We start from the raw sequence: 144179 nt of genomic DNA on the forward strand, positions 1-144179 counted from the left end.
AATGCAGCCTCCACTAACCCGGGAACATTGCCTTTTAATCACGATGTAACGCTGAACTTCTGCAATATGGATTGAATAGAGGCATAAATGTTCGTATTTAGTTGCGTGGTCAACCAAATATAATTCAATGTTACTTTTGTAATACCGTATATAGCCTAAATTTAAGGCTATTTTACAAACTAATGTATAAAATGAGTAACACATCCATGGCCGCAGGTTACTGTAACTATGCATTTCTTCTTATGTAGTCATATAAAGCGTGCATGTTCAACATAGCATGATAGGTCGTCGCAGGTCAGTGGTCTTCACAATTGCTGTAATAGTCGAATGGCATTGATCACTTACAACATGTACTTTTAACGTAAACTCAACTGCAATCCAAGTAATTTGGTTCTGCTATTCGATGGAGCACAGCAATAACACAGTCATTTGTATAACTGACATTGTATTCCCATTTTAACTTTCTGTGATTTTAAATGATTGAAAACACAGTGATAGACATTTGGGTGAAAAACTAAAATCAGACATTGTTTTTCCATTGGAATTTGGTCAGGCTTTTAGATGGTTGAAGTTTTGGCTTTCTTTTTGAGAAGGTGAATATAGGTTGTAATTTCATTTATCAACATCTCAACCAAATATTACCCAGTTATCCACATTGACTGATGTGGTGTGCCCAGTGGTTATGGAGTCAAATACGATTCAAAAGTCGAAAGGGCGCGAGATCAAATCAAACTTTATTTGTCACATAAGCCGAATACAACAAGTGTAGACCTTACTGTGAAATGCTTACCTACAAGTCCTTAACCAACAGTGCAGTTCAAGAAAGAGTTAAGAAAATATTTACCAAATAACCTAAAGTAAAAAATAAATAACAATAATGAGGCTACATACAGGGGGTACCGGTACCGAGACAATGTGCGGGGGTACAGGTTAGTCAAAGTAATTTGTACATGTAGGTAGGGGTGAAGTGACTGCATAAATAATAAACAGCGAGTAGCAGCAGTGTACAAAACAAATGGAGGGGTGGGGTGGCCATTTTATTAATTGTTCAGCAGTCCTATGGCTTGGGGGTAGAAGCTGTTAAGGAGCTTTTTGGTCCTAGACTTGTTGTGCGGTAGCAGAGAAAACAGGCTATGACTTGGGTGACTGACAATTTTTAGGGGCTTTCATCTGACACCGCCTAGTATATAAGTCCTTGATGGCAGGAAGCTTGGCCCCAGTGACGTACTGGGCCGTACGCACTACTCTCTGTAGCACCTTACGGTTAGATGCCGAGCAGTTGCCATACCAGGCGGTGATGCAACCGGTCAGGATGCTCTCGATGGTGCAGCTGTAGAACCTTTTGAGGATCTGGGGACCCATGCCAAATCTCCTGAGGGGGTAAAGGTGTTGTCGTGCCCTCTTCACAACTGTCTTGGTGTGTTTGGATCATGATAGTTCGTTGGTGATGTGGACACTAAGGAACTTGAAACTCTCGCCAAGCTCGGCGATGTTAATGGGGGCCTGTTCGGCCCGCCTTTTCCTGTAGTCCATGATCAGATCCTTTGTCTTGCTAACATTGAGGGAGAGGTTGTTGTCCTGGAACCACACTGCCAGGTCTCTGACCTCCTCCCTATAGGCTGGCTCATCGTTGTCGGTGATCAGGCCTACAACTGTTGTGTCGTCAGGAAACTTAATGATGTTGTTGGAGTCGTGTTTGGCCACGCAGTCGTGGGTGAACAGAGAGTACAGGAGGGGACTAAGTACACACCCCTGAGGGGCCCCAGTGTTGAGGATCAGTGTGGTGGACGTGTTGTTGTCTACCCTTACCACCTGGGGGCAGCCCATCAGGAAGTCCAGGATTCAGATGCAGAGGGAGGTGTTTAGTCCCAGGGTCCTTAGATTAGTGATGAGCTACGTGGGAACTATGGTGTTGAACGCTGAGCTGTAGTCAATGAACCGCATTTTCACGTAGGTTCCTTTTGTCCAGGGGGGTAAGGATCAGTGTGGAGTGCAATTGAGATTGCATCATCTGTGGATCTGTTGAGGTGGTATGCAAAATGGAGTGGGTCTAGGGTATCCGGGAGGATGCTGTTGATGTGAGCCATGATCAGCCTTTCAAAGCACTTCATGGCTACCGACGTGAGTGCTTATTGGGGTTGTAATCATTTAGGCAGGTTACCTTTGCTTCATTTAGTTGTTGTCTACCCTTACCACCTGGGGGCAGCCCATCAGGAAGTCCAGGACTCAGATGCAGAGGGAGGTGTTTAGTCCCAGGGTCCTTAGATTAGTACTCTACAACATTCGCAGAGTACGACCCTGCCTCACGCAGGAAGCGGCGCAGTCCTAATCCAGGCACTTGTCATCTCCCGTCTGGATTACTGCAACTCGCTGTTGGCTGGGCTCCCTGCCTGTGCCATTAAACCCCTACAACTCATCCAGAAAAGCCGCAGCCCGTCTGGTGTTCAACTTTCCCAAGTTCTCTCACGTCACCCCGCCTCCTCCGCTCTCTCCACTGGCTTCCAGTTGAAGCTCGCATCCGTTACAAGACCATGGTGCTTGCCTACGGAGCTGTGAGGGGAACGGCACCTCCGTACCTTCAGGCTCTGATCAGGCCCTACACCCAAACAAGGGCACTGCGTTCATCCACCTCTGGCCTGCTCGCCTCCCTACCTCTGAGGAAGTACAGTTCCCGCTCAGCCCAGTCAAAACTGTTCGCTGCTCTGGCACCCCAATGGTGGAACAAACTCCCTCACGACGCCAGGTCAGCGGAGTCAATCACCACCTTCCGGAGACACCTGAAACCCCACCTCTTTAAGGAATACCTAGGATAGGATAAAGTAATCCTTCTAACCCCCCCCCCCCCCTTAAAAGAGTTAGATGCACTATTGTAAAGTGGTTGTTCCACTGGATATCATAAGGTGAATGCAGCAATTTGTAAGTCGCTCTGGATAAGAGCGTCTGCTAAATGACTTAAATGTAAATGTAAATGTAATTTAGCACAGGGACTATGGTGGTCGGCTTGAAACATTTAGGTATTACAGACTTGGTCAGGGAGAGGTTGAAAATGACAGTGAAGACACTTACCAGTTGGACCGTGCATGCTTTGAGTACACGTCCTGGTAATCCATCTGGCCCCACGGCTTTGTGAATGTTGACCTGTTTAAAGGTCTTGCTCACATCGGCTACCGAGAGTGTTATCGCACAGTCGCCCAGAACAGCAGGTGCTCTCGTGTATGCTTCAGTGTTGCTTGCCTCGAAGCAAGCATAAAAGGCATTTAGCTCGTCTGGTAGGCTTGCGTCACTGGGCAGCTCACGTCTGGGTTTCCCTTTGTAGTCCATAATAGTTTTCAAGCCCTGCCACATCCGTCGAACGTCAGAACCGGTGTAGTAGGATTCAATCTTAATCCTGTATTGATGCTTTGCTTGTTTGATGTTTCGTCTGAGGGCATAGCGGGATTTCTAATAAGAGTCCGGATTAGTGTCCCGCTCCTAGCCTTTAGCTCGATGCGGATGTTGCCTGTAATCCATGGCTTCTGGTTGGGATATGTACGTACAGTCACTGTGGGGATGACGTCGTCGATGCACTTATTGATGAAGCCGATGACTGAGGTGATGTACTCCTCAATGCCATTGGATGAATCCCGGAACACATTCCAGTCTGTGCTAGCAAAACAGTCCTGTAGCCTAGCATTCGCATCATCCGACCACTTCCGTATTGAGTAAGTCACTAGTACGTTCTGCTTTAGTTTTTGCTTGTAAGCAGGAATCAGCAGGATATAATTATATTATGGTCAGATTTGCCAAATGGAGGCTGGGGGAGAGCTTTGTATGCATCTCTGTGTGTATAAGGGCACAGGGCGAGACCCAGGTGCAGACACGTGAGGCAGATGGTTCGAGTCTCTGATATTTATTATAATCCAAGGGTCAGGCAAGAGAATGTTCATGGACAGCCAAAAGATCATAACAAGGTCAGAGTCCAGGAGGTACAGAGTGGAAGGCAGGCTCGAGGTCAGGGCAGGTAAAATGTTCAGGCAGGCGGGCTCAGAGTCAAGGCAGGCAAGGGTCAAAACTGGGAGGACGAGCAGAAACAGAGATAAGACAAAGCAGGAGCACGGGAAACCACGCTGGTTGACTTGACAAACAACGAACTGGCAATAGATAAACAGGGAATGCAGGAATTACCCAAGGACTAATGGGGAAAACAGGTGACACCTAGAGGTGGGTGGAGACAATCACAAAGACAGGTGAAACAGATCAAGGAGTGACAGTGTGTGGAGTAAAAGTTGTCAAGAGTTTTTTCCTCTGGTTGCACGTGACATGCTGCTAGAAATGAGGTTAAACGGCTTTAAGTTTGCCTGCATTAAAGCCCCCGGCCACTAGGAGCACCAATTCTGGATGATCATTTTTTTGTTTGCTTATGAGTGCGGTCTTACTGCCAGCATCGGTTTGTGGTGGTAAATAGATGGCTACGAATAATATAGATGAGCTCAACCGCTTATCATACCTCGAGACTTTTTTAATATTAGACATCGCGCACCAGCTATTATTGACAAATAGACACACACCCCCACCCCTCGTCTTACCCGCCAGCTCTATATTATCCATGTTGTCGTTCAGCCACGACTCGGTGAAACATAAGATATTACAGTTTTTAATGACCCATTGGTAGGATAATCTTGATCGTAGGTCATCGATTTTATTTTCCAATGATTGCACGTTGGCCAATAGAACAGAGGGCAGTGGGAGTTTACTCGCTCGCCTACAAATTCTCAGAAGGCAGCCCGACCTCTGCCCCTTTTTTCTCTGTCTTTTCTTCACGCAAATGACAGGGATTTGGGTTTGTTGCTGAGAAAGCAGTATATCCTTCGCGTTGGACTCGTCCGACTCACCCGCCGAAAAAGCTTCTTCCAGTTTGAGGTGAGTAATCGCTGTTCTGATGTCCAGAAGTTATTTTCGGTCAGAAGAGACGGTAGCAGCAACATTATGTACAAAATAAGTTACAAAATAAGTTACAAAAAACGCTAAAAAACTAACAAAATAGTACAGTTGGTTAGGAGTATGTAAAATGTCAGCCATCCTCTCCGGCACCATTTTACACTGGCGTGCTTGCTCACTCACACCTCAGACACTCCCACACATGCACGAGATGGTGTGCATGAGCAAGATGAAATATCATTGCGCGAGCAAACACTGAGTCGAGAGAGAAGAAATATGGTCGAGCGAGCAGAGGACTGGTCCCGCCATTGCACAGGCCAGTCAAAAGCGCAGATTAAACTTGCAAGTGTGACTTTGAGAGAGCAGAACATCATTGTCACAGATCAAAAGAAAAATGTCTGTAAGCAATAAATGTTGGTCAGGGCTCTGTGCAGGCCAGTCAGTTCTCCCACACCGATCTCGACCAACCATTTCTGTATGTACCTCGCTTTGTGCACGGGGCATTGTCATGCTGAAACAAGAAAGGGCCTTCCCCAAACTGTTGCCACAAAGTTGGTAGCACAGAATCATCTAGAATGCCATTAATTGAATGCTGTAGCTCTAAGATTTCCCTTCACTGGAACTAACCTTGAAAAACAGCCCCAGACCATTATTCCTCCTCCACCAAACTTTACAGTTGGCACTATGCATTCGGGCAGGTAGCGTTCTCCTGGTAAGATTCGTCCGTCAGACTGCCAGATGGTGAAGCGTGATTCATCACTCCAGAGAAAGGGTTTCCACTGTTCCAGAGTCCAATGGTGGACTAGGCACTGCGCATGGTGATCTTAGGAACACATTTCATGAAGCCCCCGATGAACAGTTCTTGCGCTGACATTGCTTCCAGAGGCAGTTTGGAACTCGGTAGTGAGTCTTGCAACCCAGGACAGACGATTTTTACATGCTATGTGCTTCAGCACTCGGCGTTCCCGTTCTGTGAGCTTGTGTGGCCTACCACTTCGCGGCTGAGCCATTTTACTCCTAGACGTTTCCACTTCACAATAACAGCACTTACAGTTGAATGGGGCAGCTCTAGCAGAGCAGAAATTTGAGGAACTGACTTGCCCTATGATGGCGCCACGTTGAAAGTCACTGAGCTCTTCAGTAAGGCCATTCTACTGCCAATGTTAGTCTATGAAGATTGTATTGCTGTGTGCTCGATTTTATACACCTGTCAGCAATGGGTGTGGCTGAAATAGCCCAATCCACTCATTTTAAGGGGTGTCCACATACTTTGTATATATAATGTATCTCATTATTAAAGTAGCTAAACCTATTATTAATCAAGGAACAAACATAACTGGTTGGAAAATGATTGTGTGTGTGTGTGTGTGTGGGTGTGTGTGGGTGTGGGGGTGTGGGGGTGGGGGTGTGGGTGTGGGTGGGGGTGTGTGTGTTTGTATGCATGCATGCATGCGTGGGAGTGTCTGAGGCCCTGCAGTGGATTGGGTCAGACTACAAAGCCAGATACAGCCAAGGAAAACACAGCTCTCAGTCTAGCACAACCCCGTCCCCAGACCACAGAGGAGGCCAGAGGCTGGGGCGATGGTGGGAAATGGCCAGGGTGGACGCCCCGATGGGAAACAGGGCTTGATTTGGCTTTTGATCTGGGCTATGTAGTCACTGTATGCCAGCCAATGGGATGGGGGTGGTGGTCTTCCAACAAGTGAAGAGTGAAAGGGAGGAGGGGTGGAGGGAAGGGGAGGGCAAAATAACTGGTATGCAGCCTGGCTGTGCAGTTATTTTAAGAGAGAACCACTGGAAATACACTTAAGGCTGTCTACACAGCCACTTTAGAGGGACAGCCCAGCTGAGGACGAAGATAAGTCAAACTTTGGGATGTTGTTAGAAACGACAAACATCCCAGTAGTCATTTCTGGAACCACCAAATAAAGTTACAACAGTGTTGGTTGAACAGACATTATTCGTCATAGATCTATGTACTTGTGAACAGAGAGATTTACAATGGTATTTCCAATAGCGCCAAATGGATCTTTTCACAACCTAAACTCAATGGCAAAACTTAAGGATTCTTCTTAGTTCTAAATACAAAGTTGAGATATTTCTAAACTTACAGTCTGAAAACACTGCTGGTGGCAATCTAATTGCTCTTTAATATTAGCTTTCAGTTTAGTGTCCTCCTTATCCTGGAATGTTTGTAACCACAGATGGACAGAAAGAACAAAATATTCCTGGAATAGCATACTGGAAGGCGAAACATATTGGCACACCTCCACAGAGTTAGAACAAAGCCAGGCATTTCTCTTCCTTATCATTTCCCCTTTGCTCTGCATTAAAGGGATAGTACAGGCAAATTTGAAATTGACATATTGGTTTCCTTACCCTGTAAGCAGTCTATGGACAAGGCATGACACCAATCCATCCTTTGGTTTAGTTTCCCTGGCACCGTTTCCACATTCCACATGATGCAACTATCGGTCCCATGACTTGAATGGAATGGTAAAAATGCTAAAAGAAAAATGTTAAAACGTTAGAATGCGGAAACAGTGCCAGGGAAATTAAACCAAACCATGGATTGCTGTCATACCTTGTGCATAGACTGCTTACAGGGTAAGCAATTTGTCCTGCGTTCAATGACCAAAAGCACCCTGGGTAGAAAGTTATTAATAACTTCATAATTTTAAATTACATTCAGAGACAGAAATCCAGTGTTTCTATGTCAAACAGTTTTGTTAAATGTCAGTCTTCTGTGATGCATATAAAGTGTAATATTGGGATGAAAACTCAAAATTGAATACATTTCAACTCTATATCTGACATGGTAGGTAGCCTGACTTGGGGCGGCAGGTAGCCTAGTGGTTAGAACGTTGGACTAGTAACCGAAAGGTTGCAAGATTGAATCCCCGAGCTGACCCTGAACAAGGCAGTTAACCCACTGTTCCTAGGCTGTCATTGAAAAAAATAGTTTGTTCTTAAAAACTTCTTGTCAATATGGGGGCGCTGTTTTCACTTTGTAAAAAATCGTGCCCAAATTAAACTGCCTCGTACTCTATTCTAGATCGTACAATATGCATATTATTATTACTATTGGATAGAAAACACTCAAGTTTCTAAAACCGTTTGAATTATATCTGTGAGTAAAACAGAACTCATTTTGCAGCAAACTTCCTGACAGGAAGTGAAAAATCTGAAATCGAGGCTCTGTTCCAGGGCCTTCCTATTCAATTGCTTGAAATCTATGGATATACATGCACTTCATACGCCTTCCACTAGATGTCAACAGGCAGTGGGAGGTGGAATGGGGGTGTCTAGCTTGATCTGAGGTCGAACAAGAGCTCTTGGAATGACGTGACCACAATTTCCTTTGTCTACCAAGGCGCGGGAAGGACATCAGCATTGGCTTCTGAAAAGCGTTCGGTATAGACGGCTAATATCTCCGGCTTTGATTTTATTTGATACATGTGATAATATCATCGTAAAGTATGTTTTTTCAATATAGTTAACAGATTATTCAACGTTTATCGGGAGTTTTGGAGTTTTCCGTTCTCTGCGTTAGGTGAAGATGGACATCTTCGCGCCACTTGGCTAGCTAAGGTTGCTAATTCGACAGGAGAAGAGGACATTCTAAAACCAAACAACGATTTATTCTGGACAAAGGACTCCTTGTACAAGATTCTGATGGAAGCTCAGCAAAAGTAAGAACCATTTATGATGTTATTTCGTATTTCTGTGGAAAATGTTTAGTCCTATTTTCCTTCCTTTTTGAGGGCGCTGTCTCGCTATAACGTAAGCTGTTTGTTATGGTAAAGTTATTTTAAAAAATCTAACATGGCGATTGCATTAAGAACTAGTGTATCTTTCATTTGCTGTCCAACATGTMTTTTTTAGTAAAGTTTATGATGAGTTCTTTGGTCAGATTAGGTGACTGTCCAAAATATCTCCGGATAATTTGGTGAATCGAATTATCCGGTTTGCAGCTCAAAATATGCACATTTTCGAACAAAACATAAGTTTATTGTGTAACATGATGTTATAAGACTGTCATCTGATGAAGTTGGTCAAGGTTAGTGATTAATTTTATATCTTTTGCTGGTTTTTGCGAATGCTATCTATGCGGTGAATAAATGCGGTTGTGTGTTTGACTATTGTGGTAAGCTAATATAATGCTATATTGTGTTTTTGCTGTAAAACACTTAAAAAATCTGAAATATTGGCTGGATTCACAAGATGTTTATCTTTCATTTGCTGTACACCATGTANGACTAATTATATCTCTATTTGGTCGGTTTTGTGATAGCTACCTATGCGGTAAAAAAATTGTGAAAATATGCGGTTGAGTCTTTTGCTATTGTGGTTAGCTAATAGAAATACATATTGTGTTTTCGCTGTAAAACATTTTAAAAATCGGAAATGATGGCTGGATTCACAAGATGTGTATCTTTCATTTGCTGTATTGGACTTGTGATTTCATGATATTTATATGCTAGTATTTACTTGTGGCGCTATGCTAGGCTATGCTAGTCAGCTTTTTACTGATGAGGATGCTCCCGGATCAGGGATGGTGATGAAGTAGAGGTTAACTGACTTGCCTAGTTAAATAAAGGTTATTTATAAATACAAAATACATTTTAAAAAACTAAATAAGAAGTCACATCAACTATGTTTTTTAAAGTTATGATAACAAATGATAACTTCTTAAGTAAGTGCAACTTTATCACAGCAAGTTTAAACAACTTGATTGTAAAATGTTCACATAACAAGCTGTTTATTGAGCATTCACTTTATAAGTAGTTCTAACTCAAAAGCTGTCAGGACAACTAGGTACTAAAATATTTAAGTTTTCTCAGCATTTGATTGGTTTCGGTTATTTAACATCATCTATAAACTGAATTGAGGGGAGTGGGGGTTTATTCAATCGCCTCCGACTCCTCAGAAGGCAGCCCACCCTCCGGCCTCTCTTTCTCCACCTCCTCTTCACGCAGATCACTGGGGTCGGTGCCTGTTCCCAAGGGAGCCGTATATCCTCCGCCTCGGGCTTGTCAGAGTCGTGATAGAAGAAAAAGGATTCTGCTAGTCCGGGGTGAGTAATCGCTGTCCTGATTTTCGGTCATAAGAGACGGTAGCAGCAACATTATGTACAAAAATAGTAAATAAAAAAGTTACAAACAACGCCGATAAACAAACAAAAAACACAATCGGTTGGGGGCATGTAAAAGGTCTGCCTTCTGCTCCGGTATTCATACCCCTTGACTTATTTCACATTTTGTTGTTTGACGGATAAAAAATAAAGAGGTAGTAATATCATTAGACGCCGAAAAGGCATTCGATCGAGTAGAGTGGGATTACCTATTTGCAACGTTAGGAAAATTTGGACTGCAATTACATTTCCTGGGTAAAATTATTGTATGATTTACCATGTGCTTCACTAAGAACCAATGGCACAAATCACAATATTTCTCACTAAAACGTGGAACTAGGCAAGGGGGTCCACTCTCGGGGCTCCTATTTGCCATTGCGATATAACCCCTGGGCCAATTCAAATATTCAAATATAACTCAGCAAACTGGATGCAGTCTATCACAGTGCCATCCGTTTTGTCACCAAAGCCCCATATACCACGCACCACTGCGACCTGTATGCTCTCGTCGGCTGGCCCTCGCTACATATTCGTCGCAAGACCCACTGGCTCCAGGTCATCTATAAGTCTTTCCTAGGTAAAGCTCAACCTTATCTCAGCTCACGCGCTCCAGCAGGTATTTCTCACTGGTCATCCCCAAAGCCAACACCTCCTTTGGCCGCCTTTCATTCCAGTTCTCTGCTGCCAATGACTGGAACGAATTGCAAAAATCGCTGAAGTTGGAGACTTATATCTCCCTCACTAACTTTAAGCATCAGCTATCTGAGCAGCTTACCGATCACTGCAGCTGTACATAGCCCATCTGTAAATAGCCCATCCAACTACCTACCTCATCCCCATATTGTTTTTATTTACTTTTTTGCTCTTTTGAACACCAGTATTTCTACTTGCACATCATCATCTGCACATCTATCGCTACAGTGTTAATTTGCTAAATTGTAATTACTTCGCTACTATGGCCTATTTATTACCTTACCTCCTTACTCCATTTGCATACACTGTATATAGATTTTTCTAATGTGTTATTGACTGTACTTTTGTTTATCCCATGTGTAACTCTGTGTTGTTTATTTGTTGCACTGCTTTGCTTTATCTTGGCCAGATTGCAGTTGTAAATTAGAGCTTGTTCTCAACTGGCCTACCTGGTTAAATAAAGGTGAAATAAATAAAAATAAACAAAAACATTGTGAAGTGAAAAGAGAGGACAGAAGGTGTCTCTACATGCTGACGACTTGCTTTAATACATTTCAGACCCGGTTGCTCCCATTCCTCTGGTGCTTAATAATATTATTGCGTTTTTTTCCCTCCCCAGTTTCGATCTTGTCTCATCGCTGCAACTCCCCAATGGGAGGCAAAGATCGAGTCATGCATCCTCCGAAACATGACCCACCAAAACGTGCTTCTTAACACCACCCGCTTAACCCCGGAAGCCAGCCACACCAATGTGTTGGAGAAAACACCGTTCAGTCTGCAGGTGCAAAGCCCGCCACAAGGAGTCGCTAGAGTGTGATGAGCTAAGTAAAGCCCCACCTGGCCAAACCCTCCCCTAACCCGGACGACCACGGGCCAATTGTGCACCGCCCTATGGGATTCCTGATCACAGCCGGTTGTGATTCAGTCCAGGATCGAACCTGGGTCTGTAGTGACGCAATGCAGTTCCTTAGACCACTGTGCCACTCGGGAGGCCAGTGCTTAATATTTTAACTCAATTTGGGAACATCTCAGGATACAGTAAAAAAAAAAACTAAATTACAGCAAAATGAAGGTCCTACCAAAATTCCTGTGTATCCCAATTGCTATGCCTAAAACTTTTTTTAAGGTGCTGGACATAATGATCTCAGAGATAATATGGCATAATAAAAAGCCACGAATCCGTAAAGACATACTAAGAAGAAATAAATAACTAGGGGGTTTGGGGCTCCCTCATTTTCACAAATATCATTGGGTCACAAACATTCATAATATCATGTTTTGGATTCAGTCTCCTGACTCTATAACTCCACAGTGGGCAATCATAGAATCCAAATAATATATGGCCACATCGTTATTAAGAGCTATGGTAGGGCCTCCCCATCAGCTCCATTTGCTACCTTCAGTAAGAATGACCTGCTCAGACAAACTCTGAAGATATGGAATAACCTAAGGTTCACCAAGATGTCAGAGATATTCTTACCTACTGCCCATTAGTTTGTAACCATCTATTTACACCATCCCTTCCAGACAAAGCTTTTGATATATGGAGACAAAATGGTGTGAAATCACTCTAGGACCTCTATAAAGATGACACCTTTGCATCATTTGAATATATTTAAAATACATTCAACATTCCAAATGCCCATTTCTTCAGATACTTACAATCCGGAGATTGGGTCCAAAAAATGACCAATTATTTCACATAGGTACCATCTCACACCATTTTGGATTGTATCAGCTGTGTATTCACTACAACCAATGAGATCCACTTGGGAAGAGGATTTAGGAATTTAAATTTCAACAAATGTTGGGATCAAATAAAAATAAACTTTCCCTTCTATTTCTATATGAACCAGGCATGTTGTTACAGACTTTAAAGTAATTCATAGAAGTCACGACACAAATGCCAAGCTGGCTAAATTCAAATCAAATCAAATCAAATTGTATTAGTCACATGCGCTGAATACAACAGGTGTAGACCTTACAGTGAAATGCTTACTTACAAGCCCCTAAACAACAGTGCAGTTTCAAAAAATACAAATAACAATAAGAGATAAAAGTAACAAGTAATTAAAGAGCAGAAGACAAAAAATTACAATATTTACAGGGGGGTGCCGCTACAGATTCAATGTGCAGGGGCACAGGTTAGTCGAGGTAGTATGTACATGTAGGTAGAGTTAATTAAAGTGACTATGCATAGATGACAACAGAGAGTGGCAGTGGTGGGGAGGGTGGGGGGCAATGTGAATAGTCTGGGTAGCCATTTGACTAGATGTTCAGGAGTCTTATGGCTTGGGGGTCTCTATCTGTTTAGAAGCCTCTTGGACCAAGACTTGGCACTCCGGTACCGCTTGCCGTGTGGTAGCAGGGAGAACAGTCTATGACTAGGGTGGCTGGAGTCTTTGACAATTTTTAGGGCCTTCCTCTGACACCGCCTGGTATAGAGGTCCTGGATGGCAGGAAGCTTGGCCCCAGTGATGTACTGGGCCGTTCGCTCTACCCTCTGTAGTGCCTTGCGGTGGGAGGCCGAGCAGTTGCCGTACCAGGCAGTGATGCAACTAGTCAGGATGCTCTTGGTGGTGCAGCTGTATAACCTTTTGAGGATCTGAGGACCCATGCCAAATCTTTTCAGTCTCCTGAGGGGGAATAGGATTTGTTTCGTCCTCTTCATGACTGTCATGGTGTGCTTGGACCATGTTTGTTTGTTGGTGATGTGGACATGAAGGAACTCTCAACCTGCTCCACTGCAGCCCCGTCGATGAGAATGGGGGCGTGCTTGGTCCTCTTTTTCCTGTAGTCCACAATCATCTTCTTTGTCTTGATCATGTTGACGGAGAGGTAGTTGTCCTGGCACCACACGGCCAGGTCTCTGACCTCCTCCCTATAGGCTGTCTCGTTGTTGTCGGTGATCAGGCCTACCACTGTTGTGTCGTCATCTGCAAATTGAATGATGGTGTTGGAATCGTGCCTGGCTGTGCAGTCATGAGTGAACAGGGAGTACAGGAGGGGGCTGAGCACGCACCCCTGAGGGGCCCCTGTGTTGAGGATCAGTGTGGCGGATGTGTTGTTACCTACCCTTACAACCTGGGGGTGACCCATCAGGAAGTCTATGATCCAGTTGTAGAGGGAGGTGTTTTGTCCCAGGGTCCTTAACTTATTGATGAGCTTTGAGGGCACTATGGTGTTGAACGCTGAGCTGCAGTCAATGAATAGCATTCTCACATAGGTGTTCCTTTTGTCCAGGTGGGAAAGGCCAGTGTGCAGTGCAATAGAGACTGCATCATCTGTGGATCTGTTAGGGCGGTATGCAAATTGGAGAGGGTCTAGGGTTTCTGGGATGATGGTGTTGATGTGAGCCATGACCAGCTTTTCAAAGCACTTCATGGCTTCACGTAGTCATTTAGGCAGGTTACCTTAGTGTTCATGGGCACAGGCACTATTGTGGTCAGCTTAAAACATGTTGGTATTACAGACTCGGACAGGGAGAGGTTGAAAATGTCAGTTAAGACACTTGTTATTTGGTCAACCCATGCTTTGAGTACACTTCCTGGTAATCTGTCTGGCCCTGCGGCCTTGTGACTGTTGACCTGTCTAAAGGTCTTACTCACATCGGCTGCGGAGAGCGTGATCACACAGTCTTCCGGTACAGCTGGTGCTCTCATGCCTGTTTCAGTGTTATTTGCCTCGAAGCGAGCGTAGAAGTAGTTTAGCTCATCTGGTAGGCTTGTGTCACTGGGCAGCTCTCGGCTGTGCTTCCCTTTGTAGTCTGTAATGGTTTGCAGGCCCTGCCACATCCGACGACTGTCAGAGCCGGTGTAGTACGACTCAATCTTAGTCCTGTATTGACGCTTTGCCTGTTTGATGGTTTGTCAGAGGGCATAGCGGGATTTCTAATAAGCTTCCGGGTTAGAGTCCCGCTCCTTGAAAGTGGCAGCTCTAGCCTTTAGATCAGTACGGATGCTGCCTGTAATCCATGGCTTCTGGTTAGGGTATGTACGTATGGTCACTGTTGGGACGACGTCATTGATGCACTTATTGATGAAGCCAATGACAGATGTGGTGTACTCCTGAATGCCATTGGAGGAATCCCGGAACATATTCCAGTCTGTGCTAGCAAAACTGTCCTGTAGCTTCGCATCTGCTTCATCTGACCACTTTTTTATTGATCTAGTCACTGGTGCTTCCTGCTTTAATATTTGCTTGTAAGCAGGAATCAGGAGGATGGAATTCTGGTCAGATTTTCCAAATGGAGGGAGAGCTTTGTATGCATCTAGGTGGTCCAGAGTTCTTTTCCCTCTGGTTACACATTTAACATGCTGATAGAAATTTGGTAAAACTGATTTAAGTCAGTTAAGTTAAAGTCCCCAGCTACTAGGAGAGTCGCCTCTGGGTGAGCGTTTTTTCTTGTTTGCTTATGGCGGAATACAGCTCATTCAATGCTATCTTAGTGCCAGCCACTGACTGTGGTGTTATGTAAACAGCTACAAAGAATATAGATGAAAACTCTCTCGGTTAGTAATGTGGTCTGCAACTTATCATGAGAAACTACCTCAGGTGAGCAATAGCTCGAGACATCCTTAGATATCATGCACCAGCTGTTATTTACAAAAATACGTAGACCGCCGCCCCTTGTCTTACCAGACGCCGCTGTTCTATCCTGCCGGTACATCGTATAACCAGCCAGCTGTATGTTGATATTATCGTCGTTCAGCCACGACTCCGTGAAGCATAAGATGTTACATTTTTTAATGTCATGTTGCAAGTTTAATCTTCCCAATAACTCGTCCATTTTATTGTCCAAAGATTGTATGTTTGCTCGCAGAATTGAGGGGAGTGGGGGTTTATTCAATCGCCTCCGACTCCTCAGAAGGCAGCCCACCCTCCGGCCTCTCTTTCTCCACCTCCTCTTCACGCAGATCACTGGGGTCGGTGCCTGTTCCCAAGGGAGCCGTATATCCTCCGCCTCGGGCTTGTCAGAGTCGTGATAGAAGAAAAAGGATTCTGCTAGTCCGGGGTGAGTAATCGCTGTCCTGATTTTCGGTCATAAGAGACGGTAGCAGCAACATTATGTACAAAAATAGTAAATAAAAAAGTTACAAACAACGCCGATAAACAAACAAAAAACACAATCGGTTTGGGGCATGTAAAACGTCTGCCTTCCGCTCCGGTATTCATACCCCTTGAATTATTTCACATTTTGTTGTGTTACAACCTTAATTCCCCCCTAAAAATATTCTCACGCATCTAAACACAATACCCCATAATGACAAAGTGAAAACTAAATAATAGTTTTCAATAAACTAATTTATTGAAAAAATAAATACAGAAATATCTAATTTATCTCACAGCCGGTTGTGATACAGCGCAGGATCAAACCCAGGTCTGTAGTGACGCCTATATCGCTGCAATGCAGTGCCTTAGACCGCTGCGCCACTTGGGAGGCCAGTGCTTAATATTTTAACTAAATTTGTGAATATATCAGTATACAGTAAAAACAGTGCATTCGGAAAGTATTCAGAGCCCTTGATCTTTTCCACATTTTGTTACATTACAGCCTTATTCTAATATGGATCTACACACAACACCCCATAATGACGAAGACATTTTTATCTCCAAATGTATTATAAATAACAAACGGAGGAAAAAACATATTTTAATAAGTATTGAGACCCTTTACTAAGTACTTTGTTGAAGCACCTTTGGCAGCGAATACAGCCTTGAGTCTTTCTGGGTTTGACGCTACAAGCTTGGCACACCTGTATTTAGGGAGTTTCTCCCATTCTTCTCTACAGATCCTCAAGCTCTATCAGGTTGGATGGGGAGCATTGGTGCTATTTATTTGTATGACATGTTCAATGGAAGCAAAGTTTTAAAACTCTGACGCATTTCGGCTGCATGGCCTACATCTGTACTGTTTTGAACAGCTTTTTCCAATCAACCCTGATTTGAAGAGGGAGTGGTTACAGAATAACAAAGGGTCTGAATACTTATGTAAATAAAGTTTCTGTTTTCTATTTTTTATGAATTAGCAAAAAAATCTGCTTTGTCATTATGGGCTATTGTGTGTAGATTGCTGAGGATAATAAATAAAAAAAATATCATTTTATAATAAGGCTGTAACATAACAAAACGTGGATAAAGTCAAGGGGTCTGAAAAATGTCTTTAGTTACTGTAATATATATATATAAACAGTTGAAGTCGGAAGTTTACATACACCTTAGGCAAATACATTTCACAATTCCTGACATTTAATCCTAGTAACAAATTAGGATCACCATTCCTCCTGACAGAGCTGGTGTAACTGAGTCAGATTTGTAGGCCTCCTTGCTCGCACATGCTTTTTCAGCTCTGCCCACAAATTTTCTGTAGGATTGAGGTCAGGGCTTTGTGATGGCCACTCCAATACCTTGACTGTGTTGTCCTTTTTAAGTCATTTTGCCTCAACTTTGGAAGTATGCTTGGGGTCATTGTCCATTTGGAAGACCCATTTGCAACCAAGCTTTAACTTCCTGACTGATGTCTTGAGATGTTGCTTCAATATATCCACATAATTGCTGCCGCCACCTTTTCCTCCAAACATAACGATGGTCATTATGGCCAAACAGTTCTATTTTTGTTTCATCAGACCAGAGGACATTTCTCCAGAAAGTACGATCTTTGTCTCCATATTCCATATTCTGGCTTTTTTATGGCGGTTTTGGAGCAGTGGCTTCTTCCTTGCTGAGCGGCCTTTCAGGTTATATCGATTTAGGACTCGTTTTACTGTGGATATAGATACTTTTGTACCTGTTCTGGGATTGATTTGCACTTTTCGCACCAAAGTGCGTTCATCTCTAGGAGACAGAACGCAAATTCTTCCTGAGCAGTACGACAGCTGAGTGGTCCCATGATGTTTATACTTGCATACTATTGTTTGTACAGATGAACGTGGTACCTTCGGGCGTTTGGAAATTGCTCCCAACGATGAACCAGACTTGTGGAGGTCTACAATTTATTTTCTGAGGTCTTGGCTGATTTCTTTTGATTTTTCCATGATGTCAAGCAAAGAGGCCCTGAGTTTGAAGGTAGGCCTTGAAATACATCCACAGGTACACCTCCAATTGACTCAAATTATGTCAATTAGCCTATTAGAAGCTTCTAAAGCTATGACAATTTTCTGGAATTTTCCAAGCTGTTTAAAGGCACAGTCAACTTAGTATATGTAAACTTCTGACCCACTGGAATTGTGATACAGTGAATTAGAAGTGAAATAATCTGTCTGTAAACAATTGTTGGAAAAATTACTTTTGTCATGCACAAAGTAGATGTCCTAACCGACTTGCCAAAACTATAGTTTGTTAACAAGAAATTTGTGGAGTGGTTGAAAAATGAGTTTTGATGACTCCAACCTAAGTGTATGTAAACTTCCGACTTCAACTGTACAGTTGTGGCCAAAAGTTTTGAGAATGAAACAAATATAAATTTTCACAAAGTCTGCTGCCTCAGTTTGTATGATGGCCTTTTGCATATACTCCAGAATGTTATGAAGAGTGATCAGGTGAATTGCAATTAATTGCAAAGTCCCTCTTTGCCATGCAAATGAACTGAATCCCCAAAAAACATTTCCGCTGCATTTCAGCCCTGCCACATAAGGACCAGCTTAACAGGTGTGATTGTTGACGAGGACAAGGCTGGAGATCACTCTGTCATGCTTATTGAGTTCGAATAACAGACTGGAATCTTCAAACGGAGAGTGGTGGAATTGGAATCATTGTTCTTCCTCTGTCTACTATGGTTACATGCAAGGAAACACGTGCCGTCATCATTGCTTTGCACAAAAAGGGCTTCACAGGCAAGGATATTGCTGCCAGTAAGATTGCACCTAAATCAATCATTTAACGGATCAAGAACTTGAAGGTGAGCGGTTCAATTGTTGTGAAGAAGGCTTCAGGGTGCCCAAGAACGTCCAGCAAGCACCAGGACCATCTCCTAAAGTTGATTCAGCTGCGGGATTGGGGCACCACCAGTACAGAGCTTGCTCAGGAATGGCAGCAGGCAGGTGTGAGTGCAGCAGGCAGGTGTGAGTGCATCTGCACGCACAGTGAGGCAAAGACTTTTGGAGGATGGCCTGTTGTCTAGAAGGGCAGCAAAGAAGCCACTTCTATCCAGGAAAAACATCAGGGACAGACTGATATTCTGAAAAAGTTACTGCTGAGGACTGGGGTAAAGTCATTTTCTCTGATGAATCCCCTATCCGATTGTTTGGGGCATCCGGAAAAAAGCTTGTCCGGAGAAGACAAGGTGAGCGCTAGCATCAGTCCTGTGTCATGCCAACAGTAAAGCATCCTGAGCATTCATGTGTGGGGTTGCTTCTCAGCCAAGGGAGTGGGCTCACTCACAATTTTGCCTAAGAACACAGCCTTGAATAAAGAATGGTACCAACACATCCTCCGAGAGCAACTTCTCCCAACCATCAAGGAACAGTTTGGTGACGAACAATGCCATTTGCAGCATGATGGAGCACCTTGCCATAAGGCAAAAGTGATAACTAAGTGGCTCGGGGAACATAACATCGATATTTTGGGTCCATGGCCAGGAAACTCCCCAGACCTTAATCCCATTGAGAACTTGTGGTCCATCCTCAAGAGGCGGGTGGACAAACAAAAACCCATAAATTCTGACAAACTCCAAGCATTGATTTTGCAAGAATGAGCTGCCAACAGTCAGGATGTGGCCCAGAAGTTAATTGACAGCATGCCAGGGCGGATTGCAGAGGTCTTGAAAAAGAAAGGTCAACACTTCAAATATTGACATGCAATTGTCAATAAAAGCCTTTGACACTTATGAAATGCTTGTAATTATACTTCAATATTCCATAGTAACATCTGACAAAAAATATCTAAAGACACTGAAGCAGCAGACTTTGTGAACATTTATATTTGTGTCATTCTCAAAACGTTTGGCCACGACTGTATATACAGTAAACTCCAAAAGTGTAAATTATACAATAACTATGATGTTAAAGTACATACTGTCGGCTTTAATTTGAGTGTATTTAGATTTCTTGGTTGTTGAAATTACAGCACTTTTTGTACATACTGTAGTCCCCCCATTTTAGTTGGATGCATTTGCTGTTTGTTTTGGATGTCTTTCACATTATTTTCTGCCAAATAGAAATGAATGGTAAATAATGTATTGTGTCATTTTGAGGGAGGGTGGGTGGGTGAGAGAGATTTGGACACATGGTGTAAAAAAGAAAAATATCCCTCTCTATTACTTGTCACGTCCTGACCATAGTGCTTATGTGTTTTGCTTGTTTTAGTGTTGGTCAGGACGTGAGCTGGGTGGGCATTCTATGTTGTGTGTCTAGTTTGTCTGTTTCTGTGTTCAGCCTAATATGGTTCTCAATCAGAGGCAGCTGTCAATCGTTGTCCCTGATTGAGAATCATATATAGGTGGCTTGTTTTGTGTTGGGGATTGGTGGGTGGTTGTCTCCTGTGTCAGTGTTTGTGCCACACGGGACTGTGACGGTTAGTACGTTTGTTGTTTTGTATTCTTGTCTAGTTTTCATGTCATTAAATTATGGAAACTTACCACGCTGCACATTGGTCCTCCGATCCTTCTCGCCTCTCCTCGTCTGAGGAGGAGGAAGAGCTAGACTGCCATTACATTACTGGTATTTTAGATATTAATGTTCTGCCATAAGTGACTACCCAGCAAACTGGGAACGTTCCCAGAACATTAGCTAAGATCCCCATTAAGTTGTAGTTAGGATTTTATCTCTAATTAGGATAATAACACTAAAATGTTGTGAGCAACAGCTCTGACAACCACGACAGAACATTCCCCAAAAGTTTGTATGTTTATATAAAATTCACCTGATGTTGCAAGAACATTCCCAGAACACATTTTGTCTGTTCCTTAAATGTTCCCAGAATGTTTCATCAGGTTTGGGAACAGTCTGGTGGGAACATTGTGGGGACATCACAAAAGATATGTTCCCAAACACCAAAACTTTCCAGTTGTGCGGATGATTCTACAATGTTTATTTTAGGATGCAAAAAACATTCATCTTATGTTACAAGAACATTCCCAGAACACATTTTGTATGTTCTTTAATTGTTCCCAGAATGTTTCATTAGGTTCTGAAAACATTGTGGGGACATGACAAGAGATACGTTCCCAAAACACCAAAACTGTCCAGTTGTGCTGACATTCAGATAATGTTTGTATCACGGTGCACAAAACATTCCTTTGATGTTGCAAAAATGTTGGCAAAACAGCCTTTCTGAGTTCTTTAATTGTTCCCAGAACATGTAATTAGGTTGTGGGAACAGTGTAGGTACATTTCAAGAAATACTGTAGGTTCCCAAAAAACAAAATATGCTCACTTGTGATGACATTCATACAATGTTTCAGTCAGGTTGCACAGGACATTCCCGTAATGTTGTAAGAATGATGTAAGTCAGTTTTTATGATAACATAATATTCCATTGATGTTCACACAATACACATTTGACCTTGTCTTGGAGGTCCTCAGAACATGAAGTTTTACCTAATATTACCACAACATTGTCAGCATGCAAATTAAAGCAGATTGGAATACATCCCCATTATGTTTACTCTTTAGATGTAATGGCAATTCGCATTTGAGGACTGTATTGTAGGTGATATAGAGACACGTGGTGTTTTAATTTAATTCATAGGACATTTTAACAGCATTTAATCGTACATGCACAACCACATTTTTGACACTTCACATGTTGACAATCTGCACATTATTTCATTCATTATACATTTGAACAGTATGTTATCATAAAACCCAACCATCTTAATTAAAGAACAAAAAATGACATGAATTTTAGTCATTTAGCAGCCTAAGATCACGATGCGCAATGTCAAGCGTCGGCTGGAGTGGTGTAAAGCTTGCCGCCAATGGACTCTAGCCGTGGAAACGCGTTTTCTGGAGTGATGAATCTTACTTCACCATCTGGCAGTTCATGAATCTTGGTTTGGCGGATACAAGGAGAACGCTACCTGCCCCAATGCATAGTGACAACTGTAAAGTCTGGTGGAAAAGGAATAATGGTCTGGGGCTGTTTTTCATGGTTCAGGCTAGGCCCCTTAGTTGCAGTGAAGGGAAATCTTAACGCTACAGCCTTCAATGACATTCTACTTTGTGGTAACAACAGTGTGGAAGGCCCTTTCCTGTTTCAGGAGACAATGCCTCTGTGCACAAAGCGAGGTCCATACAGAAATGGTTGATTGAGATCGTTGTGGAAGAACTTGATTGGCCTGCACAGAGCCCTGACCTCAACCCCATCAAACACCTTAAGGATGAATTGGAACTCCGACTTGCGAGCCAGGCCTAATCGCACAACATCAGTGCCCAACGTCAATAATGCTCTTGTGACTGAATGGAAGCAAGTCCCCGCATCAATGTTCCAACATCTAGTCGAAAGCCTTTCCAGAAGAGTAGAGGTTGTTATAGCAGCAAAGGGAGGAAAAGCAGGTGTCCATTTACTTTTGGTCATGTAGTGTACATTTCAACTGAGCCATTGGCCTACTGAAAGCTTTCACATACAACAATGCTTTATTAGAAATGCATGTCAAGCATCATGTGTCAATTTATATGTTGACTGTCTGGGGTTTGAACCTGCAATTTTTGGTTCGCAAGCTGGAACTTTTATCCTCTGCGCCACCAGGGAAACACTCTTGAGGGGTCTTTTTATAGTATATAGCCATGGCAATATGGTCAATCAGGAATTACATGCTTTCTTTGATATAACTAAACCAGGGAACAACTGATAACTGGGTTATTCCCCATCACTTCACCAATCCTCTTTTTATGCTGCGTGCTTCTGGGCCCATATTTACAAGGTATCCAAGACTCTGAGTGCTGATCTAGGATCACTTCTGCTTTTCTGATCATGAAAATAAGCCAGGGGGGGGAGGGGCCATATCAAACATCTTCATCACATGTGTTGAAAGTCTTATTAAATGTGATTTTTGTTGGATAGAGCTTCCTTTAAATAACCTGTATTTGTGTGTTTTCATATGCTTCTTAAATACAGACTCAGAACCTTTTCAATTTCAAAATCACTTCAACACCTGATGAAGAAAAAGTATAATAAAATACAGTGTTACAAGTACACAGCATATGAAGAGAATGGAAATATTTTAATAACGGTTCTGTTTTGTGTCGTGATTGACCATATTTGACTGAACAACAAAAAAACTAAAATCCCAGGTGTGCAGCTATCACCTGGTGGAGCAGAGGGATAATGATCTACCTCTGGAGCTAAACAATACAGGTTCAAACCCCCACATGTACCAGTTGTGAACATATGTGAAAAAATAAAATATATGTTTCAATAAAGAAATGCTCTTCAAAGGTTCTGTGAATTTATAAATGTGCAGATGATGTTAAAATGGCTTCTGTCTTAATATCATCTATAATAGAGCCCTCAAATGCCAATAAATCTACAGAGAAAACATAATGGAGATGTATTCCAAATTGAGTGCTGAAAATGTTGTGGTAATATTAGGTAAAAGATGTCCTAAACATTCTTGAAATGTTCTGAGAGCCTCAAAGACAAGGTCAAATGTATATTGTGTTAACATCATATAAACAGACTTATTTAATTCTTACAACATTAAGGGAAAGTCCTGTACATCCTGACATAAACATTGTATGAATTTCATCACAACTGAGCATATTTTGTGTTTTGGGAACCTATCTCTTGTAATGAACCCATACTGTTCCCACAACCTAATTAAATGTTCTGGGAATGTTTAAAGAATTTAGAAAGACTGTTCTGCCAGCATTCTTGAGACATCAAAGGAATGCTTTGTGCATCCTGATGCAAACCTTACCTGAATGTCAGCACAATTGGACAGTTTCAGTGTTTTTGGAACACTAAAATGTGTCATGTCGACACAATGTTCCCACCAGACTGTTCCCACAACCTAATTAAACATTGTGAGAACCTTTAAAGAACTGAGAAAAAAAGATTTCTGGGAACTATATATTTTTTGCTCGTTAAAAGAAAAGTTTTTTTGTGTTTTGGGGAAATTATTTTTGTGATGTCCCCACATTGTTCTCATCAGACTCTACCCACAACATCAGGCGGATGTTTTATACAAACATTCTACAATCATCACTACGACTAGACAGTTTTTGTGTTGTGAGTACATTTTCCGCGACCTAACGAATGTTCTGGGAACCTTCACAGAACCATTTTTGGTGTGCTGGATATCCTTTTTTTTATGTTGACATTGTACATTGTTTATGTATGTACATACACTACCGTTCAAACATTTGGAAATAAAATAACATCAAATTGATCAGAAATACAGTGACGACATTGTTAATGTTGCAAATAACTATTGTAGCTGGAAACGGCTGATTTTTTTATGGAATATCTACATAGGCGTACAGAGGCCCATTATCAGAAACCATCCCTCTTGTGTTCCAATGGCACGTTGTATTAGCTAATCCAAGTTTATCATTTTAAAAGGTTATTGATCATTAGAAAACCCTTTTGCAATTATATTAGCACAGCTGAAAACTGTTGTCCTGATTAAAGAAGCAATATAAATGGCCTTCTGTAGACTAGTTGAGTATCTGGAGCATCAGCATTTGTGGGTTCGATTACAGACTCAAAATGGCCAGAAACAAATAACTTTCTTTTGAAACTTGTCAGTCTATTCTTGTTCTGAGAAATGAAGGCTATTCCATGCGAGAAATTGACAAGAAACTGAAGGTCTCATACAACGCTGTGTACCACTAACCAGAATAGAAAGAGGAGTGGGAGGCCCCGGTGCACAACTGAGCAAGACGACAAGTACATTAGAGTGTCTAGTTTAAGAAACAGACGCCTCACAAGTCCTGAACTGGCAGCTTCATTAAATAGTACCCGCAAAACACCAGTCTCAACGTCAACCGTGAAGAGGTGACTCTGGGATGCTGGCCTTCTAGGCAGCATCCCGTAAGGCCTTTCTTGCCTTATGCTGGGCATCATTCACAAGCTATAATATATAATTCACATGGCTAATATTTTCACCCATCAGACTTTTCTTGATTTCATTTTCTTTACATATACTAAATAATATGTGTAAAATTTGTTTTGATTTTAGAATGGTCCATTATCATGCACCTGTCTCAAAACAGGGGCGGGTGAAAAAATACATGTCATCTATGCACTGAAATAGTGAATGGAGGACGCTTTTCCAGTGGTTCATTTTCATGCCAACCAGGTAGGCTATACTCCTGTTGTAAAGAGAAGCAATGTGCTTAATATTAGGAGAGTTTAGAAATAAATATAGTAGGCCTAGCCTATAGAAAGCTGATGGGAGTGCTGAGTACCATGCAGTTAGCAAGTTCGGTGTGTGTGTGTGTGTGTGTGTGTGTGTGTGTGTGTGTGTGTGTGTGTGTGTGTGTACTTGCGTGCATACATGTCCGTGTATCTGTAATTTTCTAACGTCTAACAATCACAATACAGTAGCTCTCACTCACAGATGGATGTTCTTCTCCAGTATGTATGATGTAAAACTGTAAAAATGATGGCAGCCCTTACCATGTTAGTTTATGGAGAACTTACAGTACATTGACTCTGAGAGACTGAGGATGTGATGAAAGAGAGGGAGGGAGACTTGAGTAATGACAGTGAGATAATGGTTTTCTGTGGCCATTGCTGCACTGTGGCTTTTCCCAAAGCTGGAATGTTGTTTACAGGGGTCAGGCAGCATCCCAGGAATGCGGACTCAGTGTTCTGAGGAAATGGCTGTTGTTTCAAGAAGGAACTCTTGCCTGGCTCCTGACCCACGGATAAGTGTGAGCGGGACGGACTTGAATCCCGTAGCGAAGAGTCGTGAATGAGGACCCATATCTTGCGTGGTTAGTAACTTCTTGTGGCTGCAGGGGCAGTATTGAGTAGCTTGGATGAAAGGTGCACAGAGGTGCCCAGAGTAAACGGCCTGCTCCTCAGTCATAGTTGCTAATATATGCATATTATTATTAGTATTGGATAGAAAACACTCTGACGTTTCTAAAACTGTTTTATGAATTATGAATTATGTCTGTGAGTATAACAGAACTCATATGGCAGGCAAAAACCTGAGAAGAAATCCGAACAGGAAGTGGAAATTCTGAGGCTGGTCGATTTTCAACCAAGATCCCATTGAAATCACAGCGAGATATGAATGAGTTTGCACTTCCTACGGCTTCCACTAGATGTCAACAGTCTGTAGAACATTGTCTGATGCCTCTACTGTGAAGGGTTGCCGAATGAGAGGGGAATTAGTCAGGTCTGCCATGACCCGACCATTCTTTGACCATGCGCGTTCACATGAGAGKGATCTCTGTTCCGTYGCTYATCTGAAGTCRATGTAATTCTCCKGTKGGAACGTTAWTCAAGATTTATGTTAACAACATTCTAAAGATTGATTCAATACATCGTTTGACATGTTTCTACTGACTGTTACTGAACTTTTGGACATTTCGTCAGCTTTTAGGGAACGCGCTTCGTGACTTTGGAATTGTTTACCAAACGCGCTAACAAAAGTAGCTAATTGGACATAAATAACGGACATTATCGAACAAATCAAGCATTTATTGTGGACCTGGGATTCCTGGGAGTGCATTCTGATGAAGATCATCAAAGGTAAGGGAATATTTATCATGTCATTTCTGGTTTCTGTTGACTCCAACATGGCGGCTAATTTGACTATTGTTCTGAGCGCCGTCTCAGATTATTGCATGATTTGCTTTTTCCGTAAAGTTTTTTTGAAATCTGACACAGCGGTTGCATTAAGGAGAGGTATATCTATAATTCCATGTGTATAACTTGTATTATCATCTACATTTATGATGAGTATTTCTGTTGAATCGATGTGGCTATGCAAAATCACTGGATGTTTTTGGAACTAGTGAACGTAACACGCCAATGTAAACTCAGATTTTCATGGGGGATACTCGCCGCAGATGGCCTGGCTGGCCACAACCCCAGCAGACCCTGGGACCAGGGCGTGTGTTCCGTGCCGCCTGTAGCGACACAGCACGAATGAGTTCTGTCATTTCAGCCACACATGCAGGCTTTTCCGGCTCCGGGCTGCTCTGCACCCCAGCTCGCACAGAGGGTCTGTCTCCCTGCACCCCCACCAAAGCCCCAGCTGAAGCCCCAGCCCACACCAGCTCCCTCTCCAAAGCCATCTCCAAGGCTATCTGCAATGACTCAGGATGAGCCAGCTGGGTCTGTATGCGCAGCTCCGTAGGATAGAGTGCTTGTATGAACTGGTCCCGTGCTAGCTCACTCTGCACGGAGGGGGGCATGTGAGCATATGCCCGCCGAGAGAGGCTCTCAATGTCATTAGCTAGCACCCGTAGAGGCTCTCCAGGCTGCCTGCGTCTATTACTCAGTTCGGAGCACAGTAGCCCGGGCTGTACACACTGTCCATAGCGCCTCCTCAGTGCTCCCACTAAAGCACCATAATCACGTCTGTCCTCGGGGCTAATCAATATCAAACAGGCCAGAGCTTCATCMGTGAGGCATAAAGCCAACTGCAGTGCCCTATCTTCATTCGACCACCCCCTAAAATGAGCTAACAGTTCAAACTGAGCATGAAAAGCTTCCCAATCCGCCTTAGGGGAATACTTCTGGGTCTTAACAGATACGGACGCAGCCGGGAACTGGGCGCCGCCATGTTTGTTTACATCCTGAGCCCCAGATTCCTCGTCCCGCCGCGTCGACGTCACCCCTTCGGTCCGACCACCAGAATCCGCGCGAAGCACAGTCGACGAAGGACTCATGCCCGCTTCAGGCGCCATCACTCTAACGTCCTCCCTCAAGCGGCCTCTGGGCTCCGACGCCCTGGCGATCTCCTCAGTCAGATACCAGTGAACACTGGTAAGTACAACACAACCCACTAATAGCCTACGACATAACACACCGCTGTCTGTGCGGGTCGCTACACTAATAATTGTTTCAGCTGATTTTTCTTTTAAAGAATCCCCAAGCTTGTCTCGACAAAATACTGCACTATTTCACTTTTTCCTTGTGATATGAATCACTGCAAGTTTGCAGTGGCAAGATAGCATTGAAATGTACAGTTGAGGATATTCTTGTAAAAGCAGAGAAAAGTTGGCTGCCTATGGTTTTCTAATGGAAAGGGAGGTGCTAACTTTCCTATTCCATCTTTGGTTCTTTCTTGTCTTTCCTTGTTTCCCCACATCATCTCTCCCTTCCTGCTTTCCTGCTTCTCAAAATACGCTGGAGAAGATACAGGGTCCCTCCCCCTTGACCTTGAAGGAAAGAGGATGGACAGAAAGACACATTGGGAAACAGCCTTTCTCTTGAAACAACCAAGAACAACAACTGTGTCAGTACGGATCTGTGTGTAAGTATGTGTGTTTATCTGCAACAGGACAGCAGAGGGTCTCTGCATTTTCTTTAAACAACAACATTTGATTAATGTATTGTCCTGTCCTTACCGGACACCAGTGATGACATCAGCGAGGGATGAGGACGAGGCCCTCGGGAGATGATTAACTTGTCAGGATTTCGTCTTGAGAAACACCATACGAAGCAGACGTAGCCTATAACTGGGACTTTCCATAAGAATGTCGAAGCTCCAAGAGTCAAACCCACTGGAATTTTACTCCGTTGTATCCAGGCAGAGGAAAGGAGCTTGGCGTTGGGCTGGGATTGAGCGATTGGCCTCGACGCCTGCTTATGATGGGCAGAGAAGTGCCACACCTAACTGGGCAAAAGCCCCTCACAACCACCCCCAGCACGTCAATGTGTTCCCCTGGAAGGCCTGGATGCATCTGGAGTAGCAGCCGCCCCTCCCCCCCAAAATGCAAGACATGGGTCAGTTCTAGCCTTTCTGTACTATAGAGAGGGACTGAGTGGCTGCTGGGGGACTAGAGCTATTTCCACAGCTCTAAAAAGCTGCTAACCACAGCAATGCTGAGGAGGCATGCATCACTTTAACACATTGCTGTCCCCATGCAGAGAAAAGGATACAGCAGAGCATCACAGTAGAAGTAGAAGCCTTGGGCAATGATTATTATAGAAAAACAAAAACATCATGGAGTTTAAAGGGCAAGGACAACATTGTGTTTTATCTGTTATGAAAACATTGACAGTAAAAAGTGTACTTGGTACCGCCTATGTGTTCTTTCCAATGTCCAGTTTGAGATGCAAAATAATTGGTAACACTCTGTGAACCACCTGTGTGTAATGTGTTGCAAATGGTTGTTATGAGGAGCCAAGATTAGATATTTGCCCAATCCCAAACCAACCCCTAATCCCTACACCCTATGTACTTGTGGAAATCTGAGGCTTTGATAAATGTAAGCAATATGGTAAAAATTCCATAGGGTTTGATTTAGGATTGGCCATTATGAATGCTTAGTTCGGGTCATGGAAATTCTCCAGAGCCTATAGAAAAGCTTTGAATGTATTAGAGGGTGATAGGTGGCAGGTGGTTCATATAAAGTATTACCAAATAGTTTATACAGTTGAAAAATATTTGTTTTTACTTCAGTTTATTTATTCTACAAATTGGCCATGGCCTTGTGTTTTGCAAAAGCGGTGATAAACAAATCAGTTTTTTTAAGAACAAGTGCTTGAGATTCTTTATGCCTCCATTCCATTTTTCCCTGAAGTTGCTCTATTTGGGTATGTCTATCCATGCAGATACACTCAGTAGCAAAACAAATCCCACACACACTTCTTCCATACCCACGTAATAAGATGAACTTGCATTCCAGCTATGTTTCGAAGACATACAGTACAAATGACTTAAAAGTAACTTAATAAGCTAATATAAAATGTTTCTTCAGGGAATCATATCCAAGGGAGGAGCACAAAATGAAGTGCTTTGGGAAATGCAGAAAATAAATGTGCATCCCAGATTCCCAGTCAGTAACTATTTCCTGGAAACATAAATAATTGTGCATTTATTGGTCCAAAACATGCTAGCATCAGACTCGAGTTCCTGATACACTACCGTTCAAAAGTTTGGGGTCACTTAGAAATGTCCTTGTTTTTGAAAGAAAAGCACGTTTTTTGTCCATTAAAATAACATCAAATTGATCAGAAATACACTGAAGACATTGTTAATGTTGTGAATTACTATTGTAGCTGGAAATGGCTGATTGTTTATGGAATATCTACATAGGCGTACAGAGGCCCATTATCAGCAACCATTACTCATGTGTTCCAATGGCACGGAGTGTTAGCTAATCAAAGTTTATCATTTTAAAAGGCTAATTGATCATTAGAAAACCCTTTTGCAATTATGTTAGCACAGCTGAAAACCGTTGTGCTAATTAAAGAAGCAATAAAACTGCCCTTCTTTAGACTAGTTGAGTATCTGGAGCATCAGCATTTGTGGGTTCGATTACAGACTCAAATTTGCCAGAAACAAAGAAGTTTCTTCTGAAACTTGTCAGTCTATTCTTGTTCTGAAACATGGAGGCTATTCCATGCGAGAAATTGACAAGAAACTGAAGATCTCGTACAACGCTGTGTACTACTCCCTTCACAGAACAGTGCAAACTGGCTCTAACCAGAATAGAAAGAGGAGTCGGAGGTCCCGGTGCACAACTGAGCAAGAGGACATTAGAAAAAAAAGTACATTAGAGTGTCTAGTTTAAGAAACAGATGCCTCACAAGTCCTCAACTGGCAGCTTCATTAAATAGTACCCGTAAAACACCAGTCTCAGCGTCAACAGTGAAGAGGTGACTCCGGGATGCTGGCCTTCTAGGCAGAGTTCATCTGTCCAGTGTCTTAGGAGATTCCTTAAAACTAGAATCCTTAGTTGTCTGTATGCTGTCGTTTGTATGTGTATACCCATTGATTATTGAAGAATATAATTTATAAATGCCTCATGAGCTAAGTTCAACTGTCATACCCCATCAGAACCCCAAATATAAGCTTTTTTTACCCCAATATTTGTAAACAATGCAAATTTAAACAAACACAGTATAGCCTCAAAACATGGTTAAACTTTAATTTGGTATCATGGATGGTCAGTCCTTGTATCCATAGCTCTGTCAAGGTAATAGTCAAACTGCATTTCACAGCGTGCCCTGATTTCTCACTGAGTTTGGGACAAATGAGAATTCTCATTGGGTTCAGTGTCCTCGAAGGTATTCTGTAACAGGGCTAAAATAATGCTGTCTCTTCTCAGACTCCCAGACATGAGCTGCTGGTTTCTCTCTCCTCTTCTCAGCATGCTGTTCTTTTAATGGACATCTGCTGGCACTTTGGCCTGTAACGTGTTTGCCATGTGCCCCTCCAGAAGCACACACGCAGGAGGAGCTGGAGGAAATATGCCCCTCTCCAAACAAGATGACGACAGGTAGGGTATATACAGTATATATATATATATATATATATATATATATATATATATATATATATATATATATATATATATACACCACTAATATATACAGAGGAACTCATAGGCTGCGTCCCAAATGGTACCCTATTCCCTTTACACAAGTAGTGCATTACTTTGGTCTCTGGTAAAAAAAAGTAGTGCACTATATAGGGAATGGGTGCCATTTGGGATGCAGCCTATGAGTTCCTCTGTATAAATTAGTTCAGTGTTCGAGCTTAGGGACCATATTGGACTAGTTTCAAGAACTGTTCCTTGACTGTTGAAAACAGGTAGTTACCTCATTCAACCCTCAGCTATGTCCTATGGAAAAAGCTCAAAGGAGATGAGGTTGACTTGTTTTCATCTCTCCACTTCCTCACTTTCTTGAATCGAGGCACTTTGGGAGAAGTGCACAGTTAGCATTACTTTGGCAAGTGATTCAAGGTGTTGGATCTTTTTCCAAAGTGTTGGCCATGGGTGGATTGGCCATCAGGCAATTCTGGCAAATTAAAATAATTTTGTTTTTTTTAAAAGGACACCATTGGCACTGTACATTTAAAAAAAAAAAAAAAGATTTTTGCACCTTCTCTCTGTTTCATAATAATATATTTGAGCATTGCTCTGATCGGTGGGCAAGGCCCCCCCCCCCCCCCCCTACCAAGATGAGCTGGCCCAGTTTTCGGATTGCCTGAGCTGAGGTCACGCAAAGATTCACATTCAAAGTCAACTGTGCATCAGCAAAGAGACCTGCTCTGACCAAGTGCTGTGACTGTGTCTGTGCTGAGAAATGATGCTTGGCTTACCACCGACAGATCAGCTGCTGCTGCAGAAGACTGTGCAGTCGAGGTAGGGAGAAAACAGAAAAAGACACACACACCGACACAGATTTAGCCTACAGCTGCCAGTTCATATTTTGGCTGTATATCGTATGAAATAGTAGGCTAATTAACACTTAGGTCTAGTTAGGGAATTGGGGATTCAGGGGAACTAACTTGCAATAAGCCTAAAAAGTAATTCGATTGGCTTTTATAACACATAAGCCAATAATACATTAAGACATTAAATACAGTGCTATTGCTAGTTATAAAATACAATTCATAATGGGTACCCATTAATATAAACCGACACCAGAGTCACTCGTTACGACAGGTCATAAACTAAGACCCACTTGCTGGCTGACGAGACTGAGATTCAGAAGCAAATAAACATGGATAAAACTATTAAAAATCACAGAGTCCCTGAACTGACCTTTAACAGAGGATTATTTAGCAATTATTATGCATTAATTCAGTGTTTCATTGTAATACATTATGACAGAAACACTATATTTCAAAGGTCTGTAATAAACTATTTATAAGGCATTCAGAAATTGTGTTAACCATTCATTAATCATTACCTCCACATTAATAAATCATGTACTAATCATTAGTAAAGCATTTTTGCAGTCCCTAATCTAAAGTGAGCGCTATTTATACTTTATAAACACTTTGTAATTTTTTTGAGTGACCAGTGTAACCTATTATTTATGTAATAGTAATTAACCCTTAGGATGGGAGAGACATGTATGAAAGACATATTTGCGATATAAGTAGTTTTACGAAGGTATAAAGAACAAAATTCAGTTTTCTCCATTTTGTTTTTCCAGGTTTCCTTTATGTTATGTTTGGAGGAAAAAGGGAGAGGCTTGCAAGCCGAAGAAAACCATCCCAACAGTGAAGGACGGGGTGGCAGCATCATGTTATGGGGGTGCTTTTCTGCAGGAGGGACTGGTGCACGTCACAAAATAGATGGCATCATGAGGTAGGACAATTATGTGGATATATTGAAGCAACATCTCAAGACATAAGTCAGGAAGTTAAAGCTTGGTCGCAAATGGGTCTTCCAAATTGACAATGACCCCAAGCATACTTCCAAAGTTGTGGAAAAATGGCCTACAAACCTGACTCAGTTACACCAGCTCTGTCAGGAGGAATGGGCCAAAATCCACCCAACTTATTGTGGGACGCTTGTGGAAGGCTACCCGAAACGTTTGACCCTGTAGGGGGTGCGTACTGGCGGCAGAGAAGTCAGGCGCAGGGTTTATGGGAGGGACCCAAACAAGGAGAGGGACCGACTTCGGCGGTGGTCGTGACAGTACCCCCCCATTACGCGCAGCACCAGCAGCACGCCGACACCAGCCTCGGGGACGACCCGGTGGGCGAGGCGTAGGGCGATCTGGACGAAGACGGTGGAACTCCTGCAGCATTGAAGGGTCCAACACGTCCTCGACCGGAACCCAGCACCTTTCCTCCGGGCAGTACCCCTCCCACTCCACGAGATACTGAAGGCCTCTCGCCCGACGCCTCGAATCCAGTATGGAGCGAACGGAGTACGCCGGGGCCCCCTCGATGTCCAGAGGGGGCGGAGGAACCTCCCGCACCTCAGACTCCTGGAGCGGGCCAGCCACCACCGGCCTGAGGAGATACGGTAATCGGGGGGAAGCTGTAACCTATAACAAACCTCATTCACTCTCCGCAGGACTTTAAATGGCCCCACAAACCGCGGACCCAGCTTCCGGCAGGGCAAGCGGAGGGGCAGGTTTCGGGTCGAGAGCCAGACCCGGTCCCCCGGTGCGAACGCCGAGGCCTCACTGCGGTGACGGTCTGCGTTCGTTTTTTTGCGCAACACGGCCCGCTGAAGGTGAACATGGGCAGCTTCCTATGTCTCCTCCGCGCGCCTGAACCAGTCGTCCACCGCAGGAGCCTCGGTCTGACTCTGATGCCAAGGCGCCAAAACCGGCTGGTACCCCAGTACGCACTGGAAGGGAGAGAGGTTAGTGGAGGAGTGGCGAAGCGAGTTCTGTGACATCTCGGCCCAGGGCACGAACGCCGCCCACTCCCCCGGCCGGTCCTGGCAATAGGACCGCAGAAACCTGCCCACATCCTGGTTTACTCTCTCCACCTGCCCGTTACTCTCAGGGTGAAACCCTGAAGTAAGGCTGATYGAGACCCCCAGACGTTCCATKAACGCYTTCCAGACCCTAGACGTGAACTGGGGACCTCGATYAGACACTATATCCTCAGGCWSCCCGTARTGCCGGAAGAYGTGCGTAAACAAGGCCTCCGCAGTCTGTAGGGCCRTAGGGAGACTGGGCAGAGGGAGGAGACGACAGGACTTAGAGAACCGATCCACAACGACCAGGATCGCGGTGTTACCCTGTGAGGGGGGAAGATCGATAAGAAAATCCACCGACAGGTGCGACCAAGGCCATTGTGGAACGGGTAAGGGGTGTTGCTTCCCTCTGGGCAGTTGCCGAGGAGCCTTATACTGAGCACACACCGAGCAGGAGGAAACATAAACCCTCACGTCCTTAGCCAAGGTAGGCCACCAGTACCTCCCACTCAAGCAGCACACTGTCCGACCGATCCCAGGATGACCAGAGGAGGATGACGTGTGGGCCCTATAGATCAACCGGTCACGAACAGCAGACGGGACGTACAGACGCCCAGCAGGACACTGGACGGGAGCGGGCTCTGCACGTACCGCCTGCTCAATGTCCACATCCAGCTGGGAGTGGGCTCCATGGGCCGCTCCTCTGTGTCATACAGCCGGGACAATGCGTCTGCCTTCACGTTCTGGGAGCCTGGTCTATAGGAAAGTGTGAACACAAAACGGGTAAAAAACATGGCCCACCTTGCCTGACGAGGGTTCAGTCTCCTCGCTGCCCGAATGTACTCCAGATTGCGGTGGTCAGTCCAGATGAGAAAAGGGTGTCCAGCCCCCTCAAGCCAATGTCTCCATGCCTTCAAGGCCTTGACAACAGCCAACAGCTTCACCCACGTCACCCACGTCATAGTTTCGCTCCGCCAGGCTGAGCTTCTTCGAGAAGAAGGCACAGGGGCGGAGCTTCGGTGGCGTACCCGAGCACTGAGAGAGCACAGCTCCTATCCCAGCCTCGGACGCGTCCACCTCCACTATGAACGCCAAAGAGGGATCCGGATGGGCCAGCACGGGAGCCGACGTAAACAGAGCCCTCAGGTGACTAAAAGCCCTGTCCGCCTCAGCTGACCACTGCAAACGTACCGGGCCCCCCTTCAGCAGTGAGGTAATGGGAGCCGCTACCTGACCAAAACACTGGATAAACCTCCGGTAGTAGTTGGCAAACGCTAAGAACCGCTGCACCTTCTTTACCGTGGTGGGAGTCGGCTAATTACGCACGGCTGAAATGCGGTCACTCTCCATCTCCACCCGAGGTGGAAATGCGATACCCTAGGAAGGAGACGGACTGCTGGAAGAACAGGCATTTCTCAGCCTTGACGTACATGTCATGCTCCAACAGGCGACTAAGCACCCTGCGCACCAGGGACACATACACCACTACACCCTGCCTGTGCAGGTCCCTGAAAATCTCCTCTACAAAGGCTTGGAAGACTGATGGCGCATTCATCAACCCGTACGGCATGACGAGGTACTTATAGTGCCCTGAGGTGGAACTGAAAGCCGTCTTCCACTCTTCTCCCTCCCGGATACGCACCAGGTTGTAAGCGCTCCTGAGATCTAGTTTGGTAAAGAAGTGCGCCCCGTGCATTGACTCAATCGCTGTGGCTATGAGCGGTAGCGGGTAACTATACCTCACCGTGATCTGATTCAGACCCCGATAGTCAATACATGGGCGCAGAACTCCCTCCTTCTTCTTCACAAAAAAGAAACTCGAGGAGGCGGGTGAAGTGGGATACCGAATGTACCTCTGATGCAGGGATTTGGAGACATGTTTCCATAGCCTCCGTCTCCGCCTGTGAGAGGGGGTACACGTGACTCCTGGGAAGTGCAGCGTCTTCCAGGAAATGTATTGCACAATCGCCCCGTCGATGGGGTGGTAGTTGAGTCGCCTTCTTTTTGGAGAAGGCGAGAGCCAAATCGGCATATTCAGGGGGAATGCGCATGGTGGAGACCTGGTCTGGACTTTCCACCATAGTAGCACCAACGGAAACCTCTAAACACCTCCCCGAGCACTCTTGCGACCACCCTGTGAGAGCCCTCTGTGGCCAAGAAACAGTGGGGTCATGACAAGCTAACCAGGGTAGGCCTAGCACCACGGGAAACGCAGGAGAGTCAATAAGGAAGAGACTAATTCTCTCCTTGTGACCCTACGTCACCATGATCAGAGGAGTGGTGGCCTCCCTAATCAACCCTGACCCTAATGGTCGACTATCTAAGGCGTGAACGGGGAAGGGCACAGCCACGGGAACAATGGGGATCCCTAAACTATGGGCAAACGATCTATCTATAAAATTTCCAGCCGCGCCTGAATCGACGAGCGCCTTATGCTGGGAATGCGGAGAAAACTCAGGAAATGTGACATACACAAACATATGTGCAACAGAGGGCTCTGGGTGAGAATGGTGCCGGCTCACCTGGGGTGACGCCAGAGTGCCCTGCCTGCTGCCTCGATACCCAGAGGAACCAACCCRGCACCGACCRGCAKTGTRACCTCTGYGGCCACAGAKGRTGCACGAGCTGGAACCCCCTCCGGTCTCCCTGCGCACCGCCCCTCCCAGCTCCATGGGTATCGGAGAGGGGGTGCGGGGGGATGGAACCAACAGACCCCGATCTGAACGTCCGCGGGTAGCCAGCAGGTTATCCAGCCGGATGGACAGGTCCACCAGCTTGTCAAACGTGAGGGTGGTGCCTCTGCAGGCCAACTCCCGACACACGTCCTCGCGCAGACTGCAGCGATAATGGTCGATCAGGGCCCTGTCGTTCCATCCCGCGCTGGCAGCCAGGGTCCAAAACTCCAGAGCGAACTCCTGGGCGCTCCTCGTCCCCTGCCTCAGATGGAAGAGGCTCAGATGGAAGAGGTGAACTCCTCAAACTGGCATCTCCCTCTCTGCACACGGCGTTGGCCCACTCTAGGGCTTTCCCGGTGAGACACGAGACGAGGGCGGACACCCTCTCACGGCCCGAAGTAGCCGGGTGGACGGTTGCCAGGTATAAGTCCAGCTGCAACAGGAACCCCTGGCAGTTCGCAGCCATCCCATCATATTCCTGGGGAAGGGAGAGATGAATCCCACTGGGTCCAGGAGAAGGAGGGGCGCATAGTGGAGACCCCGGTTGTGCTGGTGGAGGCGCTGGGAGAACTCCCTGTCTCTCCCAGTGGTCCATTGTCTGGACAACGTGGCCCATGGCGGTGCCAAGATGGTGGAGCATTGCTGCGTGCTCCCGGACGTGCTCCTCCACCCCTATACCCGGGGTACCTGCTCCTGCTGACTCCATAAGTTAGGTCCGGAATTCTGTAGGGGGTGTGTACTGGCGGCAGAGAAGTCAGGCGCAGAAGAGCAAAAACTGATTTACAACAGCGCAGTTTAATAAACAAAACCACTGTAAACAGAACAATAAATCAATGGGTAAACAAAACCCGTTACATACCAGCATAACGTGCACAAGCACTACAATAACCAATTCCGGACAAGGACATGGGGGGAACAGAGGGTTAAATACACAACATGTAATGATGGAATTGAAACCAGGTGTGTGGGAAGACAAGACAAAACAAATGGAAAATGAAAGGTGGATCGGCGATGGCTAGAAGACGGGACAAGGAGAGGGACCGACTTCGGCGGAAGTCATGACAGACCCAAGTTAAACAATTTAAAGGCAAAGCTACAAAATACTAATTGAGTGTTTGTAAACTTCTGACCCACTGGGAATGTGATGAAAGAAATAAAGCTGAAATAAATCATTCTCTTTACCATTATTCTGACATTTCACATTCAATAAAGTGGTGATCTTAACTGACCTAAGACAGGGAATTTTTACTAGGATTAAATGTCAGGAATTGTGAAAAAGCCAAATACATTTAAACTCAGTTAAGGTTTATGTAAACTTCCGACTTCAACAGTATATTTCACATCAGGACAAGTCCAGAATGGGGCATGTCCAGAATGCAAATATTGGCAGACATAGGACTCTATTCAATCCGTATTGCGGAGGTTCAGCGTTATAGTGTGATTGAAATTTAAAGCCACGTTCCCGCATTAGCGGAGACTGTATTCACGGTAAACACTTTTACATTTCTAGCGTGAAAATCTGTAACGATTCAGCGATAGATTGAATAGAGCCCATATTTACATTTGACATAAATACATTGAAGTGGATGATAACAAGCACCAAGGCCAGGAAGAAGTGGAAGAATGCATCCTTCCTCCCCTCATTCCTCATGGTGATAACAGTTCTGACATACATGGACGTTATGGTGGCATCCTGCTTTCTTTCAGGTGTAGGATCTTAATTTGATCACTCTTTTGTTGATGAGAATTTTGGGGCAAGGGAAGGTGCATTTGTGACATTTCTACAGTGACAACCATTCTTACCGAGCAATGCATACGCCATAGGAATTATATGAGAATACTTGCTGACATAAAATGTATCTTTTTCCAGCTTTGACTGGGAAACTAATGCAACAAATCAAACTCCCTCTATGCAAACTCGTAAAAAAAACATTAAATCTCCTTCTCCGAATTTTTTTTCACAAGTTTGCATAGAGGGAGTTTGATTCGTTGCAGTAGTTTCCCAGTTAAAGCTGCAAAAAAATCCATATTATGTGATGTCAAATATCATTGTGTTAATAGCATAAGTGCCTTTTTTGTGTCTTTTACCCAGCAATTTATTAATACAATTTGTATAGTGTGTATTCATACCATATATTTTGAAGGCTCCAGAAAGCACCCCCCATCTTTCCCCAAGGCAACATTAACTCACTGCTCCACGTACAAAGATAGATAAACAACATTAAAAATCAGAATCAGCATGATCGCTTTTATTAAGACTTTCAGAGCCTCCCTTAGTGACATCGTTCCTTGTGCCAAAAACCTAAGACAGTGCGTATTTCAATATAGGAAAATATAACAGAACCATAGGTCTCATCATGCCAGTCCCAGTCTCAGTCTCACACATCCTCGTTAAGCCAGAATCATCCATGTGAGACTCAGTGTCCTTCCACCAGCCATACAGTTTGTCAACATGTCCTTACATTACCGTTCGCACTGCCAGTGGCAGTCAGAGTAGGTGAGTAACAGTTCACATGGAATCATTTCCAGTCCTTTTCCCCTGAAAATTCCTTCTCCTTTTGCCCTGTTAGTCTCTTTCCACAGAGGTTGTCAGACCCATCTCCTCAAAATGTGACCGTTTGAATAAGAAAACTATTGAAGACAGCCAACACTCGACCACCTCCTATGTACGGTCAGCTATTTATTGGGAGACCCTTTCATTTCATTTGAAACTGAGTGCTAAATAGTGATACTTTGGTCTTTGTGCAATAAAAAAAAAAACAGGCGAGAAGATGAGGACATTTCAAAAGAAGGGTTGTGAAACACCTGGTTTTAACATCTACCCATACCCTGGAATGTACGTTGGAAGTGGAACAGCCATTGAGACAACACTCAGTACTGAGTCATAGACAAAGTCAGACTTCTGTGGTTAACTTAGAAGGTAATGCAGGGCAGTCTTTGTTTATTTACTGAAACTATGGTCTCAAGCATTACTGGGAAAAAAGGGCACCATCCAATAACTTACAGTATTGTTATTTTGGTGATTGGTTTGTGTCCTGTCAAATTGAGATGAATGGAAATATGTCAGGAGATCTCTTTGGGGTCTGTGCTAGACATTTATACTTCAATATTCCATGATCAGAATAAAAACCCTGAGTAGAGTACTGTATTATTTAACGGTACTTGGGAAAAGCCAATTAAAGCATGTGAATGGACCGTTAACTCAAGTAACTATTCAAAGCAACGCCTTAATTGTGAACAAGTTAGTGCTCTGTATTTAATAATTTACTTGACTGTTCTTGAGGCAATGCTTTCACTGAGAAGCAGCGTCTCTGTCTTAACCTCTTAGATTCATAATAGTTCTAAAGATAGCACAAACAAACCACAGATCTCTATAAGGTCTCACAAGATGGCTCCTATTAAAATCCATGTCTTATATGACTGGAACAACTTAAATTATTTGGTAATCAACACTGAAATTGGTGCGGTAGTGATTCAGTTAAGAGAAGAACACTATGTTCAAAGTCAACATTGTTTCTCAAATAAGGGGGGTGATTACTCCTTGTTTACACTTACTGTAACATTAAGTACTTCCAACTTCAAGACTGCTGGCCAAATGTTTGTTGCAACAGACAGAACAAGGAGTCTATCAATAACCCAACAAATTACAGTCGCACGGAGGCACGCACACACACACCATGATCAACGGGTACAAAGCTCCTGTACAAACTCAACTGGAGCACAACTGATTCCAAAGACCTGTTTCTCCTCAAATGGTGCAAAGAAGCAGGTGAAGACAGTTGTTTAGAAAGTCACACTCAAATGCCTCTGCTCCTTAAGGCACTTACAGGGACCACAGGAAAAAGTACCATTAATTACATGATGTTAATTATCTTAAGTTATGGAGTGCAGCTGCTGCCTCTTGGGACTTTAAAAGCCGCCGACAGGCACAGTCATGGCTTGTATGGAGAGCTATCTCAAGAAAATACATCACGGTAACACGTTTGCAGTGAACACCTGATCATTCAAGCCCTTACTCTGAGAAACAACAGGAGGAGATGGCATGGACTCTGTCATGGTTTTCATACATTACACTAAAGGAGTTCCGTTTCTACCGTCTGCTTAAGGCTACACATGCCTATCTTTGACCCTCTACAGAGAATTCTTAAATGCCACCTATCAATGAACGTATTAAGATTTGTTGCAAACACCTTAAATAGATGGTATTGTATACAACAACAAAAAATGTTGGTCATAACATAGCAAAATTTGTGGATTTATGAAGAAGACAATGGTGTAAGTCCCTTGAAACAAAGAATTTAGACTTTGAATTTCAGCCTGGAAAGTGACTATTACGTGAAGTGCACAAACTGGCTTCCCCAGCCTCTTCAAGAACATGCCCTCTTTCTGTCCGAGTCTTTGAACCACTTGGCCCATATTCAAGTCAAAATAAGCAGAAAGTAATCTTTATAAGGCAGCAACCTCAGCAACCCCTCTCTTCTTTTAAGCCAGGGTTTGCGTGACTATCATGGTCCACCATGAAGAAAGAGAATAAACAGATAAACTTTTCCAGCTACAGCCATCCCGCTGGGCACACACTGGTTGAATCAACATGGTTTCAATACCATTTGTCAAAGTATTGTGACGTGGAATCAATGTGGAAAATACAAAAAGTCATCAAACAGTACTGATTTCATCTAATTTCAACCAGCGTTGTAAGCATTGAAATGAGGGTAAAACGTCAACTTAAATACAATGACTTAACCTGACTAACAGATTGTTACATCAATCTAATTACAACATAATCATCAGAACTATGTATACGTTGAAAATGCATTGAAAATTCCACATATAAACGTTAAAAAATATATATATAATCCTATGTTCATCCAGGTTAAGTGTACAAAACATTAGGAATACCTACCTAATATTGAGCTATATCGCCCCCTCCCTTTTACCCTAAATTCTTGACACAAACCAGTGTGCCTGGCATCTACTACCACTCCCCTTTCAAAGGCACTTAAATCTTTTGTCTTGCCCATTTACTCTCTGAATGGCACACAAACACAATCCATGTCTCAATTGTCTCAAGGTTTAAAAATCCTTCTTTAACCTGTCTCCTCCCCTTCATCTACGCTGGTTGAAGTGGAGTGAACAAGTGATCCTAGCTTTCACCTGGTCAGTCTATGTAATGGAAAGACCCGGTGTTCCTAATGTTTTGTACACTAAGTGTATATCGGGTGGTTGAAATTCAGTGTTGGGGAGTAGCGAACTACATGAAGTTCAACTAGTAATTTAACTACATTTGAAGTAGCTAGGTGGTAGTTGAACTAGTCAAAGTCAAATCAATAGGTAATTACCTCTGTGCCACGCAGTGGTGTAGATAACAACTGAACATGACTCTTTTTGTTAAAAAATGTAATAAAATATGGGAGAAGTAGGAAATATTTTGGGGGGTTTTCAGCGTCAGACCTGCCAAATTCTCACTTGAAACTTACATATTCTATTAAAATGACATATTCCATTCATGTATGACCCCAAAGTGAACTGTTCTTGCAATTTGTAGACTATGACATTTCAAATTTACATACAATAATTTTTCGGAATGTCCTTCGGATGTATTGAACTACTTTTTGAAAGTAACCTTAATTAAGTAAACTATATTTTTCTTAAGGGTAGCTTTAGTGTAGCTTAACTTCTTCCAGTGTGACGTATTTGGTAGCTTGGTAAACTATATTATTATGGCAGCCCCCCGCACCTCTCTGATTCAGAGGGTTAAATGCGGGAAGACACATTAAAGTTGAATGCATTCAGTTGTACAACTGACTAGGTATCCCCCTTTCCCTTTCCCTATATTTCCAGAGTAGATTCCCCAACACTGTTGAAATTATGTTGAATTTTATGTTTGATTAGACATATTTCATTTGACCTAGTAAAATTGTGTGTTTGAATCAACGTCGGTTTCAACTTCATGTCATCAACCGAAATAAAGAGGTAAATTCAGCATCCTAATTATAAGGATAATGGTAACTACTTCTATACTTCTAAACTTCTAAAGATCCAATCAGCCATAGTCGAATGACAGTATAGTTAGCGTTGAAATGATGGTGGCCTTTGGGAAAATCCGATGTCAATGTAGCTTACATAATAAACCCAACCTCACTCCAAACTTACTTTCACATACAGCTAGTGTAAGAAAAGTTAGAGGAGTTACTTTCAACTATTCAATGGTATTTAGGTAGTCTATGCAAAAGTGTATGGAAGCTGACCAATGTCTAACTGTCTAGACATGATAGGTCAGCTGAATTGAACGCAGCTTGTTTCTCAAGCTAAGCGGGGTACATAGAGGAAGGCATCTGTATGGTAGACTTGTTTCACTGAAGTGCATTACCTCTCCGTAGGTGTCAATGTTCAGGCAGGAATCGTTGGACTGTGGCTTACCATTTTATTTCAATATACCTCTATTTAGGTTGATGGCATGACGTTGAAATGATGACGTCGACTCAAACATACCATTTTACTGTCAGCATTGAAACAAGTTCAAATAACATAAGTCTAATCAAATATGAAATTAAACATCATTTCAACCACACAAAGTTGAAGATTTTTTACATTTCTACGTGGAATTTTCAACGCAATTTCCACGTATTTAATTGTTATGATGATTATGTTGAAATTAGACTGATGTAACAACCTGTTCACCAGGTTAAGTCTATGTAGTTAAGTTGAGGTTTTACCCTAATTTCAACGATGAAAACTTTGTTCAAATCCAATGTATTTTCCACGTCACAATACATTGACAAATTACATTTAAACAACCAGTGTGTGTCCAGTGGGATTTCTCTATTTCCACTAGGCTTTTTGACAAACCCTGAAGAGGGCCCGTTGAACTGGGCGGCCATTTCGGATCAAAAGGATAACGTCAGGGCTGATGACAAGCCCAGCCTCTACAGGTTGTCGTACATGTGCAGGGTACGCTCCAGCTGTTGGCCCACGCGCTGGTAGAAGGCGATCTGCTGTTTGATGTAGGCCTGCATCATCTCCTTGAAGTCCACCTCGCGGCGCTGGTGGAAGTGGTTCATCTCAGCCTGTAGAGCGAATCCCACTGTCCGGCAGCGTTTACGCACTCCGTCTGCCTCGTCCTGGTCCATTTTCCCTTCGTCGCTCATCCGCTGACTCTCTTTGACCTTGGCGAACGCACCTGAGGAAAGAGAGAGAGCAGTTGGCGGTTAGCTAGCTACTGATAAATGAGTGTTACTACCTGTGGAGGGAGAAGTTTGCGGTAGCTAGCTACCGATACAAAATAAATGCTATGACCTGTGGAGAGAGCAGTTAGCAAGCTACCGATACAATGAATATGCTATGACCTGTGGGCTAGCTAGCTACCGATACAATGAATATGCTATGACCTGTGGGCTAGCTAGCTACCGATACAATGAATATGCTATGACCTGTGGGCTAGCTAGCTACCGATACAATGAATATGCTATGACCTGTGGGCTAGCTAGCTACCGATACAAGGGAAATGCTACTACTACCAGTGCATGCGTGTGGACCTAGCATGACCTGTATAAGACAATGACACATTGAAAATGATATTCAGGTTAAACATTTGAATGGTGTTTGAATTTGAGGGCTATGATCAGGAATTGTAAAAACTTGTACGACTTGTTCATATGCTTTTGAGACATTTTGGAAAACATGACAGCCTTGTGAGACTTTAGCTTCCTCATAGTCTCGTAAAACCTTTCCTTGGCTGACCTGGAATATTACAGTAGACAAGAGATTGGCAATATAAGGCACCCTCCAACCTTTAACAGAATCTGCTTTAGACCAAATAGAGCATATTACGCCACAGATTTAACTGCTACAGTAACAGTACACAAATCATGTTACTGTAAGAAACAGCAGCAAACATAACTCACTGAATTCAAAACAGATGTAGCAATTAAAATGTTGCTTCCTTCATCAAGCTTTCAAGTGTTCACATTCTTACTACATTACACATGTAGGCCAGGCTTCTCATCGACGGGGCTGTAGTGGAGCACGTTGAGAGCTTCAAGTTCCTTGGTGTCCACATCAACAACAAACTAGAATGGTCCAAACACACCAAGACAGTCGTGAAGAGGGCACGACAAAGCATATTCCCCCTCAGGAAACTAAAAAGATTTAGCATGGGTCCTCAGATCCTCAAAAGGTTCTACAGCTGCAACATCGAGAGCATCCTGACTGGTTGCATCACTGCCCGGTACGGAAATTGCTCGGCCTCTGACCGCAAGGCACTACAGAGGGTAGTGCGTACGGCCCAGTACATCACTGGGGCTAAGCTGCCTGCCATCCAGGACCTCTACACCAGGCGGTGTCAGAGGAAAGCCCTAAAAATGGTCAAAGACCCCAGCGACCCCAGTCACAGACTGTTCTCTCTACTACCGCATGGCAAGCGATACCGGAGTGCCAAGTCTAGGACAAAAAGGCTTCTCAACAGTTTTTACCCCCAAGCCATAAGACTCCTGAACAGGTAATGAAATGGCTACCCAAACTATTTGCATTGTGTGCCCCCCCAACCTCTCTTTTTACGCTGCTGCTACTCTTTGTTTATCATATATGCATAGTCACTTTAACTATACATTCATGTACATACTACCTCAATTGGGCCGACCAACCAGTGCTCCCGCACATTGGCTAACCGGGCTATCTGCATTGAGTCCCACCCACCACCCGCCAACCCCTCTTTTACGCCACTGCTACTCTCTGTTCATCATATATGCATAGTCACTTTAACCATATCTACATGGACGTACTACCTCAATCAGCCCGACTAACCGGTGTCTGTATGTAGCCTCGCTACTTTTATAGCCTCGCTACTGTATATAGCCTGTCTTTTTACTGTTGTTTTATTTCTTTACCTACCTATTGTTCACCTAATACCTTTCTTGCACTATTGGTTAGAGCCTGTAAGTAAGCATTTCACTGAATACCTGTTGTATTCAGCGCACGTGACAAATAAACTTTGATTTGATAGGCACTAATTTATGTACTCTCTGTCATCTGGAGCTGCATGGGAAATAGTCCAGGAACACAAAGTAAAGCACAAAGTATAATTCCCAAGGCCTAGTCAGCCCTTCCCCCTCTGAAGGGCCAGTATCCAGAGTACTGACTATTGAATGTTTTACAGAATAATACTATATATAGTATCTATGTCTGGTATCTATCTGAAACTTGTTCACTGACGATAGCTCTGATGATATCTATATGGATGTCTATATGGATGTATGATCTCTGTGGTAACTTGTATCTGTACAGGGTGAACTCTAAACTCCCGACCAATTCTTCCTAGTCAACGTCAACTCATTGCCTCATGCTTGCTTGTATATTTTAATTATCTTTATGCTGTCAGATAAACATTTTGAAGGAGGCAGTGTCATGGTGTGTTCGTAACCGTGGGAAGTGGGAATTTACCACATATGACTGGGGGAAAATCCCTTGAACGGCCCTCCAACTGGTTATTACTAGTGAGAAACTCGTCTATCATCCTGAGCACCCACTTCTCCAACATGGTGACCTCTAATGTCACCTACTAAGGAATTGGCCTCTATAATAGGGTTGGGTGGGATCCAGATTTTCATATCATCATACAGTCCTTCTCATCTCGGGATTTATGTTATTACCGATTTAGTACAAAAGGGTTCACCAAAAAGCAAAAAAGCCCATTGGGCGTCTATTACAAGAACGCAAAAAAAAGGGCACAAGTAATAGCAAATTTCCAAGGAGGCTGCGAGCGAAATATACAAACGAGAGCAAACAAAAATAAACCAATTGCAAAGATCTAGCTCATAAAGTTATACATATATAGGTAGCAGCTACCGAATGTCATTTTTGGTCAGTTTGGACATTCACAAGCGAATGTGAACGAGAGACAATAAACAATGTTTTCACGCACACTTGTCTTCAGCAGGATTCTTTCTCTTCACAACTGGCTACTTGATTATTGCAGCTCAGTGGGTTATAACTTTTGTTGACAATTTTGATTCCTTTTGGAAGCAAAACACATTTCATAAGGAGGATGGGATCCACCCAAATAATTTGGGTGTCTGGATCCTTTCACAGCACTATAAGGCTGCGTTGAGACAATGACCCAAGCCCAGCTCAGTTAATCCCTACCATCGTGTCACTGAGTCATCATAATGCTTTAGCAAAATGGACATTATACCAGGCAGACAGAATGTAAGTAACCTAATTTATGTCCCTCTAACTGCCCTGAATACCTCTGGTGATCCTACAGCTATTGTATGCAGCAATCATATGCTTTTGAACCAGTTTTATGCTGTTAGCATTTAGGCGGTGTGCCCTAGTAGGAAGTCCACTGTGTGCAGCTCACCCTGCACTAACATAAACCAGACGAGAATGTCTACTTCTGCTAATCTTTCCAGTAAAGCAATGAAAGCAATCAAGCATCCCAGAAAAGTTATCAAAATCTCCCACGTTAACATATGTAGCTTAAGAAACAAGGTTCATTAAATTAACTTGCTACCGACTGATTTTGCCAACTAATTGAATTATTTTTTCATTGGCAAGATTAGCAAACATGCCAGCAACAAACGCTGACACAACACATCCGAGTATATCTGACCAAATTATGAAAGAATTCCGTAAAGAGAGTGTGGAAGAGGTGAAAAAATTTGACAACAATGACAAGCCACCGGGGTCTGACAAAATGGAACATTTTGGAAAATGACTGCGGATAATAGTGTACAATATTGCCACTCCTATTTGCCATATCTTCAATTTAAGCCTCCTAGAAAGTGTGTGCCCTCAGGCCTGGAGGGAAGCAAAAGTCATTCCACTATCTAAGAATAGTAAAGCCCCCTTTACTGGCTCAAATAGCCCACCAATCAGCCTGTTACAAAACCTTAGATAAGTTTGGGGGGAAATTGTGTTTGACCAGATACAATGCTATTTTACAGTAAACAAATTGACAACAGACTTTCAGCACGCTAATAGGGAAGGACATTCAACAAGCCAGCCAAATAGCATTGGACTTCTGTTGTCATCTGATGAAAATAAAGTTATTTTCTGCAGAATGTGTTGCACAAATGTATTTTCCGTGAAGGAAAACTATAGATGCACATCCCTGATCACTCTATTGACGCAAAAAAAACACTGTTGACTTTCAATATAAAACGTGACCCCTGTCAATACACAGCTAAACTCATATGCTCCGGCTTTCTCCCGTTCTGCTATTTACAAACAAACACATGACTCGTTCAACTGTTCTGGGGAACTATGGTAAGCTTCATAATGTAAAATAATGTGACAGGTGAAATGAAGAACGTGATCTGCTTCATCTCCTAATGCATGGCACGAGTTGACTACAGGCATTTACTTAAAAAGTAGCTACAAATATAAAAATGTATTGAAAAACTTCTAAGAAATAGTTTCAACGGTATTGAGCGTATTGAAAAACCATGCCATGGCTATTTCCAAATTCCCAGGTATACGGTATATACGGTATACCGCCCAAACCTATTCTATAACAGCATTTTTGTCAGTTAAATGCAACAACAAAACATTATTTTAATTAACTATTTAACTCTATAATTTGTTTACAAGCATGATAGCTGTATTTTTTGTTTATGGTTCACGCAGCTTGTTGGCCATTAGTAGAGCTGAGCAATTAGGGCTTTTTGAGGTCGGTTAGATTTCGGTTTTGATTTTAAAAAATCTAAACATTAAATGCACTTTGCATTGTGTGGGTTGAATGCTGTAACAACACAGACTAAAACAATTTTTAAAAGTCCCATGATGGTAGTGACTGCCCATTACTGCTTATCACTTATTAACCATCATTTATTCACATTACTTTACTTTAATAAAATATTTCAATTGTTGTGTATTTTACATTTGCTTTACTTGATTACTTTATTTAATTCCAAGTCATCATCTCATCTCTATAGAGCTGCTGCCTATGCTGTTTGACAAAATCACTATTTTGTAGATCTTCAAAGAAAATAAGGCATACTTTTATGACTGCTGAATACCAACTATCAATCACTTAGATCATGTATTTTCAGGTAAAAATACCTTGCAAAGCAACAGCTGCTCTCTATATCACCTCACAATTGTGCACTCTTCTCTCTTCAGTAGTAAAAGAAACACAGACTGGACAAGTAAATGAGCAACAGACTATGGTCATTGTAGTTAATTCCCACGATTTATGCGCTAAACTATGTAGAATATTGGCCTATTGAAAACTTCAACTGCCTACTACATTGCAGAATTCAGGCTGGATCTCTAGAGAAACTGTGCGATGTACGGATTGATCTCACAGAAAAAATGGAATTCAAATGATTGAACCGATGTTGGTCAATTAGTTGTTTAAAAACAAAAAATAACGGAAATTTCGATTATTTGCTCAGCGCTAGCCAGTAGCCAATCGGCTTTTTTAATGAGTTCAAATCACATGAATGCATCCAACTGGCATTTACGACTTCACAACTGGTCAATTCCCACCTCCCACATGGTTACAAACGCAGCATTAAAGTATAAACTTGAGAGGCACAACATAACAATCCTGTCACAACAGACAATGCCAGGAACATTGTGAATGCTGAACATTGTGAATGGCATCTCATTTTCCCGCTGTACCAAACCCAACCGTGACCCTAAAACCGCAATATGTGCACCGTGTGTTTGGTGAACTGTTACACCCCTACCGGCAATACCGTTGTAACTGTTTATTTGAAGTTTTTTAAATACATTTTAATATTTGTACCTACTTTTTAAATAAATACCCGCAGTCAACTTGTGAAATACGTTAGGAGAGAAAGCAGTTTGCGTTTTTAATTTCACCTGTCACATTATTTTACATTATTAAGCTTACCGGTAGTCCCCAGTCACATGTTGTTTACAAGCACACAACAATAAGAGACCAGAGCCTTGTGAGTCACTCATTGTTGTGCAGCACACACCAGGTGATCTAGTTACAGTATGAAATTCACAACGAAACGTTTGCCAGCTAGATATCTTATAACCTAACTATTAAGTTAACGGTCTAAAATGTGCTAAATGTTCTGCAGTTGTGAATTTGGTTGCTAACTTAGTAGCTAGTTATCTTTCTAAGTGGTTAGCTTCTTGCAATCAAGCTCCTCTTGGTAACAGCAGACTCTCCTGGATTGAGAGCCTTTATGTCTTGCATGCAGCAAACTGTGAGTAGCATTGTAGTTACTTGTATAACTTTGTGAACTGATATGTCTGTCGTGCAAATCATTTATGTCAGAGAAGAATGTATAATAACTGCATATTCGCTATGGAACTTTACATGTACACTACCGGTCAAAGGTTTTAGAACACCTACTCATTCAAGGGTTTTTCTCTATTTTTACTATTTTCTAAATTGACATCAAAACTATTAAATAACACATATGGAATCATGTAGAAACCAAAAAAGTGTTAAACAAATCAAAATGTATTTTATATTTGAGATTCTTCAAATAGCCACCCTTTGCCTTGATGACAGCTTTGCACACTCTTGGCATTCTCTCAACAAACTTCACCTGGAATGCTTTTCCAACAGTTTTATAGGAGTTCCAACATATGCTTCGCACTTGTTTGCTGCTTTTCCTTCACTCTGCGGTCCGACTCATCCCAAACCATCTCAATTTGGTTGAGGTCGGGGGATTGTGGAGGCCAGGTCATCTGATGCAGCACTCCATCACTCTCCTTCTTGGTAAAATAGCCTTTACACAGCATGGAGGTGTGTTGGGTCATTGTCCCGTTGAAAAACAAATGATAGTCCCACTAAGCCCAAACCAGATGGGATGGCGTATCTCTGCAGAATGCTGTGGTAGCCATGCTGGTAAAGTGTGCCTTGAATTCTAAATAAATCATAGACAGTGTCACCAGAAATGAACCCCCACAACATAACACCTCCTCCATGCTTCACTGTGGGAAATACACGTGCGGAGATCATCCGTTCACCCACACCGCGTCTCAAAATACACTGCAGTTGGAACCAAAAATCTCCAATTTGGACTCCAGACCAAGGTACAAATGTCCAGCAGTCTAATGACCATTGCTCGTGTTTCTTGGCCTAAGCAAGTCTCTTCTTATTATTGGTGTTTTTAGTAGTGGTTTCTTTGCAGCAATTCGACAATGAAGGCCTGATTCACACAGTCTCCACTGAACAGTTGATGTTGAGATGTGTATGTTACTTGAACCCTGAGAAGCATTTATTTGGGCTGCAATTTCTGAGGCTGGTAACTCTGAACTTATTCTCTGCAGCAGAGGTAACACTGGGTCTTCCATTCCTGTGGCGGTCCTCATGAGAGCCAGTTTCATCATAGCGCTTGATAGTTTTTGCGACTGCACATGAAGAAACTTCTATAAATTTTCCCGGATTGACTGACCTTCAAGTCTTAAAGTAATGATGGACTGTCGTTTCTCTTTGCTTATTTGAGCTGTTCTTGCCATAATATGGACTTGGTCTTTTACCAAATAGGGCTATCTTCTGTATACCACCCCTACATTTTCACAACACAACTGATTGGCTCAAACACATTAAGAAGGAAATTAATTCCACAAATTAACTTCTAACAAGGCACACCTGTTAATTGAAATACATTCCACGTGAGTACCTCATGAAGTTGGTTGAGAGAATGCCAAGTGTGCAAAGCTGTCATCAAGACAAAGGGTGGCTACTTTGAAGAATCTTAAATATAAAATATATTTTGATTTGTTTAACACTTTTTTGGTTACTACATGATTCCATTGTGTTATTTCATAGTTTTGATGTCTTCACTATTATTCTACAATGTAAAAACTGTCAAAATAAAGAAAAACCCTGGAATGAGTAGATGTCCTAAAACTTTTGACCTGTAGTGCACTTGTTAGCATTGCTAGCCTTCGTATTGAAAATAGCGCCCCTTGTGTTCAGTGTCGGTATAACCGAATATCCCAGGATAGCACAAGGTCGGTATGAAGGTATGACAATCTGGATACCGCCCAACCCTAGTTTCTATAGAATCCCAGGCTGCAGTCTGAGGAAGCATGTAGGGCAGTTTATTGCTGTTCCAGGGGCAGGGCTGTACTGACCAGTCTGTGGCTCTGACCAAGAATAATGTATTGTAAAAAAAAAAGTAGGGGTTGGGTGGGGGGGGGTTTCCAAATGTCCTTATGCCATGTCCCTTAAGAAGAAAAGACTGGAATGTGGATCATACGCAATGGTCTGTTTCCCTATGTACGTATATAACGTATATGTTATAACGTATATAACATATGAAGATATTGTATCGGTCCATTACGTACATGGGGCATTTCAGACCCTACACTGTGATGTGCTAAATAAATACAATTAGTAATAGTGGTAGTCATCATAGTAGTAATGGTAGTTGTAGAAGATTGGTATCTCTTTACTCATGTCAATCCACTGGAATAAATGCTTGCTAATAAATGTCCCAATGGCCTGGAAAGCCACCACCTGATTTGTTTATTTAGTCCAACCAGATGGCTTTCCTCAGCTACTGTACCACGTCTTGTGACCATTCTGAGTTGTGGAGAGAATTGAGCTATATTATAAGTGAGAGCGAAACTGGTATGCTAACGATGCTATGCAATCGAGGAAGAGTCACAGAAAGAGAGAAGGGGGAATAGAGAGGAAGAGGAGAGAGGGCGAGAGGGGTTCGGGGCGGAAGAGATTAATTGTGAACACAACCGCTCTGGTGAATTAAACACAGGAATCTCCAGTACAATTTTGTGCATTCCCCTTTCCCACACAGGCCTCCAGACTGCTACCATTTAGGGACAGTTCAACATTTATTTGGGGGTAGTCCAAAATAGGGGAGGGTTGTTAAAAAGAAATTGCTTTCGAGAGGGTTGTTGGACCCTTTGACTTGGCTGTGCGATTAAAACATGTTGTTGGTCGCATCGGTGTGAGCTGCATGGTCACCTCACTCCAATCATCAAATTTTTTTAGGATGCTAAAACCAAGATTTGGTCATACAGTAAAGTGCATTCCCCTCATGATTCCTATAATGTCTGCCCTGCTGCTGTGCCTGTTTCGCAGGGGCCTGGGTGCTGTGATGAGTGAGCCACTCTCAATGGCTCTCCCACTGTGCTCCGGGAGAAAAAAATGCTTCCTGATTGTATAACATTTCAAAATCAAGAAGAAAAAAAACATCTAAAAAAACACAGCTATCCTGTGTAATACTTGTTGTCAGAGTTGAAGAGAGGGGGTTCTCTGCTTTCTGTAGGTATACGTTTTTTGTTTCAACTCAATTTTGAGCTCTATAGCCACTATTTTGCAACCAACATATTTGATATGGCTTTGAGATACGGAGCGCACAAAATGCGCATTGGCCATTGCGAGTGCATGGGCCTCATTGGGTAGTAGGCTAAGACTGCTACGTTTTTTTAGGACATAACATTTACTGTTATATTAATACATGGCTACACCAGTGGGTATTATATTTAGAATAATGATCTAGCTAATGTGTTTTGAGTTTCCACTTACTCAGGTAGTGAATTAGCCCCAAATAAATCTGCCTATGATATTTGTGCACATAAAGATGTAGGCAAATTCATGTCTATTGAACTAAAACATATCTATTAGGGCTGTCCCCGATTGAAAAAGATCTTGGTCGACTGAGAGTCGTCGTATTCTTTCGACTAATTGATTGGTCTAAATGTTTCAACTGATTTTTCCCATATAAAGACAGACTATGTGTTTGAATAATAAAATCAACTACATATGCACTGAGCTTGTCTGATGCTTTAAGCACATACAAATGACTCAAGAAAGAGCCCGATGATCACACTGTGTTAAAAGAAATGACTGAAGCACGTTGTCTCACTCTCCTCCCTACTGCAGCGAAATGGCACCAAAGTACAGCAAGTGTTTATTGAACTGTCTCTGCTGAAGCTGCAATATGATTTCAGTCATTTATTAGTCTCTTTTTCTGACTGAAAATTTCTGTTACCGAAATCCCTAATTTGTTTACGAAAAACATGACCTATTCCCTCAACCCTGCTCTCTTTACGTGGAACAAGTAAGCATCGCAGGCGACCAATTGGGCCTGACCTATAGCTTATCATAATCACATCATTAAATTGGTTACAAAAAACTCAACACAGTAATGACGAAAGCAAAATGGATGTGGAAAACGTGAAAAAGAAACTTGAAACGGGCAAATGTTTACTGGTTGCTCAGGGGGGAAAGGGGAAGTCAGATCTGTGGAAGACAATTGACGTAGTTGTGGAAACTAGGGATGCACGATATATCGGTGAACATATTGTAATCAGCCGATATTAGCTAAAAATGCCAACATCGGTATCAGCCCGATGTCTAGTTTAACGGCGATGTTAAAAACCGATGTCAAAGCTGCCGTGCATACCTATATAAGGTAGGTACATGATGTAATGATGCCACGTAAAATGTTGTGCAACACAGCATTCCTAATCTAGCCCACACAATGTCTGCTGTGTGGATCGAGCAGTCAACAAGTCGAGCAGTCATTTGAAAGAGTAAGAACATTTAAGCGAGACAACTCAAAGGCGAAATCCATTAAAGCCAAGATAATGGAATTCATTGCCCTTGACAATCAACCGTTCTCTGTCGTGGGTGATGTTGGCTTTCGCCGACCGGTCGAGTACCGGTACACACTACCAGCTGCGCTATTTTTCAGATGTTGCCCTACCGGAGTTACACAGCGTCACTGCTATTAGCCTCGTCACATACATACTATGGAAAGCCGTTTGGGTCGTTGCGTATCAAAAAAGATACAGTAGCACTGTCAAAGCTGTACAAAAAAAAGTCTGCAAACAAGCAAACACTGGCCACGAACGATGTGTTTACAATACCGCGTTGGTAATAAAGCATCATTTGTTAGACAGCAACTTCTGGGGTAGCTAGCTTTAGCTTGGTACCTAGCTAGCACCAATACAACCAGCCTGAAAACAATAATCAGCAGAAACCGCAGTCATTTTCATTATTACAATGATTTAGGAATCCTTGAGTATTTGTATTTGTTAGTTTTTTTTTGCATCTTACAACATATTAAAATGACATTTTAACAAAATGGTGGGCCAGGCCTGAACTGATCAGCTCAACTACCATTAAAAAGGATATTGTAAGAGCATAGTTTCAGTCAATGTAAGAGTATGTATGTAAGAGAAAAGTAAGAGAAATGTAAGAGAAAAGTATGTCAATGACAGTGATGCAAATTAATACAAATAGTAGAATTATGCCAAACCTTTATTTTGAAGGCTAACCGCAAAGTCCACTATTGTGGCTAATCCTTATTGTGGCTAGCTTCACATAGATGGGTACGACCACCATTAATCAAATAAGAACTGTCTTAAAAAGTAGGGTTATTTTAGATGACACCTAGCTATATGACACTTAGCAATGATGTCGCTCTTGCTGCTGGTGATTCTCTGATCCACCTCTACGCAGATGACACCATTCTGTATACCTCTGGCCCTTTGTTGGACACTGTGTTAACCAACCTCCAGATGAGCTTCAATGCCATACAACTCTCCTTCCGTGGCCTCCAACTGCTCTTAAATGCAAGTTAAACTAAATGCATGCTCTTCAACTGATCGCTGCCCACACCTGCCCGCCCGTCCAGCATCACTACTCTGGACGGTTCTGACTTAGAATATGTGGACAACTACAAATACCTAGGTGTCTGGTTAGACTGTAAAATCTCCTTCCTAACTCACATTAAGCATCTCCAATCCAAAATTAAATCTATAATCGGCTTCCTATTTCGCAACAAAGCATCCTTCACTCATTCTGCCAAACATACCCTCATAAAACTGACTATCCTACCAATCCTTGACTTCGGCGATGTCATTTACAAAATAGCCTCCAACACTCTACTCAGCAAATTGGATGCAGTCTATCACAGAGCCATTCGTTTTGTCACCAAAGCCCCATATACTACCCACCACTGCGACCTGTATGCTCTCGTTGGCTGGCCCTCGCTTCATATTCGTCAACCAAACCCACTGGCTCCAGGTCATCTATAAGTCTTTGCTAGGTAAATCCCCACCTTATCTCAGCTCACTGGTCACCATAGCAGCACCCACCTGTAGCACGCACTCCAACAGGTATATTTCACTGGTCACCTCCAAAGCCAATTCCTCCTTCGGCTGCCTTTCCTTCCAGTTCTCTGCTGCCAATAACTGGAACGAACTGCAAAAATCACTGAAGCTGGAGACTCATATCTCCCTCACTAGCTTTAAGCACCAGCTGTCAGAGCAGCTCACAGATCACTGCACCTGTACATAGCCCATCTGTAAATAGCCATCCAACTACCTCATCCCCATACTGTTATTTATTTTGCTCCTTTGCACCACAGTATCTCTACTTGCACACTCATCTTCTGCACATCTATCACTCCAGTGTTTAATTGCTATGTTGTAATTATTTCGCCACTATGGCCTATTTATTGCCTAACCTCCCTTATCCTACCTCATTTGCACACACTGTATATAGACTTTTTCTATTGTATTATTGACTGTATGTTTGTTTAATCCATGTGTTACTCTGTGTTGTTGTTTGTGTCGCACTGCTTTGCTTTATCTTGGCCAGGTCACAGTTGTAAATGAGAACTTGTTCTCAACTAGCCTACCTGGTTAAATAAAGGTGAAATAAAATGTTTTTTTAAATAAATATACATATATATATTATATATATATATATACAGTATGTATAGTTAGCCAGCTAACTAAACTCAACAAAAAAATAAACGTCCTCACTGTAAACTGCGTTTATTTTCAGCTTAACATGTGTAAACATTTGTATGAACATAACAAGATTCAACAACTGAGACATAAACTAAACAAGTTCCACAGACATGTGACTAACAGAAATTGAATAATGTGTCGCTGAACAAAGGGGGGGTCAAAATCCAAAGTAACAGTCAGTATCTGGTGTTGCCACCAGCTGCATTAAGTACTGCAGTGCATCTCCTCCTCATGGACTGCACCAGATTTGCCCGTTCTTGCTGTGAGATGTTACCCCACTCTTCCACCAAGGCACCTGCAAGTTCCTGGACATTTCTGGGGGGAATGGCCCTAGCCCTCAACCTCCGATCCAACAGGTCCCAGACATGCTCAATGGGATTGAGATCCGGGCTCTTCGCTGGCCATGGCAGAACACTGACATTCCTGTCTTGCAGGAAATTACGCACAGAACGAGCAGTATGGCTGGTGGCATTGTCATGCTGGATGAGCCTGCAAGAAGGGTACCACATGAGGGAGGAGGTCTTCCCTGTAACGCACAGCGTTGAGATTGCCTGCAATGACAACAAGCACAGTCCGATGATGCTGTGACACACCGTCCCAGACCATGACGTAGCCTCCACCTCCAAATCGATCCTTCTCCAGAGTACAGGCCTCGGTGTAACGCTCATTCCTTCGACGATAAACGCAAATCCGACCCTTTGTTATAAAATAATATTAGATGTATTAGTGTTATTATTTTTACATAATCTAACCATATACAATTTCAGTATTACATGTCTTAGAGTGATGGACTGTACCTTCCCCGTGGCATCCGCAAAGGATTAGACAGGCGCAAATCAGACAGGTAAATAAAGGAACCTCAGTCGACCAACAGCCTATCGACTAAAAATCGAACAGTCGTCTTAATGGAGTCAGCCCTAACATATACACTACCGTTCAAAAGTTTGGGGTCACTTAGAAATGTCCTTGTTTTTTAAAGAAAAGCAAATTTTTTGTCCATTCAAATAACATCAAATTGATCAGAAATACAGTGTAGAGATTGTTAATGTTGTAAATTACTATTCCATAAAAAATCWGCCATTTCCAGCTACAATAGTCATTTACAACATTAACAATGTCTACACTATTTCTGATCAATTTGATGTTATTTGAATGTACAAAAAAATGTGCTTTTCTTTCAAAAACAAGGACATTTCAAAGTGACCCAAACTTTTGAACGGTAGTGTATACACACACACAGTTCCTTCGGAGAGTATTCAGACCCCTTGAAATTTCCACATTTTGTTACGTTACAGCCTTATTCTAAAAAAATCCAAAATAATCTCCCTCATAAATCTACACACAATATCCCATAATGACAAAGCTAAAACAGTTTTTTTTTAACGTTTGCTAATGTTGTTTAAAAAACGGTGTTTAAAAAACGGAAACAATTACATAAGTATTCAGACCCCTTACTCAGTACTTTGTTGATGCACCTTTGGCCGCAATTACAGCATAGAGTCTTCTTGCATATGAAGCCATAAGCTTGGCAAACCTGTATTTGTGGAGTTACTACCATTCTTCTCTCCAGATCTTCTCAAGCTCTGTCAGGTTGGATGGGGAATGTCGCTGCACATCTATTTTCAGGTCTCTCCAGAAATGTTCGATCGGGGTCTGGTTGGGCCACTCAAGAACATTCAGAGACTTGTCCCGAAGCCACTCCTGCGTTGTCTTGGCTGTGTGCTTAGGGTCATGGTCCTGTTGGAAGGTGAACCGTTGCCCCAGTCTGAGGTCCTGAACACTCTGGAGCAGGTTTTCATCAAGGATCTCTTTGTACTTTGCTCGGTTCATCTTTGCCTTGATCCTGACTAGTTTCCCAGTCCCTGCCACTGAAAAACATCCCCACAGCATGATGCTGCCACCACCATGCTTCACCGTAGGGATGGTGCCAGGTTTCTCCCTGACCAAGGCTCAGTTGGTCGGGCGACCAGCTATAGGAAGAGTCTTGGTGGTTCCAAACTCCAAACTTCTTCCATTTAAGAATGATGGCGGTCTGTGCCTCGACACAATCCTGTCTCTGAGCTCTAAGAACAATTCCTTCGACCTCATGGCTTGGTTTTTGCTCTGACATGCACTGTCAACTGTGTGGCCGTATATAGACAGGTTTGTGCCTTTCCAAATCATGTCCAATCAATTGAATTTACCACAGGTGGACGCCAATCAAGTTTTAGGATGATCAAGGATGATCAATGGAAACAGGATGCATCTGAGCTCAATTTCGAGTCTCATAGCAAAAGACCATGCCATACAATGACTATGCATTAACTTCTCACATGGATCGACCCAGTGACCCCAATCAGGGGTGTAGTGGAGGGTCAACACATGTAAAAGTTTTTTTTTTGTGGAATAGAATTTACTCACCTTTTAGTTCATTATCGTTTACCCACTTATTATTGCATTCCCAACGTTGATCAAAGCTCTGTCATGTTTTGTCTTTGATCATCATGTCTTGTCCCTGTGCTTCCCTCTGCTGGTCTTATTAGGTTCTTTCCCTCTTTCTATCCCTCTCTCCCTCTCCGCTCTCTCTCTCTATCGTTCCGTTCCTGCTCCCAGCTGTTTCTCATTCTCCTAACGACCTCATTTACTCTTTCACACCTGTCCCCTATTTTGCCCTCTGATTAGAGTCCCTATTTCTCCCTCTGTTTTCTGCTTCTTGTCCTTGTCGGATTCTTGTTTGATGTTTGCTGTTCTGTGTCCTTGTTCCGCCTGTCGTGTTTTTGCCTTTTCAGATGCTGCGTGTGAGCAGGTGTCTATGTCAGCTACGGCCTGTGCCTTCCTGAAGCGACCTGCAGTCTGTGGTCGCGTCTCCAGTCGTTCCTCTCTACTGACGAGAGGATTTCAGTTTCCTGTTTTGGATTTACCTTTGATAATATCAGGAGAATCATTGTTTGTTTAATACTGGAATAAAGACTCTGTTTCTATTACGTCGCTTTTGGGTCCTCATTCACCAGCATAACAGAAGAATCCGACCAAGAATGGACCCAGCGACTACGGATTCTCGCAACACTGCCGTCGAGATCCAGGAGCATGCTCGGCAGACACGAGCAGGAATTGTCTGCTGCTCGTCATGCCGTTGAGACCCTGGCCGCTCAGTCTCCGATCTCTCAGGACAGTTTCAGAGTCTTCATCTCGTGCCACCAGCTACTTCCTGGTCTTCCGAGTCTCCGGAACCTAGGGTTAATAACCCACCATGTTACTCTGGGCAGCCCACTGAGTGTCGCTCCTTTCTCACCCAGTGTGATATTGTGTTCTCTCTCCAGCCCAACACATACTCAAGAGAGAGAGCTCGGATCGCTTACGTCATATCACTCCTTACTGGTCGGGCTCGGGAGTGGGGCACAGCTATCTGGGAGGCAAGGGCTGAGTGTTCTAACGTTTATCAGAACTTTAAAGAGGAGATGATACGGGTTTTTGATCGTTCAGTTTTTGGGAAGGAGGCTTCCAGGGCCCTGGCTTCCCTATGTCAAGGTGATCGATCCATAACGGATTACTCTATAGAGTTTCGCACTTCTTGCTGCATCCAGTGACTGGAACGAGCCGGCGTTGCTCGCTCGTTTTCTGGAGGGACTCCACGCTGAGGTTAAGGATGAGATTCTCTCCCGGGAGGTTCCTTCCAGCGTGGACTCTTTGATTGCACTCGCCATCCGCATAGAACGACGGGTAGATCTTCGTCACCGAGCTCGTGGAAAGAGAGCTCGCGTTAACGGTGTTTCCCCTCTCCGCATCTCAACCATCTCCTCCCATCGGCTCAGAGACTGAGCCCATGCAGCTGGGAGGTATTCGCATCTCGACTAAGGAGAGGGAACGGAGAATCACCAACCGCCTTTGCCTCTATTGCGGTTCTGCTGGACATTTTGTCATGTCATGTCCAGTAAAGCCAGAGCTCATCAGTAAGCGGAGGGCTACTGGTGAGCGCTACTACTCAGGTCTCTCCATCAAGATCCTGTACTATTGTCGGTCCATCTACGCTGGACCGGTTCGGCTGCTTCCTGCAGTGCCTTGATAGACTCTGGGGCTGAGGGTTGTTTTATGGACGAAGCATGGGCTCGGAAACATGACATTCCTCTCAGACAGTTAGGGAAGCCCACGCCCCATGTTCGCCTTAGATGGTAGTCCTCTCCCCAGTATCAGATGTGAGACACTACCTTTAACCCTCACAGTATCTGGTAACCACAGTGAGACCATTTCCTTTTTGATTTTCGTTCAACCTTTTACACCTGTTGTTTTGGGTCATCCCTGGCTAGTATGTCATAATCCTTCTATTAATTCGGTCTAGTAATTCTATCCTATCCTGGGAACGTTTCTTGTCATGTGAAGTGTTTAATGTCTGCTATCCCTCCTGTTTCTTCTGTCCCCTCTACTCAGGAGGAACCTGGTGATTTGACAGGAGGTGCCGGGGAATATCATGATCTACGCACGGTCTCAGTCCGTCCAGAGCCAACTCTCTTCCTCCTCACCGGTCGTATGATTGTTGTATTGATCTCCTTCCCGGGGACCACTCCCCCTCGGGGTAGACTATTCTCTGTCGGCTCCCGAACGTAAGGCTCTCGAGGATTATCTGTCTGTTTCTCTCGACGCCGGTACCTGTGGTGCCTTCTTCCTCTCCCGCCGGAGCGGGGTTTTTCTTTGTTAAGAAGAAGGACGTACTCTGCGCCCCTGCGTGGATTTATCGAGGGCTGAATGACATAACGGTTAAGAATCGTTATCCGCTTCCTCTTATGTCGTCAGCCTTCGAGATTCTGCAGGGAGCCAGGTTCTTTACTAAGTTGGACCTTCGTAACGCTTACCATCTCGTACGCATCAGAGAGGGGGACGAGTGGAAAACGGCGTTTAAACACTCCGTTAGGGCATTTGAATCACGGGTTTCTGCGTTCGGTCTCGCTAATGCTCCAGCTGTCTTCAGGCATTAGTTAATGATGTACTGAGAGACATGCTGAACATCTTTGTTTTCGTTTACCTTGACGATATCCGATTTTTTCACCGTCACTCGAGATTCATGTTCAGCACGTTCGACGTGTACTCCAGCGCCTTTTAGAGAATTGTCTCTACGTGAAGGCTGAGAAGTGCGCCTTTCATGTCTCCTCTGTCACATTTCTCGGTTCCTGTATTTCCGCTGAAGGCATTCAGATGGATCCCGCTAAGGTCCAGGCTGTCAGCGATTGGCCCGTCTAAGTCACGTGTCGAGTTGCAGCGCTTTCTCGGTTTCGCTAATTTCTTATCGGCGTTTCATTCGTAATTTCGGTCAAGTGGCTGCCCTCTCACAGCTCTGACTTCTGTCAAGACTTGCTTTAAGTGGTCCGGTTCCGCCCAGGGAGCTTTTGATCTCCTCAAGAAGCGTTTTACATCCGCCCCTATCCTTGTTACTCCTGACGTCACTAAACAATTCATTGTCGAGGTTGACGCTTCAGAGGTGGGCGTGGGAGCCATTCTGTCCAGCGCTTCCAGTCTGACGATAAGGTCCATCCTTGCGCTTACTTTTCTCATCGCCTGTCGCCATCGGAACGCAACTATGATGTGGGTAACGCGCAACTGCTCGCCATCCGCTTAGCCATAGGCGAATGGCGACAGTGGTTGGAGGGGGCGACCGTCCCTTTTGTCGTTTGGACTGACCATAGAACCTTGAGTACATCCGTTCTGCCAAACGACTTAATGCACGTCAAGCTCGTTGGGCGTTGTTTTTCGCTCGTTTCGAGTTCGTGATTTCTATCGCCCGGGAAATAAGAACACAAGCCTGATGCCTTATCCCGTCTCTTTAGTTCTTCTGTGGCTTCTACCGACCCCGAGGGGATTCTCCCTGAAGGGCGTGTTGTCGGGTTGACTGTCTGGGGAATTGAGAGACAGGTAAAGCAAGCACTCACTCACACTGCGTCGCCGCGCGCTTGTCCTAGTAACCTTCTGTTCGTTCCTGTCTCTACTCGTCTGGCTGTTCTTCAGTGGGCTCATTCTGCCAAGTTAGCTGGCCACCCGGCGTTCGGGGTACGCTTGCTTCTATTCGCAGCGGTTTTGGTGGCCTACTCAGGAGCGGGACACGCGCCGTTTCGTGCTGCTTGTTCGGACTGCGCGCAGACTAAGTCAGGTAACTCTCCTCCTGCCGGTCGTCTCAGACCGCTTCCCATTCCTTCTCGACCTTGGTCTACATCGCCTTAGACTTTATTACCGGTCTGCCTTCGTCTGCGGGAGACTGTGATTCTTACGGTTATCGATAGGTTCTCTAAGGCGGCACATTTCATTCCCCTCGCTAAGCTTCCTTCCGCTAAGGAGACGGCACAAATCATCATTGAGAATGTGTTCAGAATTCATGTTCTCCCGTAGAGGCCGTTTCAGACAGAGGCCCGCAATTCACGTCACAGTTTTGGAGGGAGTTCTGTCGTTTGATTGGTGCTTCCGTCAGTCTCTCTTCCGGGTTTCATCCCCAGTCTAACGGTCAAGCAGAAGGGCCAATCAGTCGATTGTCGCATATTACGCAGCCTTTCGTTCGAAACCCTGCGTCTTGGCAGAACAGCTCCCTCTGGGCTGAGTACGCTCACAACTCGCTTCCTTCGTCTGCTACCGGGCTATCTCCATTTCAGAGTAGTCTTGGGTACCAGCCTCCTCTGTTCTCGTCCCAGCTCGCCGAGTCCAGCGTTCCCTCCGCTCAGGCTTTTGTCCAACGTTGTGAGCGCACCTGGAGGAGGGCAGGTCTGCACTTTGCCGTTACAGGGCGCAGACTGTGAGAGCCGCCAATAAACGTAGGATTAAGAGTCCTAGGTATTGTCGCGGTCAGAGAGTGTGGCTTTCCACTCGTAACCTTCCCCTTACGACAGCTTCTCGCAAGTTGACTCCGCGATTCATTGGTCCGTTCCGTGTCTCTCAGGTCGTCAATCCTGTCGCTGTGCGACTGCTTCTTCCGCGACATCTTCGTCGCGTCCACCTGTCTTCCATGTCTCTTGTGTCAAGCCTTTTCTTCGCGCCCCGTTCGTCTTCCCTCCCCCCCCCCGTCCTTGTCGAGGGCGCACCTATTTACAAGGACGGAAGATCATGGACATGCGTTCTCGGGACGTGGTCACCAGTACTTAGTGGATTGGGAGGGTTACGGTCCTGAGGAGAGGAGTTGGGTTCCATCTCGGGACGTGCTGGACCGTTCGTTGATTGATGATTTCCTTCGTTGCCGCCAGGGTTCCTCCTCGAGTGCGCCAGGAGGCGCTCGGTGAGTGGGGGGTACTGTCATGTTTTGTCTTTGATCATCATGTCTTGTCCCTGTGCTTCCCTCTGCTGTTCTTATTAGGTTCTTTCCCTCTTTCTATCCCTCTCTCTCCTCCCCTCTCTCTCCCTCTCCCCGCTCTCTCTCTCTATCGTTCCGTTCCTGCTCCCAGCTGTTTCTCATTCTCCTAACGACCTCATTTACTCTTTCACACCTGTCCCCTATTTTGCCCTCTGATTAGAGTCCCTGATTTCTCCCTCTGTTTTCTGCTTCTGTCCTTGTCGGATTCTTGTTTGATGTTTGCTGTTCTGTGTCCTTGTTCCGCCCTGTCGTGTTTTTGCCTTCTTCAGATGCTGCGTGTGAGCAGGTGTCTATGTCAGCTACGGCCTGTGCCTTCCTGAAGCGACCTGCAGTCTGTGGTCGCGTCTCCAGTCGTTCCTCTCTACTGACGAGAGGATTTCAGTTTCCTGTTTTGGATTTACCTTTGATAATATCCAGGAGAATCATTGTTTGTTTAATACTGGAATAAAGACTCTGTTTCTATTACGTCGCTTTTGGGTCCTCATTCACCAGCATAACAAGCTCAGAACACTAATGTTCTTATCTGAGTTCTAATCACGCCTGCCTCACTGCAAACGAGTGGAATCATAATTCATTTACCACTCTGTCCAACGGCAAACTAGCTAGCTACTGCTCTGGCTACTGATAGCCAAACTCTCTAGAAGGATAAAGTTAGAAGCTAACGTTAAACAAAGCCTGGTCTCAGCAGGAGCAGTTGACTGAAATTAAGCTAGCTATAATCTTAACAAAATATAGGCTACTTATCCTGAACAAAAATATAAACACAACATGAAACAATTTGAAAAATTACAGTTCATATAAGGAAATCAGTCAATTGAAATAAATAAATTAGGCCCTAATCTATGGATTTCACATGACTGGGAATACAGATAAAGTATCTGTTGTTCACAAAAAAAGGTAGGGGCGTGGATCAGAAAACCAGTCAGTATCTGGAGTGACCACCATTTGCCTCATGCAACGCAACATAGCTCCTTCGCATAGAGTTGATCAGGCTGTTGGTTGTGGCCTGTGGAATGATGTCCCACTCCTCTTCAATGGCTGTGCGAAGTTGCTGGATATTGGCGGAAACTGGAAAACACTATTGTACACGTCGATCCAGAGCCTCCCAAACATGCTCAATGGGTGACGTGTCTGCTGAGCATGCAGGCCATGGAAGAACTGGGATATTTTCACCGAGTTGTGGCTGAACGACGACATTAATAACATACAGCTGGTAGGTAATACACTGTACCGGCGGGATAGAACAGATGCCTCTGGTAAGACAAGGGTTGGCAGTCTATGTATGTTTGTAAACAACAGCTGGTGCACGATATCTAAAGGAAGTCTCAAAGTTCTGCTCGCCTGAGGTAGAGTATCTCATGATAAGCTGTAGACCACACTATCTACCTAGAGAGTGTTCATCTATATTCTTCGTAGCTGTATATTTATCACCACAAACCGATGCTGGCACTAAGACCGCACTCCATGAGCTGTATACGGCCATAGGCGGCCTCCTAGTGGCAGGGGACTTTAATGCAGGAAAACTGTGTTACATAATTTCTACCAGCATGTTAAATGTGCAACCAGAGGGAAAAAAACTCTAGACCACCTTTACTCCACACACAGAGACGCATCCAAAGCTCTCCCTCGCCCTCCATTTAGCAAATCTGACCATAATTCTATCCCCGTGATTCCTACTTACAAGCAAAAATTAAAGCAGGAAGAACCAGTGATTCAGTCAATAAAAAAGTGGTCAGATGAAGCAGATGCTAAGCTACAGGACTGTTGTACTAGCACAGACTAGAATAAGTTCCGGGATTCTTCCGATGGCATTGAGAAGTACACCACATCAGTCACTGGCTTCATCAATAAGTGCATCGATGACGTCGTCCCCACAGTGACTGTACATACATACCCCAACCAGAAGCCATGAATTACAGGCAACATCCGCACTGAGCTAAAGGCTAGAGCTGCCGCTTTCAAGGAGCGGGACTCTAACCCAGAAGCTTATAATAAATCCTGCTATGCCCTCAGACAAACCATCAAACAGGCAAAGCATCAATACAGGACTAAAATCGAATTGTACTACACCGGCTCTGATGCTCGTCGGATGTGGCAGGGCTTGCAAACTATGACAGACTACAAAGGGAAGCACAGCCGAGTGCTGCCCAGTGACACAAGCCTACCAGACGAGCTAAATTACTTCTATGCTCGCTTCGAGGCAAGTAACACTGAAACAAGCAAGAGAGCATCAGCTATTCCGGACGACTGTGTGATTGTGCTCACCGTAGCCGATGTGAGTAAGACCTTTAAACAAGTCAACATTCACAAGGCCGCAGGGCCAGATGGATTACCAGGACGTGTACTCCGAGCATGCGCTGACCAACTGGAATGTGTCTTCACTGACATTTTCAACGTCTCCCTGTCTGAGTCTGTAATACCAACATGTTTCAAGCAGACCATCATAGTCCATGTGCCCAAGAACACTAAGGTAACCTGCCTAAATGACTACAGAACCGTAGCACTCATGCCTGTAGCCATGAAGTGCTTTGAAAGGGTGGTCATGGCTCACATTACCACCATTATCCCAGAAACCCTAGACCCACTCCAATTTGCATACCGTCCCAACAGATCCACAGATGATTCAATCGCTATTGCACTCCACACTGCCCTTTCACACCTGGACAAAAGGAACACCTATGTGAGAATGCTATTCATTGACTACAGCTCAGCGTTCAACACAGTAGTGCCCTCAAAGCTCGTCACTAAGCTAAGGACCCTGGGACTAAACACCTCCCTCTGCAACTGAATCCTGGACTTCCTTACGGGCCGCCCCCAGGGGGTAAGGGTAGGTAACAACACATCCACCACGCTGATCCTCAACCCCTCAGGGGTGCGTGCTCAGTCCCTTCCTGTTCTCCCTGTTCACTCATGACTGTACGGCCAGGCACGACTCCAACACCATCATTAAGTTTGCCAATGACACAACAGTGGTAGGCAACAACGACGAGAAAGCATATAGGGAGGAGGACAGAGACACCTCTTCCTTCTCAGGAAGTTGAAAAGATTTGGCATGGGTCCTCAGATCCTCAAAAGATTGACGAGCTGCATTACCTCTTGGTATGGCAACTGCCTGGCATGCAACCGCAAGGCACTACAGAGGGTAGTGCGTATGGCCCAGTACATCACTGAGGCAAAGCGTCCTGCCATCCAGGATCTCTATACCAGGTGGTGTCAGAGGAAGGCCCTAAAAATTGTCTCCAGCCACCCTAGTCATAGACTGTTCTCTCTGCTACCGCACGGCAAGCGGTACCCGGAGTGCCAAGTCTAGGTCCAAGAGGCTTCTAAACAGCTTTTACCCCCAAGCCAAAAGGGGGGGTTCTTTTTTTTATACTTGGGGAAACACTGGGGAAGTGCTCGGGCTCCAGTCGAAAAGAGAAGTTCAGTAATGCCTCAAACACAATTGTCAACAGTGAAATGGGCTACTTCTTTGTGAATTAATGAGGAGGTGGAACACACCTCAATTCAAACTGTTAGAAAATAAAACTTGTTCCAAAATAATTCAAAATTGACAAGTTGAAACAGACTATACTGTAGATAATTAGTAGTCAGCATGCCTTGGTTTGAGGGCAGCGTGGGTTAACTGTCCTGTTGCGCAACAATCACATTTTGGAATAGTGAGCGCATTGTGACATTACGCGCCGTGTCAACCGTTCGAGATATTTTGAACTCACAAGTGAAAAGGTTAATAAGACCTCAGCATGTAAATTGTGTTGGTCATGGTATCACTCCCTGACAAAGGCTAGACAAGACACGCCAAAACGTTTATGAGTTTGAAAGATTTTGTTCAATTGAACATTCCACTGCAATGAAGGCATTTTAATTGCATGAAGAGTGCCTTGGTCCTCCTCATTTTTGATGTGTTTGGTCATGTGTTGGTCCATGATTGCAAACAAATGTAGTACATAGAGGAGCAAGTGTTCAACAGATCCAACTGGTCTAACCATATTCACACTGAGAGTATTGTTCAACAGATGCCTTGTTGGAGGTCTGATGAACTGTGTTATAACACTATCACACCGTCATGTTCCGATGGATCGCGTGATGAATTGACATTGAGTCAATGTCTCACAGCGTTGTTGATTAAGCGTGATTGCCATTGGCAACACGACCCTTCGTTCTCCCCGATTTTGCGTGCCTTTTTTAAGTAGAGCCATACTACGAACGAGTGATTCATCTGACCAAAAGCACAGCTCTCATAACACAACAAGCAATTAGGGTTTAGGACTAGCCACTTTACTAGTCACAAGGCCCAGCAGAGTGTACATATTAGAAGATTACAATTTGAAAGAAAAGAGCAGCTGCTTCTCCCTTTTGACCAGGACACAATTGAAAAATATTTGAATATCTCAATGGGACTTACCTGGTCTAAATAAAACTTAAAATAAAATAAAAAGATGAGCGAGCGACATGGCTAACCCCTTTTCATACGCATAATATTTTGTGCTGCCCATTTCTACCTGACCTGACACACACACACACACACACACACACACACACACACACACACACACACACACACTGTACATAGACCGTGCAGCCAATACAACTCAGCACAGCACCAGATTAATGGCTACCGTCTCCATGCCAACCATTGTCAGCTTTATCAGGCCGGCAGACAGAGCGCAGATGCCAAGAGTCTTAAAGAGCAGACAGTTATAGCTCCATTTGATGTCCTGCAATCAGGGGAGAGAGGAAGGGGAGTGGAAGTGTGGGGGTTGGAAGAGGTAGGAGGGCCAAGAATTTAAGCCCAAGCAGAAGCCTGTGAATTTTCTCTGCAACAAATAGGTCCTTTTTGGAACGCCATAAAAGCCTTTAGAAAATACATACAAACACTCTGCTAAATGGAACTACTTTACCAACATGGTAACATTAATTCATCCTGAAATACATATTACATTCATGGCACAAATTGCAAGATGCAACATACAGTATGTTTCTTAAAGCAGTTTATGAATTCCAATCTTCGAAGACATCTCTGTATTGTATAACATCACCACTGTGAAACAGCAGCGTGCTAGCTAGGAAACACAGTCAGCCAGGAATGCAAAGACATTTGGATAGAGAGTGTGTGAAAACACAGTCCTACCATTTGTCAATATTTATGTGTGAGCAAATAGACAAGAGAAAACATTCACATGCAGACCAGACTAAGCAAGGGGACTCTTGTTGAACGAAAAGCACTTTATCAGGTGAACAGAAGGCGCCATTACTGGACAACTTAAAAAGGTGTTGTAGTCTTTATCTTCCTGTTGATCACACTTGGTTCTGAATTTCTGTGTACAGTTTGTGCTCGTGCTATTGTGTAGTGTGACACATTTTTGCCTAACCAATGTGCTATTTAGGATAGGATGGACACATTGTGCTCTAGGGCATAATCAATGGGGGCCTGTCTGACTTAGATAGGGTCATACTGTAGTATGCTGTAATATCAATTATTAATCTCTGGATCGGAGCACACACACGCATGCACTCTCTCTCACACACACACAACCAGACAGCATTTACATTTTCACTAACACGTTGCATTCCTGGTAATGTATCTAGGGCCATGTGCCTCTCCAGGTCCTGCTCTCTGGTCCCCATAGGTACAGGAACAGATGGAGAGGTCATTTGGCCCACATTTCCACGAAATCGGGCACACACATCTTTGCTTTTCTTTGCTTTATAAGAAAAACCCTGATAGATGGATGTGATGTGTTCTGCCACATACACTGGAGGACAAAGCGGGCCTCTTGTTCACGTCAAAGCCTCAATGGCCGTACAAGGGTATGCATACTGGGGACTGGGGAAGCGATCCCTAATTCTCAGAGTAGACTATGTCTGAGAGGGCTGACTGGCAGCCTGAGGTGAGAGGGCTGACTGGTCATGATGTGACGCCATCTTGCACTATGAACCGAGCTAAACAAATGTGAATGAAAATAATTCGTAGTACATATTTCCAATGTGTATTCAAACAATTTTAAGAGCTGTTTTTCTGCCCATAATCTCCACCCCCATTCCTCCATTTTGATTTATTCTCTTTGGGCAGGTGTTACCAGATCTAGGCTACCATGCATGGGAACCTCACATTTCATCTTATGCAACGTGTGGACAGCAGCTCTGTTCGATACCGACACCACTGGGGTCAGTCAGTTTCACTCCATTGTGTTCCCTCGCCTCTTTGTTCAAGATTTCAGCAGGTGGTTTTCTCCTTGGAAGTGACAGCTAGTCCAGCTACACTGCAGTGCTCATTGAAAAACACGAAAGATAATGATGCTCCGCCCACTCCACTGCACACTTGCTCATTGGTAAGCTATAATGTCATGTGGGTGGGACATGTACTGTGTCATATACATCAGTCTTCCATTGCAGTGCACTAACTTATAATGAAAATGTAGTGCTCCTTCAGACAGTGAGTCATGTGGCCGTGGCAGGCAGATGGACATCGAGACATTCGATTGAATGTTGAAATGGGCAAAACTAGCGACTTAAGCGACTTTGAGCGTGGTATGATCGTCAGTGCCAGGCGTGCCGGATTCAATATCTCAGAAATGGCCACCCTCCTGGGCTTTTCGCGCTTGACAGTGTCTAGGGTACTCCGACAAACAAAAAAACATCCAGTCAGGGGCAGTCCTGTGGGTGAAAACAGCTCGTTGATGAGAGGTCGAAGGAGAATGGCAAGAATTGTGTAAGCTAACAGACAGGCCACAAACAGACAAATAACGGCACAGTACAACAGTGGTGTGCAGAACAGCATCTCGGAATGCACAACTCATTGATCCTTGTCACGGATGGGCTATTGCAGCAGACGACTACACCGGGTTCCACTCCTATCAGCTAGAAACTAGACGAAGCAGCTTCAGTGGGCATGCGATCACCAACACTGGACAATTGAGAAGTGGAAAAACATTACCTGTCTGATGAATCCCAGTTCCTGTTGCATCATTCTGATGACAGAGTCAGGATTTGGCGTAAGCAGCATGAGTCCATAGACCCATCCTGCCTGGTGTCAATGGTACAGGCTGCTGGTGATGGCATACCACCGTTCAATCTGCAGCAAATGCCATCGCGCCAGCATGGGCCAACATCCCGGTGGAACGTTTCCGACTTCTAGAATCCATTCTCCAAAGAATTCAGGCTGTTCTGGAGGCAAAGGGGGGTCCGACCCGGTACTAGATGGGTGTACTTAATAAACTAGCCGGTGAGTGTATATTCATATTCAAGTCTTTCAATAGAGGTCTACCTATTGGATGAGTATTGTATTAATGTTGGTGAATGCTCAAAGCACCTCTGTGGGACCACACTGGATTAACCCTGTGTAAGTGAAACCATCCAGACCGACTGTCTAGAGAGACCTAGATATCTGAGTGAGATGGTTGGTATTCATCAAAGAGAAAGGGAAAGAGAGAGACAGAGAGAAAGAGAAAGAGTGTGAAAGACAGAGGGAACAAGAGAAAGAAGGAAGAGAGAGAGAGAGAGAGAGAGAAAAGGGGGGAGAGAGAGAGGAGAGAAAGGTAGAGATAGATAGAAAGACAGACAGAGGTCAAAGGAATTGTCCGTAGAGCGAGACAGGATTGTGTTGAGGCACAGATCTGGGGAAGGGTAACAAAACATTTCTGCAGCATTGAAGGTCCCCAAGAACACAGTGGCCTCCATCATTCTTAAAAGGAGGAAGTTTGGAACCACCAAGACTCTTCCGAGAGCTGGCCACCTGGCCAAACTGAGCAATCAGGGGAGAATGGCCTTGGTCAGGGAGGTGACCAATAACCCGATGGTCACTTTGACAGAGCTCAAGATTTCCTCTGTGGAGATAGGAGAACCTTCCAGGAGGATAACTATCTCTGCAGAACTCCACCAATCAGGCCTTTATGGTAGAGTGGCCAGACAGAAGCCACATGACAGCCCGCTTGGAGTTTACCAAAAGGCACCTAAAGGACTCTTAAACCATGAGAAACAAGATACTCTGGTCTGATGAAACCAATATTGAACTCTTTGGCCTGAATGCCAAGCATCACGTCTGGAGGAAACCTGGCACCATCCCTACAGTGAAGCATGGTGGTGTCAGCATCATGCTGGGACTGGGAGACTAGTCAGGATCGAGAGAATAGGGGAACGGAGCAAAGTACAGAGAGATTCTTGATGAAAACCTGCTCCAGAGCACTCAGGACTTCAGACTGGGGGCGAAGGTTCACCTTCGAACAGGACAACAACCCTAAGCACACAGCCAAGATAACGCAGGAGTGGCTTCGGGACAAGTCGCTGAATGTCCTTGAGTGGCCCAGCCAGAGCCCGGACTTGAACCCGATCAAACATCTCTGGTGAGACCTGAAAATAGCTGTGCAGCGACACTCCCCATCCAACCTGACAGAGCTTGAGAGGATCTGCAGAGAAGAATGGGAGAAACTCCCCAAATACAGGTGTGCCAAGCTTAGCATCATACCCAAGAAGACTTGAGGCTGTAATCGCTGCCAAAGGTTCTTCAACAAAGTACTGAGTAAAGGGTCTGAATACTTATGTAAATGTGATGGTTTAATTTTTTTATAAATGTACATACATTTCTAAAAACCTGTTTTTGCTTTGTCATTATGGGGTATTGTGTGTAGATTGATGAGATAAAAAAACAATTGAATCCATTTTAGAATAAGGTTGTAACGTAGCAAAATGTAGAAAAAGGGAAAGGGTCTGAATACTTTCCGAATGCACTATAGAGAAAGAAAGAGAGAAATCTGGCAGACACACTGAAAAATAGCTAGCTAGTTGATTTATACCTAGACCTTCTCTAGCCTTTCCTACCCAACCATGCGTTATCAATGCCATATGTAGCTCACACCACACCCGGCCGAGTTTGCAGTGATATTTCATGAGTTCACACATCCAGTCATCCACCAATATCACAGTTCAAACAGTGTTCATTACTCTATGTTAGGGAGTGGGCAGGAGAGAGCTGTGATGAGAGGATAGGATGTGAACTTTATAGGAAGAGTTGAACCCAGGTTTTGTGTGTGTTTGGTATGTTGTCACAGCTGGATCCAGTTCAGAGGAACACAAGTGACTTCGAGGAAAGCTCTCGAGCTCAGCTGGGATGCTTCAACTGACAGTCAAGTCTGCAACAGTAAACTCAACACTCCATGTTGGTAAAGAAAATATGGCTATAGTTATTGATTCAAAATGTGACGTACCCCTCAAATATATTTTGGGAATATATATTCTTAGATATCTAATAAAATAAAATGTTATTGGTCACATGTGCCGAATACAACAGGTGTCGTAGACCTTACAGTGAAATGCTTACTTACAAGCCCCTAACCAACAATGCAGTTTAAAGGAAAAAAAAGAATAAAAAAAAGAATAAGAAATAAAAGTAACAAGTAATTAAAGAGCAGCAGTAAAGTAACAATAGCGAGACTATATACAGGGGGGTACCGGTACAGAGTCAATGTGTGGGGGCACCGGTTAGTCGAGGTAATTGAGGTAATATATACTGTACATGTAGGTAGAGTTATTAAACTGACTATGCATAGATGATAACAACAGAGAGTAGCAGCGGTGTAAAATGGGGGGAGGCAATGTACATAGTCTGGGTAGCCATTTGATTAGATGTTCAGGAGTCTTATGGCTTGGGGGTAGAAGCTGTTTAGAAGCCTCTTGGACCTAGACTTGGCGCTACGGTACCGCTTGCTGTGCAGTAGCAGAGAGAACAGTCTATGACTAGGGTGGCTGGAGTCTTTGACAATTTGTAGGGCCTTCCTCTGACACCGCCTGGTATAGAGATCCTGGATGGCAGGAAGCCGTACGCACTACCCTCTGTAGCGAGGCCGAGCAGTTGCCTTACCAGGCAGTGATGCAACCAGCCAGGATGCTCTCGATTGGGCAGCTGTAGAACCTTTTGAGGATCTGAGGACCCATGACAAATCTTTTCAGTCTCCTGAGGGGGAATAGGTTTTGTCGTGCCCTCTTCACGACTGTCTTGGTGTGCTTGGACCATGTTAGTTTGTTGGCGATGTGGACACCAAGGAACTTGAAGCTCTCAACCTGCTCCACTACAGCCCATTCGATGAGAATGGGGGCGTCCTCTATTTCCTGTAGTCCACATCACCATATGATGTCTCTATGTGCCTTGCCTTCAGCTAGGTAATGAGAGTACACTGAGCTGAGAGGAAATTGAATTATTAAATATACTGTACTGACTATGCTATCACTACATTTTAAAGTCATTGGGCCAAGGTCATTCAATGGTCAGCCACATTTTTCACGAGTGGGCTTATATTTGTATTTCCAATATTTGCAGTTGAATCAATATGACCATTGGTCTCTAACATAATGCTATTATCTCTATGACATTTTCAATGTCTTTCAATTGATGTACAATTAAGGGTGTGGTGCAGATGTGATTTTTGCTGAACTCTATTATTACACTACGAATGAACTCTTTGCACTTGTTTGCGTAATATTGCAACGCCCTTATTTACCTTGCACAACTAAGAGAAACGTGGCTTCCTGTGCTGGAGGTCCCTCCCCCTTCCATCACCTGATGTGGGTTGTTTGAGAACTGAAGTATGGCCTTGGTATGCTGGTCGTTTGACTGTCTTGCTCAAATACTGCACCACCCTTATGACAGATACAGACACGTCGAAGTCGTAGGCCATAGCAAATGCATCAGCTGTGACTAAGCATGTTCTAGGCGTATCAACCCTTTCAATGCATCCAAAGAAGATGAATGATCCCTCGCATTGTATGGGGCAGGGCCTATTGAATATCACCTTTTGCATTAACACTAAAAGCTGTATTTCTTACACCTCACTGTACCATTATGGGACATACCATAGCAGGGCTGGCTCTAGCCTTTTAGGGGCCCTAAGCAAGTTTTGGTTGAGAGCCCTAAGCGAGAAGACCTTCTGTATTCTGCTATTCTAAATCTCAACAGTAAATTGAGACCCCGACTGAGTTACTAAACATAATTATAATAATATTTGGGGAGGGTTGGGGGTCCCTTAGCGGCCTTGGGCCCCAAGCGACCGCGGGCCCCAAGTGACCGCGGGCCCCAAGTGACCACTTATGTCACTTATGCCTGGAGTCATTTCATAGATAATATATATTACTCCTTTACTTACTTTTGTCTTTGAAATGTAGTCTAAAGCTAGTAGCATCCCTTTAACTGCTATGAGACCAGGCAGAGACTCTAGCAGTCAGGAGCTGAGCAGATTCACAATCATCACAGCTCCTAGCTACTAGATTCTCTGCCTGTACCATTACATTCCTTTGCCTTGACTTACAGAGCTAGGCTGCTAGCAACATCTATTAAATCCATGCAATACAGCTAGCTAGGTGGAGCTTGAACTATACAAGCAACCAGATTTCAAGCCAATTGAACACTAACACCAAGCCCAAACCAATTATATTAATTTGAGGACCGGTCGAAAAGCATTAAACATTTATGGTAATTTAGCTAGCTAGCTTGCAGTTGCTAGCTAATTTGTCCTATTTAGCTAGCTTGCTGTTGCTAGCTAATTTGTCCTTGGATATAAACATTGAGTTGTTATTTTACCTGAAATGCACAAAGTCCTCTACTCCGACAATTAATCCACACAAGAGCGTCTGCTAAATGACTCAAATGTAAATGTAATAAAACGGTCAACCGAATCGTTTCTAGTCATCTCTCCTCCTTCCAGGGTTTTTCTTCTTTGGACTTTATATGGCGATTGGCATGTGACGCGAGCAGTATGCTCAGCATGTTATGGGAGATTCTGGAGCGGCGCCCAGGACCGTTTTCCACGACCATCAACAACACACCAAATTGTGGAATAATGGTGTCGCATCCCTCCAATTGATTTCCAGACACTTGTACGGTTAGCCTAAGTTCTACATAACCAACGATACTACATCATATGAAACCCACACTGCAGAAAAGTTATACTTGAAAGTAAATAAACAAATTAATTAAGACAAAACATAGTGTTGTAGGGCTTGGCGGTATACTTAAGCAATAAGCATAACCTTTGTTATGAGACTCGAAATTGCGCTCACGTGCATCCTGTTTCCACTGATTATCCTTAAGATATTTCTACAACTTGATTGGAGTCCACCTGTGGTAAATTTAATTGATTGGACATGATTGTTACTTTGAATAAATCTGTAAAAATGTAATTATGTTGATTTGTCATTATGGGGTTTTGTGTGTAGATTGATGAGGGGGAAAAACGATTTAAATCAGTTTTAGAATAAGGCTGTAAGGTAACAAAATGTGGAAAAAGTCAAGGGGTCTGAATACTTTCCGAATTGAAATTCGATAATATGATTTTCTTAAGATTCGATGTTCCAAACATATTGCTTACCATTTGTGACTGACTGGCTCAATCGGTCTTATGTAGCAAAAATTGAAATTGTATTTTTTTATTTTTTACATTAGATAATAGTAGAGACTCAGAGCGACAAAATGGTATATCATACACGACAGTTGAGGAACAATGGGAAAGTAATTCTGCTTTGAAAGTTGATAAACTTGTAAACTCACTTTTGAGAAAATGGCCTTCGAATATTTGGTACTACTACTGGAAAGCCCTTCTTGTCTACACCCATTCAGCATCGTTCACACCCTCTTAAGCTTTAGCCCCACCCATCTCTTTAAGGGTTGATCCAAGCGTTCTGTACCAACAACAGCAGTGAAGCACCCAAGCCAACTTGCTAGCTACTTCAGACACAAATGAGAGAACAGCTCACTAAACATAATTCACCCTAGCAGAGCTGGTTAGGCTGTTAAGTTATCCAGAGTGTTGGTGACTGCAAATGTGCTGTCAGATTGTCCGTTTGTATATTCAGAGCGTTTCACTCTCGGAGCGATCAGAGCGCACACTGGACGCTCTGGCCGATGAGTAGGGTTGATCCGAACGTTCTGACCTCACAACGGCGGCCAAGCACCCAAGCTAACTGACTAACATTGGCTAGCTTGCTTTCTACTTCCAGACACAATAGACAGAACACCCCATTCTGACCATTTTACTCGCCCTAGCAGAGCTGGTTAGGCTGTTTTCATGTTATGCAGAGCGTTGGTGAGTGTAACTGTGCTGCAGGCAACATTTTAATTACGCTTTTTTGCCAACGTTTCCTGACACCGGCCATATTCTACGGGTGTTGAGCGTTCGTAAATTCAGTTATTCTGCACTCTGGCACGCTCAGACGAGTGTGCTATGATGGCTAGACTGAATTTACGAACGACCCGAAATGGTTACTTGCATAGTGGAGTCTTTTGTTAAAACATGTAGCCAGCTAGCTAGGTGAACAATGAACCATAAACCCAACTCATGACATTACTACTTGGCATGAATCTGCAGGTAGCTAACCAACCAGGTTCAATGTTAGCTAGCTAACATCAGGCTACAGCTAGCCAAGCAAATGGCTCTGAGATACGAATAATAAGATAATACACGTAAGGTTAGCTAGCGAGCCAGTATTTAGTATTTAGCGCCATCCATCATTCCTTCAATTCTGACCAGTCCCTGCCGATGAAAAACATCCCCACAGCATGAAGCTGCCACCACCATGCTTCACTGTGGAGATGGTGTTCTCGGGGTGATGAGAGGTGTTGGGTTTGTGCCAGACATAGCGTTTTCCTTGATGGCCAAAAAAGCAAAATTTTAGTCTCATCTGACCAGAGTACCATCTTCCATATGTTTTGGGAGTCTCCCACATGCCTTCTGGCAAACACCAAACGTTTTGCTTATTTTGTTCTTTAAGCAATGGCTTTTTTCTGGACACTCTTCCGTAAAGCCAAGCTCTGTGGAGTGTACGGCTTAAAGTGGTCTTATGGACAGATACTCCAATTCCGCTTCAGGGTATCTTTGTATCTTTGTTGCCTCTCTGATTAATGCCTCCTTGCCCTGGTACCTGAGTTTTGGTGGAAGGCCCTCCTCTGGCAGGTTTGTTGTGGTGCCATATTCTTTCAATTTTTTAATAATGTATTTATGGTGCTCCGTGGGATGTTCAAAGTTTAGAATATTTTTTATAACCAAACCCTGATCTGTACTTCTCCACAACTTTGTCCCTGACCTGTTTGGAGAGCTCCTTTTTCTTCATGGGGCCGCTTGCTTGGTGGTGCCCTTGCTTAGTGGTGTTGCAGACTCTGGGGCCATTCAGAACAGGTGTATATATACTGAGATCATGTTAAATGGTTAAATAAAGGTGAAATAAATAAAAATAAATAAAAAAGGAAGCAACACTGATTGACAATAAATTTCACATGCTGTTGTGCAAATGGAATAGACAACAGGTGGAAATTATAGGCAATTAGCAAGACACCCCAATAAAGGAGTGGTTCTGCAGGTGGTGACCACAGACCACTTTCTCAGTTCCTATGCTTCCTGGCTGATGTTTTGGTCACTTTTGAATGCTGGCGGTGCTTTCACTCTAGTGGTAGCATGAGACGGAGTCTACAACCCACACAAGTGGCTCAGTTAGTGCAGCTCATCCAGGATGGCACATCAATGCAGCCTGTGGCAAGAAGGTTTGCTGTGTCTGTCCAGCGTAGTGTCCAGAGCATGGAGGCGCTACCCGGAGACAGCCAGTACATCAGGAGACGTGGAGGAGGCCGTAGGAGGGCAACAACCCAGCAGCAGGACCGCTACCTCTGCCTTTGTGCAAGGAGGAGCACGAGGAGCACTGCCAGAGCCCTGCAAAATGACCTCCAGCAGGCCACAAATGTGCATGTGTCTGCTCAAACGGTCAGAAACAGACTCCATGAGGGTGGTATGAGGGCCCGACGTCCACAGGTGGGGGTTGTGCTTACAGCCCAACACCGTGCAGGACGTTTGGCATTTGCCAGAGAACACCAAGATTGGCAAATTCGCCACTGGCGCCCTGTGCTCTTCACAGATGAAAGCGGTTCACACTGAGCACGTGACAGACGTGACAGAGTCTGGAGACGCCGTGGAGAACGTTCTGCTGCCTGCAACATCCTCCAGCATGACCGGTTTGGCGGTGGGTCAGTCATGGTGTGGGGTGGCATTTCTTTGGGGGGCCTCCATGTGCTCGCCAGAGGTAGCCTGACTGCCATTAGGTACCAGATGAGATCCTCAGACCCTTGTGAAACCATATGCTGGTGCGGTTGGCCCTGGGTTCCTCCTAATGCAAGACAATGCTAGACCTCATGTGGCTGGAGTGTGCAGCAGTTCCTGCAAGAGGAAGGCATTGATGCTATGGACTGGCCGCCCGTTCCCCAGACCTGAATCCAATTGAGCACATCTGGGACATGTCTCGCTCCATCCACCAACGCCACGTTGCACCACAGACTGTCCAGGAGTTGGCGATGCTTTAGTCCAGGTCTGGGAGGAGATCCCTCAGGAGACCATCCGCCACCTCATCAGGAGCATGCACAGGCGTTGTAGGGAGGTCATACAGGCACGTGGAGGCCACACACACTACTGAGCCTCATTTTGACTTGTTTTAAGGACATTACTCAAATGGATCAGCCTGTAGTGTGGTTTTCCACTTTAATTTTGAGTGTGACTCCAAATCCAGAACTCCATGGGTTGATAAATTTGATTTCCATTGATAATTTTTGTGTGATTGTGTTGTCAGCACATTCAACTATGTAAAGAAAAAAGTATTTAATAAGAATATTTCATTCATTCAGATCTAGGATGTGTTATTTTAGTGTTCCCTTTATTTTTTTGAGCAGTGTATTTCCCCCATCACTATTATATGTGATACGCCTGTACAGAGTCATCTCTCTCCTTCTCTCTCACCAAGTCGCACCCCCTGTCACTCAAGGAGCGAAGTTGTTGTTGCTCAACCATGAGATCACTTGCCAACCGTTCACTCTTCAGTCTGCTTGGTCAATGCAGCAGATGCAACAATATGTTGACGACAATGACGCTGCTTTCAACTCTGCTTCTTAACATAAATCCACAAGCATTATATAAATACACTATTAGTTTCTGTATTCCTGTCTGCAAACAGCTAGTTTGTCTTTTTTTAGCAAGTAGTGGCCAAAATAAATCATGTTCACCTTTAGTGCTCATCGCTAGTTACCTGGCTAGCTATCTAACTAGCTAATAAATGTATGTCAGGGCTATTCAGCTATTCACCGCAGATGAGATCACTACACTGCCTGATACACCAGAGCATACTTTGCGGTTAACTCAGTGGTGAGTTAAAAACACCATGGACTGAGTTATGGCAATCATAAACTTTATCCGATTAACATCTTGCCTGCAACATAGCTTGTTTTGTAGTCTGTTGAGCATCATGATCTTTAGTTTATTAGATGTTTGTTTTTTAGTGATCAATTGAATGGACTTTGGGACTACAGAGAAGTGATAAAACAGTTATTGACACAATTGAAAAACGGACTTCCTTTCAAAATAAATGTGTAATTATCTCTTCTGATATGAGTCCAAACAAATGCTCTATTCCCTACACAACAAACAGTTAACAGGCTACATTTAATGTAGCCAAAGAATTAGAGGTCGACCGATTAATCGGAATGGCCAATTAATTAGGGCCGATTTCAAGTTTTCATAACAATCGGTAATCGGTATTTTTGGACACCGATTGTGGCAGATTTTTTTTTTTTACACCTTTATTTAACTAGGCAAGTCAGTTAAGAACACATTCTTATTTTCAATGACAGCCTAGGAACGGTGGGTTAACTGCCTTGTTCAGGGGTAGAACGACAGATTTTTACCTTGTCAGCTCGGGGATTCGTTTTTGCAACCTTCCGGTTACTAGTCCAACGCTCTAACCACCTGCCTTACATTGCACTCCACGAGAAGCCTGCGTGGCAGGCTGACTACCTGTTACGTGAGGGCAGCAAGAAGCCAAGGTAAGTTGCTAGCTAGCATTAAACTTATCTTACAAAAAACAATCAACCTTAACATAATCACTAGTTAACTACACATGGTTGATGATATTACTAGTTTATCTAGCATGTCCTGCGTTGCATATAATCGATGCAGTGCCTGTTAATTTCTCATCGAATCACAGCCTACTTCGCCAAACGGGTGATGATTTAACAAGCGCATTCGCGAAAAAAGCACTGTCGTCGCACCAATGTGTACCTAACCATTAACATCAATGCCTTTCTTGAAAATCAATACACAAGTATATATTTTTCAACCTGCATATTTTGTTAATATTGCCTGCTAACATGAATTTCTTATAACTAGGGAAATTGTGTCACTTCTCTTGCGTTCCGTGCAAGCAGTCAAGGTATATGCAGCAGTTTGGGCCACCTGGCTCGTTGCGAACTGTGTGAAGTCAATTTATTCCTAACAAAGACTGTAATTAATTACGGTTCCGTATTTCACTGAAAGAATAAACGTTTTGTTTTCGAAATGATAGTTTCCGGATTCTACCATATTAATAACCAAAGGCTCGTATTTCTGTGTTATTATGTTATAATTAAGTCTATGATTTGATATTTGATAGAGCAGTCTGACTGAGCGATGGTAGGCAGCAGCAGGCTCGTAAGCATTCATTCAAACAGCACTTTTGTGCGTTTGCCAGCAGCTCTTCGCTGTGCTTCAAGCATTGAGCTGTTTATGACTTCAAGCCTATCAACTCCCGAGATTAGGCTGGTGTAACTGATGTGAAATGGCTAGCTAGTTAGCGGGGTGCGCGTATATTGGGTTTCAAACGTCACTCGCTCTGAGACTTGGAGTAGTTGTTCCCCTTGCTCTGCAAGGGCCGTGGCTTTTGTGGTAACGATGCTTCGAGGGTGGCTGTTGTCGATGTGTTCCTGGTTCGAGCCCAGGTAGGGGCGAGGAGAGGGACGGAAGCTATACTGTTACACTGGCAATACTAAAGTGCCTATAAGAACATCCAATAGTCAAAGGTATATGAAATACAAATGGTACAGAGAGAAATAGTTCTATAATTCTTATAATAACTACAACCTAAAACTTCTTGCCTGGGAATATTGAAGACTCATGTTAAAAGGAACCACCAGCTATGTTATGTTATGTTCTCATGTTCTGAGCAAGGAACTTAAACGTTAGCTGTTTTACATGGCACATATTGCACTTTTACTTTCTTCTCAAACACTTTGTTTTTGCATTATTTAAACCAAATTGAACATGTTTCATTATTTATTTGAGGCTAAATTGATTTTATTGATGTATTATATTAAGTTAAAATAAGTGTTCATTCAGTATTGTTGTAATTGTCATTATTACAAATCAATTTTTAAAAATCGTCCGATTAATCGGTATCGGCTTTTTTGGTCCTCCAATAATCGGTATCGGCATTGAAAAATCATAATCGGTCGACCTCTACAAAGAATATAAGGTCCCACTCCCCTGGGAAACACTGACCAACACTTTGGTTCCTACCCTGTCACAATAACGTCTGCATAGAGATCCTATTAGTACTGCAATTCTTTGAATGCTTGCCTGGCTTTTTCATTTGTCAAACAACACCGTATTTAAAGTGACACTATTACATTGTAACTATAGAATTGGAATAATCATTATATTTCCATGATTYCAACAAATGTCACCTAAGTGTTTTGATCTAAATCGCAAGTCAAATCGCAATTGCAATATTTGGTTAAAAATAAGGCCTAGATTTTTGCCCATATTGTGCAGCCCTACGTGGCAGTGTGGAAATGATCTAATGACATAAGTTTGATTGTTTTATAATGTTCAATCAGAATGGAGAACTACCCATTGAAATCACTTAGAATGTATGGGTTGCCACCCTAGGGTCACGCACAACTCATAAAGCAAATTTAGAACTTTTATTATTCAAAAATATAAAATGCCCTCAAATATCATCGTACCGACAAAACATTTGAAAAATATCGCCCAGCCCTACATTGCAAGGAACTTCAAAGCAGTTTAATATTTTTTTAAATGGTGTATCTGGTAGTAGTGGATGTGTACTATCAAAGACGGAATGTTTACAAGATAGCTGTTCCTCTGTTGATGTGATGGAACTTTCTTCCATACTTCCCCGCACTGGTGTTTTTAATGAGAGGAAGTAGCGGATGTTACACAATTATTTGAAAACCCAGTGGACTTTAAAATGTACAGTGTGAGTGAGTGCTTTAGTAACACTGTACACAGTGTTGAAGTTCCTCTACATGCAGCTAAGGAATGGCTTGGGGGTACTTCGATTATCTTTCCATTTACCAGAGTGACAGAGTAGTAGAACTGGTCGGAATTTAAGAGAGACCGTTTGAGTAGAGCTCAAAGACATGTTTGATAGAACTGTCAGCATCCATCAATCAAGGAACCCTTGATTTCTGAGTAAGAAGATGACTGAATGTCATCCAGTAATGAACCACTGTACATTTGGAATCAAATCTTAACGATGAACGTTGAATGATTCTAACAGCGGTGTCACATTTTTTCCACTTTTCAATTTTTCCTCCTGTCAATGTGATTAACAACAGATGTGCTGTATGGCCACCGGAAATAATTAGTTTATAGGATTCTAGACCGCTATCCGTCAGTGCTTTGTAAGAGTTGCCCTATTGATTTGCCAGCTGTTGTGGTAATGCATGATCACTTATAACATATCAATATGGGCCAAACTTAGTTATAACAGCTATCACAAGAGTGATACTGAGGCTTTGTTTCCATGTGACGCAATGCAATGAGTTGAAGCTTCATCTCTAGGACAAGCTATTAGACTCTAGGTCTAACACTAATAAGCACATGATAAGGGGAGTACATTACCTTTCTGTAGATGAATAATGTCCGGGAAGTTGGCGAGTAGACCCTGGTAGAGTGACAGTTTGTCCAGCATGTGGAAGAGGTCATACTTAGGTTGCTCCGCAAACATTTCCCCAATGTTCTCGTAAGTACGTCCCGTGTGGGAGATGGCGGTGTTGAGGGCGTCCGAGCAGTGGGGAGGGTCCAGCATGAACGCCTGACTGACGTTCTGGAAGGCGTTCCCCAGCCGCTGAAATTCCTTCCGGAAGCCTCCAAGGTGCTTCCGCACCAGTTCTGAGGCCACATGCGTAAGCTGCATGACGCTGTCATCCATTTTCTTGGCGAAGGACTTGAAGGAGTCCACACGTTCCTCCACGTCCTGCAGGTCCTGGTGCTCATTTGGGATCTGGAAGGTAAGCATGAAGTTGGCGCCCATCATCTCGTCCTTCTCTGCCCGCCGCTTGCCCAGCTTCCACTGCTTGTCGTCAGCGCACATGAGGAAGTGCTCGAAGCCTTCGTATTGCGACAAGACCGGGTGGCTGGTCATGTGGTCCATCCAGAGGATCAGCCGCCGCTTGCGCTTCTCGATGAAGTCCTCTTCGAAGCGCCCTGTTGCCTGTTTCTCGGGCAGGTGGGGCACGGAGATGACGGTGAACTTGTGCAGTAGACGGTTGTACAACCAGTCGAAGTGCTTGTAACGCCGGTACACAGGCCTCGCATTGTGGCTTGGGGTCACTCGGTACGATATGTAGGTCTTGATGCCTTTGAACTTGGTCTGCTTGGTAGGGTCCTCGATGGAGCAAGAGAAAGGTGTRGGGCTSTCTTTCCATTGAGGCCCTTTGGGGCCCATCKCAATGGTGTATGACTCSGCTATCTTAGCGTTCATGGGCACATCGCCCAACACAAAMGCTTCCACCCCYGAGCGKACAAAGCTGGAGAATCGGTTCAAGTTCCTKCCYACCATACTGCCCTTCCGCGAGCTGGAGATGCTGTCCTGCCTCTCCATGTAAGGTTTGGCTCGATAGTGGACATTGGGGTTGTTGGAGTGGGGGCTCTGATGGGAATGTCCATTTGCGCCACTGCGGCCATCATCGTCCACCACTGTGGAACTGTCATCCCAATCATCCCAGTCATCATCATCGTCGTCATAGTAACCTTGTTGCATGTGAAAGGGCGTGTTTGGGGCGGAGGGGAAATATGAGGAGTCATTGCCTGGAGAACCCACCGGGCTTATGGAGCAGTCTGTCAGGTTGGAGTTGGAACGAGGGCGGATTACTTCCACGTAAGAGGCCGGGAAGAGACCTTTCTGTCCTTTACTGTTCTCCCCTTGTAACCAGCCATCTACAGAGTTATCGTCAAAGATAACCAGTTCCTCATTCTCCTGTATGCTGATCTCCTCTTTGTTTTCACTTTGGAAAGTGTAGAGTGCCTTGCCTTTCATCGACATTTTGACTCTCTGATGAAAATCATATGCACACGCTGCCTAAAATCATTGTGATGCTGCTACCCTTGGGCACAACATTTTAACACGCAAATAGATGATTTCAGACTATTTCAGCTCATTTCAACTGCAGTCACCCAACACTTGTTTGAATCAATAAGAGATGGTGTGAAAGAGTTATGTAAATCTAATGGTATTGTGCTGGAATGCCACAACAACTGTCAAATGGCATAAATACTGATCTGTGCTCATGCACTATAACACGATAATAACCTTAGTGCTATATCTGTTTTTACTGCCTAAAAAAACAGCTAGTGCAGTATAGAGTTGGGTATATCTACGACTCGATTACACAAGTGTCCGAGGTTGTTTTCTATACTGTGCCAAGAATCTTGTCCATCTTTTTAGTAGGCCTGTGGACTGCATACAAAAGCAGTAACATCGAATTGCAAATGGTTTTCAGTGGTTGTGAGAATCCATTCCTGTACACATACAATTAACAAGGAATATGAGCTATTTACTTTGGTATTCTTACTGCAAATATCAATTGCAAACTGGATGAATTGCTTAATACCACATGCCATGCACCCGCTGCCTACTACATCAATACCATATTCCTATCGATAGCCTTATGTCCCATGAGCCTAAACGTTTTTTTTGTTTCTATTGAGGATATCCAAGCTTTACCTTCGATACTTGAAACTGCAATTGAACTTGTGGGCTATCGCAACTTGTAACTCCTCAGTCCATGCATCACACCAGCAATGACACACCGGTTCATCCGAAAACTATTTTTCACCAAGAAGCAATTGCAAACATTCGTCTATTCGTTGTAATCCTGAAGAATAGTTTGATTGTTATCCTTGCGTGATAACGTCCTCGAACACAGACTTGCTGTACATCCCACCGACGTGGTCAAACATTATCAAAATATTTTGTTTCCAGCACAAAGACAAAGTGCCCCGAGTGGAAGAAACCATTCAGCGCCGAGAGAGATGAGTAATGATATCCCAGACTAGTGCATTCTGGTCTTGATCGACATTCCTTGGACTTGCTCCACTTCCCCCGCTAAACAGGTTCTTGTGTATCTTGATCTGTTTCCTTTAATACAAAAAAAGATGAAGCATTATTAGCAAATTGTTAGGGTCTGCGATTAAATCAAAGCATAGACTACTTCTTGGAGGTTATTTCTATACGTTCTGTAACAAAGTAACTATTTCCATGACGCTAGGCATGGACAATAAAACATATGTGACGCTAACCACAATAACGATTAGCCACAAGTGGAATTTACGGTTTGCCTGCAAAAACTAAAAGTCCCCAATTGAAAGTGAAGCAAACAGATACAAACAGTGGAATCATGCCATATTTGGACTAGATAATGCTAAACAAGGTTATAATGTTATTATATAAATTCAACAAAAGACAATAATTAGTTAATTTGACATTCAAAAAACTGTTGAAATCTCACTGATGCATTAAACTTCAATTGCATTGGGGGCATACTTAATACAGTGCGCTAAAAAAGTATTTGGACAGTGACACATGTTTTGTTGTTTTGGCTCTCTACTCCAGCACTTTGGATTTTAAATGATACAATCACTCAGAGGTTAAAGTGTAGACTGTCAGCTTTAATTTGAGGGTATCTTCATCCATATCGGGTGAACCATTTAGCAATTATAGCACTTTTTGTACACAGTCTCCCCATTTTATGGGACCAAAAGTATTGGGACAAATTCACTTATATGTGTATTAAAGTATTAAAAAGTTAAGTATTTGGTTCCAAAATGGATGAAAATATCCTCAAATGAATGCTGACAGTCTGCGCTTTAACCTCATTGTTATTGTATCATTTCACGTCCAAAGTGCTGGAGTACAGAGCCAAAATAGAAAAATGTTAGGTATTTCACACCTATGGATTGTGGATCCATGAAATGGGGTATTAGTCGACACAGTGACATCCACAGAACAAAATTGTCATGAGTTTACACAAATATTAGCGTCGTAGCACTTATTGTGGGACTTTGACTGTGGGGAATCACCTTCCTATCCAGCCTACTGTGTGTATTAAACTTCATATTGCACTGAACAGCCTTATCTATGGATTGTGGGATAAATGGGGTATGAGTCAACTCAGTGTTACCCACAGAACACAATTATTCACATTCCAAGCCTGTTTCGGGTTATCTAGTCCAAAAATATGGCATGGTTCCACAATTTGTATCCGTTTGCATGACTTTCATTGAGGAACCTTTATTGTGAAGGAGACCCACAAATGCCACTATTGTGGATAATCGTTATTGTGGCTAGCTTCACACAGGTGACAAAAGAGGACGTTTTTTTCATCATTGAGGTCTTTTTATCCATTCTCTGAAATGCAAGAAATCAGCTCTATACTGCCCCCAGCATGAGAAACATAACAACATGAAGAAATGAATATGCTTTTCTCATAAGTCAATTATTTTCATATGCTACATTTACATATAGGCTATTTTTTTATTTTGTATTTATTTAATCTTTATTTAACAAGGCAAGTCAGTTTAGAACAAATTCTTATTTACAATGACGGCCTACCAAAAGGCAAAAGGCCTCCTGCGGGGACGGGGGCTGGGATTAAAAAAATAAAAAATAAAAAAATATAAATATAAGACAAAACACACATCACAACAAGAGAGACAACACAACACTACATAAGAGAGACTTAAAACAACAACATAGCAAGGCAGCAACACATGAAAACACAGCATGGTAGCAACACAACATTACAACAACATGGTAGCAACACAACATGGTAGCAGCACAAAACATGGTACAAACATTATTGAGCACAGACAACAGCACAAAGGGCAAGAAGGTAGAGACAACAATACATCACTCAAAGCAGCCACAACTGTCAGTAAGAGTGCCCATGATTGAGTCTTTGAATGAAGAGATTAAGATAAAACTGTCTGAGTTTGAGTATTTGTTGCAGCTCGTGACTACCTCAAGCTCTAAACCCTCAGAGATAGTAATCACACCTGTGGGGAGAAGGGCATTCTTCTTACCAAACCACATGACCTTTGTTTTGGAGGTGTTCAGAACAAGGTTAAGGTTAAGGGTAGAGAAAGCTTGTTGGACACTAAGAAAGCTTTGTAGTAGAGCATTTAACACAAAATCCGGGGAGGGGCCAACTGAGTATAAGACTGTATCATCTGTATTTAAATGGATGAGAGAGCTTCCTACTGCCTGAGCTGTGTTGTTCATGTACATTGAGAAGAGATTTGGGCCTAGGATTGAGCCTTGGGGTACTCCCTTGGTGACAGGCAGTGGCTGAGACAGGAGATTTTCTGTCTTTATACACTGCACTCTTTGAGAGAGGTAGTTAGCAAACCAGACAAAAAAACCCTCAGAGACACCAATACTCCTTAGCCGACCAACAAGAATGGACTGGTCTACCGTATCAAAAGCTTTGGCCAAGCCAATAAAAATGGCAGTGATATTGGTGATTGATAATGATGATTGATGATGATGATGTTGATGTGATTGTGGAGTAGCCTATAGGCTATGAAGATTATGAGAAAGATACTGCCATTTGCAATATTTGAGATTGAAACACTAAAATGTCAATCAAGATTAGTTTCCTACTCCTCTAATACCTTTGCTTGTGTAAGTTGTTGACAGAAATGTCAGCATTTAATGTGAGGATGGATGAAAATCCTAACAAATTTGTTTTGCACCGTACTGTAGAGCTATTGACATTTAATGCCCGTGTACACTATATACGGCTCATGTATACTAGCACGCGTGCCGCTTAGGCCATCCAGAGTGGCTCACTTGTGGGCATGTTGGCAGCATATGGCATCATATAGCAGCAAGTTCGATTGTGCATCAAGAATTCAGCATAGCAAGGTTGTATGAAGGTCTGGTTATTAAATGGGTAAATAGTTTAATCCAATCTCCATTTCATGAATTTATTCGCAGGTAAATAGTAATATGCTCTAAAACGCTCAGGTGACTAGCAAACTTTGCTCCCCTGTTTCCAATCATCCAAAAGGATAGGAGAACCTATTCAAGTAAGTAAATACATTTCGAAAATGTTTTAAAAAACTATGTATTATTAGCTAACTAGCTACAGTGCAGGCTAATTCAAATGAGCTGCTAACGTAGCTAGCTAGCTATCTAGTCAACTTCACATACTGTATAGGTAGCTGGTGTCACGTTCCTGACCTGTTTTCCTTGTTTTTGTATGTGTTTAGTTGGTCAGGGCGTGAGTTGGGGTGGGCATTCTATGTTATGTGTTTCTATGTTGGGTTAAATGTGTTGCCTGATATGGTTCTCAATTAGAGGCAGGTGTTTGACGTTTCCTCTGATTGAGAACCATATTAAGGTAGGCTGTTCTCACTGTTTGTTGGTGGGTGATTGTTGCTGTGTCTGTGTTTGTTACACCACACGGTACTGTCTCGTTCATTTCGTTCATTCCTGTTCGTGCGTTCTTCGTTTTATGTAGTTCTCATGTTCAGGTCTGTTTAACGTCGTTTGTTGTTTTGTAATTATCAAGTGTATTTTCGTGTCAGTGTTCGTCTTGTCTATTAAATTCATCATGTATTCATCACCCGCTGCGCCTTGGTCCACTCTCTCACCAAAAGACGACCGTTACAGCTGGCTAAGTTAATTAAATATCACCAGCTACCTAACTTCATATTAGCTAGCTATCTTGATGTATTATTCACTGTAAAAAAAAACTCCAAATGCATTTATAGTTAGCTAGTTAACAGCCATGGAGGAGGGTGAAAGGATAGCAGCCCCAACTGTCAAAGTGAGAGAGTAGGCTATTCTGATAGGACAGGTACTTTTGTGTAGTTCCAGTCCCTAGAAGTGAAGACGGAGATAATAGTAACATAATATTCAGAGCGGTCTATTTTGAGTATATTGAAGTTTGTTTCTTGTGAGATTTTCAGTCCTCAGATACAGAGAGCTGTGAAAGCCTGTCTGCAGATGAAGAGATCCCATTTAAGAGGAGTGGTTCTCAGTCCTGGTCCTGGAGACTCAAAGGGGTGCACATTTTTGCCTTAGCACTACACAGCTGATTCAAATGATCAACTCATCATCAAGCTTCAAGTCGTATTTATGTATTCATTTGTGATGCTATCCTCGATATGATCCTGCTATTGGTACATGCACATGCATTTATCTATCCAATGTTATCATGATTTGTTATAAGGGATATTATACTTTAGTAATCCACAATAATCTTGTGATGTAAAAGTCTAATAACGACATTATTCCTACAGATACCTTGTAACTGTAGATTCCTTCAAAACGATTGTCCACAGTTACCATGTAGGACACTGCAAGGTTGGATGACCAGAGCAATCTGGGACTGCCTCCTGGGGGAATTCAGGCGTGTGAAGGCTAACTGTGTCCTGCATAACTTCAGGAGGGGACCTGCAGCTCGCCGCCATGTACTAGGGGAGATGTCTGCTGCTCTGCAGGATGTTTCAAGGATGGGGACCAACAACGCAGCAAGAAAGGCAATCTGTGTAAGGGAGATCTTCACCTCCTACTTCTTCAAAGAGGGTGCTGTTCCCTGGCAACACCATAGACTACACTATGCACAACCAAAGGCTCTTTTAAGAGCCATCCACATTGCAATAAGAGTATTCTTCCATTTACTTAGCTATGTCAACTGCAGTTATTCAATTCCCAATCTCCCTTTGATTTCTACTTCTCGGGTGAGGGTGCTGTTTAGGTAAGGGTGTGATGTCTATACAAAAACAGGCTATTTTAAAAATGAGAACAATTAGATTCCCACACCTACACACTCATGTACCAATATGATTGATGGATTGTGTTGTGCAGTAAGCAGACTCAAGTGTATAACTGTGGTTCCTTCCACCTTCAAAGAATAGGCAAGAGGGCCAACCATGGGGAACAGGAAGACAATTCATTATTTCTATAACTACGCTATATTGTTTGTCCTTGTGTGTCCGTTCATGTTTTTCAGCATAAAGTACTCTGCCTCCACTTAGTATGGACACCAAGTGAGGCAACACACACAGATTCATCTTGAACACTGCCTCTTTAACTATCTTATTTTCTCAATAACGGTCTCTTACCTTCACTTCATCCCTCTCTCCTCTTCTCCCTAAATCCTCTATTATGTACTTGTGATGAACTGAGAGAATATTAGTGTAGCACTGTGATTCATCAATCATATGCTGTCTTCCCTGCTCCTCTGTTCTTACCTCTTTCCCTTTCTTTCTTTTACACCTCCCTCTCCACCTCCTCTTTCTTCCTCTGTTTTTATAATGCACACCAGGTGTGCACTGAAGTACAGATTCAACTTGTATTTATAATATAATATTACAATTATAATATTTACAATGCATGTATTATGTATTTATAACACTTGGATGATGAACTTCTTTCAATAAAGCGTTTCACATTCTCTACTGGTGCAAATTAAGTCTCTAATTTGTTGAAATACTACACCTATCCTGTGTTTATCAGCTCAATGCAGATGAAGGAAATTAGATATTGAGATTAACCGGTTTTAGAGTATTTACATGATGCATAGGAAGTGTAGTGTACTGTTTAAAAAAATATATATTTCTGTATATATGAATTACAAATAAGCCTTGAACTAGTTAAATCAATTTTCTAGTCTATTGCATAATCTATTGCATTGATGTCCCAGGACCAGGATTGGTAAACACTGTTAAAGTGTATAATTGTAATACATACATGCAGACACAGCATCATACAAAGACTGGAATTTGATACTCCTGGTATTGGATATGACTGAAAAATTATCTCACAGACATTCATACCTGAACTGCACCTTTATTTGCCAAGGTAGAGTACATGATCAGTGAATACATTAAATGTACAGGCTACAATGTGGGGATCTCATGCATGGTAATAACTACATTTATATACGACTTGCATCCTTGGTACAAAGTTTTATTATATTCTACTCAATCCATAGGCTTCATTAATGTAATTCAGACTGTTTTAAAGTTGATACAACTGGCTATGATAGCTGAGGTTCATAGCTAGGTTCTGAACTAATATGTACTTATACCAAACGTTTTAGGGTCCATACACATATCGGCTACATAACTAGCTACATATCCATAGGCATACAGGTATTTTTTTATCCTCCACTGCACAATAAGCAAGAAAATAGTTAGCTAGCTGTGTTACTTCAGTTGCATTGCATGGCAAATATCAGCAAGGCAAGCTTACAAAATTGTACATTAAATTTGCAATAAATGCTTTAGCTAGCTAGATTCTTTACATCCACTGTTTCACAAGACGACAGCCTAGTTTGTTGGTTGCTTCAGGAGTCCCTAAAACATTAAACAACCGGAATTACAATTTATACTCATGTCACAACACCCAAAAAGCTAGCCAGCTAGTTGGCTAATATTAGCTAGTCAGTGAGCTTGCTAAATACAATTTTTGTAAATGAACTTTATGACAAAAAAATATGCATAAGCGTTTGTCTCCACATTAAGTAACATCTCAACTGTACATTGTTTTTGCATGATTCGTTATGACGTTATAATCACTTATATTTCCTTCCATCCTAGTATTTTTGTCAACCATCTTTGCTGAAGAAAGTCTCCAGCCTTGGGTCACATAGCGTCAAATTCGTCACAGGATCCACTCGATATGATTGGTCATCGCCCAGCGGTTTCCGCTGGTGACTTCTAATCATATCGAGTGGTTCCCATGAAGAATTTGACCCTATGCGGCCCAAGGATGGAGACTTTCTTCAGCAAAGATGGCTGACAAAAATACTAGGATGGAAGCAAATGTAAGTGATTTTCCCCAGTCTCCGGAAGTCCCCGGCGTCTTCGTCCCAGAGAGGATCCAAGCTTACCCGAGTTCCTCCAAGAGCCTCCGAAGACCGCCGATTTGCCCCTTCCCGAGCCGCTGCAGCTCGGCAGGGCTAGGCTGTCTCCAGCCGAACGCGTACGCATTCTTAACACTCAGTGTTGTCTGTATTGCGGGCCTGCCGGTCATTATGTGGCTACCTGTCCCTTCAAGAGACCTAGCTCATTGGTAGGAATGAGTACTCTGGTGGGTCTTAAAGATAATGTTGCTTCTCCCCCTACTCTCCCCCCTCTCCATGCCACCCTGCTGTGGGGCGATCAGTCCAAGTCTCTCGAGATACTCATCGACTCGGGGGCCGAAATTAGTCTTATGGACGTTACCCTGGTGTCCGAGCTGGGCATCCCCACTCAACCCCTCTGCATTCCCATGGATGTTAGAGCACTGGACTAGCGCTCTATAGGCCGGGTCACCCACCATACCACCACCATCAACCTACGAGTATCGGGGAACCACAGCGAGACGATCCAATTCCTGCTAATTGAGTCTCCGCAGGTTCCTGCGGTATTGGGATTCTCTTGGCCCCAGCGACACAATCCCTCAATTGACTGGTCTATTGGTGCCATCGTGGGCTGGAGCCCGTTCTGCCAAGCCCATTGCCTGAAATCAGCTCTGCCTGCCCCGGGACGTCTTCCTGGGGGCTTGGAAATTGCCCCGAACCTCTCCGCCATACGGAGTACCAGGACCTCCGGGAGGGGTTCAGTAAGGCCCGAGCCACTTCGCTTCCACAACACCGACCGGTAACCAAGGAGGTTAAGCCGGATGTGCTGGCATGCCGCTATAGCCCCGCGGCTACACCCCCGGAAGCCGAAACCTTTCCCCCCTGCTCCAAAATCAATAGCCCCTCTGCTGTTCATCCTCTGTTGCCCTGTACCCTCCGTATACTTCCCTACTTTTCATGTGTCTAGATCTAAACCCATGTCTAACAACCCTTTGTCTCTTGTTTCCAAAACGACCAGCGTTTTGTCTCAGCTCCTGCTTTTCCCCAGTCTCTCTTTTTCTCGTCCTCCTGGTTTTGCCCCTTGCCTGTCCTGACTCTGAGCCTACCTGCCGTCCTGCGCCTATGCCCCTACTCTGGATTACCGACCTCTGCCAGACCTGACCCTGGGCCTGCCTGCCGTCCTGTACCTTGGCCCCACTACTCTGGATTATTTGATCCTGCCTGCCTTGACTTATCGTTTGCCTGCCCCTGTTGTTGCTATAAACATTGTTACTTCAACACAGTCTGCACTTGGGTCTTACCTGAAACCTGATACTTGGGCTCCCAGTCGGCCCGAAGGTTATCTTAAGAGCGGGTGAGGTGGCGATGACGGGACTGGGGGTTGGCATCCTCTCTCACATCAAAACAAACATGTAGACGAGAGACAGATGGAGAATGAGAGAGCATGTTTAAGCCTTGTTTTTCTTTATTCTAACACTGTCAGGCATCAATCATCAGGAGGTAAAACGCAAAACTGAACTTGGATCATTAACTCTGGGACTACTGCATCTCTATTTGTAGTAATACTTTAGTAATACTTCCTGTTGACCCAACCAAGTGACCTCTCACCTCTGATCATGCTGTGCCCTCTATGTACCCAGTTCAGATGCGGGAGGGGTTCACCGACACAGCTGATATAACCTAGAGGATTTAGGGAGAAGGGGAGAGAGGGATGAAGTGAAGGAGAGAGACTGTTATTGAGAAAATAAGATAGATACAGACAGCGTTCAACAGGAATCTGTGTGTTTGGCCTCACCTGGTGTCCACACTAAGTGGCTGCAGAGTGTTTTATGCTGAAAAACATGCACAGACACACAAGGACAAACAATATAGCGTAGTTATAGAAATAATTAATGTGTACGCTGTGATGTGTACGCCGAGGAACTTAAAACTTTCCACCTTCTCCACTGCTGGAGAAATTTTGGGGAAATGGGATGCAACCAGAAAAGTTACATCTATATGCAGGTAATACAGTTATATATTAATGTGCTCCTTCTCTGGTTCAGGCTGTTGAAGAGCTTAAATAAATAATTAAAAGATCCGAGTGCTCAATGGCAGTCAAGCACGCAAGCTAACTGGCTAACATTGGCTAGCTACTTCCAGACACAAATGAGAGAACTCTTCACTCTGACCATTTTACTTGACCTAACTGAGCTGGTTGGGCTGTTTTCATGTTATCCAGAGCATTGCTGACTGTAACTGTGCTGCTGGCAACAATTTAATTACACTTTTTTTGGCCTGAGTTTTTCTGACATCGGCGATATTCAACGGGTGTTGAGCGTTCGTAAATTCATCAGTTATCATGCGCTCTGGCACACTCAGACGAGAGTGCTCTGAAATCAGAGTACATAGCCAGAATTAACAATGTCCATCGAAACGCACGACTATACCACTTAGCTAAGAATGATGTGAATAATCAAGTCAATAAACGTTGGGTAGTTAGTTAGATAGCATATAGTTAATATACTGCCTGGCAAGTTCGATGTATTAGTAGCCAACTAACGTTAGGTAACTAGTTAACATACCGGTAAAGTACATACTGCTGTAATGCTATGCACATTGCTCAACATTATCGTAACAATTGTCATAATTAGTGAAAGCAATGAATTTGTATCTGCTCTCGTCGGACTTCGGCTGTATATTTTCTGCCATTTTCTTCAAATCTGAAAAGTTATGAAGCCATGGCCATTTTCTGAAGTATTGCATTACGGGGCCCTAAAAGCACGGAAATAGTGTCCACTGCATGTATACTTCATATTTTGGCAAATTTAGTACGACATCCGGGAACTTTTGGCATAGTAACTATATCCATACTATGACCAATAAGCATACTACATACTCAATTCACGTCACAAATAATAAAGTTAGTGCTGTTAGTATGAGTATGGAAGTGTGACTTCCTTTTTAGTTAAATTGTTTGTTTTTTTAATATTATTATTGTTATTTTTTATATTGCAGAAAAAAACAGCATACAAACAAGAAGTATACAAACAGACAATAATAACATATGCTAGGGGGTACAACAAATGACAGATTATACAAAGACCTTAAAAGATGCACACATATTGATTGTTTTAACAGTTTTCTTATTAGAAGAATGTAGAATAGTCTTAATGTACTGTATAAATTCCTTATAGAAAACACAAAAGAGTGTTTTTTTATTACTGAATTTACATTTATGAATATGACATTTTCCATTAGCACAATTAGACTTATGAGGTAAAATAGTTTTTCTTTATACTTTTTATAGTTAAGTCTTTAAGAATATTAACAATTACAAACTATCAATATCTTTCCATAATTCTTTACATGTAGAAAATGCTAAAATAAATGCAAAAAACAGTTTGTGGATGCTCAACATAAAAAGTACAGTTAATGTTAATGTCTTTTTTAAGTTTCTTCAGGTAATGATTCGCAGGGTAATACTTATGGATCATTCTGAAAGAGACTTCTTTGACCTGGTGTCATGACTTCTACCGAAGGTAACTCCTCTCCCTGTTCGGGCGGCGCTCGGCACTCGGCGTCGCCGGTTTACTAGCCGCCACCGATCCCTTTTTCCTTTTCTGGTTGTTTTGTCTGTGTTCCTTTTCACACCTGGGGCCTGTTGCACAAAAGTAGAATTAAGACATCCGGGATAAATGACTCAGCTGAGCTCAATGAAGCCAAAACATGTGCGTCCAGGCTTAATTGGTTGCACAAAGACCAAGCCAGGATGAGCAGACACGGATTCATTAAGCCAGGTGAAACCAATCCTGGATAGGTGCGCGCTCACGGCTCACTCAAATAGACCCCGCCACAGATCACAGATTAACTGATTTACCATGGCAACTAGAGCCGCGTACTTTTCCCCGTCGGAAGCACAAATCCTCATGGAGGCATACGAGGAGGTAAAAGATATAATTAAGAAGAAAGGCAACACCGCCACAGTGATAAAGCAAAGAGAAAAAGCGTGGCAAAGTATTGCAGACCGCCTGAATGCGTAAGTAGTGCACAATTACACACTCACCGCTCCGCTGAAACATCACAATTACAATTCAAATATTTAATTCACATCTCCAAAAATGCAGTTGTACTGTAATTATGAAACGGTTAAATTTTTCATTGAAATGCACTGCAGATATGAGTGAAATTGTGTAAAGTAACTCCATCACACTGTATAAAGCTATGATACATTTTTTGATATTTTTACTGAAAACAAGACAAAAATACCAAGTAATTTTTTGCAGTGTGACTCCATTAAATGTGTGTGTGTGTGTGTGTGTGTGTGTGTGTAGATTAAACATGAACGGGCCAAAACGGACATGGCAGCAGGTCAAAATCAAATACAAGAACATTCTGCAGAATGGTATGGTCCCTGACTAATATTTAACAAAGCACAAGCATATATTGTACCCAGAAGGTGCCTGCTCACACATTGTCTGTACTGTTTTAAGTGAAAAAGAATACCCACAGACAAGGCACGGGTGGTGGGTCACCAAAGGCTGACCTTACCCCAGCAGAGGACATGGCCTTGGAGCTAAATAAAGGCAGGCCCGTCTTAGAGGGGATCCCTGGGGGAAAGAGACGAGCATAGGTTCCTCCCAAGATGCCACCCGCTTCATTCAAGGTATGTCTCCATCTCTACATGGGATACAAACCACATTCATATTGAATCAATTTGGACTGTCTGACTTGGTTTACCTTATTGCCTTGCAGTGTCTGGCAGCACTGTGTTCCTGTTAGAGCCACCAGCACAAGCACCAGACGATGCTGATCCAGTGAGTACTCCATCAAAGGCATACTGTAGGCCTGGCATGTCTTGTCTACTAGCTTCAATATGAATCCGATTAAATGTGATAGGGTGAAGGCCCCAGTGCAGCAGCAACAGCACATGATGGAGACGATGATGAGGAGGAGACCATCTCTCTGGATTCCAGAAGGCATGAGGTATCATGTTAAGACTGTGAAAGTACTATTTACTCTACAATGGTGAGGAGTCCTCATCAAAATCAAAAAATCTAATTTCTTTTACAGGACCAGATGCTATACAGTGGGAAAACCAGCCTGGCAACATAGTGCGTATTAATAAAAGGACACCACATCCTGCCAAATTCCAGCTGCGCTAATTGTATTGTGTTCACAAGACTCACAAGCTATCAGAAAGTTGTATGGCAACCACCTCCGGCGCCAAATAGAACTGGCAGACATAGACATTCAGTACAAGAAGAAAAAGATGGAAAATCTTGCACTGGAGTCCGAAATAAAAAAAGAGGACAATTAGAAACTGGACCTTGAAATAAAAAAACTTGAGAGGGAGGTGAGATATGCCTTCAATGTACACTGTATGCTAACTGTAACACAAATGTATTAATCATTATTTTTCTTTCCTCCCCCAGCTCAAAGAAGATGACACAGCTCAAAATAAAAATTAGGTATATTCTCGTAAGTCAAGTGAGCCATGACATATGAGCTCTTTGTTGAGCACACAGGACGGTGGCATCTTTCTAAGGTTTTTTTTATTTTCCCAGCAATCAGTACACCAAGTCATCGTTATAAGGCATCGCCCTCTTTTGCCACCCCCCAGCACCAGGTGTGGCCACTAGCCTATATGAAGGCCCAAAATTGTGTGTTCCTTTCTGCTCTGACAATGGCATGCCCATTCGTGCGGATGTGGTGGATGAAGAAGCACTTGTGCTGAGGAGAGCCTTCAGGCGAGAAAGGGTCTTCAGGGACCGGTTGGACCCACTGGCCTTCCCTGATGACCATCTATATGAAAGATACAGGTTTTCTGCAGATGGCATCAGGTATCTATGCAGACTACTGGGTCCCAGGATTAAGCACCGCACTGCACGGAGCCATGCACTGAGTGTGGAGCAAATGGTTTGTGTGGCCTTGCGCTTTTTTGCTAGTGGAGCCTTCCTGTACTCAGTGGGGAATGCAGAACAGCTGAACAAGGCACAATTTGCCGCACAATAAGGAGTGTGTGTCTGGCTATCAAAGCATTAGCAGATGTCTTCATCTCCTTCCCTGGCCACAGAAGACTCTGTGACATCAAAGAGGAGTTCTATAGGATTGCAGGTAAGAGGATCTACAAATTACAGGACAACTGTTACACATAGAAGGATACTCATTACTTTGTGTGACAGGTTTCCCCAATTGTCATTGGTGCAGTGGACTGCACACACATAAGGATAAAGCCCCTCAGGTGCCCATGAGGCCGATTTTGTGAATAGGAATCCTTTCACAGCATTAATGTTCAGGTGAACATAACTTTTTGATATTGTCCATTGACGACACTCTGCATTGCCAGTGATGTGCATTGATTGGTGTAATATTCCTCATCTTATGATTTCAGATGGTCTGCAATGCTGACTGTGTGATCAGCAATGTTGTGGCAAAATGGCCTGGCTCAGTCCATGACTCCAGAATCTTTCGGGCCTCTGAAATCTATCAGTGCCTATCACAAGGTAAGCCACACACCCCTATTTATAACCATCATGGCTGTGTCAAGAATATCACTGTGTTTATGAGGTAGTAATGATGAGATTTTGTGTTGACAGGTGAATTCTCTGGTGTGTTGCTGGGAGACAGGGGTATGGCTGCCAGCCTTTTCCTCTGACACTTTCACAGACCCCAGGAAGCACAGCAGGCCTACAACCTGCCCATGCCAGGACCAGGGCCAGAGTTGAAATGACCTTTGGCCTCCTGAAGGCACGCTTTCACTGCCTTCACAAATTAAGGGTCAGCCCTGTTAGGGCATGTGATAATTACTGTGGCTTGTGCTGTCCTCCACAATGTGGCCTGCCTGAGAAGGAGAGGGCCCCAGAGTGCACCAGCCATGGACTGGGACAATCGGCAACTTCCTGATGAGACCGTGGGTCGGCTGCTGAGGGACCAATATGTGTTGAATTATTTTAGTTAGTATGTGTGCTTTCAATTTTGGTTAAATATGTCCTGCGGTGGCAGAGGAATTTGGTTTTTTTTGGGTTCGTTTTTTGACGAATTTGGCCTCTTATGATGTTTGTGCGGTATACTGTGTGTAATACAAGGCTGCAGGGAGGCTACTGCATCCATTCATTTGTCTGTTCAGTTGATGTGTATGGATTTGTCCTGCATTTATTTTAGTGTGCAGACATGCAGGGTGTGTTATATACAGACCTTTGAATGTGTATGTATCATTTTGTATAATATGCTTGGATTCTGTGCTTTYCATCTTGTAGAGTCACTGTGACTTCAGTTTCGAAAGGAGCTGATGGTTTACCTGCTTTGTTTTGTCCTTATTCAATAAAGGAACATAATGTTACACATTGTGTTTTTATATTCATATGGAATGTGTATTTGTTTATATGACAGAGTACTAGGGCCACACTGAAGAAAAAGGATAAAGTCATAAATTTATGAGGCTGGTTCTTTCTGCAGAAAAGCTACATATTGTTTTTACAGTTTTGATACTTATGACAATGTGATACTTAATATTCTGGCACATCAGCATGTCTTTGTTTATGAAACCATACTGAAGTACAATTTCACGAAATGCCCCACATCTGTCATTTTAACAACTGTCCTCCTTTAAAACAACTGGTTACAATATTATGACTTGDGTTTTTTTCCCCTCTGTGGCCCTAATATTCTATCATTTTATATATAGCCTTATAGTCTATGGGAAACTGTAAATTATCTAATGATAGCAACATCATCTAAAAATCTTTTTTTATCCAAAATCATTGAAATTAATGATCACAAACGTTTAAATAATAACAGTGGGTCTAGTTATATGTGATAACAATGTATAGTGAGCAGTGAAATAACTATTGGTTTCCATTTGTGGTGACTGCTGACTGACATTAGGGATGAGATTAAATAGATCCTGGAATTTAGCCTGGTCTGGAGCAGGCTAGCTCCACAGAATAAATCTCCATGGTAATTTATACCATAACATATCCTCCTGCCCCCTATCCATCTTTAGTGCAACCGGATTACGGATCAATTGAGCCAGGATCACCAAGATATCCTGGCTTAATCCCTTATCCTAGTTTTGTGCAACAGGCCCCTGGTTTCAATTGCGTTTATTTCTGTGTGTATATAGGGCACCTGTTACCTGCCTTATTACGTGCGGGATTAAGCTTGTGTGTATTTGCGCTCGATTATCTTTGATGTTTCTTGTTTTCGTTATTACGTACGTGTAGTTAAGTTTCGGAACTGAGTTTGTTCCTCTGTGCGTTTGGCACGAGTTTCTGTATTGTTTTCACTATTTAGGCACTTGTATGTAGTGTCGGAACTGTGGTTGTTCCTCCGTGTGTTGGCACGAGTTTCTGTTCCTTCGAGAGCGTAGTTTTGGATTTTCGTCTGTGCCAATTTTGTATTGGTGGACTATGTGTATATATAATTATATTAAACACGCTTCTCAGAAATCCCTGCTCTCCTGCGCCTGACTCCTACACCTCTCACCGAGACGCACCTTATCACACCTGGTTAACAAGCAGGTATTTGTGTGGTAATAACCAGACTTTTCCCCAACAGATATTATTAACAAATGTATTCCAGTAAGTTGTGACATAAGGAATGGATAGAATATCCCTTTGAAATAAAGCACGTATAGATCTGTTCTGAGGGAGCAAGGGGGAACGCATTTCTCCTATTGGAGAGTCAACTGGATTAAGCAAGGGTCGGTCAAGAAATGGAGGTCTGTTTACAATGTGTGTGACTTCCATGTCCACTCCTGCTCTGGCGCTTGACATCACCGGTGAAACTAACTTCCGGACCTGGCAACACATCTTTAGCACACCTGCGTCCAGTAGCGTGCCGTGGGCCTGGCGCCTGGGCCTTCAGTGAGGTCCTACACAGTCCCACCCGAATTAATCCACCTGTTATTACCATCATTTAGATGCCATGGCTCTAGACACTATACATTTAGACAGAAACGCAGTATAACCAGGCGTTGCGTCACCTTGAAATTGACATTTTTTTCAGAGAATTGCAGGGGAAGAGTACAATACAGTACAGTTCAACTAATAGGCAAGAACATAGTCGAGTGCAACAGAGTTATATTAATATTCTTCTTCTATCCATTTCTGGTCCACAAACTTTGAGCTTTAAGTCCCAAACAAACTAAATACAGTGTGTCACTACATACAGCGCCCACGTTGTCGACACCAAAGAGCAGTTTACACGTGGATGATTAAAACACATAACTATCTCACTAGAAATAAATAAAAAAACAATAGTGCGCAACTAATACGGCTACTTTAGCGGTTTTTATTTTCTAATAATATATACGGTCATTTACATCTCTACGAAATTTACAACCATTGCCGGAAAGCTTCATCTACAGAAATACTAAACATCAATATATAAAGTGAAAAAATACCAAATGGTCGTTGTAATGCTCACATCAATCATTCATACAGACGGCTCGATATACATTTCAAGCACATAGAATAGCTGCGGTAGTTCGCTAGAGAGGATCGATTTGAGTCACAAAGAATTTGTTCACTGGGCGACAGGCGATTTAAGAATAGGGTTTGATGAGGCAAAAAAGATTCTGTGCATAAAGTGTGGTGTAAGCTGTAAGGGCTAATCCTTATGTGATGTCTCATAGTACGTTAAAAGTTCGGCTCGTGAGTGGCAATAGCAGAATAGAATTAAGTAATATGAAATAAGTGGTCGCATTTTATCAGAGATGTCTACTCGTCTCATCCCTTTAACTTTAGCCTGGGCGCTATTCGATGGGCATCAGAGATGACATTAATGTAAACAAGTTGTACGCTCGGCAGATCGCAATCACAATATACACTGTGCCAATATCTTGTATTTGATGATTACTTGCTTCAGACATAATTTTTCATTTCTCTGTCGTTTCCCATTAAGTATAGAAAGACGCTGAAAATAAGAAGCGGCAATGTCATCAGCTCGGCTTGCGCTTGTCACATCTTCAAAGGCCGGATAAATTCGCTCCTTGACTCCCGTGTCGTCACATAACGCAGGACGAGTGAGGAGGCTGTGAGCTCCACTCTGGTGTCCCAAACGTTTTCAAGCAGCCAATTGCTTGTAGCCTGTGAGCCATTGACAGACGCTCATAAGTTGAAAACTTTGAAAGTGGCGAAAACGAACCGACCTTTTCCCGCCTGTGACAGCTTTGTGGCGTCGGCGACGACTCTTCCTTACATGATGTCTAACTTTTCTTGAAAAGTTCGTCTTGAGAATGGCGGTTATAATTATATCTCGACGCAAAATCGATATCTTCTCCTCCTTCGATTGGTGGGTTTCAAGAAAAAACAAGTAATGAGAGTAGTGACTGCGAATTAATTCGTGTAATAATTTGCAAAAGAGAGTTCAGTATATCCTAGAATGGACTTTGCATGAGACCTCCCATAGGGGGAAAGGGCGGTGTCATCTTTCAAATATTGGTATCAAATCAAAAGACGTGAACGCCCTACGCTGCTAGCTGGCTCCTGTGTAACACTGGAGCCACGCCAGCAGGCGTACAATAGCCAACTCTAAAGCTGATTGGTTGACACAAATTTTAATTTCCATTCACTTATAAGCTACAAGCGCCTGCACTGTTGATTCTGAAGGCCTAAGAGAGATTTTAGACCCCTGGCAACACATGATGGCTGAATATGATTGGTAAAAGATCTAACATAAAGACAAGTTCCATCCAGCATCTCAACCTGGGGCTGGAAGCAGTGCAACCAAGAGGAAAGCTATGAAATGAAGAGTATAACTCTTACTCTGGGGAATAATTTAATACATATTTGTGGGAAAATATATTTTAAAAAAAATTCTATTCTGATGATGTTTAGGCCAGCAGAGAAGGCCTTGCAGGCCCTGACGGCCCACCACTGCCTGCGTCTCATCATCAGTCACAACTGGACTTCATTACTCACGCTTTATATAGCACTCTTTTGTTATCAGTCATCAGGTAGTATTGTTTATGTTTCTATGTCAGACCCTTCGCTTGTTTTGTATCGCGCCATGGTCGTTATTAAACTCACTAATTAGGACCACATTAATGTACCATTTCATTGTACAGTGTAGGCAAGGCTAATATCCCCCCGAATTTAAGTGATAGCATTCACTTGAACCACATACTTGAACCCCTTTTCCCCAGCCACAAAATAGAAAAAATATTTATTTTTCAAACGAATAAAGATAAATTGGAAAAACGATTTTACAGTGTAGAAAGTAATAATATAAAAAAGTTTTCTATTATTCAATTTAAACGAGTGGATCAGAAAATTGAGTACTTGAGAGACTGAAATGAATATTATATTATTCAAATTGAATGAGTTTATTAGATCATTAGACTGATAAGTGTTGCACCGACCAAAAACACTGGAAGATCTCCGCTAAACATACAATCAACCCAGATAACTTGGGAACGAAGTTGCCAATGTCTTTGCAATTGAACAAGCAAATTTTGATTTACCTTTATTTAACTAGGTAAGTCAGTTAAGAACAAATTCTTATTTTCAATGTCGGAACAGTGGGTTGCCTGCCTTGTTCAGGGGCAGAAAGATAGATTTTTACCTTGTCAGCTCGGGGATTCGATCTTGCAACCTTTCGCTTACTAGTCCAACGTTCTAACAACTAAGCTACCTGCCGCATATATAAATATGTTTAAAATAAAACATTAAGTAGGCTACATAGTGCTATATATTTCAATCATATTGAAATACATTTCATGTTCAGTCAATTGAGTTCTATTTTTATGCTACACTGTCTGTCATTTTTGCCTCAATATATTTAATGTGTAACAACATGAGGGCAATGGCGTGCCAAATGAATCTGTGATTGAGTGCATTATTATAGGGTAAGCATTAGAATAACCCGACTCAATATTTCCAGCCATTAGGTGAAAATATATCTGGGGTCAGCTTTCTCCATTCAAACCTTACCTTGACATTAGAATAATTACACAATACTGGCCACGGACCAGCTCCTATAGACCTATTACCCACTGGGGACAGACGTCAATTCAACGTCTATTCCATGTTGGTTCAATGTGATTTGACGAAATTACGTGGAAACAACTTGATTCAAGCATTGTGTGCCCAGTGGGTATCACCTATATGGTTGCAAATATTGAGGCTGCTTATTGTAATGCGTATCCTATAATAATGCACTAAATCAAGATTTTCACGTTAAGCTACACATCATGAAATATATGGAGGCAAAAATTACAGACAATAGCCAAATAGCTAAATAAAACTCAGTTGAATGAACATGAAATGTATTTCAATATCATTGAAATATATACAGTGGGCCTATGTACTGTGTAGCCTATACTGTAGGTAGGCTATATAAGAATATTTAGAAGATAAATACACAACGCAGAGACAGAGTACGAGAGGTCAAGAGGATGAGAAGTTAATAGAATTAACGATCAATGGAAATAGTGTTTTTTCTGTAATAGGGAGTTATTTATCAATGGGTCAGAGACATGCGAGGAATATGTCTATACAGTGAGCCTGAAATAGGATACTTGTTATTTGGCATTGGCCCAGTTGCACTGCAAGGACTTCTAATTGGTCAACCACAAGCTAGGGCTGGGTTATAAACTAGATCCTGTCCCTTTGTTCTGTGGAGATAATCACAGGAGAGACATTGGCAACTTTGAATTTGTAGTCAACTTCCTTATGCCTGAGGAGCCTTTGCAGGTCTTGTCAGAGGAGAGTAGTGAAAAGGGAGGTTCGGGTCGCAGTGTTGTACTGAGAGAAGTAGAGTTCAAGGTGTTGGTGAAATTTAAGGATCAAGGTGGAGTCACGCCGTTGAGTCTAGGACCAAAAGGCTTCTCAACAGCTTCTACCTCCAAGCCATAAGTCTCCTAAACATCTAATCAAATGACTACCCAGAGTATTTGCATTGCCCCTCCCCTTTTACGCTGCTGCTATTCTTTGTTTATTATCTATGTATCGTCACTTTTACCTACATGTACATATTACCTCAATTACCTCAACTAACCGGTGCCCCCGCACATTGACTCTGCACCGGTACCCCCTGTATATAGCCTCGCTTGTTACATTTACACCCTGTATATATAATTTTTTACTTATCTATTTTTCTTAACTGCATTGTTGGTTAATTAAGGGCTTGTAAGTAAGTATTTCATTGTAAGGTCTACACCTGTTTTATTCGGCGCATGTGACAAATAACATTTGATTTGATATCGATTTTATTTATTTTTTTGTATGTAAACGTGTGGTTGACAGTAGCATGCCGGATCCAACAAGACGGAAGTGGGTGGAGGGAATTATTACAGGAGTTCCAGAAATTGTTAACGTGCAAGAAATAAAGGACCACTTGATGAGGCTCTCTTATTGAGGTAAAGCGCCTCCAGATGACACGAGATGGGAAGAAGGTGGATAGTTTGTCAGTGCTACTAAACTTTGAATATCTGGTACTGCCAGAAAAAGTTATGATTGGGTATATGAGTTATTACTATGTGCAAGCATATGTTCCGAAACCATTGTGTTGCTATAAATGTCAAAGGTTTGGGCATGTGGTGACGGTGTGTAAAGGCAAAAGTAGATGTGCAAAGTGTGGGGGAGAACATGCATATGGGGAATGTGGAGATGGGGTCCAGTTCAAGTGCTGTAACTGTGGGGGGCTCCCATAGTGTAGTGTATGGGGGCTGTTCAGTGATGAAAAGACAGATGGAAGTGCAGCAGGTGAGGAGTGAGCGTAACATCTCGTATGCAGAAGCAGTGAAGGTAGTTCACGCAGAAACAAGCGGGGCACCTAGAAGAGCTGGTACGCCAGGGGAGATTGAGATGCAGGCTGGGCATGGTGGTATCAGTAAGGTACCATCAGGCAGTAAGGTATCTTGGATCACAGGACTGACATAGGAAAATGTCAGACTTCGGGCAACACTCGAAGTCCCCACCCCACCCACGGAGCAAGACACGGTAATAAACAGGTCTATATCTGATACATGTTCATCTGCCCTAGGTAAGGAACTATCATTTGTCCCAACATCACAGGCCAAGGACATTGATACAGTTATAGGCTCTCAATTGTTTTTGGGTAATGGGGTTGCTCCCTATGCACCTGCCAATGTTAACCTATTGAACGAAATTAGTAACCAGACAGGAAACAGTGCTAATGTTTTTCCCCATTGATAACCTGAATGACAATGAACCTGATTCTCACCCTGAGGACATGACAAGGGAAAATACATATTTTAAGAGGAAAAGCACATTTTTACCACTCAAAAGAAATCCCTCTCTTGAAACATATTGCCGCCTAGTTGAGAAAGATGTACATAATCTCCTGGCTAAGAAAAAAATTATACAAGGTATTCCACAATATGTCCAAAGCAGAGAAAGAATCTTTTATGGAACTGAAGAAAAACCTGCCGACAAAGGAGGTGCAATAGTGATACTAAATGCAGCAGACTATGAAAAGGGAATTCTGAGACAACTTTGTGATGATGAATTTTACAAAAGACTCCCAAAGAACCCTACTAATCAATTCAAGTCTCTGATCCATGATGAATTGTAAAAATGTTTGAATGAAGGGGAACTTACAAAGACAGAATATGAGTTTATAAAAGTTGATTTCCCAACCACACCTGTCATATACGCTCTACCCAAAATTCACAAGAGCATGACACCACCTATACCAGGCAGGCCCATTGTGAGTAGTAATGGATCTCTGACAGAGAATATCTCTACCTTTGTACACCATTTTGTGAAACCCTGTGCGATCTCCCTCCCCACATATACTAGAGACGCTATGGATTTTGAAATCTGTGGACCTGATCGGGGATATTAGTACATAGACTGGTAACATCAAAAGTACACAGAATAGAATTTTGATGTTACCAGTCTATATACTAACATCCCCCATCTGGGCGGCCTAGAGGCCCTCAAGTTCTACCTCAATGAACATCCCCCTAATGCTCTTCCCAGCACCAATTGTATTGTGGACTTGGCTGAACTGGTACTAACCTCCAACTATTTTCTCTTCAGAGGAAACTTTTTCCTCCAGACCAAAGGGACAGCGATGGGGAGCATTATGGATCCTAATTATGCTAACCTATATCTAGGAATGTTTCAAAATCAGGTGGTGCTGAATCTTAACCCTTTTTTCTCCAATATTCTCCTTTCAGAGATATTTGGATGACATTTTCGTGATCTATAAAGGCACCCAGGAAGAACTTTTGGAATTCCATGCTTACCACTAGGCTACCTGGGGCGGCAGGTAGCCTAGTGGTTAGAGCGTTGGGCCTGTAACTGAAAGGTTGCTGGATTGAATCCCTGAGCTGACAAGGTCAAAATCTGTTGTTCTGCCCCTGAAGAAGGCAGTTAACTGACTGTTCCCTGGTAGGCTGTTATTGTAAATAAGAATTTGTTCTTAATTAACTGACTTGCCTAGTTAAATAAAGGTTAAAAAAAATCTAAACTCTATGAACACCTTCACTATGACCTATGAAAAATCAGTTTTCTTGATGTGATGTTTATTAAGGACAAAACCTCCCTCTCTACAGACCTCTATAGGAAACCTACGGACAGGAATCCCCTCCATAGAGGTGACAGCTTTCATCCACGTCCACTTATTAAAAGTCTCCCTATAAGTCAATTCAGTCATATCAGAAGAATATGCAGATCTGATGCTTCTTATCAGAAACAGACCAAGGACCTCACACAAAGGTTTAAGGAAAGGGGGTACAAAGACAATTTGGTAAAACATGCCAATGATCGTTTTGAAGGACTAACACAGTTGGAAAGCCTTCAACCAAAAGTCCAAGAAAAAGCAGAACATATCCCATTATGCTTTTCCCACTACTCACCATTGGGGAAGGCATTTAAGGACATTATCAGGAATCACTGGTACATTATTGATACTGACCCACAATTGAAACCCATTTTTAAATATCCCCCGCATATGATTTTTAAAAGACCCCCAAACGTGTGTGATATTGTGGTTAAATCTGATTACCCACCAGAGAAAAGGGAAACTTTTTTTGGACAAGGCTCCGGAGGGTAATTACAAATGTGGCCAATGTGCTCAATGCAGCTTTACGTACAAATGCAACTCATTTACCAAACCCCACACATGACAAAGATTTAAGATCAAGGGCCTGATTACCTGCATGTCCACCAATGTTATTTACATCAATGTTATTTACGTTGAAATGTCCTTGTGGTCTGTCTTACATAGGGAAAACCCGTAGAAGCCTTATGACATGTATCAGTGAGCATCGCATCAATATACGGACTGGTGAGGCAATAGATCCAGTTGCTGCTCATTTTGTACAAGCTGGACATCCTATTAGTTCTCAGAGATACATTGGAATAGAAATGGACAAGAGGTCATGCAGGGGAGGGAACATTGAGATGAAACTTCTTCAAAGGGAATCTTTCTAGATCCACATTGTAACGTCTGCTTCCAAATCACACTCTCAAACACGTAGATCCCCTGAACGCAGCTCACTTTCCAGCCCACTTCCCAGCTCACACTCTCAAACACATAGATCCCCTGAATACAGCTCACTCTCCAGATCCCAATCACCTGAATTCTGATCACCTGCTCACACACCTGTATGTCATTATCACACACTATGTAGTTCAGTTCTTTGCACCCATCATTGTGAGGTATTGTTTGTTTTGTGATATACTTCTATTCGGTGTGCTGGGTTTCCCTGTAATTTACACCTGTGTATGAATGTATTTTTCTGCCTCACTAATGATGCCGTTTGCCTATTCCTTGACTGTACTTTAGCCTATCGGATTTCCTGTTAACCTATTGCCTGATCTCCCGGACGATGTTACTAGCCTTTTCCCTGCCTGTATTGTTGCCTTTTTGGACCCCCTGTGTATGACCTTCTGCCTGCCCCTGGACCCAGATACCTGCCTCCTCCTGTTGTTTTTTACAATAAACACCTGCTGCTCCCTGCGCTTGAAACCAGCTCTCTGTCTCCCATTGTGTTCATTACACACAGGCTCAACACACTTGGCCTTAATGAGGAGTTTGACTTGAAACTGTTTTTATAGTCTAAATTGTGTTTTTTTTATCCTAATTGTATGTGTATGTATATTACTGTAAATATTGATCACATTCCCTGTGTATAATCATGTATTTTGATACATTGAATGTTAATATTGGGAAACAATGTTATAAACTTTTTACCTCCTGTTTCAGGAAGTGATGTCACTGAGTACTGCCCCTATATATAGGACCTTCCACCCCCACCTTGGATATGGATGCCTGATGAAGACCTAAGGGTTGAAATGTTGTTGTAAATAAATATCACCTGGGAGCATGAGCAGCAGTGTGCAGCGGTTTCCTTTCTGTTTCCATGAGTTTGCCTACAACTCCAGCACCTGCTGAAAGTACCTGGATGTGCGTACGTTCTTCAGCTTTTGAAAATGTACAGGATGATAATCATTCCAACCAGGAATCATGTACTGGTTCATTTTGATTATGGTGTTAATCCTACACTGGAATGCCAGTTGTTTGATTGCTAATGGGCAAGAGCTCAAACAGTTTATTGAGGAGGTACTAGCCAAACCTGATGTTTTATGTCTTCAGGACACATGGCTCAAACCTAATCTAGATTTTGTATTACAAGGTTATGTTGCAGTCGGTAGAGATAGGATGGCAGGGGGAGGAGGAGGGCGTGCTACCTTTATAAAGTGGGGGATCCCATATAGGKGTGTGGGAGAGGGAGTGGAACAGGAGTATGTAGKGCTAGAGGTGKGGTKGGGRGGGGGGGGGGGGTTATGGTATTAGTGAACTCTTACAACCCGTGTAAAAGACTGGAGTTGCTGGCCCTTGGGAATGTAGAAGATCAAGATAGGAGACGGGTAATGTGGTGTGGGGATTTTAATGCTCATTGTGAGGGGGAGGGTTACGGACTGATGTAAACGGACAAGTGTTGGAGAAACTACTGGATGAGAAAGGGCTTGTGAGTTTTAATGACGGCCAAGGAACCAGCATTGACCCAGTAACTGGAAATGAATCTGCTCTGGATCTTACTTTGATTTCAAATTCAATGGCAGGCAGATGTAGTTGGGAGGTTTTGGAAGAATCTACAGTGGGTAGTGATCACTATCGTGTCCTGTGTACTATAGGGTTGAGGGAGGAAGAAGAATCAGTAGGAAATGGATTGAGGAGATGGATATTTGGGAAAGCGGAGTGGGTTCAGTTTCAGGAGTTGAGTGAACAGGAGTTGTCTCAGGTAGATCTTAATTCAGATATAGAAACAGCCAATGAGGGAATAAGAGGAGCAATAGTAGGGGCTGCAAGGCAGATGATTCCCATGGGTACAGGGGGGAGAAAGTGTAACGCAGTCCCTTGTTGAGTGAAGAGTGTAGAGAAGCAGTGAAGAGTAGGAAAAACGCTTTCAGAATGTTGAAAAAGTCCCATAATTACCAGCACCTGATTCATTATAAACAAGCACAAGCAGTAGGTAAGGAGAATCATTAGGATAGCTAAGAGGGAGTATTGGCGCCGGTTTTGTGAAAACATCGGCAGGACCACTCCTGTGGGAGAGTTATGGGGGATGATTAAGAGGATGAGTGGGGTCAGAAGAGATTGCAATCTCCCTGTGCTGATAAGTGGGGAGATAGCTGCGGTGAGAGATATGGAGAAGGCAGAGATGTTAGCCCAGGCATTTGAGAAGGTGCACAGCTCCAATAATCTGACAGAAGAGGGGCCGCGTGGGAGAGTGAGGGTCAGAGGAGAACATCCGGGGGTCCTGGATCAGAGAGAGATGGTGGGGGATACATTGAATGGCCCTTTTACTTTGGCTGAGATGAAGAGAGCATTAGCTAAAGCTGGGGTAACATCTCCTGGGAAAGTATTTGGCTTTTACACAGATCTCAGTGACACTGCAATGGGGAACGTATTGGGCTTTTACAATAAGGTGTGGTCGGAAGGGAAACTGCCTGGAACCTGGAAGCAGGCGGTAGTGGTGCCAATAAGGACACCTAGGAAAGACCCAACAAGTCCTTCAAGCTATAGGCCAATAGCGTTGACATCTCATGTACCCAAACTTATGGAAAGGATGATAACGGAAAGGCTGACTTACTTTCTGGAGATTAAGGACTAATGTAACCAGATCAAAGTGGGTTCAGGAAAGGCAGGGGAACGATCCTGCTTTGCTGCAGGAGGGACTGATGTCATTCATACGGAAGGGACAGGCAAATAAGGAGGTGGTGGTAGCCGTTTTCTTTGATGTAGAGAAGGCTTATGATATGATGGGGAAGGAAGGAAGGCTACTTATCAAGCTGGATAACATGGAGGTTGGATGAAGGGTTTTTAACTGGATAAAGGATTTTCTTTTTGGGCAATCAATACAAGTGAGGGTGGGGAGCTCTATTTCAGAAAGCTATGAGGTGGATAACGGTACCCCCCAGGGAAGTGTCATTAGTCCTTTGTTGTTCTCCATTATGATTGATGGTGTATTCTCTAAGGTAAGACCTGATATCTGTTTGCGGATAATGGAGCGCTGTGGAAGAGAGGGAGAAATACTACCCATACAGCCAGAAGAGTTCAAGAAGAGATTAGTGAAGTAGAGCAGTGGTCCCTGAGGTGGGGCTTCAAGTTTTCAGTTGAGAAAACACAGACTGTGTTTTTATGTAGAAGGAAGGATAGGGAGGAAATATACTTGAAGTTGGATGGAAGGAATCTGGAGAGGGTGGAAAGGTTTAGGTTCCTGGGGGTCTGGTTTGACACTCAAATGAAATGGGTGGAGCATATTAACAGAGTAGTTGTCAAAGGAAAGAAAATATTGAACGTGATGCGTTGCTTTTCAGGCATGGAGTGGGGGGCAGATAGAATGACGTTGAAAATGATATAGATACAGTTGAAGTGTCACGCCCTGACCATAGTTTGCTTTGTATGTTTCTATGTTTTCTTTGGTCAGGGTGTGATCTGAGTGGGCATTCTATGTTGTATGTCTAGTTTGTCTATTTCTATGTGTTTGGCCTGATATGGTTCTCAATCAGAGGCAGGTGTTAGTCATTGTCTCTGATTGGGAACCATATTTAGGTAGCCTGTTTTGTATTGTGGGTTGTGTTCCTGTTACTGTGTTCACTTTACGGGACTGTTTCGTCTTCGTTCGTTTATTCGTTATTTTGTTTGTTTCAAGTATTCCTATTAAAATGGATACTCACCACGCTGCATCTCGGTCCGACATTTCTTACTCCTCGTCAGAGGAGGACGAAGAATTCCGTTACATGAAGACAGAAGTTTACATACACTTAGGTTGGAGTCATTAAAACTCATTTTTCAACAACTCCACACATTTCTTGTTAAGAAACTATAGTTTTGCCAAGTTGGGTAGGACATCAACTTTGTGCATGACACAAGTCATTTTTCAAACAATTGTTTACAGATAGATTATTTTACTTATAATTCACTGTATCACAATTCCAGTGGGTCAAAAGTTTACATACACTAAGTTGACTGTGCCTTTAAACAGCTTGGAAAATTCCAGAAATTATCTCATGGCTTTAGAAGCTTCTGATAGGCTAATTGACATCATTTGAGTCAATTGGAGGTGTACTTGTGGATGTGTTGCAAGGCCTACCTTCAAACTCAGTGCCTCTTTGCTTGACATCATGGGGAATTCTTAAGAAATCAGCCAAGAAAGAATTGTAGACCTCCACAAGTCTGGTTCATCCTTGGGAGCAATTTCCAAACGCCTGAAGGTACCTCGTTCATCTGTACAAACAATAGTATGCAAGTATAACACCATGGGACCACGCAGTCGTCATACCGCTCAGGAAGGAGACGCGTTCTGTCTCCTACTGATGAACGTACTTTGATGTGAAAGTGCAAATCAATCCCAGAACAAAAGCAAAGGACCTTGTGAAGTTCTGGAGGAAACGGGCACAAAGTATCTATATCCACAGTAAAACGAGTCCTATATCGACATAACCTGAAAGGTCGCTTAGCAAGGAAGAAGCCACTGCTTCAAAACCGCCATAGAAATGCCAGACTACGGTTTGCAACTGCACATGGGACAAAGATCGTACTTTTGGAGAAATATCCTCTGGTCTGATTAAACAAAAATAGAACTGTTTGGCCGTAATGACCATCGTTATGTTTGGAGGAAAAGGGGGAGGCTTGCAAGCCGAAGAACACCATCCCAACCGTGAAGTACGGGTGGCAGCATCATGCTGTGGGGTGCTTTGCTGCAGGAGGGACTGGTGGACTTCACAAAAATAGATGGCATCATGAGGCAGGTAAATTAGGTGGATATATTGAAGCAACATCTCAAGACATCCGTCAGGAAGTTAAAGCTTGGTCGCAAATGGGTCTTCCAAATGGACAATGACCCCAAGCATACTTCCAAAGTTGTGGCAAAATGGCTTAAGGACAACAAAGTCAAGGTATTGGAGTGGCCATCACAAAGCCCTGACCTCAATCCCATAGAAAACTTGTGGGAAGAACTGAAAAAGCGTGTGCGAGCAAGGAGGCCTACAAACCTGACTCAGTTACACGCCAGCTCTGTCAGGAGGAATGGGCCAAAATTCACCCAACTTATTGTGGGAAGCTTGTGGAAGGCTACCTGAAACATTTGACCCAAGTTAAACAATTTAAAAACAATGCCACCAAATACTAATTGAGTATATGTAAACTTCTGACCCACTGCGAATGTGATGAAAGAAATAAAAGCTGAAATAAATAATTCTCTCTACTATTATTCTGACATTTCACATTCTTAAAATAATGTGGTGATCCTAACTAACTTAAGATAGGGAATGTTTACTAGGATTAAATGTCAGGAATTGTGAAAAACTGAGTTGAAATGTATATGGCTAACGTGTTTGTAAACTTCTGACTTCAACTGTACATTTATAGAGCTGTTAAGGTCATCAATGGATTATGGAAGTATAGCATATGGATCAGCAGCTCAGACATCTTTAAAAAAAGCTAGATGTAATCCAGGCCCAAGTCCTATGAATATGTCGTGGAGCACTCAGGACCTCCCTGGTGGCAGCGATGCAGGTAGAGTTGGGAGAGATGCCGCTAAATTTAAGAAGACAACAGCTAGCCATGACATATTGGGTAAATCTACAAGGACATAAGTTTACACATCCTACAAAAATGGTGCTCCTAGAGTGCTGGGAACATGACCAAATCTGAATACATGCTTTGGGTGGATAGACAATTGCATGGTGAGAGAGATGTTTTTTTTGGGAGGGAGTTTATCCCCTCTGTGGTTCTTCCTGATATCCCACCTTGGTGTCTTCCTCAACTAGTGTTAGATCTAGGGTTCCTTGAGAGGTTAAGAGATGTTGGGGAAGTAGTAGATTCAGTTGTAAGTTAACATTTAAGGACACAATACTATGCTTTCTTGAATATATTCACAGATGGAGCTAAGGACCCTATAACAGGGAGGACAGGAGCAGCTTTTAGTGTTCCTGAGTTTAAGGTGGCAGTGACGAAAAGAGCAACGGATCATTTATCTGTTCACACAATGGAGTTGTTGGTCATACTATTGGCTGCAGAGTGGGTGGAGGAGGTTGAGGCCAGACAGGGTAGTCATCTGCTCTGACTCCTGTGCAGCACTGACGAGCTTAAATTCATGTGTGTCTCAGAGCAGACAGGATGTATTGTACAAGGTTTTGCAGTGTTTGTATATGGTGAAACAGATGGAGAATTTGTGATGTTCCCTCTGGATACCAGCTCATGTGGGAGTAGAGGGGAATGAGGAAATGGATATTATTGCCAAGCAGGCTCTTAAACATCATGATGTTGAGATGGAATTGTCAATCAGTAAAGCATAAACCAAGGGATTAATAAGAACAGTGGTAAGAATAAGAGGCAAGAGTTTGGAAAACAGGGAGAGTAAGGGAAGACATCTGTATAACATCCAGGAAAAGGTGGTGGCAGGGAGGTCCTCAGGCCGAGAGAGAAGGGAGGAAAGTGTAGACACACAAGGCTGAGACTGGGACACACAAGGCTAAATAGTACATTGAAAGTGGTGGGGAAACATCCGACTGGGTGTTGTGATCATTGTCAAGAGAAGTTGGAGGCAGTGGAACATGTTCTATTTCAGTGCCAGAAATATGTGAGAGAAGGGGATCGATTGTTATTAGATTTGAGGAGTAATGGGGTTGAAGAGACAGGATTAAGTGAACTGCTGTGGAAATCTTCAGGGGATGTAGCATTTAATTATGTATTTCGTTTCCTTAAGGAGACGAGATTATTGGGTAGGATTTAGACCTTCACTGTCACTGGTCTACACTCCAGTCCAGTTGGTGGCGGTAATGCACCTTAAAGTTGGTTGCCAACCGCCATATAAAACTCACAGAAGAAGAAAGGCCCTGAAACAATACACGACTCCGGGAAGTATTTTGCTTGGCCAACAAAAAATCTGCTGGTAGGAGAAACGTGACATCTCAGCCCGCCTGCCTCGTTCTTCGTCAAGGTAGTTCAAAATCTGGCTAGCTAGCTAACCACTTAGCTAGTCGGTTTATTTATTTTAACAACAGATCGCACAAATGTGAAGAGTTTAAATGCAAGGCAACCAGCCAACTAAAAGTATTTGAATGAATGTTGCGGTCGATGTAGTTAACTACAACAGCTAGCTAGCTGCTAATGCGTATCCATTTGGTCCAACTTGCTGTTTCTTGTCAAGTTGATACAATGTGACACTGACTGACACCCTCTCAGATGTTACATTTTACATCACCCAGTCGTCGCGCACTAAATTGTGACATGCAGTGAGCAACGTTACAGAACATAGAAGTAACGTTGGAAACAAACGTATCCAGGACATAAATTATTCCCATAGCATCCCGGTTCCTACGTCTAACGCTAGCTAGCTCAGCCACAAAGTCAACATTGGCTATATCGTAATGGAAAAAAATAACTTTTGGGCCTTTAATAAAATTTTAGTGTTAGTCATAAAGTTAACATTGTGGTTAAGGTTTGTTTTAACATTTTAAGAAGATAAATTGTAGAAATAGGCAGGGTTTATTAATGGTTGAGCGCAGTGGCGCAGTTAAGCTAAACCAAGAGAGCTAAGGCACCTTTACATGTCGCCGTGTCAAACTTGTTTTTCGGGTAGTCAAATTCTCAAAGAAAAATCTCTGCATGCAGAGCAATGTGTGTTCTTAGCTTATTTTTGCATTTGCTTGTCTGCATTATTCTCCGGGGAAGCAACAGTGGTTAAAAATAAGTGGCAAGAGTTGTGGAACAGGGGAGAGTAAGGGAAGATCTGTATAACATCCAGGAAAAGGTGGGGGCAGGAAGGTCCTCAGGCGGAGAGAGACGGGAGGACAGTGTAGTCACACAAGGCTAAATAGTACATTGAAAGTGGTGGGGAAACGTCCGATTGGGCTCCAGAGTGACACAGCGGTCTAAGGCACTGCATCTCAGTGCACTCAGCAGGCAATATTAACCAGGTGAAATTGTCACTTCTCTTGCGTTCATTGCACGCAGAGTCAATGTATATGCAACAGTTTGGGCTGCCTAATTTGCCAGAATTTTACGTAATTATGACATAACATTGAAGGTTGTGCAATGTAACAGCAATATTTAGACTTATGGATGCCACCCGTTAGATAAAATACTGAACGGTTCCTTATTTCACTGAAAGAATCTTGTTTTCGAGATGTTTTCGAGATGACGTCTTGTTTTCGAGATGATAGTTTCCAGATTCGACCATATTAATGACCTAAGGCTCGTATTTCTGTGTGTTACTATGTTATAACTAAGTCTATGATTTGATAGAGCAGTCTGACAGCGATGGTAGGCAGCAGCAGGCTCGTAAGCATTCATTCAAACAGCACTTTCGTGCGTTTTGCCAGCAGCTCTTCGTTGTGCTTCAAGCATTGAGCTGTTTATGACTTCAAGCCTATCAACTCCCGAGATTAGGCTAGTGTAACTGATGTGCGCGCTAATAGCGTTTCAAACATCACTCGCTCTGAGACTTGGAGTAGTTGTTCCCCTTGCTCTGCATGGGTAACGATGCTTCGAGGGTGGCTGTTGTCGATGTGTTCCTGGTTCGAGCCCAGGTAGGAGAGGGACGGAAGCTATACTGTTACACTGGCAATACTAAAGTGCCTATAAGAACATCCAATAGTCAAAGGTATATGAAATACAAATGGTATAGAGAGAAATAGTCCTATAATTCCTATAATAACTACAACCTAAAACTTCTTACCTGGGAATATTGAAGACTCATGTTAAAAGGAACCACCAGCTATGTTATGTTATGTTCTCATGTTCTGAGCAAGGAACTTAAACGTTAGCTTTTTTACATGACACATATTGCACTTTTACTTTCTTCTCAAACACTTTGTTTTTGCATTATTTAAACCAAATTGAACATGTTTCATTATTTATTTGAGGCTAAATTGATTTTATTGATGTATTATATTAAGTTAAAATAAGTGTTCATTCAGTATTGTTGTAATTGTCATTATTACTAAAAAAATAAAAAAAATAGTCCGATTTAATTGGTATCGGCATTTTTGGTCCTCCAATAATCGGTATCGGCGCTGAAAAATCATAATCGGTCGACCTCTAATCAACCTATTTCTTTCACTTACTTTCACTTAGCTAGCTAACTATATAGCTAAGTGTCATCTAAAATAACCCTAATTTATATGATAGTTCTTATTTGATTAATGGTGGTCGGACACATCTATGTGAAGCTAGCCACAATAGTGTGGCCTAATTCTACTATTTGTATTCATTTGCATCACTGTCAATGACATACTTTTATTTTGAAGACAGACCGCAAATTCCACTATTGTGCCTAATCCTTATTGTGCCAAGCTTCACAACACACAACCTGGTCAACAGGGTTAAGTAGCTGGTTAGCTATTTATTTTCATGAACTGAAGTTCAATTTCAATAGGCGAACAACAAGTGGCTACCTAGCTAATACTTACAAGTATTCCTAAATCATTGCTAAGAGTAATGAAAATGACTGCAGTTTTTATTGGTCATTGTTTTCAGGCTGGTTGTATTGGTACTAGCTAGGTAGCAAGCTAAAGCTAGCTACCCCAGAAGTTGCGGTCAAACAAATTATGCTTTATTACCAACAATGTATTGTAAACAAATCGTTCGTGGCCGGTGTTTGCTTGTTTGCTGACTTTTTTGTACAGCCTTGACAGTGCTACTGTATCGTTTTTGACATGCAAAGACCCAAACGGCGTTCCATATTATGTATGTTGTGAAGCTCATAGCAGTGACGCTATTACCGTGTAACTCCGGTAGGTTAACATCGGAAAAATAGTGCACTTGGTAGTGTTAACCGGTGCTCGACCAGTCGGCGGAAGCCAACATCACCCACGACAGAGAACGGTTGATTGTCTTGGCTTTAATGGATTTCGCCTTTGAGTTGTCTCGCTGAAATTTTGTTAATCTTTCAAATCATTGCTTGACTTGTTGAATGCTCGATCCACATAGCAGACATTGAGTGCTGTGTTGCATGTGGCGTCATGAGTCATGTGCATACCTATATAATGTAGGTACGTCGCCTTTGACTTCTGGTTTGCACATCTGCGTTAAACTGTTTTTTATTGCGTGCTCAGTCCCCTCCTGTACTTCCTGTTTGCTCATGACTGCATGGCCAGGCATGATTCCAACACCATCAAGTTTGCCGATGACACAACAGTGGTAGGCCTGATCACAGGCAACGATGAGACAGCTTATAGGGAGGAGGTCAAATACTTGGCCGTGTGGTGCCAGGACAACAACCTCTCCCTCAACGTGATCAAGACACAGGCGATGATTATGGACTACAGGAAAAGGAGGACCAAGCATGTACCCCTTCACATCGATGGGGCTGTAGTGGAGTAGGTTGAGAGCTTCACGTTCCTTGGTGTCCACATCACCAACAAACTATCATGGTCCAAACATACCAAGACAGTCGTGAAGAGGGCACGACAAATCCTATTTCCCCTCAGGAGACTGAAAAGATTTGGCATGGGTCTTCAGATCCTCAAAAGGCTCTACAGCTGCACCATCGAGAGCATCCTGACTGATTGCATCACTGCCTGGTATGGCAACTGCTCAGCCTCCGACCGCAAGGCGCAACAGTGGGTAGTGTGTATGGCCCAGTACATCACTGTGGCCCATCTTCCTGCCATCCAGGACCTCTATACCAGGCGGTGTCAAAGGAAGGCCCGAAAAATGGTCAAATACTCCAGCCACCCTAGTCATAGACTGTTCTCTCTGCTGCCGCACGGCAAGCAGTATTGGAGTGACAAGTCTTGGTCCAAAAGGCTTCTTAACAGCTTCTACCCCCCCAAGTCATAAGACTCTTGAACAGCTAATCAAATGGCTACCCAGACCCCTCTTTTACGTGGCTGCTAATCTGTGTATTATCTATGCATAGTCATTTTAACTCTACCTACATGTACATATTACTTAAATTAACTAACCGGTGCCCCCGTACATTGACTCTGTACTGGTACCTCCTGTATATAGTCCCGCTATTGTTATTTTACTGCTGCTGTTTTATTTACTTTTATTTTCTATTTGTTTTTTTATTTTTTACTTAACCAACAATGCAGTTTTAGAATAAAGAAGTGTTAAGGGCTTGTAAGTAAGCATTTCACTGTAAGGTCTACTACACCTGTTGTATTCGGCGCATGTGGCAAATAAAGTTTGATTTGATAAAAGAGGCACAGCACACCAACATCAACCTCATTCCAACTGTAAAGAATGGTGGAGGTAGCCTCATGGTTTGGGGCTGCCTCAAGGCCAGGACAGCTTTCTATCAGATGGAAAAATGAATTCCCAAGTCAATCAAGACAATTGCAGGAGAATGTAAGGCTATCTGTGCGCCAATTGAAGCCCAACAGAAGTTGGGTGATGCAACAGCACAATGACCCAAAACACAGTAAATCAACAACAGAATGACTTCGACAGAATAAAAAACGAGATCTGGAGTGGCCCAGTCAGAGGCCTGACCTCAACCCGATTGAGACGCTGTGGCATGACCTCGAGTGATTCACACCAGACATCCCAAGAATATTGCTGAACTGAAACTGTTTTGCAAAAATTCCTCCTGACCGTTGTGCAGGTCCGATCCGCAACTACAGAAAACGTTTGGTTGAGGTTATTGCTGCCAAAGGAGGGTCAAACAGTTATTAAATCCAAGGGTTCACATACTTTTCCCACCCTGCACTGTAAATGTTTACCTTGTGTGTTCAATAAAGACATGAAAATGGTTTATTCGTTTAAGCAGACTTTTTGTCTACTGTTGTGACTTCTTTGCAGAAATCCAGGTAATTCCAAAGGGTTCACATACTTTTTCTTGCCACTGTAACTGTTCACCCAATTCTTAACCCTGTCGTCTGTCGAATGCTCAGTCTGCTATGCGTGCATCTGTTCGCCCAACAACCTTGGTAAAGATTCCGCTCAACCAATAACTGCTGATGACACTATGCCGATTAGCTTGGATAGCCTCTCTGACTTTAAATCTCATATGGGGTGTTGCACTTAACCTTTATACGATAGGCATTTGGGTATGAGATACTAACCCTGAAATTGGTCTCTGAAACGTGGTTAAATTAATTTAGTTCAGATTATGCCATTGAACTAAATGGTTAGAACATCTTTAGGTGCGACAGGTAAAGAAAGGTGGTGGAGTGGCCATTCATGTTACATTTAAATTTTGTGGTGACTCAATCTCTTAAAGCTGAAATATGTCACTTTTTGGTCGAATCAACCAAATTCAGATAGAAATGTTATAGATCTGTCATTCTCATTGAAAGCGAGTTTAAGAAGCGCTAGATTTGTTCTGTGTGCACCATTTCTATGCTTACCGTTCTTAAGTTTTGTGTTTGCGTCTTTTACTTTCAGTGTTGTACGCCAGCTTCAACCAGCTGAAAATAAATATTTTGGTTATGGGAAAATATATTTCAGAGGTTTAATGGTACAATGATTCTCTACACCCCTTAAACTCAACTCTGGAAATTTTTAAGCCAGTTCCACTGCATTGTTCCCCTCTAATCAGGGACTGCTTTAAACCTGGGACACTAGGTGTGTGCAATTAGTTATTAGGTAGAACAGAAAACCAGCAGGCTCCGGACCGTGGGGTAAGAGATGAGTACCGCTGCTCTACACTATAGTTGCTTGTTTTGTCACAATCTGAAATTGGGTGAACTATTAGAATTTTAGCAACTGGGAAATGGCGGAGCCATTTCTGCATAGTGCATATTTTTGATATTTCTGTTACGAAGCAATTTGAGCATTTGTTTACTGGAAGTACATTTATTTGTTGCGTGTGTCTATCTCCCTCCTGCCATGGTGGATGAAGTTTAGAACTTTATCTGATATACTAGTCCCTTTAATGGTTTCTTAACTGGTCATTCTGGGTGATTTAAAATATTGATTAGTTATCACCAGCCTCAGATCATTTAAAGAGTACCTGTATTGATTTGAACTTAAAAGGATACTTCAGAATTTGGCAATTAAGCCCTTTGTCTACTTCCCTAGAGTCAGATGAACTTGTGGATACTATTTGCATGTCTCTGTGTCCAGTATGAAGGAAGTTAGAGGTAGTTTCGAGAGCCAATGCTAACTAGCGTTAGCACAATTAATGGAATTCTATGGGTATCTGCTAGCAGAAACAATGGTTTTAATCAAATCAATTATTGTAGTAGCAGCTAGGCTAGTCCGTGCGCAAGATTAGAGTAGGCCTAATAAAAAATATTTACGGAAGAAGCCTTTGACTCTACTGAACTGCCACCGTAGGCCTATACAGGTGCCACCTGTATAGGTGGCACCTGTATAGGTGCCACCTTCCGGAGACACCTGAAACCCCACCTCTTTAAGGAATACCTAGGATAGGATAAAGTAATCCTTCTAACCCCCCCCCCCCCTTAAAAGAGTTAGATGCACTATTGTAAAGTGGTTGTTCCACTGGATATCATAAGGTGAATGCACCAATTTGTAAGTCGCTCTGGATAAGAGCGTCTGCTAAATGACTTAAATGTAAATGTAATACAGCACAGCTATTGGTAAGGAAGCACACAAAGTTTTGGATTAGAAAGAGAGCAGGCCGGGGCGCAGGCTTAGAATATCCATGATGTATTTATTGGAGTTAATGACCTCACAATAAGCCAGATTTGAGTAACTTACATTGTGGTGCTGAAACTTGAAGCAGCAGCTGCGGCAAAATCAATTGCAAATGGACAATTATGCCCAAGTCGAGTGGGCATAATTAATTTCAGCCATCTATATTTTAATTAGACTTCACTTACAAGGGCTTTGTGTTGGAGCTTATTTTTCCCTATTTAAGAAATAAGAGGTAGGCCTACCTGTTTGACAGACAAAATTAGGCTATATGGTGGTATAGACAAGATGGTGCCGACAGACATGGCAGCTCTGCTTCTAGCTCTTTGCAGTGTATATATCTATTTTTTGTGTTATTTCTTACGTTATTAGCCCAGAATGTTTAGTGTTATTACATACAGCTGGAATTAACTTTTGGATATCAGAGTGGCGGTAACTCACCAGCATTACGACCAGAAATACGACTTTCCCGAATTGGATCCTTTGTTCTTACCCCCCAGGGCAATTGAACTTATCCCAGAGGCTGCTCCAAGACGCTGCCGCCGGAGAAAGAGGTATTCGGAATGGACTTCTAGTCCGACTGAGGTGTGCTCACCATCCACCGCTTCCGAGTATATGACTCGCTAATGTTCAGTCTCTGGACAATAAAGTAGACGAGCTCAGGGCGAGGATCTCCTTCCAGAGAGACATCAGGGACTGTAACATACTCTGTTTCACAGAATCATGACTCCCTCCGGATATACTGTCCCCGTCCATACAGCCATCTGGGTTCTCAGTACATTGCACAGACAGGAATAAAGAACTCAGTATATACATATGAAGAATGAAGGCGGGGGTGTATGTTTCATGATTAACTACTCATGGTGGGATTGTGATAACATACAGAAACTCAAGTCCTTTTGTTCACCCGACCTAGAATACCTCACAATCAAATGCCGACCGTATTACCTCCCAAGAGAATTCTCTTCAGTTATAGTCACAGCCGTGTATATTCCCCCTCAAGCCGATACCACAATGTCCCTCAAGCTACACTGGACTTTGTGCATACTGGAAACCACATCTTGAGGCCACATTTATTGTAGTTGGGGATTTTAACAAAGCATATTTGAGGAAAACCCCAGCAAAGTTCTATTAACACATTGACTGTAGTACTTGCGCTGCTAAAACGCTCGATTACTGCTACTCCCCCTTTCGTGATGTCTACAAGGCCCTCCCTATGGCAAATCAGATCGCGACTCCATTTTGCTCCTCCCTTCCTATAGGCAGATACTCAAACAGGAAGTACCCGTGCTAAGGTCTACTCAACGCTGGTCTGACCAATTGGAATCCATGCTCCAAGATTGTTTTGATCACGTGGACTGGTATATGTTCCGGGTAGCCTCCTAAGAATAACATTGACATATACATGGACATGGTGACTGAGTTCATCGGGAAGTGTATAGGCAATGTTGTTACCACTGTGACTATTAAAACATACCCAAACCGGAAACTGTGGATAGACGGCAGTATTCGCGCAAAACTGAAAGTGCGAACCACTGCATTTAACCATGGCAAGGTGACTGGGAATATTTGTTGAATACAAACAGTGTAGTTATTCCCTATGTAAGGCAATCAATCAAACAAGCAAAGCGTCAGTATAGAGACAAAGTGGAGTCGCAATCCAACGGCTCAGACATGTGGCAGGGTCTACAGATAATCACAGATTACAAAGGGAAATCCAGCCACGTCGCAGACATTTTAAGTGAGTTAACCCTCGCAAGGCTGCCAGCCCAGACGGTATCCCTAGCCGCGTCCTCAGAGCATGTGCAGACCAGCTGGCTGGAGTGTTTATGGACATATTCAATCTCTCCCTATCCCAGTCTGCTGTCCCCACATGCTTCAAGATGTCCACCATTGTTCCTGTACCCAAGAAAGCAAATGTAACAGACCTCAAAGACTATCGCCCCGTAGCACTCACTTCTGTCATCATGAAGTGCTTTGAGAGGCTAGTTAAGGATCTTATCACCTACCTTACCTGACACCCTAGGCCCACTTCAATTTGCATACTGCCCCAATAGATCCACAGAATGCAATCAACATTGCACTGCACGCTGCCCTATCCCATCTGGACAAGAGGAATACCTATGTAAGAATGCTATTCATTAACTATAGCTCAGCCTTCAGTGCCATAGTACCCTCCAAGCTCATCATTAAGCTTGGGGCCTTGGGTCTGAACCCTGCCCTGTGCAATTGGGTCCTGGACTTCCTGGCAGGCCGCCCCCAGGTGGTGAAGGTAGGAAACAACACATCCACTTCACTGATCCTCAACACGGGCCCCACAAGTGGGCCTGCTCAGCCGCCTCCTGTACTCCCTGTTCACCCATGATTGCGTGGCAACGCAGGCCTCCAACTCAATCATCAAGTTTGCAGACGACACAACGGTGGTAGGTCTGATTACCAACAATGATGAGACAGCCTACAGGGAGGAGGTGAGGGCCCTGGCGGAGTGGTGCCTGAAAAATAACCTCTCCCTCAATGTCAACAAAATGAAAGAGCTGATCTTGAACTTCAGGAAACAGCAGAGGGAGCACACCCCTATCCACATCGGCGGGACCGCTGTTGAGAAGGTGAAAAGCTTCAAGTTCCTCGACGTACACATCACTGACAATCTGAAATGGTCCACCCACACAGACAGTGTGGTGTAGTAGACACAACAGCGCCTCTTCAACATCAGAGGGCTGAAGAAATTGGCTTTGCCATTAAGACCCTCACAAACTTCTACAGATGCACAATTGATCGTCCTGTCGGGCTGTATCACCGCCTGGTGCGGCAACTGCACAGCCCGCAAACGCAGGGCTCTCCAGGAGGGGGTGCGGTCTGCCCGACACATCACCGGGGGCACACTGCCTGCCCTCCAGGACATCTACAGCACCCGACGTCACAGGAAGGCCATAAAGATCAAGGACATCAACCACCCGAGCCTCTTTCTGTTCACCCCACTACCATCCAGAAGGCCAGGTCAGTACAGGTGAATCAAAGCTGGGACCGAGAGACTGAAAAACAGCTTCTATCTCAAGGCCATTTGACTGTTAAATGGTCATCACTAGCCAGTTACCACCCGGTTACTCAACCCTCCATCTTAGAGGCTGCTGCCATATATACATAGACATAGAATCACTGGTCACTTTAATAATGTTTACGTACTGCTTTACTAATTTCATATGTATATACTGTATTCTATTCTACTGTATTTTAGTCAATGCCACTCCAACATTGCTCGTCCTAATATTTTATATATTTTTCAATTCCATTCTTTTACTTTATATTTGTGTGTATTGTTGTGAATTGTTAGATACTACTGCATTGTTGGAGCTAGGAACACAAGCATGTCGCTACACCCGCAATAAAATGTGCTAAATATGTGTATGTGACCAATAAAATTTGATTTGATATCCATAGATTTGTCAGTCAATTCCTCCACCCACCCTGCACTCTTCCAATAGCCTAACTCCATGTCAGTGAAGGGCTGTTAAGTTAAACCTTGAATGGAGGGGGTATGAGAGGCTATGCCATGGATTATTCTTTAAATTCTTCAAGCTTTGTTAAGTTGGTTGTTGAACATTGCTAGACAGCCATTTTCAAGTCTTGCCATAGATTTTCAAGCAGATTTAAGTCAAAACTTTAACTAGGCAACTCAGGAACGTTCAATGTCGTCTTGGTAAGCAACTCGTGTGTTTTACGTTATAGTCCAGCTGAAAGGTGAATTTGTCTTCCAGTGTCTGTTGGAAAGCAGACTGAAAACGGTTTTCTCCTAGGATTTTGTATGTGCATAGCTCTGTTCCGTTTATTCCCCCCCCCCCCCCCCCCAAAAAAACTCCCTAATCCTTGCCGATGACAAACATACCCATATGCAGCCACAACCATGCTTGAAAATATGAAGAGGTGTACTCAGTGTTGTGTTGCATTTGCCCCAAACATAACATTCATTTCTTTGCCACAGTTTTTGCAGTTTTACTTTTGTGCCTAAGCAAGATGCATGTTTTGGAATATTTTTATTCTGTTCAGGCTTCTTTCTTTTCACTCTCATTTAGGTTAGTATTGTGGCGTAACTACAATGTTGATCCATCCTCAGTTCTCTTGTAACAGCCATTAAACTCTGTAACTGTTTTAAAATTACTATTGGCCTCATGGTGAAATCCTTGAGCGGTTTCCTTCCTCTCCGTCAACTGTGTTAGGAAGGACACTTGTATCTTTGTAGTGACTGGGTGTATTGATACATTATCCAAAGTGTAATTAATAACTTTACCATGCTCAAAGGGATATTCAATGTCTGCTTGTTTGTTCAAGCATGGGGGTGGCATATTTTCGGACAACTCAGAACATTGGACACCGCGTTCAGCCAAGGGTTTGCAACATCCTAAATTGTTAGAAAATAGAAGAAAAAAAATCATAAAGAAAGTACTCATATTTGTACTGTTTTTTCCCCCCCACCTTCTTGCCATTTAAAGCTAGTTTTAAGGAGGAAAATGATTTAGGCCTAACTACTTACAAAAAGTATGCTTCTGATGAAGAGCTACAAAATAATGTAAATAGCCCTTTTGTTCTTAACTGATTTGCCTAGTTAAATAAAGGTTACATTTTCATTTAAATGTTTTTAAATAAAATGAACTATTTTACATTCCCTGCAACCAACCATAAATGTTTCCATGGCCAAATATTCCCAGATTTTCCTAAAACAGCCACACGTGGTCTCTCATTTCTCCATAATCAAATTTTGCACAAGGCAAAAGAGTAGGCTCGGTGCGCATTAATTGCTCGTTCGGTGCAGCAGACTGCAGGGGTGTAGTGTTGCCAGGGCGTCCTATCAGCCACGGTGTGTGTTTCATTGACCTCTTTACTGCATCTATCCTTATTGTAAGGTTCCAAACGTTGCACTGACTTCATATAGCATATAATTGATTGACTTCCACAGAGAGCTTGTATTATATGTGCAAATAGTTTGTGATGGGAAGAGGTACATGACACATGCCAAATTGCCTGGGGTGGTGACACTATATGCACTATAGCAAATTAGCTAACGATTTTGGCATATTGATCAGACAACTTGCATTATCATCCAGTTTGAGTTTGGTAGCTCTGTTGTCAGCTCCATATTGCGCTCTAGTAGAAGTGGCTCCTTGATATATCAAGGGTCAGCTGAGCTCACCACACACCTCCCTAACTCATGCCTTTGTGTGTATTTCCAGGCTCACCACCACCATGGATGACCTCACCCAAGCTCTCTCGGCCAGCTTCGCCGTCTCGAAGGAGGCCAACAGCACAGCGGCCCCCCACCCACGGATGGCCCAGTACAAGACCAAGTTCAGCGTTTTGGAGCAAAGCGAGCGACGGCGGCGCTTTCTAGATCTGCAGAAAACGTTAGTTCCCTAACCAATTACAGGCCAAGTCCATACACAACTTGGCCTACTAGCCCCTAACCCCTAGGAACTTCATATGGTTGTGGGCAGCTCCATCCTGCCCTCTAATAGGCTATGTGGTTTTCAACGGATGGCTTATTGCTAGCTGCTAATGAATATATCTGACTGAAGCCCTGTAGCTGTAAGCCTGCACATCCATATCAGACTCATTACATAAGGTCAGACAGTTTAAAGGTCATTTATATCTGGACGAGTCGGAAAAGGTAGCCCTTACCTGGACACTGATAAGCTTCTAAATTGGAATGCATTGGCTGTACAGTAACATGCTATACATGACATCAGAGCTCAGAGTCTCCGCTTCACAAATCTGTATGGGTTTTGACTGACAGCCGTTCTAAATTTGAGCTCCGCACACGACAAGAAGTTGCCCCCATCCCTCCAGCTAATTGGGCAAATTTTGCAAATGTTTTGTTTAGGGATGCACCGATATGAGATTTTTGGTTGATACCGATATGAGATTTTCCTTGCCAAATAAAACGATACCGATAACCGATTTCTTTTGAAATTTTAGCGGCCTTTTAAGCATTCTAGTACAGTTAAATAGTTAACACACACACACACTGACCAAAAAGTTGTTTTGTTGGCATTTACATATCTCACCATTAGCAGTAAAACATAATCAAAACCTATTTCTTTCACTTACTTGCTGTGCTGTTTCGTTGTTCATTTGATCAGTCTCAACCAGGATTTCATCATACATGTCAAGCAGTGAAGTTTCAGCTCTGTCCGTGGCCTCTCTTCCTCGGTGCGCACTATCAGTGTGTCCGTTTCCATCTCCAGCTGTGTCTGTAACATTTCACATAAACCCTGTTTCTTGTCTGCATCAAAGTAGCGGTCTTTGTACCTAGCATCGAGCATGGTGGCGAGGCTCAGAGAGAATGCCACGAATCGCTTGTTCACAGCCTCTAGTAGAGTACTTTTCCAAGTTAACCCCACGGTCTGTGTTGGTATTTTTGTTGAGCAGGCGTTTCAATGCCATTACAGAGGGTATCACGTCTGCTGCAGACACAGTTGAGCTTAGTTCTCGAGTCAGTTGTTTGAATGGAGCTAGGAGTTTTGAAGATTCACACATGTTCTCAAATGCCATTGAACTGGCAGCAGTGGTATGAGAACCAGCACATTCTTGAGCATGCAATCCGGCTTTCCTCAGTACGAAATCCTCGTCGACCCACTGTGCTGCGAGACTCCGCATGCTCATGGGGCTGACATCGCAGGTCAAATGTCAGCCGTGAAGCTAATAGCAGTGACGCCCATAGCAAAAAGTACATGGATGTGAGTGTCAACAATACTGTGTAACTCCAGCAGGGCAACATCTGAAAAATGGTGCCTACTTGGTAGTGTGTACCGGTGCTCGACCAGTCGGCGAAAGCAAACATCATCCACGACAGAGAACGGTTGATTGTCAAGGGCAATGAATTCCATTATCTTGGCATTAATGGATTTCGCCTTTGAGTTGTCTCGCTGAAATGTCATTACTCTTTCAAATGACTGCTCGATCCACACAGCAGACATTGTGGGCTAGGTTAGGAATGCTGTGTTGCACGTGTAGCGCTATATTTTTCGTGTTTAAATTTTTTATTTTTTTTAAATTTATTTTAAACATAAAAAATATATATATATATAATTAAAAAATAATAATAATAATTTTATATCGTGCATCCCTAATTTTGTTGTCTGGGTGAGCAGACACATGCACATTTGTGGCCTGCTGGAGGTCATTTTGCAGGGCTCTGGCAGTGCTCCTCCTTGCACAAAGGCGGAGGTAGCGGTCCTGCTGCTGGGTTGTTGCCGTCCTACGGCCTCCTCCACGTCTCCTGATGTACTGGCCTGTCTCCTGGTAGCGCCTCCATGCTCTGGACACTACGCTGACAGACACAGCAAACCTTCTTGCCACAGCTCGCATTGATGTGCCATCCTGGATGAGCTGCACTACCTGAGCCACTTGTGTGGGTTGTAGACTCCGTCTCATGCTACCACTAGAGTGAAAGCACCGCCAGCATTCAAAAGTGACCAAAACATCAGCCAGGAAGCATAGGAACTGAGAAGTGGTCTGTGGTCACCACCTGCAGAACCACTCCTTTATTGGGGGTGTCTTGCTAATTGCCTATAATTTCCAACTTTTGTCTATTCCATTTGCACAACAGCGTGTGACATTTTTGTCAATCAGTGTTGCTTCCTAAGTGGACAGTTTGATTTCACAGAAGTGTGATTGACTTGGAGTTACATTGTGTTGTTTAAGTGTTCCCTTTATTTTTTTGAGCAGTGTATTATTCCACCATTATTTAACCAGGTAGGCCAGTTGAGAACAAGTTCTCATTTACAACTGCGACCTGGCCAAGATAAAGCAAAGCAGTGCGACAAAAACAACAGAGACACACATAAACAAACATACAGTCAATAACACAATMGAAAAATGTGTATACAGTGTGTGCAAATGAAGTAAGGAGGTAAGGCAATAAATAGGCCAATAGTGGCAAAGTAATTACAATTTAGCAATTAACACTAGAGTGATAGATGTGCAGAAKAGGATGTGCAAGTAAAAATACTGGTGTGCAAAAGAGCAGAAAAACAAAAACAAATATGGGGATGAGGTAGGTAGTTGGATGGGCTATTTACAGATGGGCTGTGTACAGCTGCAGCGATCGGTAAGCTGCTCTGACAGCTGACACTTAAAGTTAGTGAGGGAGATATGTCTCTAACTTCAGTGATAAAAAAAAGAAAAAAAAGATTCAATTCGTTCTAGTCATTGGCAGCAGAGAACTGGAAGGAAAGGTGGCCAAAGGAGGTGTTGGCTTTGGGGGATGACCAGTGAAATATACCTGCTGGAGCGTGTGCTACGGGTGGGTGTTGCGATGGTGACTAGTGAGCTGAGATAAGGCGGAGCTTTAGACTTATAAGATGACCTGGAGCCAGTGGGTTTGGCGACGGATATGAAGCGAGGACCAGCCAACAAGACCATACAGGTCCCAATGGTGGGTAGTATATGGGGCTTTGGTGACAAAACTGATGGCACTGTGATAGACTGCATCCAATTTGCTGAGTTGTGTTGGAGGCTATTTTGTAAACGACATCGCAGAGGTCAAGGATCGGTAGGATAGTCAGTTTTAAGAGGGTATGTTTGGCAGCACGAGTGTCATATTATGGCATGAACAGCTCTGTAAGACAAATAAGTAATTCCGGTAAATTTCAAGAACTTTGAAAGTTTCTTCAAGTGCAGTYGCAAAAACCATCAAGCGCGAAGATTAAACTGGCTCTCATGAGGACCGCCACAGGAAAAGAAGACCCAGAGTTCTCTGTTGCAGAGGATAAATTCATTAGCGTTACCAGCCTCTCAAATTGCAGCCCAAATAAATGCTTCATAGAGTTCATGTAACAGACACATCTCAACATCAACTGTTCAGAGGAGGCTGCGTGAATCAGGCTTTCATGGTTGAATTTCTGCAAAGAAACCACTACTAAAGGACACCAATAAGAAGAAGAGACTTGCTTGGGCCGAGAAACACGAGCAATGGACATTAGACCGGTGGAAAATGTCCTTTGGTCTGATGAGTTCAAAWAAAAAAAWWAAWAATAATAATAATAATTGGTTCCAACCACTGTGTCTTTGTGAGACACAGAGTAGGTGAACGGATTATCTTCGCATGTGTGGTTCCCCCCGTGAAGCATGGAGGAGGAGGTGTGATGTTGTAGGGGTGCTTTGCTGGTGACACTGTCTGTGATTTATTTAGAATTCAAGGCACACTTAACCAGTATGGCAACAGCAGCATTCTGAAGCGATACGCCATCCCATCTGGTTTACGCTTAGAGGGACTATAATTTGTTTTTTAACAGGACAATAACCCAACACACCTCCAGGCTGTGTAAGGGCTATTTGACCAAGAAAGATTGTGATGAAGTCCTGCATCAGATTACCTGTCCTCCACAATCCCCCTACCTCAACCCAATTGAGATGGTTTGTGTTAGCATCTGAGGTTATTCATCAATAACACAGACCCCAAAGCAAATCAGGGGAACAAAATGTATTTGAGCAGGACAAATCATAGGTGCTATGCTGAAAAGTAGACGTTCAGTCTTCCCTTCAGTTTTTCTCCACAGAACAAAGGACAGGATGCCACTTATAACCCCCCCACCCTAGCCTGGGGCTGGCCAATCAGAAGTCGTTGCAGGACAACATGGCCAAATAACAAGTATCTAACTCCAGACTCAATGTACAGACCATTGAGAACGTGGCCCACGTAGCTCTGAGTTCATGACTGACATCCCACAGATCTTAAACAGATGTTGAACTGAAAACCAACTCCTATTGATCGTTAATCCTTGTCCTCTCGTCCCCTGCGTTGTGTATTTATCTTCAAAATATTCTTATATTTGGGATAAGTTGGACCGCAGAGTGAAGGAAAAGCACGTAACAAGTGCTCAGCATATGTGGGAACTCCTTCAAGACTTGGAAAAGCATTCCAACCCTACCTTGTCACAACACAACTGATTGGCTCAAACGCATTAAGAAGGAAAGAAATTCCACAAATTAACTTTTAACAAGGTACACCTGTTAATTGAAATGGATTCCAGGTGACCACCTCATGAAGGTTGAGAGAATGCCAAGAGTGTGCAAAGAATTGCTACTTTGAAGAATCTCACATTATAAAATATTTTGATTTAATTTTTTTTGCTTACCACATGATTCTATATGTGTTATTTCATAGTTTTGATGTCTTCACTATTCTACAATGTAGAAAATAGTACAAATAAAGAAAAACCCTTGAATGAGTAGGTTTGTCCAAACTTTTGACTCGTACTGTATGTAATATTTCAGTTTTTTGAATTTGTATAAACATTTCTAATAACCCGTTTTTGCTTTGTCATTATGGGGATGTTGTGTGTAGATTTGAGGGGGGGGAACAATTTAATCCATTTTTGAATAAGGCTGTAACGTAACAAAATGTGGAATAAAGTCAAGGGGTCTGAATATTTTCAGAATTAACTATCTGATTGACATTGCGGTTGCATAAGGGCTCGAAATTAAGGGTGTCCCGCAAACAAATTCTTGGACGTTCAAGTCAACTCTGGGACGATGGTTACAAAGTTCAACAACCACGGTCAATCCCAAAATGTTAAAACGTATGGGACTGATGGAAGAGATCTGAACATTTAGCTTAAAATGTTGATAAACTATTATTTCTACACATTATAAGCACAAATGTACCAAAATGCAAGTAGCAGGAAAACACTGTTCTGATGCGCACCGCACATGCCAGTGGTTTCATATGACAGAGAATAATTTAGAGGGTAGTTCTAAAGATGCATCAACTAGCATGGGTTGCTAATATGGCTATTATTGTGACTTTGGCTGTTGAAAACGTTGATTTAAAAAATAAATAAAAAACAGAAGAGAAATGCTGATTTCAATGGCACATGAAGTGTTTATCAAATAATTCCCTCAACATTTCTATGGTCGGATTTTGGCTATGCTACTTTGAAGCAAGTTAAGAAATGCCTCAAATGACCAGCTTTCAAACTATTTATGGTTTGAAAATGCTGTCTGTGCCTCGAGCTCAGATTGCAAGGTAGTGATGTGCGGTGGGCAACAGGCACTGACCTTTCTCTCTGCTCTTGTGACCATTTGATCTGAACAAGTATGTCGACAGAATCAAGTCTTGACATGTTTAATGTGAAACATCCTACATTAAATTTGTGAAATCTGACTGGTGACTACATCTCTTATGTAATTAAAAGTCAAGTTTGGATTCATTTTCTGCTGCCTCCCTCATGTCAGCATCGGTGTGCACATAAGGCTATAGCCAATGCGCATATCACCTTTACCATGTCGTGTCTTTGCTATCGTTAAATTGAAGACTTACTAGTTTTTATCATAGATTCCTATAATTAGGGATTACGCCATCACTTGAGTAATAACGAAACTAATTAACTATGAATTYGAGGGCACCAGGGAAAGTTATTAGATTACAAGGTTATTATTTCCCAATATAACCTTTCAGATATTTTCCTATCTGATCAATGGTCTTCTAATTAAATTTGTATTTACTCTACCTTACGTCAGTCTCATTCCAAACGTCGTAAATCGCTGATCTGCACGAACCCAGTCTTCACTATGAGTCATCCATACATCAATTGTCTTAAATCATTTATTTATTACTAACTAATTAATTCACAGAAATGCATAAACAAACAAACTTAAAATAGTTACATGAAATGGTRGAGGGAATATGCCCTAGTGGGCTAAACCGGCATGGCGGCTGTTAGACAAAGGGAAAGTTGCGTTCGACTAAGAATTCACTACAGAGTCCATAACTATAACAATTGACATGCTAATCCTTACACATGAACGCTCACTCATTCGGGAACAATTGCAATCAATATATATATAGTTACGTCCAGTGTGTGTGTCCTTGGTCGTTGGAGAGAAGTTCGTTTTGGTTGGAGTGAAGTTCTGTCTCGGTTGTTGATTGTTCAGAGTGTCATTCGTTAGAGAATGGATGTTTCGGCGGTTGTCTTTCTTCGCGTTCAATGATACCGAATTCCTAGCTGCAGACTAGAAGTCAATATCAAAGACTTGTTATGATTCGTATAAGAGTTTTAACCACGTGGGATGGTTAAAAGATTCAGCAGTCTGTTCTCAAACCTTTGTCCTCTCGTGATTGAGAGAAACATGGTCTGGGGTAATTTCTTAAAAGTTGGCTTTTATTCAGATAGCAGAGAGGGGTGGTCCCATGGTCTCTGACCGAACTGGCTCAGGGGCGGTCCTTGGATTTAGTTCAAATACAACCGGGAGTTGTATTTCCTTCATTAAACAGTTCAACATCATATTACACAATTATACAAACAGTATCATACTCACTCATTCATTTTATACAACACACAGATGTAAACTTCATATCTGAGGTTATTATATAAACAGCGGTATGGTAATGTGGGCCCACAGTCTCTCCTGAGTTTCTCACATGGTGACCAATGGACATGTTAATAGCTGGACTCCCCACCGGCCTTTAATACTTTTTCCGGAACATGAAATCTGTTCGTACCTCAAGTTCTGTGAGGTGGAAGAGAATTCCTTTGTCCTGAAAGTTTACTCTCTCTCTTAATACTGTTTAGCCATGAGGAGATCCTCAGGAATTTACAACGTCTCTCTGTGATCACAGCATGGGTTGAAGGAGCAAAGGGGGAGGCAGGGAGAGGGGGATGGGGTTTGCTATACCCACGCAGGCAACGTCATGACAACCATGTAGGGCAATTATTTAAGCACATTTAAAGCAACTATTTTCAAATATTATTCCAATGTTGGCCTTTTTAGAGGTACATTTTTTTGGGGTGTATTTCTGGCTCAGTTGACAGACCCATTCATCTAGTTCAGTAGGCCCTGTACTCTTATTTGCCTATTAAATCACTGTTATGCACAAAACAATGAACCATCATCATTGTGTGTTCTCCCAGCTTCATGGATTGAAAGAGGTGCGTAATTCCAGTCCATATAATAGGCCTACAGTATGGATAGCCGAATCACTGATACAATTCCTACCTCAAAGCTCTGCCCCTTTTTTTGTGCGCTGTCGGGAGCACCATTCGGACTGATATAAATTGCTAGTTGGACCATAGGTTGGGAGCATTACAATAATTTGGGTCCGGGGCTGTTGGAACCGAATCTGTTTATTTATACCTAGCTTAACAAGTCACCCAATTAATACAGTGCCTTGCAAAAGTATTCAGACACCATGGATTTGTTCAAATTTTATTTTGTTACAAAGTGGGATTAAAATGGATTTGTCTTTCTTTTTTTCTTTTTTTTACAATATCTACAAAATACTCTAACGTCAAAGTGGAAGAAATATTCTGTCCCCGATACATACAGCATCTGTAACGTCCCTTAGTCAAGTGTTGAATTTCTATCACAGATTCAACTACAAAGACCAGGGAGCTTTTCAAAGCAGTGATTGGCAACAATAACAAATCAGACATTGACTATCCCTTTAAGCATGGTCTAGTTAATAATTATGCTGTGCATTGTATTAAATCACCCAGATACTTCAAAGATAGTCGTTCTTCTGAACTGAGATGCAGGACAGGAATGAAACTGCTCAGGGATATTACCATGAGGCCATTAGTGAACTTCATGGGTGTGAGGGGACAGAACTGAAGATGGATCAACAACATTGTAGTGACTCCATAATACTGACCTGAATGACAGTGAAAAGAAGACAAATCTAAAAAATATTCCAAAACATGCATCTTGTATGCAACGGCACTAAAGTAATACTGGGGGAAAAACATGGCAAAGGGATACACGTTTTGGCCTAAATACAAAGCCCTATGTTTGGAGCAAATCCAACACAACACATCACTTAGTAACCACCTTATTTTCAAGCTTGGTGGTGCCTGCACTTGGTGGTGCCTGGGACTCTACTACTGGAGCCTGGACTTCCTAAGGGCAACTCTGAGGTGGTAAGGGTAGGTAACACATCCGCCACGCTGATCCTCAACACGGGGGCCTCTCCCATGACTGCATGGCCAAGCAGGGCTCCAACATTAAGTTTGCTGATGACATAACAGTGGTAGGCCTGATCACAGACAACGATGAAACAGCCTATAGGGAGGAGGTCAGAGACCTGGCAGTGTGGTGCCAGGACAACAACCTCTCCCTCAACGTGAGCAAGACAAAGGACCTGATCGTGGACTACAGGAAAAGGAGGACCGAACACACCCCCATTCACATTGACAGGGCTGTAGTGGAGTAGGTTGAGAGCTTCATGTTCCTTGGTGTCCACATCACCAACAAACTACTATGGTCCAAACACACCAAGACAGTCATGAAGAGGGCACGACAATGCCTATTCCCCCTCAGGAGATTTGGCATGGGTCCTTAGATCCTCAAAGTTCTACAGCTGCAACATTTGAGATTGAGGGAGGCAGCAGAATTATGAATCTTTATTTTTTAAATGAATTTATTACCACTTTGACATTAGTGTATATTTTTGACAAAGAAAATACAATGAAATAAAATTTTAATCCTATTTTGTAACACAAATTCAAGAAATCCAAGGGGTCTGAATACTTTCGTATGGCACTGTATGCAATTTGCCAACGCCACCGGAGAGAAATGGACATCATTACTAATTACGTTTCCATTTCCCCTTGACTTCATGTGTGCTTTCTTGTCTTTAGGAAAAGGCTGAATTATGTCAACCATGCACGCCGTCTGGCTGATGGGGACTGGACAGGGGCAGATAGTGATGAGGAAGCAGTGGTGGTGGACAGAAAGGAGGAGGAACAGCAGAAGGAGAAGGATGCAGAGGATGATGGGATGGAGATTGAGAGGAAGAAGTTGCCAAAGTACTATGCCAACCAGGTCAGAGAGATATTTCTGACAATGCATTATTTTACCGGAAGAGAGCACATGACTTGCCATGGTAGCATTTTCCTTCTGCCAGTATTTATACATCTAATTTGTTTCTGAAATATACACATCCCTTCAAATGAACTGGTTGAAGCAGTTAGGCAGGACAGAAACTGTTTTATGAAACAGTACTGATTTTATGATTTGAAAAGGTATTTTACAGAAAATGAATTGTGTGCTAAACTCTTTAATTCAGTCAAAATAAATCACAGGAATGTAACTGAACTGAGGCTTCTCTTCCTGTCCAGCTCATGCTGTCAGAGTGGCTAGTGGACGTCCCTCAGGAACTGGATACTGATTGGCTCATGGTGGTCTGTCCCGTGGGGAAGCGCTCTCTCATCGTCGCCTCCAAGGTAAGGACCAATCAGTGGTTTCCTTACGTGTCACATTTGTATTTATTATGGATCTCCATTAGCTGCTGCCAAGACGGCAGAAGCTCCTCTTCCTGGGTTCCAGCAAAATTAAGGCAGTTATACATTTATTTATTTTCTCCCCAATTTCGATGTTGTCTCATCACTGCAACTCTCCAACGGGCTGGGGTGGCGAAGGTCGAGTTATGCGTCCTCCGAAACATGACCTGCCAACCCACTCTTCTTAACACCTGTCCCCTTAACCCGGAAGCCAGCTGCACCAATGTGTCAGAGGAAACACCTTTCAACTGACAACGAGGTCAGCTTGCAGGAGCCCGGCCCGCCACAAGGATTCGCTAGAGCGCGATGAGCCAAGTAAAGCCGGCCCCTAACCGGGACGCTGCTGGGCCAATTGTGCACCGCCCTATGGGTCAACCGATCACGGCCGGTTGTGATACAGCCCGGGATCAAACCCGGGTCTGTAGTGAAGCCTCTAACACTGCGAAGCAGTGCCTTAGACCGCTGTGCCACTCGTAAAAACATTACAGTACATTTACAACAGATTTCACAACATATTAAGTGTGTGCCGTAAGGTCCTTATTCTACTACCACATATTTACAACACAAAATCCATGTGTGTATAGTGCGTATGTTATTGTGTTTGTATGCATGTGTCTGTGCCTATGTTTGTGTTGCTTCACAGTCCCCGCTGTTCCATAAGGTGTATTTTTGTCTGTTTAAAAAAAAAAATCTAATTTCACTGTTTGCGTGAGTTACTTGATGTTGAATAGAGTTCCATGTAGTCATGGCTCTATGTAGTACTGAGCGACCCATAGTCTGTTCTGGACTTGGACTGTGAAGAGATGTCTGGTGGAGTATGCATGGGTGTCCGAGCTGTGCGCCAGTAGTTCAAACAGACAGCTCGGTGCATTCAACATGTAAGTACCTCTCACAAAGTAGTGATGAAGTCAGTCTCTTCTCCACTTTGAGCCAGGAGAGATTGACATGCATATTATTAATGTTAGCTCTCTGTGTACTTGCCCTTGCAAGCCGTGCTGCCCTGTTTTGAGCCAATTGTAATTTTCCTAAGTCCCTCTTTGTGGCACCTGACCACACAGCTAAACAGTAGTCCAGGGGCAACAAAACTGTAGGACTTGCCTTGACAGTGCTGTTAAGAATGCAGAGCAGCGCTTAATTATGGACAGACTTCTCCCCATCCTAGCTACTGTTGTATCAATATGTTTTGACCATGACAGTTTACAATCCAGGGTTACTTCAGGCAGGACACCGAATATGTGCCAGGATTCATCCAATGGCATTGAGTAGTGTACCACCTCAGTCACCGGCTTTATCAATAAGTGCATCGACGACGTTGTGCCCACAGTGACCGTACGTACATATTCCAACCTGAAGCCATGGATTACATGCAACATCCGCACCGAGTTAAAGGCTAGAGCTGCCGCTTTAAAGAAGCGGGACACTAATCCGGACGCTTATAAGAAATCCCGCTATGCCCTCAGACGAACCACCAAACAGGCAAAGCATCAATACAGGACTAAGATTGAATACTACTACACCGGCTCTGACGCTCGTCGAATGTGGCAGGGCTTGCAAAATATTACGGACTACAAAGGGAAACCCAGCCGCGAGCTGCCCAGTGACACGATACTACCAGACGAGCTAAATGCCTTTTTATGCTCGCTTCGAGGCAAGCAACACTGATGTGTACTCAGAGCATCAACTGGCAAGTGTTTTCACTGACATTTTCAACCTCTCCCTGACCGAGTCTGTAATACCTACATGTTTCAAGCAGACCACCATAGTCCCTCTGCAACTGGATCCTGAACTTCCTGACGGGTTGCCCTCAGGTGGTTAAGAGTAGGCAACACACATCTGACACGCTGATCCTCAACACTGGGGCCCTTCAGGGGTGTGTGCTTAGTCCCCTCCTGTACTCCCTGTTCACCCACGACTGCGTGGCCAAGCAAGGCTCAAACACCATTTAAGTTTGCTGACGGCATAACAGTGGTAGGCCTGATCACCGACAACGATGAGACAGCCAATAGGGAGGTCAGAGGACAACCACCTCTCCCTTCACGTGAGCAAGACAAAGGAGCTGATCGTAGACTACAGAAAAAGGAGGGCTGAACACACCCCCATTCACATCGACGGGGCTGTAGTGGAGTAGATGGAGAGCTTCATGTTCCTTGGTGTCCACATCACCAACAAAACCAACAAACTATCATGGTCCAAGCACACCAAGACAGTTGTGAAGAGGGCACGACAACACCTTTTCCCCTCTCAGGAGAGTGAAAAGATTTGGCATGGGTCCCCAGATCCTCCAAAAGTTCTACAGCTGCACCATTGAGAGCATCCTGACTGGTTGCATCACCACCTGGTATGGCAACTGCTCTGCATCTGACCACAAGGTGCTACAGAGGGTAGTGCGCACGGTCCAGTACATCATTGGGGCCAAGCTTCCTGACATCCAGGATTTATATACTTGGCGGTGTCAGAGGAAGGCCCGAAAAATTGTCTAAGACTCCAGTCACCCAAGTCGTAGACTGTTCTCTCTACTACCGCACGGTAAGCGGTACCGGAGCGCCAAGTCTTGGTCCAAAAGGCTCCTTAACAGCTTCTATACCCTATCCATAAGACTGCTGAACAATTAATCAAATGGACTCCCAGACTATTTACATTGAGCCCCCCCCCCCCCCCCTCCTTTGTTTTTACACCTGCATGTACATATTAACCTACCTGTACCCCCGCACATTGACTCAGTACCTGTACCCCTTGTATATAGCCTCGCTATTGTTATTTTGTTACTTTTTATTTTTTACTTTAGTTCATTTAGTAAACATTTTCTTAACTATTTCTTGAACTGCATTGTTGGTTAAGGGCTTGTAAGTAAGCATTTCAACAGTTTACTGTTGTATTCGGCTCATTTTAAACGAGTCATCCCGCAGTGTCTGTGATTGTACCCTGATGAAGACAGCTTGCCTGTCGAAACGTTGGTAAATTAAATATTTTTGCATCTGAGCTCCTAGAGTGTGCGGCTCTCCTTTATTTAAGTTTTCTACTCCGCTAGCCAGCACCTCGCCTAAATAGGTTGTCGTTTCTTTTTCTTCTAGATTGTTCTGTTTACCCAGTAAACAGCCACCTACGACAAAAAAAGCTCTAAAACGATGCCGAATGATAATTTTTCTCCTGACACTGGTCAAAGCCCAAACAAGATTACTTTGAATATAGCCAAAGGGAGCGTGATAAGATCATTGTTTCGGAGTCCCTTTTTGACATGCCGGGAGGTAATTCTGACCTCTCGAAAGAACTGTTACAKTTATCTAAGCGCCAGACGAGAACGCATCTACATATAGTCACTCTTAGTGAYWATGTGCGTCAAGGCATTATTCCACGGGGACTCAGGTGGCAAAAAKAACCATCATTGGGACAGCGCACAGATGATTTCTGTGAGCGCTGGTGTGCCATCCTGAACAAATGCTCTATTGATTTAATGACATTAATTGTTGACCAGTTGAAAAAGGATTTTAGTGAAATGGATAACACGATTAAAGACAAACGCACAGCTCTACAAATAGCTGTTATTGATGATGGCATATTCAATGAACTGATGAAAACTAACCAAGCGCTCCAGGACAAGTTGTCTATAGAAATAAAGGAACTTAAAATCAAGAAATTCAACCAAGACAAAAAAGACAAGGCCGAGGATAAAGTCTACTTCTGGAGAAACCCTGACAAGGGAGGTCCTGCTCCTCCTCTCCATGGCAGGCGCAGGAGGGATGCCGCTTACTTCGATCCACCCCCGTCTGATCAACACTCTACAACCAGCGCCTCATCGGCTTCCAGTGGTAGTTTTTTATTCAACGAGAGACTGGACGGACGCAAGGGCGGAGGTGGCCGCAGGCACGCACATCGACGAGATGCCGCATCCGACAGGGTAAGAAGAAACGACTATCAGAGGCAGAGGAGACCGTTCACACGGTCCCAGAACCCACGGGACTGAGTGTTTTTAATTTATCAAGCAAGATATTGAGCCCTGCCCATGTCTCTTTGCTTAATAAAGGGTTATCTTTTGTGCCTACAACCCAGTGCAACGACTTTGATGTGAAGGTAGACATGTTTACGTTTTTTAGAAACATCCGTTTAAGGGAATACTTTAGCTCCCCTAATCCTGACATTTCTATTGAACCAGTATGTTGCTCACCTGCACATACTCCGACTCCTTTTAGAAGCAAGAGTTATTTTATACCTCCAACCAATCGCAATCACTCTATTGAGACATATTGTAGACTTGTTGAAAAAGATGTTGCGCAACTCCTTAAGAACAAACAGGAGTCCAAATCTTTCCACAATTTACCTAAGGATGGAAAAACAAGCTTTGCTTGATTTACAATCCGATACCTCAGTCCTTATTCGTCCTGCTGACAAGGGTGGGTCGGTTGTACTTATGGATAGGACAGTTTATGTAAATGAGTGTCATARACAGCTGCTTGACAACACCTTTTACAAGAAACTCAGAAGTGACCCCACTTCTCAATTTCAGAATACTATCTTAACTGTCCTAGATGGGTATTTAGGTTGTGGTCAGATAACCAAAAAAGAACATGACTTTTTGGCTATTCAACACCCTAAAATTGCCACTTTCTATACTTTGCCGAAATTACACAAGAATGTTACAAAACCTCCAGGGCGCCCTATTGTAGCGGGCATTGATGCAGTAACGGCCCCTCTATCTACTTTTGTTGACTTTTTTATTAGACCACTCGCAGAACAGCTCCCCTCMTTTGTAAAGGACACCAGCAGTATGATCTCTATCATAGAATCTCTTGATCCTCTCCCTGAGAATACCTTGTTAGTTACTTTTGATGTTGAGTCGTTATACACAAATATTCCTCACGAGGGCGGTATTGAAGCTATGGAACATTTTCTTCTGCAACGTGACCCTAATAAACTACCTTCCAGTGAATGCATTATAACATTGGCTGAAATAGTACTTACACACAACTATTTCATGTTTCTAAATGATTTCTTTATTCAGACGAAGGGTACTGCTATGGGATCCCCCATGGCTCCTAACTATGCTAATTTGTATGTGGGTTACATGGAGAAACAGTCTATTTTCAATCCTCTCAAAAATGTTTTCTTGCCTAACATTATTATGTGGAAACGGTATATTGATGATATTTTTGTTCTATGGAGGGGTGATGCAAAACAGCTCCAGGCGTTCCATGCTTTTCTTAACTCCTGTTCTGAGCACTTGAGATTTACTATGCAATCTGATACACGTCAAATCAGTTTTCTTGATCTTGTGTGAAAATAATGTTCTATACACTGATCTTTACAGGAAACCTACTGATCGTAACAGTTTGTTGAGGGCTGATAGCTGTCACCCACTTCCCTTGAAAAATAGTTTGCCCTACAGCCAATTCTGTCGAATCAAAAGAATTTGCAAAAAACAATCAGATTTCGACAGAAATATGGCTGAGTCGCAAAGAAAGTTCAAGGAGAGGGGGTACAAAAATATCAGAATTAATATTGCCATTGAGAAAATTCAAAACAAAACGAGACATGACCTTTTTCAAGGGCAGTCTCGCAAAAAGAAGCATTCTTGTATTCTAACTACCCGCTATTCAAAGCGCTCTAAACAAATTAAGGGAATCGTTCACAAACATTGGCACATTCTAAAATCCGATGATAGTCTCGGTAATGTGTTTTCAGACCTTCCCTTGGTCGTGTTTTCGCGGGGCAGAAATCTCAGAGACCAATTGGTACACTCTGATTTGCCACCCCAAGATGTCCTGAACAACGTCTATTTGCGCCCCTACTGGATGGAAATTATAAGTGTGATGGCTGTGCTCAATGCAATGGCACTTATAAATGCAGATCCTTCAAACACCCACAAACAGGGAAATCGATCCCAATCAAAGGTATTATTACGTGCTCCACTAAGGCAGTTATTTATCTTATAACTTGTCCTTGTGGTAAAAATTATGTGGGTAAAACAAAGCGTGAATTAAAAGTACGTATCTCAGAGCATCGTAGCACCATTAGGTGCCAAAACTTGACCTACCCAGTTGCGGCCCACTTTTGGAGGCAGGCCACTCGATTTCGTCTCTGCGTTATATTGGCATCGAACATGTCACCCTCCCTAGGAGAGGGGGTGACCTTGATAATTTATTGTTAAAACGAGAGGCTGCTTGGACCTTTAACTTAAAGACCCTTGCTCCCTTCGGTCTTAACGTGGACTTTGATCTGAAGCCATTCTTGTGATTGTTGTGATTGTTGTGACTTTGCCATTGTGGTTGTTTGTA

The 144179-nt window shown here is 43.1% G+C and overlaps 2 protein-coding genes and 2 long non-coding RNA genes across 6 annotated transcripts in view; 3 read left to right on the forward strand and 1 right to left on the reverse strand.

Annotated features, from left to right (window-relative positions):
* Positions 1–38886: 38886 nt before the first annotated feature.
* snx33 (sorting nexin 33) lies at positions 38887–86029 on the reverse strand. Its single transcript, XM_023984815.2, has 2 exons — positions 83385–86029; positions 38887–43845 (listed from the first exon to the last, which is right to left on the reverse strand). Exons 1-2 carry the CDS (start codon positions 84805–84807, stop codon positions 43592–43594), a joined length of 1677 nt encoding a protein of 558 aa, XP_023840583.1. The 5' UTR covers positions 84808–86029; the 3' UTR covers positions 38887–43591.
* A 10199-nt stretch (positions 86030–96228) lies between these two features.
* Positions 96229–98097, forward strand: LOC139027549 (uncharacterized). Of its 3 annotated transcripts, none has more exons than XR_011479660.1 (4): positions 96229–96638; positions 96934–97265; positions 97355–97955; positions 98035–98097. It is a non-coding gene; the product is annotated as an uncharacterized lncRNA (long non-coding RNA). The 3 variants fall into 3 exon arrangements; XR_011479661.1 differs by having other exon boundaries at positions 96231–96638; positions 97355–97416; positions 97499–98050; XR_011479659.1 differs by having other exon boundaries at positions 96230–96638; positions 97355–98049.
* Positions 98098–98286: 189 nt separating this feature from the next.
* LOC139027550 (uncharacterized) lies at positions 98287–99251 on the forward strand. The gene is made up of 3 exons (XR_011479662.1): positions 98287–98716; positions 98994–99105; positions 99199–99251. It is a non-coding gene; the product is annotated as an uncharacterized lncRNA (long non-coding RNA).
* A 16688-nt stretch (positions 99252–115939) lies between these two features.
* Positions 115940–144179, forward strand: part of snupn (snurportin 1) — a 35356-nt gene continuing 7116 nt past the window's right edge. Inside the window, exons 1-4 of the mRNA XM_023984816.2 lie at positions 115940–116027; positions 127864–128034; positions 137269–137452; positions 137749–137853. Coding sequence (XP_023840584.1) covers positions 127877–128034; positions 137269–137452; positions 137749–137853 — 447 coding nt within the window. The 5' untranslated portion in view covers positions 115940–116027; positions 127864–127876. The remainder of the gene's footprint in view (positions 116028–127863; positions 128035–137268; positions 137453–137748; positions 137854–144179) is intronic.

Source organism: Salvelinus sp. IW2-2015, linkage group LG4q.1:29 (assembly GCF_002910315.2).
Source record: "Salvelinus sp. IW2-2015 linkage group LG4q.1:29, ASM291031v2, whole genome shotgun sequence".
NCBI classification, from domain to species: domain Eukaryota; kingdom Metazoa; phylum Chordata; class Actinopteri; order Salmoniformes; family Salmonidae; genus Salvelinus; species Salvelinus sp. IW2-2015.